The sequence below is a fragment of the Papio anubis genome, chromosome 3 (assembly GCF_008728515.1).
Source record: "Papio anubis isolate 15944 chromosome 3, Panubis1.0, whole genome shotgun sequence".
In the NCBI taxonomy this organism is placed as follows: domain Eukaryota; kingdom Metazoa; phylum Chordata; class Mammalia; order Primates; family Cercopithecidae; genus Papio; species Papio anubis.
In genome coordinates, this window is record NC_044978.1 from 94,821,819 (window position 1) to 94,954,410 (window position 132,592).

At 37.8% G+C, this 132,592-nt stretch overlaps 1 protein-coding gene and 2 pseudogenes across 6 annotated transcripts; 2 read left to right on the top strand and 1 right to left on the bottom strand.

The window, feature by feature from the left end:
• The first annotated feature begins 33,304 nt into the window (after positions 1 to 33,304).
• On the top strand, positions 33,305 to 112,186 carry SLAIN2 (SLAIN motif family member 2). Of its 4 annotated transcripts, XR_002522118.2 has the most exons (10): positions 33,311 to 34,102; positions 62,494 to 62,642; positions 70,033 to 70,197; positions 71,905 to 72,063; positions 74,842 to 75,201; positions 75,905 to 76,042; positions 87,090 to 87,167; positions 93,870 to 94,047; positions 107,895 to 108,213; positions 109,180 to 112,186. XR_002522118.2 is itself a non-coding variant. In XM_009206800.4 (9 exons), the coding sequence occupies exons 1-9, from the start codon at positions 33,714 to 33,716 to the stop codon at positions 109,244 to 109,246; spliced, it is 1,824 nt and encodes a 607-aa protein (XP_009205064.1). In that variant the 5' UTR covers positions 33,311 to 33,713; the 3' UTR covers positions 109,247 to 112,186. The 4 variants fall into 4 exon arrangements, 2 of the variants coding, with proteins under 2 accessions (XP_003898707.1, XP_009205064.1); XR_002522119.2 differs by lacking the exon at positions 87,090 to 87,167; XM_009206800.4 differs by lacking the exon at positions 93,870 to 94,047.
• LOC101001285 lies at positions 59,254 to 60,872 on the bottom strand (annotated as a pseudogene). 2 transcript variants are annotated; one of them, XR_002522120.2, is made up of 2 exons: positions 59,952 to 60,872; positions 59,522 to 59,625 (listed from the first exon to the last, which is right to left on the bottom strand). The product of XR_002522120.2 is annotated as a peflin pseudogene, transcript variant X2 (transcript). The 2 variants fall into 2 exon arrangements; XR_004182755.1 differs by having other exon boundaries at positions 59,254 to 60,872.
• LOC108585913 lies at positions 100,789 to 101,941 on the top strand (annotated as a pseudogene).
• Positions 112,187 to 132,592: the final 20,406 nt, after the last annotated feature.

Consider the following 132,592-nt stretch of genomic DNA (forward strand, 5'->3'; position numbering starts at 1 on the left):
ATTACAGGCATGAGCCACCGTGCCCGGCCTTTTATTTCCTTCTTTGGGTTGCTGATTTATTTGTTTGATTTTCTCTGAAATTGTATACATTTGATGAAAATACAAACCAATATAATTTAAGAAATCCCAAACTAAAGAATCACTTTGTACCATGGGTAACCATCACAGTAGCAACTGGTTCAGTCAATAATCATTAATGGGTGCTGAAACTGGTGGGTAAAAGTTCAATGGGAAAGAGGATATAGTCTCGAAGTATCTCGCCACAAATTACTGTTTAACTTTAAAGGGAAAAATAGTAACTTCAGAGTGGAGAAAACAGGCAGACATCACTTTAACCAAAGTAGCATCATGACTACTGAGACAAACCAATATTATGTGAACTGATGTGTGTATGACACAACACATTGAGATTACAGCATCACTTCTGTGCTAACCCTAACCCAAATGCATAACCCGAATCTAAGCATGAGGTGACATCAAACAAACCTAAACTGAGGGATATTCTGCAAAGTAACTGGTCCATATGCTTCAAAAATGTCAAACTCATGAAAGACAAAGAAAGCCAGAGGAATTATCCCAGATGAAAGAAGACAAGAGTGACATGGCAGCTAAATGCAGTAGGTGATGCTGGACTAGATTGGACTCTGTCACAAAATTGTTTTTATTTTCCTAAGAATGACATCATTGGATAATTGGTGATTTTGAGTAATTTGTTTCATGTTGCTTTTGTTGAGAAGCCTCAGAATGCAAATTTAATATAAAATACTTAAAGTATTTACACCATATAACAAGATTAAAACTATGAAAACATTAGTCTCACCTTGCCCCTCTATAAGAATAATCCAGTTCTAAGAGATGGTTCTTCAGACTTTGCTCTCAAAAATTACAAACAATTCTCATAGTAACATTGACAGAGAATTTCTAATATATATAGGTCCTGAATATGTTACAGATTTCATAAAATAAATTTGAGGACTGTTGGTGGAAGCTCAGTAGCTGATCTATTCTACTGAAAAGTTGAAAAAGGAGAAATGATTAATAAGGCTGTCATAACCAAACAATATGAGTTGTATAGCTTATACCAGCTTTCAGAATTGCACTTAGAAACACAGTGGCAATCAGTCTAGTATTTTGACTTTGATGCAATGCATTCTACTTCCTGTATCATTTAAATGTAGTGGAATTGTTATGAAGATGAGTGTTACACATCCCAGTTTTTTGGATAGTGCTCTCCATAAATTTTATATATTGACTGCAATGCCAATTACAGTTAAAGGCAAGCTTGTTTCTCATTAACTATGTAACTTCAAGCTAATTACTTGGCTTCTTTGAGCCCTAGAGCCTGAATTTGTTATATGATAGGATCAAAATCTCTTGTCTTTGAAATTCTTTTCAAGTCTAGTTGTGGATCATTCGAGATTTCAGTCAATAGTTAAGTTATCCATAAAAATGACATATTTCTTCTAAAGCCAAAATAGAAAACCTCTCTTCTTTAAGAGCAATTCCTTATGTTAGCTTATTTTATGAAGTATTTTAGATACATGAAAAATGTATAATTAAGAATAGAACAAACTTCCATGTACCCACCATCCAGCTAAAATACAGAACATTACAGTTTGTTATCTATCATGTTGGCAAAAATCCTTGAGTCTGACAAAATGCCTTATTATCAACTCTGCAGGGAAATAGACACTTTCACATATTGTTGGCAGGAATGCAAAAACGGTATGATGGGAATTTGGCAATATCTAGCAAAATTACATATGCATTTAATCCTGGACACCACAATCACCCTTCTAAATCTATCTCAGAGATATATAGGCAGAAATATGAAATGATGTATATACAAACTTATCCATTGTAGTACTATTTGTAATAGCAAAAGATTGCAAACAATCCAAATGTTCATCAATAAAGGACTAGTTGAAGAAATAATGATGAAATACTCTTCCACTATAAAAAATACTCTATAAGATGCTGCGAATTGCATACAGCATGCTATCTTCTGTTTAAGAAAGAGGGACTATAAGTGTATGTGTATGAGCGTGTGTGGAATAAGCATTTTTTAAAAGTAATAATAGAAGGATAAACCAAAAGCCAATGAAAAATGATTACTTATAGTGGAAGGAAAAAACAGGAATCAGAGGATGACAAATATGCATAAGAAAAGATGTTCAACTTCATACATCATTAGGGAATTGCAAATTAAAATGAGATACCACTACACATATATTAGAATGGCTAAAATTCAAAACACTGACAGCACTAAATGCTTGTGAGGATGTGGACAACAGGAACTCTCATTCATTGCTGGGGGAAATGCAAAATGGTAAAACCACATAGGAAGACAGTTTGACAGTTTCTTACAAAACCAAGCATACTCTTACTATATGATCCAGCAATCATACTCCTTCATATTTGTCCAAATGAGTTGTAAACTTATATCCACACGAAAAGCTATATGTTAATTTTTACAGCAGCTTTATTCATAATTGCCAAACCTTGGAAGCAGACAATGTCCTTCAGTAGGTGAATGGATGAACAACCTGTGGTACATCTTTACAGCAGGGTATTATACAGAACTAAAAAGGAATGAGACATCAAGCCACTTAGAGACATGGAGGAAACTTAAATGCATACTGCTAAGTGGAAAAAAAACAAACAAACAGTCTCAGTAGATAATTATGACGGCAATAATCCACCCTTATCCACAGTTTTGATTTCTGCAGTTAACCAAGGCCTGAAAATATTACATGGAAAGTTTCAGAAATAACTAATTCATAAGCTTTAAATTGCACACTGTTCTGAGTAGCATGATGAAGTCTTGTGCTACCCTGCTCCATCCTGCCCTGGACCCGAAACATTCCTTTGTCCAGCACATCCATGCTCTATATATTACCATAAACTTTCATTACTTAATAGCTGTCTCTGTTATCAAATCAACATATACAAGAAAGGTGAGTACAGTACAATTAGATGTTTTGAGAGAGAAAGCATATTTATATAACTTTTATTACAGTATAGAGTTATAATTGTTCTATTTTATTATTAGTTATTGTTGTTAATTTCTTATTGTGCATAATTTATAAGTAAACCTTATAAGTATGTATTTGTAGGGTTCTATACTATCCATAGTTTCAGGCACCTTCTGTAGGTCTTGTAACATATCCCTTGAGGATAAAGGGGGACTATGATGTATGACATTCAGGAAAAGGCAAAACTATGGATACAGGAAAAGGTCAGTGGTTGCCAGGATTCTGGGGAAAGAAGGGAGGGATGAATATTGGAACATAAGGAATTTTTAGGGCAGTGAAATTACTCTGTATGTTATTGTAATGGTGGATATGTCATTAGACATTTTTCAAAACTCACAGAATGTGCAACACAAAACAACAAACCTTAATATAAACCATGGTCTTCAGTTAATAATAGTGTACCAATGTTGGCTATCAATTGTAATAAATGTACCACAATAATGCAAGACATTAATAACGGGGAAAAAGAGGCAGGTTTTCTGTAAACCTAAGGCTGTTTAAAAAAAAAAAAAATCTATTAACAAAAAAGAAAGGCAGGGGACACGAACTGGAAATAAACCTTCTCAGATGAAATCTGTCATATGGTCTTGACTTTCAAAACATGTAAATGTGGCTATTAAATAACCAATTACCTTAAGAAGAAAATAAAAGAACAAAGCAATCCCTAAAAATCTAAACCAAATTGAGACAAGTGAACTTAGCTCTCCAGCAAGTTGGTGGCACGACCAAATAGAGAAGAGCTCTGTCTAATGACTGCAAAAGGAATATCTTGGCTTTCATTTTTTTGTGAGCTATATCCTAAAGACTAAAACATCACAAAGAACTGTAACCTGTATTTAGTCATTTTATTGTTACTTACAACATTGTGGTTGCTATTTTGAAACTGTTATTTTTAAAATACCTATGATACTGGGTGTGGTAGCATGCACCTGTAGTCCCAGCTACTCAGGAGGTTGAGGCAGATTGCTTGAGGCCATGAGTTTGAGGTTGCAGTGAGCTATGATTGTGCCACTGTACTCTACCCTGGGCAATATAGCAAGCACTCTACCCTGGGCAACATAGCAAGACCCTATCTCTAAAATAAATAAATAAATAGCTACATATACCAAATATATATTATTTATATGGTAGGAAAATACAAATAAATGTTAATATTATTAAAAACCAAGATTTTTAGCTTAAGAGAACAAGGCAAAATATTAAAAAGTAGGTGAAAGTTCTAATCTTTAATTTAAATAGAAAATACCAGTACGAGCTCATTATTTACTTTTCTTCTTCTAGAAAACAGTTATTTCCGAGTTCTGCCCACTGGAAAAGGTCTGGAAGTAATAATAACTTAGTAGCAACGATCATCCCTAGCATTCAGATTATAGTCTTCAAAGACTAATGAAGCAGGGCCTTTGAAGAAATGGCTGATTTCATATAGAATAGGAAATATACATGCTGAGCCTGAGACCACTTGCTATGCCTGAAAGCCAGAAAGCTATCAGAGACTACTGGGGTCATATCAAATTAATTAAAGAGTCAAACTAAAAATGCTCCACTCACCAAAAATGGCAACAATTTGAGCATCAAAAGAGAATAACAATACACTTACTATATGATGCAATTGAGTAAAAGAATGCAGAGACATGATTCTATTTTTAGGAATTCCTAGAAAAAGCTAATATATAGTGACAGGAAGCAGATTAATGGTTGCCTAGGGCTAGGGATGGAGTGGAACTGACTGCAGAGGGACCCAAAGGAATTTTGGGGGGTGATAGAAATATTCTATATTCTAGGCTGGGCACAGTGGCTCACACCTATAATCCCAGCACTTTGGAAGGCCAAGGCAGGTGGATCACTTGAGGTCAGGAGTTCAAGACCAGCCTGACCAGTATGGTGAAACCCCATCTCTACTAAAAATACAAAAATTAGCTGGGCATGGTGGCAGGCACCTGTAATACCAGCTTCTCAGGAGGCTGAGGCAGGAGAATCGCTTGAACCCTGGAGGCAGAGGTTACAGTGAGCCAAGATTACACCACTGCACTCCAGCCTGGCAACAGAGCAAGACTCTGTCTCAAAAAACAAACAAACAAACAAACAAACAAAGAAATATTGTGTATTCTGATTGTGGGAGTAGCTATACAGGCATATGCATTTTTCAAAATTCATTCAACTGCAGTTTCTAAATGAGTGCATTTTATTGCATTTAAATTATACTTCCAATAATATTGATTTAAAAAAAAAAAGAATAAAGACTGCAATGAATAGAAATCATAAGTGTAAAAATCTCAGAGTCCTTAATAAGTCTTTTTAAAAAATCCTCTTTGTTCACCAATTACCAGGATACCAAATGCTACAGTTTGGAATATTGTTCCCTCTAGATCTCATGTTAAAATTGGATACCCTATGTTGGAGGTGGGGCCCAATGAGAAGTGTTTGGATCACGGGGCAGATCCCTCATGAATAGTTTAATGCTCTCTCCCAGGAGTGAGTTCTTACTCAATAAGTTCTCATGAGAGCCTGTTGTTAAAAGGAGCCTGGCATCTCCTCCGTTTCTCTCTTGCTTCCTCCCTCACCATGTGATCTCTGTACACACCAGGTTTCCTTCACCTTCTACTATGGGTGGAAGCAGCCTGAGGCCCTCACCCGATGCAGATGCCTGTACTGTGCTTCTTGTACAGTCTGCAAAACGGTAAGCCAAACAAACCTCTTTTCATTATAAATTTCTCAGCCTCAGATATTCCTTTATAGCAACATACAACAGACGAAGATACCAAATCATTATTCTAAAAATCGATAAATGTAAGTTATCACTTACCCTGCTTTTCTTATGTGGGCCGGACTTCAAGGTACCTAGTGGTAGAGAAGGGAAAGTTCTTTATTGAACAATTACAGTTAATAAATGCAGAAAGGATGATAAAATTAGAAAATTACTATTTTTGAAATATTTTACAAAATGATGGATCTAAGTAATAATCATCAGTGGTTTCTAAAACCATTAGGTGAAAGATAGACAAAGATCCTTAATACTATATCTATTGATGAGTCAGGTCAACCACATTTGAACCACATTTAACTGATGGATAACCAGACATTATGTGCCTCTTGATGTGATACAATAGGAAGTATAGAGCATCATATATAAAGTATCTTACCTAAATAAATAAATCTTAAAAACTGAATCAAAAACAAACCTCTAAATCTTACTGTTAGTTTGTAGTAAATACTATTTTGTACTCACTAAATGAGAAAACTTAGTGAGTCTGAGCTTAGCAAGCTTAGTGAAGATGTAGAACCCTGGAAACTCTCACACCCTGCTGCCAGGAATGCAAATTGGCCCACGCAGTTTGAATTCAACAACACATACAAAATGGGGAAAATCACCTCCTTGCCACTAGGTGGTGCTTATTGGCTTTTGAGTAGTTTATTGTATTGTTTTCTATTACATTGCTACATTCCTCTTTTTACTTCTGGTGGATCACTGGAGGAAGGGACTGGTCACTAGGGACTAGAGCCTCACCAGAATGTTGTCCCTGGGATCCCAAAAGTCATATCTGCTGTGGAACTATGTTGCCCCTGGGGACACATCTCTGAGAGCTACGGTTTCCCCTAACCACTTACATTATTCAGTTCCTTAGCAATATCTATCTCTAATCCTGTGTCAAGGGTATTTTTCTGAAGAATATATTTTTCAATATAGTCTTATTATTTTTAATTATTTCACATAATATCTGTGCTCTCTATTTATCTTTTTTAAGACAACTTTGAAATTATAAAATATGGTACAAGAAAATCCTATACACACTTCACCTAGGCCCCAGGTTCACCAGTTATTATCGATTTACCATTCTCTCTCTCTCTAAATCATATGTACATAATTTATATATGCCATATATATATTACATGTATTATTTTATATAATTTTTATATATTATATATAATTTATATATTATATAATTTATAGATATGTATATAATTTATAGATATATTACATAATTTATATATTAATTTATATATTTTATAATTATATATAGTATATGATACATAGTTTATATATATTATGCATATATATACATTTCTAAACCATTTACTAGTGAGTTGCAGACATAATGCCCCACTGGCCTTATAAACACAGACACTATTCTATAAAACCACAGCATACCCATCAAAATCAGGAAATTAACATGGATATAGTGCTATCTAATGTACAGACCCCTTTCAAATTTTACCAATTATCCCAATAATATCCATTATAGCAAACATACAGCACAACAAAATAAGAAACAAAAAACCCACAATTGTTTAAAACCCTCTTTCCCTTTCACCCCTTCCTTTCTGTTCCAGGACTCAACTCAGGATTATCCACAGTATTTAGCTGTCATGTACATATCTTCTTTAATCTAGACAGCTCCTCGGGCTTTCCTTGTCTTTTATTATCTTGACATTTTTGAAGGCCAGATATTTATATTACCTTCAATTTGGGTTTGTGTGATATTTTTTCATGATCAAAGTTATGATTTTGCAAGGCAGGACTATCACAAGTGACACTGTGTTAGGGCATCATATTAGGAGGTGCACAATGTCAGTTTGTCCTATTACTGGTAAATTAACCTTTATCATTTTGTTTGACCACTGTTAATCTTATAAATAAATATGTTTAGCTATTATTAAATAATTTAAAAAGCATTTTATGGGGAGATACTTTGAGAATATGTTAAGTACCTTTTCTCTCATCAAACTTTAACCACTATTTTGCCTCCTATTTTAGTATGGTTGTTATCAAATGGTGATTCTCTAATTCCATTATATATTTATTTATTTTGAAACGGAGTTTTGCTCTTGTTGCCCAGGCTAGAGTGCAATGGCCTGATCTAGGCTCACTGAAACCACCTTCGGTGTTCAAGCAATTCTCCTGTCTGAGCCTCCTGAGTAGCTGGGATTACAGGCACCCACCACCACACCTAGCTAATGTTTGATATTTTTAGTAGAGACGGGGTTTCACCATGTTGACTAGACTGGTCTCGAACTCCTGACCTCAGGTGATCTGCCCGCCTCGGTTTCCCAAAGTGCTGGGATTATAGGTGTGAGCCACCATACCGGACCTATTATTTCTTTTACGTTAACTATTTGGCTTAAATTGTAAATAAGAGCTTTCCATTTATTTATTTATTCATCTCTTTGTATCAGTATAGGTTCATGGATTCTATTTTATTCAATGACTTATAATCTGTTACTAATGTTACTTATTTTGATGCTCAAATTGTTTTATATTTGGCAAGTGGGATTCCCTTCAGTTTGAATCCTTTGTCGTTTAATGTGGTTCAAATCTACTTTGAGAGCTTTCTTATTTTCTGGTGGAAGAAGATGTTTCACACTCAGCTTATACTTTCATTGGCACAGCCCTGAAACTGGTGACTTCTCCATGAGCCTTGGTTCCTTTTAGTAAGGTATTTAAAAACCAAGATGTGGGTACGAAGTGTGCTTATCGCTACAAAGATGCCACTGTTCACAGACCCTCTTACCAAACACAGCCAGAGAATACAGATTCCTATATCTATTTCAAAATCTATATCTGCATATTAATACCACTATGAGATCACAGAAGTATCTATAATTCTAATCATTTACCACAGAGTTTTGTTTTGTTTTTGAGATGGAGTCTCACTCTGTCCCCAGGCTGGAGTACAGTGGTGTGATCTCGGCTCACTGCAACCTCTGCCTCCTAGGTTCAAGCAATTCTCCCGTCTCAGCCTCCCAAGTAGCTGGGACTACAGGCACTTGTCACCATGCCCAGCTAATTTTTATATTTTTAGTAGAGACAGGGTTTTACCATGTTGGCCAGGATGGTCTCAATCACAGAGTTTATTCTAGCCTTTCCTCTTTCTGTATTTGTTCTCCTTACTCTGTAAGAAAGTTGTCTTTCATTGCCCTTAATCTATTAATTTTCCCTGTAGGTAATCAATATCCAGATGAAGTGAATTATCTCCTTGACAGAAACCACCACACCATATCCACAGTTTACTTCCTCAGCCCCAGCCCCAGCCCCTCTAAAATTTTCAGGCACATGACATCAGTCTCCCTACCCCAAATGATCTCCAGTCACTCATGATTTCTCCCTTCCCTGCACTGCGCAAGTAGGATCAAGCACCAAGGCCTGACTATCCTACCTCCTAAATTTTTCCTGAATCTGCATTTTCCTCTATATTCTATGTGATTGTATGACTAGGAAAACCTTGCCAACTGCCTAGCTAATCATTGATGTCTTTGAGAGAGCTAATATAGTCTTTCTCCCTCTAATTTTTTTGACTTATTAAAAATTATTAAGGGTTGGCCAGGCACAGTGGCTCACGTCTGTAATCCCAGCACTTGGAAGGCCGAGGCAGGCGGATCACGAGGTCATAAAATAGAGACCATCTTGGCTAACACAGTGAAACCTCGTCTCTACTCAAAACACAAAAAAATTAGCCAGGCGTGGTGGCGGGCGCCTGTAGTCCCAGCTACTTGGGAGGCTGAGGCAGGAGAACGGCGTGAACCCGGGAGGCGGAGCTTGCAGTGAGCCGAGATTGCTCCACCGCACTCCAGCCTGGGCGACTGAACAAGACTCCTTCTCAAAAAAAAAAAAAAAAAGTATTAAGGGCCTGATTAGTCATAGGTAGAGATCAGCATATTTCCCCGGCCATGCTTGTTATCGTCCTAGTAATTATTCAAAGCGTTCAAAAATTGAACGTGAGAAGTTAAGCCTTGGTCCTGGCCCACAAAGTGGGGAGAATGATACCCAGGTGACAGAGCTATTTTAATTAAAGGATGGAGGGAGTGGAAGAAGGTGGGAGGCCATTTCTGTCAGTTCAGCCTCACTGGTGGGCTCCTTGTCCTCTAGCTTCCAATCCTAATCTCTAATGGGTAGGATCCAAAGCTCAGCTCTTCTATTCTGGCAGGGATTAAATTCAGTATTAATCAGCTACTAACTAATTGCTGAGCTTCTATGGGTAACTCAGGTTGATGCTGCACTCTTTCTAGTAATTTACCCAGGAGTCTAGGTGACCTGTACATGTCTTTTAACAATTTTGCTTTGTCAACCATCTTGCTTTATCACTTCAGAGCTGATATAACAGGTGAGTGTGGGGTAGGGTTGGAAAAAAAGCAAACTTTATTCTGATTATAAAAGAAATCATTACATTATAGAAATTGGAGAAAAATAAAATGAAGAGAAGAAAAATCACCTATAATATCACAACCCCTGATACAATGTTTTCAAGTTTTTGCTATGTTTTTATAAAATAAACTTGACATTATAGTAAGTATTAACCTTTATACTGTTTTTCTTTTCCTTTCTTTCCTTTTTTTTTTTAGAGACAAAGTCTTGCTCTTCCACCAAGGCTGGAGTGCAGTGACACGGTCACAGCTGATTTTTGGCCTCTTTGAACTCCTGGGCTCAAGCAATCCTCCTGCCTCAGCCTCCTGAGTAGCTGGGACTGTAGGTACAAGCCACTATGCCTAGCTAATTTTTAAAATATTTTTTGTAGAGACAGAGTCTCAAACTCTGTCTGCTGGTCTCAAACTCCTGGCCCCAAGTGATCCTCCACTTCAGCCTTGTTTTTCTCTTAACATTATAATATAAGCATTCTTCTATTTAAAAATTATTTTAAAACATTAATAAACATATAGATGTGTCTGATTTCACAAGGCACTAATTTTTTACATGGAGCTTGTTTTCAGTTTTTTACTATTATAAATATTTCCAAAATAAACATTTATGTACATAAATCATTTTTCCACATTGATAATTACTTTCTTAGGTTAAATTGCCAGATCTAGAATTATCTGGCCTAAATCTGTGAATACAGTTAAGCTCTTGGAGAATATTGCCTTATTGTTTTTCAAAAAGCTTGCTGTAATTTGCACTTTCATGCGCTGTGTATGAGAGTGAGTGCTTTTTTCACACCCTAAACATTGCACCTTAAAAAACAGAGTAAGAAGTAATATGATGAAAAGGGGAGAAATGAAAAAGGGAGATCAAGCCATCACTTGAGAGAGAACGTTCGCTTCTGAGTTCTCCCCTTTGACGTGAGTATGTGATGGGGCTGTTTAGCCATTCTGATCTTCTTGGGGGCCTTTAACCTTGTCTTATGTACATGTCTAGGGAAACAAAAGGTCTGAAATAGTAAGATGCCTTGGTGCTGCTGGAATTTAAACTTACCATTTGACAGGAAAGAGAAGGAAATTAGATTGCAGAGGATGGATACTTTGGAACATCCTTCCTCCCTCCTTTTTTCTCACCCTTCACATCTGATCAGTTAACAAATCCTGCTACTCTGCTTCCTCTCTGTCACCACCTCTCCACACCTATTAGATGCTTTAGTTCAGGCTGTCATCATCCTTCAACCTGAATAAACACAATAGCCTCCTAACAGATCTCCCTCAAGTCCATCCTTCTCCTAGAGTAGTCTGTCTAAAGCACAAATTTAGCTATCACCAGCCCCACAAACTCCTTTGAAATACCTTCAAGGATGCTTCTGCTTACAGAATAGAGGTGAAACTTTTTATCCTGAGAGCAAGGGTGTCCTGACTTATTCCCAACCTGTTATTACTGCTTCATCTTTTCCTTTCTCCTTCCTTGTACATTATGCTTAATTAATAGCAACTACTGTTAGTTAGTGCCCAAACACCATTCTATTTCTTGCCTCTAAATCATTTGTTCCCACTACCTAGCATAACTTTCCTCACTCTAATAATGACTAGGGCAGTATTCTACTCAAAATATTCTTTTTCAAAAATATTAATTGCCCATCCCTGGGGTAGTATCATACTTCCCTGCGCCACAGAAATCAGGTTTGGACACATAATTCGTTTAGACCAATAGTATGTGGGCAGAAGTTATGTTTGTCACTTCCAAGCAGAAGCTTCACAAACCAGAATGTGACTTGCTATGGATTTTTGTTTTTCTTTTTCCCTGCTATGAGATCAATAATGTTCTAGAGGCTGCTTCATCAGCTTGGGTCCTAACATGAAAATATTGGCAATCTGGAATATATATGAATGACACGTAAACCTTGATTACTGACAGCCCCTGAGATGTTGGAGTCATTTGTTACTGCAGCATAATGTATCCTATCCTGACTGATATACTGGCCATCTCCTAATCATTCTTTCAGACTAGTCATTACTTCTATGAGGTTCTGTACATGTATAGCTGCCTAATAATTAATGATACAAATAAATGTTTTGTTTGGATGATATGGTTTGGACCTGTGTCTCCACCCAAGTCTCATGTTCAATTGTAATCCCCAGTGTTGGAGGTGGGGCCCGGTGGGAGGTGACTGGCTCATGGGGCAGAGTTCTTATGAATGGTTTTGTAACATCCTTCTTGGTACTGCATAGTGAGTGCATTCTCACGAGATCTGTTTGTTTAGAAGTGTGTAACACCTCCTATCTCTCTCTCTCTCTTTCTGTCTCTCGGTCCTGCTCCTGCCATGTAAGACTCATGCTCCCACTTTGCCTTCTGCCATGCTTCTAAGCTCCTTGAGGCCTCCCCAGAAGCAGAAGCCACTATGTTTCCATATAGCCTGTGGAACCATGGCCAATTAAAGCTCTTTTCTTTATAAATTACCCAGTGTCAGGTATTTCTTTATAACAGTTTCAGAATTGACTCATACATTGGGGAAGGCTCTATTGCATGACATTTGGCAAAAAACAGATTCTGCCTCCCACTAAGGAAGCCAGAAAGAGCAGATACTTGCTCTCCTAGACTCCTCACAGCTAGGGAAGTACCATGTGACCTAAGGTCAGCCATTTGGAAGTTCCCTGCTCAGGACTTAAGAGTTTTGAATCAAAGAAGCAAGAACAGGACAGTAGAGCATTAATTCTGTTGCTGGAGGCAATATCCAGCATCCAGTGGAGTGACAGTAGTGAGAACAGAGTCAATGGGTGAGAACAAGTGTCCAAGATAAGCAGACTGTTCCAGTGGTATCTCTGACTGAGTCCCAGACTGCCTAGTCCCCTCAGTTCCTGTTCATTTTCTGACTCTGCTCCTCCAGTTTTCCCAATGATTCTTTTCTTTTTCTTTCTTTCTTTTTTTTTTTTCTTTTTTTTTTTGAGATGGAGTCTCACTCTGTCACCTAGGCTGGAGTGCAGCAGTGTGATCTTGGCTCACTGCAACCTCCATCTCCCAGGTTCAAGCAATTCTTCCACCTCAGCCTCCCATGTAGCTGGGATTACAGGCATGAGCCATCACGCCTGGCTAATTTTTTGTACTTTTAGTAGAGATGGGGTTTCACCATGTTGGCCAGGCTGGTCTCGAACTCCTGACCTCAAGTGATCTGCCTGCCTCAGCCTCCCAAAGTTCTGGGATTACAGGCATGAGCCCCTACACCTGGCCTATCATGGATCTTTGCTGACAAAACTTACTTGAGGTCTGTAGCTTTATCTGTATATTGTATTTACATCTCTATATGAAACAGAGCATTTCAGCTCATTAATACTCCATAATTGTGAACAAAAATTAAATAGCAGGTTTCAGGCTGGTAGGGAACCTATGGCAATGCTTGAAGAGGAGGGGATCAAATAAGACATGGAATTGTGAGGGAAATCCCCCTTAACATAATTCAGGTTAAATTTGGATATTTTAATATTTGTAGTAATCTATCACATCCACACTCTTCAGGGAAGGTCTGAGAGTTGAGTATTGCTTAGAAGGAAGGGAAAGTTGAGAGTAGAGAAATGCTGTGTCTCACCTCTGTTGCATGCACTTAAAAGAGATAATTTATAAATGTCAGATTTGGATTACTTTGCTATTCTATTTTAGCTTCTATTTTTGTTACTTTTATTAAATTTTCTTCTCTTTTATTGTAATATCTGATTATTTTATCCACGATAACTATGGACAGCAGAATTTTTACAAACTTATTTCCTGAAACTAAAATGATAACCATTTTGGAAAGTGCTTGTGGATGTCTAGTTAATTTGAAGATGCACATGTAACCCAGAAATAGTACCTGTAGGTATATATCCTAGAGAAACTCTTACATATATGCACAAGGAGATATATACAAGACATATACAAGTATGCACTTGCAACATTGTTGGTTATGTCTTCTATTAATAGAAGAATAAACAAATTAATTGTGGTCTATTTATTGAACAGTATACCATACAGTAGTGAAAAAGAATGAGCTAGGGCTACATGTATTAACATGGGGGAATCTTGAAACCATAATGCTGAGGGTAAAAGAAGATTGCATAAGAATACCAATAATAGTAAAACAGCATTTGAAACAGTGTGGCATAGTCATGCAGATGTGCTGGTGTCAGACTCCCTTGGTTCAAACGTGCTTCCACTGTTTACTAACAGTAAGACCTGGGCAAGTCTCTAACCTTGGTTGGCCTCCATTTTCTTATCTGTGAAATGGGAATAATATTTTCCACATCTTACGGTTATTGTGAAAATTACAATAAGTTAGTACTAAAGTACGAAGAGGAGTACATAGCACCATTATTTTTATGCATATTGTATAAGAATGTGTACATGTTGGTAAACGTATATACAAATAAATGAGTGAAAATGACAAACACAAATTCATGATAGTGGTTATCTCCTGGAAAAGGAATATTTCTTGATCTGTGGTGGGTACATGATGGTTTGTTGTTATTATTCTTATGCCTTTGTGTATGACTGAACAATTTTATAATAAAATTTATGGGCCGGGCACGGTGGCTCATGCCTGTGATCCCAGCACTTTGGGAGGCCAAGGCAGGTAGATTACAAGGTCAGGAGTTCAAGACCAGCCTGGCCAACATAGTGAAACCCCTGTCTCTACTAAAAATACAAAAATTAGCTGGGCATGGTGACATGCACCTGTAATTCCAGGGATGCTGAGGCAGACTTGAACCTGGGAGGCAGAGGTTTCAGTGAGCTGAGATCGTGCCACTGCAGTCTAGCCTGGGTGACAAGAGCAAAAGATTGCAAAAAAAAAAAGTGTATATATATATAAACTATACATATATTTTATATATGTTATATATATTATATATATTTTATATATATATATATACTTTTTTTTTTTGAAACAGAGCCTCACTCTGTCATTCAGGCTGGAGAGCAGTGGTGCTATCTCCACTCACAGCAACCTCTGCCTCCTGGGTTCCTGGATTCAAGTGATTCTCCTGCCTCAACCTCCCAAGTAACTGAAATTACAGGCATGCACCACTATACCTGTTGCGGGAAGTCAGGGACCCCAAATCGGGGGACCAGCAGAAGCCACAGCAGAAGAACATAAATTGTGAAGATTTCATGGACATTTATCACTTCCCTAATCAATACTCATAATTTCCTTTGCCTGTCTTTAATCTCTTAATCCCATCATCTTCGTAAGCTGAGGATGTATGTTGCCTCAGGATCCTATGATGATTGCATAACCTGCACAAATTGTTCGTAGAGCATGTGTGTTTGAACAATATGATATCTGCGCACCTAGAAAAGGAACAGGATAACAGTGATTTTCAGGGAACAAGGGAAATAATCATAAAGTCTGACTGCCTGTGGGGCCAGGCGGAATAGAGTCATATTTCTCTTCTTGCAAAAGTGAGTAAGAGAAATATCACTGAATTCTTTCTCATCAAGGAACAGCCCTGGGAAAAGAATGAACTCCCAGGGGGAGGCCTCCAGAATGGCCGCTCTGGGAGTGTCTGTCTTATGCAGTTGTAGATAAGGGATGAAATATGCCCTGGTCTCCTGCAGCACCCCCAGGCTTATTAGGATTGGGAAATTCCAGTCTGGCGAAATTCTAGTCAGACCGGTTCTCTGCTCTTGAACCCTGTTTCCTGTTAAGATGTTTATCAATGACAGTGTATGCACAGTGGGACAGGGAACCTCATCAGTAGTTCTAATTTCACGTTGGCCTTGTGACCTTGCCCTGCTCATTTGCCTTGTGATATTGTATTGCCCTTGAAGCATGTGATCTCTGTAACCCACATCCTCTTAGTACACCCCTCCCCTTGTGAAATCCATAATAAAAACTTGCTGGTTTTGCAGCTCAGGGGGCATCACGGAACCTGCTGACAAGTGATGTCTCCCCTGGACACCCAGCTTTAAAATTTCTCTCTTTTGTACTCTTTCCCTTTATTTCTCAGATCGGCCGACACTTAGGGATAATAGAAAAGAACCTCTCTTATGCCTTTGTGTACGACTGAACTATTTTATGATAAAATGTATGGGTCAGGCACAGTGGCTCACGCCTGTGATCCCAGCACTTTGGGAGGCCAAGGCGGGCAGATCACAAGGTTAGGAGTTCAAGACCAGCCTGGCCAACATAGTGAAACCCCTGTCTCTACTAAAAATACAAAAACTAGCTGGGAATGGTGCCACATGCCTGTAATTCTAGAGAGGCTGAGGCAGGCTTGAACCTGGGAGGCAGAGGTTTCAGTGAGCTGAGATCCTGCCACTGCACTCTAGCCTGGGTGACAAGAGCAAAACATCACATTAAAAAGGTGTGTGTGTATATATATATATTAAAAATATACATATATTTAATATATACATACTTTTAAATATATATATTTTATATATATACATACATATATATACACACACACACGCAAATACTTCCTTCTTTTTTTGAGACAGAGTCTCACTCTGTTGCCCAGGCTGGAGTACAGTGGCACTATCTCCACTCACTGCAACCTCTGCCTCCTGGATTCCTAGGTTCAAGTGATTCTCCTGCCTCAGCCTCCTGAGTAGCTGAGATTACAGGCATGCACCACTACACCTGGCTAATTTTTTGTATTTTTAGTAGAGACAGGGTTTCACCATTTTGGCCAGGCTGGTAACTCCTGACCTCAAAGTCATCTACCCGCCTGGGCCTTCCACAGTGCTGGGATTACAGGCATGACCCACTGCACACCTGGTCTATTTTATGATAAAATTTAAATCAAATGAATGAAATTTATTCTTAAAACTACAGTGTAATCAAATTTCTGAGAAATTGGAAACTAGAAGAAAAACTCCAAATTATACCATCTTATCCCACAATTTTAAAAATTAAGTAATTTGGCTGGGCACAGTGGCTCACGCTTATAATCCCAGCACTTTGGGAGGCCAAGGCAGGAGGATCACGAGGTCAAGAGATCAAGACCGCACTGGCTAACATGGTGAAACTCCATCTCTACTAAAAATACAAAAAAAATTAGCTGGGTGTGGTGGTGGGCACCTGTAGTCCCAGCTACTCAGGAGGCTGAGGCAGAAGACTGGTGTGAACCTGGGAAGCGGAGGTTGCAGTGAGCCGAGATTGCGCCACTGCACTCCAGCTTGGGCAACACAGCAAGACTCCATCTCAATAAAATAAACAACAACAACAAAAAAAACTAAAATAAAATAAAATGAAAATGAAAATTAAGTAATTCTTCCAACAACTGAGTGAGATTGGTGAATGAGAATGTTATTTTTGCAGCATTCTTCATAATAGCCAAAACATGGAATCAACCCAAATGGCCACCAACAGGAGAAGGGATAAACACAATGTGGTATATCCACACAATGGAATACAATTCAGCAATAAAAGAGGAACGAGATGGTGATATATGCTACAACTTCAACGAAATTCAAAATCATGCTCAGTAAAAGGAGCCAGTCACAAAAGACCACATATTGTATGATTCTATTTCTATGAAATGTCTAGAGAAGGCAAATCTGTAGAAGGAAAGAATAGATTAGTGGCTGCCTAGGGCTTCAGAAGGAACAAGGAGTAACTGCAAATGAGCATGAAGAATTTGGTGGGATGACGGAAATATTCTACAACTTAGTGATTGTGTTGATTACAAAACTTTGTATAATTACTCAAACTAATTATACACTTAAAAGGGTGAATATTATAGTATATAATATATGTCAATAAAGCTATTTTAAAAAGCAGTCTTGGCCAGGCACGGTGGCTCACGCCTATAGTCCCAGCATTTTGGGAGGCCAAGGTGGGTGGACTGCTTGAGGCTAGGAGTTTGAGTCTAGCCTGAGCAGCATGGTGAAACCACATCTCTACAAAAAAATTCAAAAATTAGCTAGGTGTGGTGGCAGGCACCACCTACTTGGGAGGCTGAGGTGGGAGATGGCCTGACCCCAGGAGGTTAAGGTCACAGTAAGCCAAGTTCACACCACTAAACTCCAGCCAGGGCAACAGTGCAAGACTCTGTCTCAAAAAAAAAAAAAAAAAGAAAGAAAAGAAAAACGGTCTTAAAAATAGAATAAACATTTATGCTTGGGTGGGAAGGGAATGTTATTTCCATTTATAGGCATGAACATGGAAGTCTATGATCCTGAGAGAACCCAGAATCCTACTCCCTATGTCAGCAGAAACTCCTTTCTGTCAGCGTATCTGTGAGAAGGCCACCTTGGAGTAAGACACTTACCAACGTGGAATTGCCACAGTTAAAAATTAAAAAATAGTAGTGGTGGTACTGTTGACTGAGAGAAAGCCTGAGATGGTGCTCCTAGTTCTTCGTGACCTGTGCGTGGTTTACAGGAGATTTAGAAGTTCCTGTATGCCCTGATTTGCAGAGGGTGAGCACCACACCTGATAGAGTGAACTGAAAGAAACCTGGAGATTGAGATTCTGGAACCATGTATCATATATATGTTGATAACCCCCAAATTTATATCTCCAACTTAAATCTTGTACCTAACTGTAGGCTCCCATCTCCAATGACCAACTGGGTGTCTACTCTTGCACAGAAAGATCAAACTAAACAAAGCACCAAATGGCACTCTTCATTTCTTCAGCCCTAAATCTCCTCCATCCCACTACTCTCCCTGATGGTCACCCTCTCTCCTTTCTACCCCTCACCCATATCCACTGTCCCAGTCTCTTCAGCATGGAATCTACTTTCTCTATCACCACTGATATGGACAGGAGACATGGAAATACTGGGCAGAGGAGAGCAATTCCCCAGCAAAGGCCCCACCCTCAAATCTGGAGACCCACAGCCCTAAGAGGGAACAGGCATTTTTGCTTTCACACCTAGAAAGTTGCCTTTTGGCCTGCCACACCCCCCTATCCTGTACCCATGGAAACCCCAAACCCCAGACTCCAGAAGCAGACGAGGAGATGAGGAGATGGGGAGATGAGGAGACAACCAGACGAATGCCATGGCAGAGAAAGAGAGAAGAGAAGGAACCTCTGAATGCCAAGAGGAGCTCGGCTGGGGGCGGTCAGAGAGGAGTTTGGCTGCTGGATGGCCAAAACTCTAAGGCAAGATCATCTTCCCACTCCATTCCCCTTTCAGCTCACCATCCATGCCACTGAGAGCCACCTCCACCACTCACTAAAACTCTGCATTCATCCTTCAAGCCCATACGTGATCCAATTCTTCTGGGACATTGGTCAAGAGCTTGGGATACAGAAAGCTGTCACACTGGTCCCCTCCTTGCAAAAAGGCAGAGGGTCCATTGAGCTGGTTAACACTTAAGCTGTCTGCAGATGGCAAGGCTAAAAAAGCATTGTAACACTGAGGCTGCAGGCACTCACCCCTAGACACTACCATGGGGCTGGAGCCCAAAGCACTTGCCCCCACTCCTGCACCTGCCCAATTGTGCTCCCCCTCTTGTCAGGGGTTTGAGCAGTAGTGGAGATCGAATGGGCTAGCCACACCCCTGTCGCACATTCTGCAGGGGGAATCAGGGAACTCTCCCTTTGCCACCTTTGCCACCTTTGCCACCACCTGTTCTTGGCCACCATCATTTGTCTCCTGGACGAAGCAACAACTTTTTAACGGGCCTCTCTGCTTCCACTTTTGTTTTCCTCCGATCTATCCTCCACACAAAAGCAAAGCTCATTGCAAATTGGGTCGTCACTCAAGTGCTTAAAACTCTTCAACAGCTTCTCATTGTACACACAATAAATCCAAACTCTTCACCTTGGTCTGTAAGGCCCTGAATAATCCGGTCCCCACCTAATTCCCTACAGCACCAAATGGCATTCTTCCCCTTACTTACTACATTTGCTTATGCTTGTTCTTCTCTCAATCTTCACAATTCCCTAAACTTTTTCCATCTCAAGAGTTTGGCATCCACTGTTTCTTCAATTTGTACCAATCCTTCACCTTCTCATCCTTCAAACTTCAGTTTAAATGCCACTCCCTCAAAGTCACCTTCCCCACTCATTCTATCTAAGGAAGCTTTCCTCTTTACTCTCTGCCTTCATTCTTCATTTGTTTTCTTCATAGCACTTCTCATAATTTGCAGCTATTATGTATTGGTTTATATATTGTTTATGCAACTTCCCTTACAAAAATTGAAATTCTATGAACCATATGCTGTTCACTATTGTAGCTCCAGCATCTAACATACCTGGAATGCTGTAGCTGCTCAACAAATGTTTGTTAAATGAAAGCACTTAGAAAATCACACAGATATTTCCCCCTATTGTCCAATTTTCAGAAAGAAACAAATTTTGTTGGCCATATCAGGGCAGTTTTGATTATAAGTAATAGAACACCACCTAAGCCTAAATAAAAGAGAGACTTTTTTTTTTTTTTTGAGAGGGAGTCTTGCTCTGTCGCCCAGGCTGGAGTGCAGTGGCGCCATCTGGGCTCACTGCAGCCTCTGCCTCCCGGATTCAAGTAATTCTTCTGCCTCAGTCTCCTGAGTAGCTGAGACTACAGGCACGTGCCACCATGCCCAGCTAATTTTTGTATTTTTAGTAGAGACGGGATTTCACCATGTTGGCCAGGCTCGTCTTGGACTCCTGACCTCAAGTGATCTGCCCACCTTGGCCTCCCAAAGTGCTGGGGTTACAGATGTGAGTGCCTGGCCAAGAGAAATTTTAATATGCAGACACACTGTTCTCCCAGGAAGCTGAAGGGCAAAAGCATAGGTATGTCTTAGGAAATAACTCAAAGCAGGAATTAGTGCAAGGTAGAGAACTCAAGGATTTTGCCCTACTTGCCAGCTATCAAATTAGCCTGCCTCAGTGTCATGGCAGAAGACACAAGATTCCTTCATTAGAGACAAAGGACAATGTATCACTCATAGCAATAGTAGCCAGAGTATCAGTGTTTGCTCTGGTTCGCACAAGGAGACATGAAGAAAGCCAGGTGGGGCTTATACACCCAATGGGCTGTGTTACCAGTGAGAAACTCTGAGTTTAGGGAACCCAAATCTTTATAATGGTCAGTAAGTACCTGACCTTTGCTCAGAAGGGACACATTACCTTTATCTTTATATTGGATAGTAAACAAATTTGCTCTTTGCTCCACAGGGATAAATTATCTCTGTTCCAAGACTGTTTGCTATGTAAACATCCCTGAAATGATATTGCAGAACAAGAGTAGCCAGTCCCACGTCACAAGATGTGCAGAAATGCAAGCGATCCATGGAGAAATGTCTCCCTGTTAACAAGCAGGTGTGGAGGAAGAGCTAAGCAGAAAAAACTATAGATATCCACCATAGATACATCTCTGGAGCTGTGGTACCTTCTACAGTGGCTAAGGCAATGAGTCTAGCACTTGTTACAAATGAATTCAGGGAATATTTATTAATTTGTATTTTAGAAAATGTTTACCATTAGATTGTTTTTCTTAAGAAAAATGTTGATATCTCTGAAATTTTGAAAACAATATTAATGTGTCACAACAATATATATGAAGGAAAACAATTTAAATTGCTGTCAATGATGAATTTGAAATAATTTTTTCATGGACTCTTATTTTTTATTTTCTGTTTCTGTTTCTTAAAGAAATATTGTAGCAAAGGGGAAAGTAGGGTATTGTTTGACGTTTTTCCTGTTTGAGGGAATCTGAAGTATTCTGATTCTGTATGAATAAAAAAACTGGAACACTTACGGATACTTTTTTAAAATTCTAAGGCAGAACTAAGGGGATTGAATACCCTGGGAACTCTCAGTAACCATTTCAGATATTTTTATTATATTTATACATGCTTTTGAAATTCTGGTTAGCCACAATTCTGTGAATGATGAAGTCATAGTCTTAGGAGATGAATCACTAGCCAAGGCTTACTGCTACCGGTATAAACTTACTCTATAATTTCTCTCTGACTGATCGTTGTAGAATGGTGGCTTGTAAGTAAACCAGTGATTTATTTGTTTATTGTATTCAAATGATGAATTTGAAATAATTTCATTGATGGCCTCTCATTTTTAATTTTCTGTTTCTGTTCATTACAGAGATACTGTAGAAAATGGACAAGTAGGCTATTGTTTGATGTTTTTCCTGCTTAAGGGCAAGCAACTTGTCTTAAGTTGTTGAAGCCATAAAATACTGGGCTTGAATTAGTTTAACTCACTTTATAGAAAATTTAGCATAGCAATTAAGCACTTAAATATTTAGTAAATTAAGAAAATGGTCCTCAAATCAATTACAATACCAGGATTTTAGATCTCAGTGAAGGATGAATATTTAGAAGCTTCCTTCCCTCTAAATCAGTGTTAATGCTTTTTTTGTCTGTCTCTGAAATTTAAGAAAGATAATCCCTGTTTTTTCCTTGTTTCTCCCATTTCTAACCCAAGAGAAAATGAAACTATTTCAGTCATATTTAGCAGTAGAGTTAATTTACTAGCAAATCTAAGTGGAACAAATTACACACTGTTTTTCATGTGAGAAAATATGTTCTTAAGTTAGAGGAATATTTCAATAACAAATATCCCTTAGAATCTACATGCAAGACACTAGCTTATCTAATGAGAAAAGTCAGAGAAGTAAAACAACAAAACAACTTCACATTCTTTAATATGCTCATTCAGAATATTAAATGCCATTAATCGACCATCATTATTATAAAATTTACTATTTAGATAAGTGAGTTTTAGTACAGTGCTATTTAAAGTATGGAACTGTTACTGGTGTGTGATAAGTACAGAAATCGAGACTAAGCATTTAGAAACCTAGAACAATTTGACATAGCAATCTTCTGTTGAATCTAATAATAATTTTTTTTTTTCAATTTTTCAATTCTCCTATGGAGAATGATATTTAGAAATACAAATAAGAAAACTAGTTCTTACCACAGATAGTTTTAGAAACCTGTTTTAGTATAAAGCCATCATTTAGTATAAAGTCATCTATTATTACTATTACTCTGAAGTGGTTACCGAGCATTACAGCAGTAGGTAGGATTATAAGTTGTTTACTAAATATGCTAGATTTATTGACTCATGTATTTATTTATTGAGAATCCAAAATATTTAAAGTACTTGATGAAGTTGATGTCCTAACCATTGCCTCTCTGCCCATATTCTCTCTTGGAAATATTACAGGATTCTGCTCACTTCTGACTCCAGCCTCAGCATGCTGTACCATGGTGGGCTAATATTAGTTAGTCTAATAATACATGAGTCTAATATCATGTCATCCAAGAATCTGGAATTGAGAAACTGAGAGACTGAGTGATTAGGTCATAGGAGGCACATGAACTGAAATGTCACCAGTTGTTACAACACCAAACCCAACACCACATGTAGGCTGATGTTAGAGAACATAGAACATGAGTAAGCAGAGGTTCTGAGATAGAATAAGGGGGAATGGGGCAAATGACAAACATGCCAGAAACAGAGAGAGCGATCCCGTCAAAATGTAAGTCAGGTCCTGTCACTCCTCGGCTCAAATCCTGCCTTGTCTTCTCATGTCACACAGAGTAAAAGTCAGTCTTCACAACTGACTACAAGCTGTAAGGAATCTTTCCTCCTCTCTCTGACTTCATCTTCTACCACGCTCTTTGACATTCATTGCAGTTTAGTCATCCAACCTTGTTCTTCCTTGATGCCAGGCACATTATTGCCTCAGGGCCCTTGTACTTGCTCTTCTGCTTGGTATGCTCATATGCAGTTTCCTGCCTGGTTGGCTCCCTCACCCTTCTTCAGAGTTTTGTTCAAACATGATCTTCCAGGTGAGGCCTGCCCTGAGCACCCTACTTAAAATTGCAATCCCGGCCGGGCACAGTGGCTCGCACCTGTAATTCCAGCACTTTGGGAGGCCAAGGAGGGTGGATCACTTGAGGTCAGGAGTTGAAGACCAGCCTGGCCAAAATGGTGAAACTCCGTCTCGACGAAAATAACAAAAATTACCCGAGCGTGGTGGTGAGCACCTGTAATCTCAGCTGCTTGGGAGGCTGAGGCAGGAGAATCACTTGAATCAGGAAGGCAGAGGTTGCAGTGAGCCGAGATTGCACCACAGCACTCCAGCCTGGGTGACACAGAGAGACTCTCTCTCAAAAAAATAAAATAAAATTGTAATCTCGGTCAGGAGCAATGGCCCACACCTGTAATCCCAGCACTGTGGGAGGCCAAGGCGGGTGGATCATCTGAGTCCAGGAGTTGAGACCAGACTGTGCAATACAGCAAGACTCCATCTCTACAAAAAATAGAAAAATTAGCTGGGCGCGGTAGTGTGTGCCTGTGGTTCAGCTACTCTGGAAGCTGAGGTGGGAGGACTGCTTGAGCCCAGGAGGCAGAGACTGCAGTGGGCTGAGATTGCACCACTGCACTCCAGCCTGGGTGACAGAGCAAGACCTTGTTTCAAAATAAATAAATAATAAAATTGAAATTCTGCCCGCACCACACTCCCTATCCTCCTTTCCCAATGTATTTGTTTCTCCATAGCACTATTTCTACACCCTTCACTCTATTCCCTCCTTCTCCATTTGTTTAACATTTTTATTGATTTTGGGCTTATTTTTCCATTGTATCTTTTTACAAACATAAGCATTTATGTATACATTTTCATATCCTTTCCTGCTTCTTGTGCTAAAGGTGTATACCATAAGCACCATTTTGAACCAGTTTTCCTGGAGCTACATGGAGATCGTCATTCCTTTTCTTTTTATTGATGCACAGTCCTCCATCATGTGGATGTATCATAGTTTTTAAACTAGTCCCATATTGATAATATTTGGGTTGTTCTCAGTCTTTTGCTATTGGAAGTAATACTATAATAAATAGCTATGTGTATAGGTCATTATATACTTTAGCCAGTTTGCTTTTTGAATAGATTCTTAGAAGCAAGATAAGTGGATAGCTCCCTTTTTAAATTGAGATGATACAAGAGGATTTCTGTTCATTATATCCAACAAGTCATGATTAAGATTGCTACCTACCCCTGTAGGTCCACCTCAAGTGACCCTTCTTCTGGGAAAACTCTTATTCCAGGCAGAAGGAATCTACTGCTAGTTCCCTAATATGCCCTCAGGTAAAAATAAAAAACAATCCTTATATTTTATATTCTTTCTTGTTCACATCACTCACATGGTACTTTTTACATGCTGCTTTGTATATACAGTAATTTATGTACCTCTGATCTCCTTAAATGGACAATAAGCTGCTACCGATTAAGGAGCACATTCTTTTTGATGTTTATCATCTCTGGTCCCTAACAATGTGCCTTGCACTGGTAATGGATGACTGAATGAATAAGTACAACAGGTATTTGTAATCCTGCACATGACAGTGCCCCATATAAAAGTGTCCATGTGATTTATGTTTCATATAACATACCAGAAAAAAAATCTCAAGTGGACTAAAGAGTTGAATGTAAAAAAAGGAAAAAAAAAAAAAAAAAAAAAAAAAAAAGAAACTATAAGAAAAAAAAAGAAGTGATATTTATTACCTGCTTAGAGGTCAGTTAAAGGATTGTTTGAACCTTATGCCTTTACTTTTTTTCTTTTTTCCTGAACTAGTCACTGCTTGAGAAACTTACACCTTTAAATAAGACTGACACAATAAAATGAGCCTGGAGCCTTCCAGCACATCATTTTGGATCCTCTTAAATAGCTCCTGCCCATATTCTCTCATGGTAACAATCCTAGCCGGTGGCACTTCAAGGGATGATTAAATATTCTTGCCCAAATCTAAGGCTCCAGAGTCAAGCCCATTGTTACAGCCATGTGGAAGATCTGGCAACTGCATTATTGTGCTAAGGAAGAACATCAGCTTCTGTGTGGAGGTTGTGGCCTTTCGACTGTGTAGGAGGAGTTATTTGTTCTATGTTCATATGCCCTGCCTGGACTCTAACAGGCTACACCTACTCTTAAAGGGGACCTTGTGCAACATTATGATGTAGCTCTGAATGCATCAGAGGTGAAGAGATAGACAGGCATGTCTTTTATCTTTGCTTTTGGAGAGGTTGGAGAAATTCATTGCCTCCCACGTAGACTGCAATCCCACTCTGAAAGCAGTACACACTCTCTGTCTGCCCTATAGTATATAAATACCCTCTCCCTATCAGGATGATTACAGTTAACACCATGATCTGCCCTGCTGTCACTGCACAGCAGAATTTTGGTGATTTGCTCATGAGCTGTCTACAAATGATTCCATATCATGATTTGAGTCCAATATTCAAATAGTAAGCAGAGCTGCTAACTGATAGCTGCATCTGACTCAAGGTGAACTAAAATACAAGGCCACACCTCCTGATCAACTGACGTGGGCTGCAAAAATAGGCAGTAGAAAAAGCTCAAAGAACTTGGGAGGATTCTCCTGGTAGGGAAGAGGAAACCAGTCCTCCAATAATGCAGTCCTACAGTAAGACAGCCATGCCAACAGACAAAGCAGTTCTGTTGGCCATTGCTTCACATGTAGGTGCCCTATGTGAGGTAAACCATACCCACTGATAACAGGGAGCCACCTGTGCCATACCCAACTATTCATCTCTACTCTGCCCTGCCCAACACCTTACCCTCATTTTTCTAGAATAGAGTGAAGATGTGAGATGAAGGCTATCTGGTGTCCAGGAGCTCTGGGAAGATAGAATCTGTTTACACAACGATGGACTCTTCTGCATTAGGGAGCTTTGCAGTTTGGGCTCTAGTCCAGCAGATCTGGTTACCAATTTGTCTCAATGCTGGAAACTCACAACCCTGCCAAGTCACAGAATCTCTAACCCTTAAATGCAACTGTTTCTTCCACATGCCCTTTGCAAAGGGCATGGAAACAAAGGTTGCAGCTGCCTGCAACTACTCTGTTTTGGCATTCACAAGGAATCACCCTGTTATCTAGCGTTGAACCCAGTACACCTGGCTCTCATCTGTTTCCCAGGCTCTATACTTTGGCTTTTCATGTCTGCTTCTAGTCTTCCCTATATCAGGACCCGTTCGAATTTTTCTTCTCTGTTGTATAGGCCCAGGACTCTTGCCGCTAAATTCTGACTCTCAGATCTTCTTGCTTTGTTTATTTTGGTGTTATTACTGCCCTGGGTAAAAGACTACTTCTGCCCCCATAAAACTCCTACAGGCTAGGCTGGTTCACTAACTTTTGCAATAAGAAGCTCAGATGCTGAAGCTTTATTTCAGCAAACTGCTGACTGATGGGTCTTCAGCCATTCCTACCTATCTCTCCAGTACCTGGACTACTGCCCAAGTATACAGGCAAATTTTGAGCAAGAGATCCAGGAACTACCTCCTTCTCTCTTCCTTTTTTTTTTTTTTTTTTTTCTTTCCCTAGATGGAGTTTTGCTCTTATGCCCAGGCTGGAGTGAAGTGACACAATCTTGGCTCACTGCAACCTCCACCCCCCCAGGTTCAAGCGATTCTCCTGCCTCAGCCTCCCAAGTTCCTGGGATTACAGGTGCCCGCCACCACGCCCAGCTATTGTATTTTTAGTAGAGACAGGGTTTTGCCATGTTGGCCAGGCTGGTCTTGAACTCCTGACCTCAGATGATCCACCCGCCTTGGCCTTCCAAACTGCTAGAATTACAGGTGTGAGCCACAGTGCCCAGCCGAACTACCTCCCTCTCTAAAGAACTGATTGCTTCAATGCTGGGTTCCAGAGTTGCTGAGACATCAAATCTGGCAAACCTGCTGTTAGAGGAAGATTGTGTTGTTGGTATCGCAAAGGCAATGACCCTTAAGTTCTCAACATTATCCCTCAATCCCCACCCCAGATGGTAGTTGACTAGGTATCAATACCCTTTTAAGTAAAAGAGTGGAGAACTCATCATGCTCATGGGCCAAAGTGCAATTCTGAAGTCAGAACAGCTGGGTCTAATTCAGCTCCACTACTTCCTGGCTATGGTACTGGAAATTATTTAACCTCTCTATATCTCAGTTTCTTCATTTGTAAAATGCAGATGATGATGAGAATAGCAGCTACCTCCAAAGATTAATGTGAGTTTTAAATGAATTATCACTTGTCATAAAAGTGGTTAATAACTATCAGCTGCTATTATTATTGGGCCAATTTGGAGACCTGGATATTTATAGAATTAAATTTCCAGGGCACATATAACTGTCTACATAAGAAGGATGATGAATAGAAAGTAACTTTGTAGACATACTTGGGCAAACTGAACAGTTGATGATGTCAGTCGGGGTAATACTCCAGGAGTTTCCCAAAGACTCAGAAACGGAATTCTCTACAACTTCCTAGAAGGCTAATTATGTAAGTATCTCAGTGGCAGCTTAATTTCCTTTTGCTTGATACAAGTCTCTATAATCTACTCTCTCCACCACATCTCTAGGTCAATACTCAGAATAATGTATTTTAAATCCTAGGGCAGATTATTGAGACTTATCTAATTGACTTGGATATTTGGATTATTCCAAATTTTCTTCCATCTTTGAATAGTAGTTTCTCTAGAACATCAAACACATTCAGAAGTGGTTCATATTCCACTCTTCCAACTTCACTGTCCTACTGATATACTACTTAAAGAAAAAAAAGAAATAATACATGTTATTTAAGAGTTTATCTTCCCATCCGCTGCCACTGAAAAAGGGTGGAAGACAAGGTATTGTTTCATTTTGGATAAGACAGCAGCTTCTTGACAGTTCAAGAACCTGTTCACCGTCTGCTCTGATCACAGACTTACCCACCTCTACATCTATATAATATACGCCCCCAACAGTGTGATAGGGGACCACCCTCTAGACAGAGAATCTCCCTAAAAAAGCCCCCCTTCATTTTGCCACCAAGCGTTCAATTCAAAATTTCTTATATACCCAACCTTTAAGGTTTCTAGAACTCCTTTGTAAAATTGCATTGTACCAAGACAGTGAAGAAGAGGCCTCTTGATTGACCAAAGGGAGGCACATCTGGAGGAGGGATGCTGGTGAGGAACAGATTAAAGAGGGCAAGTAGAAAATAACTGACCATGTGTACCTATGAAGATTAAATGGATGGACTGTTTAGTGAAATGATCTGTTATGTTAAAAAATGGATGGATTGGATAGCAAAGGTTTTGTCAAAGAATCTGAGCATTTTCTAAGGAAATGCAAATATTTCTGTGTCTAGCAATTTCTACTACTTTTTAGCATGTGCTTATATAGACACACACACACACCTCTTGATTTAGGATTTTAGGATGGCTAAATATCTTTAAGCTATTGAGTAATAGTTTTTCATTCTAAATACTTTTAGTGGTTTGTAATATTTTCCACTTTGTCAGGAGTTTCACTAAGAGCTAACCTGCATGTAGGAGCAAGTTATGAAAACAGGTCACACCTGCTCAGAAAAGAAACAACTCCTTCTTCCAGCAACAATCCAAGCTTACAAAACACAACACCTAAAAAGCTAGTTGGGTTAACTGGGATGCATACTTCAGACACCTACTAACTCTGCTCCTTGTAGCTATATAAAAGTCACTTTTAGAGTGACTTTAAAAAAACATGCTTAGCCAGGCATGGTGGCTCACGCCTGTAATCGCAGCACTTTGGGAGGCCAAGGCGGGTGGATCACGAGGTCAGGAGATCGGGACCATCCTGGCTAACACAGGTGAAACCCCGTCTCTACTAAAAATATAAAAAATTAGCCGGGCATAGTGGCTGGCGCCTACTACTCAGCTACTCGGGAGGCTGAGGCAAAAGAATGGCGTGAGCCCGGGAGGTGGAGCTTGCAGTGAGCCGAGAGGGCGCCACTGCACTCCAGCCTGGGTGACAGAGCAAGACTCCGTCTCAAAAAAAAAAATTAAAAATTAAAAATAAAAAACATTCTCTAACACTTCTGAGTCACCAGAGAAGACAGGGTATCATAGCTAACCTGAAAGAGGAAGATCCTGGCAAGGTTAAGGATAGAAAGGAAATATTCTTGTCCTTATGCTTCTCAGTGAGAACTTAAAACTCTCTTCTCAGCAATTCTTAAAGGCTGTTGGCTCTCAGGAGGTGGAGAGTGACCTAGTTTTAAGGATGACATATATAGTATGACATGTTGCTCTTTTGGAAGGAGAAAATGTAATTTTAAAAGTCAACCATTCAAAACAATTACAAATTTCCACTTCAATGATTTGAGATATAACCATATTTATCTAAAATTCTCTTTTAGGAGGCTTCACTTAGCCTAAATCCATTCTCTCTCTCATTTAAAAAACATGTATTGAGCACTTACCATGTACTAGGCATTGTTGTAGGCAGTGTTTTAGGCACTGGAGATATAACAGTGAACTCTGTTCTCATGAAGTTCACATTCTACTGGGGAGAGACAGGCAGTGAAGAAAAAAAGAAAGAAAGAAAAGAAAGGAAGGAAGGAAGGAAAAGAACAAGAGAGAAAGAAAGGGAAAGAAAGATGTGTCTGAGAAAAAATGAAACAGGATTAAGAGGATGGGGAATGATACGGACGCTATTTTATGGAGAATCATCATAATGAGGATAGTGATTTTAGGTGCTATTTGGGCAGAGACCTGAATGAAGTGAGGGAGTCAGTCACGTGACAACGTGAAGGAAGACTAGATCCTAGACAGATAGAAAAGTAAGTGCAAAGTTCCTAAAGTAGAAATATGCTTGGCTTGTTTGAAGAAAATCAGGAAGGCCAGTGTGGCAGAGTGATGGGGGAAGGGTGTTAATGAGATACTTGCAGAAGTTGCCGAGTATCCAGAGCCTTATAGGCCAAGGAAAAGACTTTGAAGTACATTGGGAAGCCAGTTGCTTCCGAGCATTCTGAGCAGGAGAGTAACCTGATGAGACTTAACACAAAGGATCATCTGGTTGCCATGTACACAAGAGACTGTAAAGAAGCAAAGTGGAATGGCTTATTAAAAGAGTACCACTGTAATCTAGACAAGAGAAGATGGCAACTTGAATTAGAGTCATAGCAGTGGAGGTGCTGGGAGGTAATTAGACATATTTTGAATGTAGAGCCAGCATGACCTGCTTAAAGATTGGATTTGGTGGGTGAAAGAAAGTGAGGAGTAGGGATTATCCTAAGGTTTTTGGTCTGAGCATTTAGAAGAAACGAGCTGTCATTTATTGGAATGATGATAACTACAGGACAAGCAGATTTAAGGGTGTATGTTGTGCAGTGTGTATGTGTGTGTATGAACTGAACGTTGTCTTATACTTAAGAGGCCTATTAAACATCCAAATACCTAGATTGGTGCCTGCCACATAGTGGATACTCAATATTTATTGAATGAAAAAGGTAAGATATTGAGTAAGGCAATAGAATTTAAAAATCCAAGTATATCTATCCACTATGAACTTCTCTATATATCTAAGTACATTTACTCTTATGTTTTGCAACCATGAGAACTCATCAGAATCCTTTACTTTTTGATCGTGGAAGAGATACTGGAGATACTGGAGATTCTCCAACTCACGCATTCTAAAGTAAATTAAGGACCAGAGATTAGAGAGCAGCGATCAAGGTCAAGCGCATTTATGCTACCGCTAGAACCCGACATCAGGCTTTCTGATTCTTAATTCATTGTTCCACACTACAACAAGCTTTTCCTGCCCCACAAACATTAGTGCTAACTTCATAATGTCCGGTGAACTATTCAAGGAGTATATTTGAACGGTTCTCCTTACAGAAACTGACTAGTTGGAATCTATTTTACAAAGCACTGAATGCAAGTGAAAACTGCTATACGTGAAGTAAGTCATGATTTTTAACCCTCTGGCAATAAGTTCAGACTGGTCAGAAAGAGCAATGATATTTAAATGAGCATTACATAGATAATATATATTACTTGACAATTATGTTAGCAAACAATCACATCCTTTGACTAGGTCTGTATAGCTAGAAAAATACTCGACTTATAGTTAGCCAGCAAACTTTTAACATGATTTTTGCTACGAATAAATAGCTACCTGGTTTTAACTAGAACTTACAGTCTACTTAACTTACAACACACCAAGTATTGAGTGTCCACTGTGTCAGTGTACTAGACATGGTAAGCAAACATGAACGTCTCCTTAAAGCAAGTAAACAGACAAAAACAAACGAAAAATAATTCTTAGAAAAAAAATCAGTTTTTTAAAAAGTGCAAACACCTATTGAGAACTATTGATCAGGCAGTGCTAGAATACGCAGAATAATTAGATCTTTGTGGAATTGTCAGGAAGAGGTTTCCTGAATGAGTGAGTATGGGATTTAAGAAAGGGAATCAGATATGGCAGGCGGAGAATATGGTACTAGAAAAGCTAAAGGATAGAAGCAAGCCAGTCACGGCAATGAGTCCACACTCAGGTGTAACAGGACTGGATCATTGTTATTAAAGTAAGGGTGGAGGCGGCAACTGAAGAAAAGCTGCAAACACAAGCCAAAGCAGTTCACAATTGACATCTGAAGACCAATGAATGTGATCAAAACAAAGCATTTAAGTTTTGTTTGGGTTTGCTGCCACATTCTAAAGGCGGACTTCACATTCATACAATTTTCTGCATTCTTCACTATCTGTCAGCGTGTTTAAGTACTTTTAACACACAACTTTTAAAAAAATCAAGACACACTATGAGGAACTTTTTCCGAAGAAAATGATCCAAAGAGCAGAATGTGAGTCAATAAACGGAGAAAGGGGGTAGAGAAGCGGTTTACTATCCCTCGCTTCCGCCCGTGTGTGCTGCAAACTTTAAGCCGGGAAAACTATGTTTTAACGGATGAGATAATGCCTTTAAAACTGCTTAGCACAGTGTCTGGCCAGTCGGAAGCACTCAAGCAATTATGATTATTATTTTGACCTTAGACCTCTCTTAACTGTCTGAAACTGGGGTTTATTTTCAGGGGAAGAAACAGGACACAGGCAGTCTCAGACGATCCCGCCAGCCGAGACAATCTCCAATTAAAAGTCGGCATCGATTAAATATTTGCCGAACAAAGTAAACTGTCTCTCCACCGCCGGGCTGAGCGCCCACTCGAGGTCTGGCCCAGAACAAGCGCGAGACTGGCCCGCGGGTCCCACACTCCGTGTAAGGGGTGGAGAACACCCCACACGCCCAGGCCAACAGGCGGGGCTGATCGAGGTCCGTGTTAGCCACCTCAGTCCCGCCAGCGGCGAGCCTTCTTCTCGCCTCCCGGCCTGCAGGAACCCTCCCTAACCAGCCCGGCCTCGTCCCACATCCGCCGACACGCCCCTTCCGGCCTAATCCCCGCCCCTCGAACACCGGCCCCGCCCCATAGGCCCCGTCAGTGGCCCCGCCCCGCCGCGAACCGGCGCCCGGTCCTCTCAGCGCCCGCCGGCGGCCGCGTCCACCCGCGACGCTCTGAGGTCACCGACGGGGCCGGCCCGCGGGGGGCGGAGGGACGGAGGGAAGATGGCGGCAGAGGCCGGATATTGGCGCCGCCTCCCCCAATCCCGGAGCCGGCGCAGATGAGGCAGCTCGGCTGGGGCCAGCGGCGCTTTGGAACCCGAGGTGGGGGGACCCTGGCGGTGGGGCCTGGTCCTGCTATATGCCGGCGCCTCGGCTAGAGTGAGTGGCGGCGACGCCTCTTTCCTCCGGCTCTTTCCCTGTCGCTGCGAGAGCGAGCGGGCGGCGGAGGCGGCGGGGCCGGGATGGAGGACGTTAACTCCAACGTGAACGCGGACCAGGAGGTGCGAAAGCTGCAGGAGCTGGTGAAGAAGCTGGAGAAACAGAACGAACAGCTGAGGAGTCGCTCGGGGGCCGTGCAGGGCGCCGGCTCCCTCGGGCCCGGCAGCCCGATTCGGGCCGGCGCGTCCATTCCCTCCTCCGGCGCGGCGTCTCCTCGGGGCTTCCCCTTGGGCCTCAGCGCCAAGTCGGGCGGCGGGGCCGGGTCGGTCCCGAGGCGGACGAGTAGCGAAGAGCTGCGGGACGCCACCTCCTTGCTGGCGGCGGGCGAGGGCGGCTTGTTGGACGAGGTGGAGCCGCTGCGGCCCGACGAGCTGGAGCGCCTGTCAGGCTGGGAGGAGGAAGAGGAGAGCTGGTGAGCTTGGGGCGCCGGGTCGGAGCTGGGCGGGGACGGACCCGGGGGCGGAGAGCGTCCTCTGAGGGTCCCTCTGGTCTGGCGCCTCGCTTTGTGTAGTCGAGAAAACTCCCGTGGGGACTCGTGGTTTTCTTGCTTTGGCAGAGGGAACCTCAGCTGGAGTTGGGGGTTCGAGGCGTGCGCAAGTAACAGGGTTGTAGCTCGTTCTCCTTTGGATTGCGGACCTTCTGGGTGCTGGACCCTATTGGGGTCTGTGGATTGGGGCAGCTTGAGAAGGGCTGTTCGCCTGGGGAGGAGTCGGAGGTGGGAAACTGCTTTGTAGGCCGGGGTCCTGCTTTGTGTAAGATACTGGCTTTCGGATGGTGGCCCTGGGCATTTTGGATGTAGGAGAGGGGTCTGCTTGATGAGGTATCACCAGGTGTGGGGGTCGGGGGCAGACCAAAGTCGTCTACGTCTATGCAACGGTTGGTGTTTGGGACCCATGTCTGGCAGGGATGGGGAGACCGTGTGAATCAGCACTCCCCTTTGGGTAGTGGGGTAAAGCTTGCTTTGTGTGAAGAGGGCAGAGGATGGTGCTGCTTGTTTTCTTTTCTTTTTTTGTTTTTGTTACTCTTTGTGTGAAGAGTCAAGGGTGGAACTAGAGCCCCGGCTCTTATTTTCTAAAACGAGAATTGAGTCTGGCGTTTTGCAGAGCTCTGAATTGACAGTTATCACATCCATCTTTCATTTCCACGTTCCTCCTAGGGGCAGAGAATAAGAGTCCTATTTAAAAATTTAAACCAAAGCTGTATTGTCATAAGCCACTTCTTGATGAAATTGTGATCCCCCCCACCTTTATATTACTTTCATAAATAGGACATGGGAGGTTTTCCCCTCGTTTTATTATAAAGATGTGTGTGGGAAATTATTTGTCTTAATTAATTTTTCTTAAAGTTAAGTTTTAACTTTTAGCTAAAATATCTCTGCTCTATTGAAATTAAAACTTCTAACTTAGTGAAATCGAAATCATGCATAGACTCTGTTATTGTAGGGTTGGAACTTTTCAGTGTTCTGAGGTAGTTAAGAGCTTTCCTGGATTCAGGCCCTGGTTTTGCCACTTACTAGCAGTATGACCTTGAGCAAGTTACTCTGAGGCTCACTTTCTTCTTCTATTTGATGGAGAAAATAATAGCACTTACCTCTATAGAGTTATGAAAATTTAGTAAGATAATTATGTATGCATTTAGCGCTGGATCTGGCACGTAGTAAACTGTCTTAAAACAAGCTGCTATTTGTTACTCTTAAGCCTAGTTACTTAAATCAAGGAACATGATGTTCTTGTAAATCAAGAATCTTACATGATGTTGTAGGAGATTCTGGAGATTCTTAAGTGTTGATCCCTGTTCATAAGGCAGTTATAGTCTTGTTGAGAACTAAGTTTTGTGCAGTTAAATAAACTAGAAAGTGTACAGTGAATTACCCAAAGAGTGATAGAACAAAAAGTGCTGACAGTACTCAGTAACTGGGAGAAAAATAGTGGTCCACAGTAGTTGGGCCAGACTTTGAGGAGGAGGTGGCTTTGGAGTCTGGAAGTGAGTAAAGAGCGGGAAGGGCATTTTATGCTCTTGACAGCTAAAAGAGCAGAGTCAGAGGTATTCGTAACTCCCAGTTAGGAAGATTTGAGTAACAGGATTACTCTTGAGTATATGATGACAAACCTTTATTACCAAGTAATATCAAATATTAGAGCTGACTATGGTAGTGACAGTTTTTGATATAAATGTGAAATTACTTTCTCCCAAAGGAATCTTGGGTATGCATGCACTTTAAAAGAATCCAGAATCTTGTAAATATTGTCACATGGCTCTTGCAAGTGATGATAATAATGATGCTCATAATAATGAGGATTAGCTGCACCCATCAGCCCATTTTAGATTATGTATTATTAGAACACATTGAGTCCACTTGGAGGAGCCGATTAAGTCTTTGGCTGCTTTGGTTCCTGAGCATGAGTTTTGTTAAGGTAAAGTAAGTCTTCCTTAAATACTGTGCCAGGAGTTTCTTTTGACCAGATGATTCCTGCTTAATGCTTTGATCCTGGCATCATATCTTGATCTTACAGGTGTCCTGTACTTTTTCTGAGATTTGTGTGAACTGTAAGTTGGATATAAATAATATTTAAAATGCGTTGGGGTATGTGATTAGGGTAAAAGTTGTAGGGGGTGGATGTCAGTGGCAGGAAGGTTCAAAGGCAGTATTTTTTCCTTTTTTAGCAAGCTAAAAATCTACCTTCTGTAACTTCTAGCTATTCACCTTCCTTTTCATCTAGAGGAATGTTTCCTCCCGAGTGTATGTGCCACAAAGTGCTAGTTCTGAAGATGTCAGTAAGTGCTATGTAGAATAAAAGTGGGTGGGTTCCGGGATGGAATAAGTGTGGGAAAAACTGATTCTACAAAAATAAGCAGTTTTCTTTAATGCTGGGCTCTTGGAAATGCTAATGTGTTTTGAACATAGTAAATCTCTAGGGAGTATGGTTTGGTCCTAAACTTAATTGAGCTCCCAAGGAACTAGTATCTTATAGAACACACATAGAAAATAGTGCTCTACAGCAGTCACTTTCACACTTTTTTTTTTTTTTCGACCCAGCTTCATGATAAATACATTTTAACTCATAATCAGGAATTCACATATATATGAATAATGTATATGAATAATTGAAGCAAAAGTTTAACAAAATGTTGATTACTTTTACTACAAGTGATATGCTCAGATATTTTCCTTTCTATTCTGTTTCATTAGAATAAGAATGCTGGTAACTACCCAGCTAAGCTGATTTTGTGACCCATTAATGAGTTGCAATTCTCACTTTGAAAAACACTGTTCTAGAATAACTCAGAAAAGCTTAGGGATGAGAACTAACATCATTGTGCATCACAGTGTGTCATTCTGTGCCAGGCAGCTTATAAATATTTTTTACCTCTAATTTTGTACATTTATGAGATAGGTAGCATTTTCTAGGTAAGAAAACTAATCTCTCTCCAAGCATGAAATAACACACTAAATAATGGCACCAGGGTCTGAATCCAGGTCTTTATACATCATAGCCTATGCTGTTCCCACAGTATTTTGCTTTTTCCAAGTATAATCTCCTTTTCACATGAATGACCTCTTCACATATTTGAAGACTACTGTGGTGTCACTGCTGACTCTTTCTCCCACACACTGTGAGCATTCCCTTGTCTTCTTCAGAGTATATAATCCCAGTTTGTTTTATCATTCCTTAGATAATGTAATTTTCTGATCCTTCAATCATGGTTTTTCTTTTTCTTAATTAACTCTAAATTGCTCATTGTCATTATACATGGTTATCAGAGTTGTACTCAGCATTTTAGATGATATTTGATCAGATGGAGAGTGTGGTGGGTATGAACCAAATGCTGTTTTTTTTTTTTTTAACTAAATACTTCATTGACAGTTTTAACTTCTATTACTTATGCTTAATATGAGCCCGAAATATCAACTTCTCTCCCGTATATTTTATACATAAGATGTTAAACTGAGTCTTCCTAACCCTATTTTTTGTGTAATGGATTTTTTTTTAGCTTAAATATAAGGCTTTTATTTTATATTTTTTTAGTTGTGCTTAGATTAAATATAAGGCTTTTAAATTTCCTTTTGTTAGTTTTTAGACATTTAATATTATCCTTTCTGATTTATTTGGTCATCTTTATATTTGGTAGGCATATCTACCGTGTCTTCATTCAAATTATTGATAAGAATAAATTACTATGGGCTGGGTGTGTGGTGGCTCACACCTGTAATCCCAGCACTTTGGGAGGCCAAGATGGGCGGATCACGAGGTCGGGAGATCGAGACCATCCTGGCTAACACGGTGAAACCCCGTCTCTACTAAAAATACCAAAAAAAAATTAGCCAGGTGTGGTGGCACATGCCCGTAGTCCCAGCTACTTGGGAGGCTGAGGCAGGAGAATGGTGTGAACCCGGGAGGCGGAGCTTGCAGTGAGCCAAAATCTCGCCACTGCATTCCAGCCTGGGCGACAAAGCGAGACTCCGTCTTAAAAAAAAAAAAAAAAAAAAAAAAGGATAAATTACTCTGAAATGTGCACGTCAGACTCACTCTAGATTAACACCAGTCTATTAATTAACACACATGGTTGTTCAGTAATTACTAGTTCTATCTTTTATTGTCAGGCTCATATGACATTTTATGTGGACATTATGAAAGATTTTTGTCAAATGCCTTGCTATAATTAAGCTATTCTCTGCCTATAAGATTCTCAACTACAGTGAAGAATACTACATTACTATTACCAACCTATTAAAATAGCCATTGCAGTTGATTTGTTTGGACTTGTTTATGATGAATGTTCTAGCTAGCATTTCATGTATTCACTTTTCTTCACAAACTTTTTAAAATCCAGTTTTGAATTTTGCAAGGAATCAGTTTGGTCTGGACTTTCTAGACACTGCTTATTTTTTTCTTTAGAAGTTGCCATATTTCCTTTCATCCAGACTTTTGATCCTGCCCATGTTCACCATTATATTAGTGATAAAATTTCTGTTCCTTTCCATCATTTGGAGTGGTAGGCCTAAGCCCATTTTAAGCTACATTCTGGCTCACTAGATCAATTTATCTTAGGTTTATGAAGACACTTCAAATTCATACTGACTTCTCATCAATAACTTTTGTTGATAAATGTCCCATTTCAGAGCTAGGTAGGTATGTGGTTTTTATACCTTTTTGTCACTCGTGGCTTTTCACTGCTGAGAGTTAATTTATTGTATGACCTCTTTGTTTATGTATGCTTTTTGTAGAGGGCCATTGGTAAAATTTGCCTGTAATTTAATTTGGTAAGCCTAAATTAATAAAGCAATTTGTGTAATTATCACCACTTATCTGAATAGTTTGGCAGTCATTCACTGATTAACATACTAACATCTTGGGAAGTTTTATGTTTTCTAGACTCTTCTGTACCAAGGAGATGTTATTTTAAAGTAATGTGGTTTGCGTATGTGTGTGGGTTAGATGAATCAGAAGTTAAACCTCTAATAAGCTTTCTATTTCCCTTTTTTTTTTCTTTTTTTTTTTTTTTAAGAGACAGGGTCTTCCCATGTTGCCCAGGCTGGTCTCAAACTCCAGGCTGGTCTCAAACCTCAGCCTCCCAAAGTGCTAGGATTACAGGCATGAGCCACTGTGCCTTGCCCTCTATTCCATTGTTAGCAGTGGTTTTCCAGTCATTCTAAAATGGCTTTAAATTTTTTTCTTTAATGGAACAAATACTTAGAGTACCTGTGTGCAGCACAGTGTTGGGAACACTGAGAGACATGATTATGCAAGTTCTTAAAAAATAGAACTTGGCCAAGCAGGGCCCCATGGTTGATAAAAGTATATTACAGTCACTGTGATGTGCCCATGTTGTATATGCCAAGCGTTTTGCAAGACAGCAGTCTACAACCTTTTTGGCACCAGGCACTGGTTTCGTAGAAGACAATTTTTCTGTGGACCAGGGGTGGGGGTATAATCTACAGCTCACTGCAGCTTCAATCCCTGCCCCCCCCCCCCCCCCCCCCCCCCCACCCCCCCCAACCCTGCCCCGGCTCAAGTGATTGTCTTACCTCAGCCTCTTGAGTAGCTAGGACCACAGGCGCGTGACACCATGCCTGGCTAATTTATTTTTTATGTTTTGTAGAGACAGGGTCTCACTATGTTGCCCAGGCTGCTCTCGAACTCCTGGGCTCAAGTGATCCACCTGCTTCATCCTCCCAAAGTGTTGGGATTACAGGCGTGAGCCATAGTGTCCAGCTCCTTTACACATTTTAAATCATTTAATGTGTACAATTTGGAGTTGTAATTATTATTATTGTTTTTATTGTAAAATATACATAACAAAATTTACCATGTTAATAATTTTTAAGTTTACAGTTCAGTGGCATTAAGTACATTTACAATGTTGTGCAGTCATCACCACCATCCATCTCTAGACCTTTCGTCTTCCTCAGTTGAAACTGTGTACCCATTAAACAGTAATTCCCTGTTCCCATGGACTCCAGCCCCTGGCAACTACCATTCTACTTTCTGTGTCTATGAATTTGACCACTCTAGGTACCTTGTATAAGTAGAATCATTCAATATTTGTCTTTTTGTGTCTGGCTTATTTCATTTAGCATTGTCTTCACAGTACATCCATGTGGTAGAATGTGTCATGTTATCCCTATTTTACAGTAAAAGAAGCTAAACCCACAGTCACATAGCTAATAAAGTGAAATTGAGATTGACACCAAACCTAAAAGTCAAGTCTGATGAAGAACTATTGATTTTGATTTATTTAGCCTATAGATATTTAGCTTGGGTAAGAGAACTTTTCGAGTATTTGAAGGACTCTTATAAGGATTATTATATAACTCTTCATCACTAGACTGATAGGTGTAAATTAGAGGCAGGCAATTTTTGATTTTGTAGAATGAAGAATTTTTTAATAGAGCTGTTTTTGGATGATAAGGACTACCCTAAACAAATTTTTGGAAATAACCTTCAAAAGACTGCTGAATGCTCCTGTTGTGGGCGATGTTACAAAGAAGTAAAAAAGTTGAATTGGGTGAATTCTAAGTGTTCTTTTAATTCTGTTGCACTCTATGTGGGAGCATAAGATAACTTCAAGACAGGCTGGGCATGGTGGCTCACGCTTGTGATCCTAACACTTTGAGAGGCTAAGGCAGGAGGATCACTTGAGGTCAGGAGTTTGAAACTAACCTGGTCAACATGGTGAAACCCCGTCTCTACGAAAAATACAAAAATATTAGCTGGGCTTGGTGGTGGGCACCTGTAATCCCAGCTACTTGGGAGGCTGAAGCAGGAGAATTGCTTGAACCTGGGAGGCGGAGGTTGCAGTGAGCTGAGATCGTGCCATTGCACTCCAGCCTGGGCGACAGAACAAGACTGTGTCTCAAAAAAAAAAAAAAAAAAAAAAGATACCTTCAAGACAGAGTGCTAAGCTTAAGTGTGAGGAGATATTTAGCAAAGGAAGCATCATGGATGTTTTCCCTTTAAGTCTGTGGCACATTTCTCTGAATATCTTCAGTAATGGCCAGTTGTTTTCCTCTTGAGGGTAGGTTTGAATTTAGAAAACCATTAGAGTCATTATCTTGCCTGGTGAAAAAAATGAGTTAGCAGGATATTTAAAAGTCCTCAGCAGTCCAGCACTAATTTACCCTTTTCCTAGATTTACTTGCTTTTGCCAGAACCTTCAAGAACTTTTATGCCCTTTGGCTTTAGATGTTCATCCGTTTTTTCCTCCTCCTCCCCTTACCAAATTTTACTTATTATTCAGGTACGATACAGATTTTCTTTCCTTTGTGAAATTCTCTTAAATTTTTAACTGGGTTTACTTCCTCTTCATTGTTAACCTATCACTGTTTACATATCCTTTTTTAGAGTATATTTAATACAACCACCTTGTACTTTGGTCTGTGTAGTCTAGATTGTGAGCAGTTTAAGCAGGAGGACAGTATCACATTCGTCTTTGTTTTTCTAAACAGGACCACAGTATAGTAAGAGTTCAGTGATACTAATTTAAATGGTATCAATCTATCAGTGATGTTAGGTTAAAATGAGGCAAAGCTATAAAACAATGAGACCAAATTTCTTACATGACCCTTATGCCAGTTACAGATGAGATATTTCTCACAGATTCTGAATAATGGTAGTATCGAATCTGTACTTTCCCATGATGAATTAAAGAAGAAAATACTCTCTAGATGTAGTGTCTGATTTTTAAAATAAGTTTAAAAATTAGCCGAAGTACTGGCATGGCTCTGTTTAGTAGGATTACAGAAGCACTTTGTTTTAAACTTCTTCTTTGTACCTTTTGTGATTTCCAAGTTTTCTGGTAAGACGTGAATTGCTTTTATAATTTTTTTTTTTTTTTTTTGAGATAGAGTCTTGCTCTGTCGCCCAGGCTGGAGTGCAGGGGCACAGTCTCGGCTCACTGCAACCTCCGCCTCCTGGGTTCATGCCATTCTCCTGTCTCAGCCTCCCGAGTAGCTGGAACTACAGGCACCTGCTACCACACCCGGCTAATTTTTTGTATTTTTAGTAGAGACGGGATTTCACCGTGTTAGCCAGGATGATCTCGATCTCCTGACCTCGTGAACCGTCCGCCTAGGCCTCCCAAAGTGCTGGGATTACAGGTGTGAGCCACCACACCTGGCCCTGCTTTTGTAATTTAAAAAATCCTGTTGATAAAATTTAAGTTGGTTTTATTACTCTGTGATCATGTGGGGATCATAATATAACATGATACATTAAAAGCCTTTTTACTGGTAGTTTTCCTTGTTAATTAGTGGTAGTAAGATTATATATCACAGATGGATAAATTTTGGCTTCAATAAATATGGTTTCATTTATTGAGTAACTGCCATAGGTGGAGCACTATGCTATAATGATAGCATATTTTTGATAGAATTGGAACCCAAGACATATATATGATCTTATGATCCATTATTCTTGTTTGTTTTAAATTTAACAGTTTAATTGGGCAAAAAAACATTTATTGAACTGGATAGCACCCAGGACCGAAAGTGGTTTAGAATGCTTCTTATAATGTTCTTAACTTTACATTGAAAAAGTTAAATTCCACAAGTGTAACTATTAAAACATTTATCAGATCTACCTAAATAAATCATGTAGTCTGTTTTCATGAAAAACATAACTTTGGTTTTTAGGAATATCAGATAAGGAACACTAAAGTTGTATAGCTCACATCCTATGAGCCTTCTGGATCACTGATGCTGCTACTACTCCTCAGTCACATCTTTGGGGCCACCCTGTATTCAAATTCCTATGCCAAATGGCCCAGGGAACCTGGTGCTGATACCCTGGTAGCCCAAAAAGGCTACTTGCCTTCTACTTCCACTTATGCAGCCCCCTGCCTCCTTACTCTTCTGCTAGGAACATATCTATAACTATAAAAATTCATGTAATTTTGACATGATTTTTAAAAAAGGCAATTTGGGCAGTAAATAACAGAGTTAAGTAGTGTCTTAATATAAATAGTTTGCATTACCTGAATACACTATTCCTTATAGTAATTATCTGTACTTGCCAGAGCACATTGCATGTGACTCCTGTTGGGCTGATTTTCAGTAGCAAAAATGAATTTGTAAAAGAATGTAGGTTTTAAGGCTTTGGTAATAGTAAGTTCTTATTTCACCTCTTTCATTTACTCGAAATTACATCTTCTGAGATCTTTCATTTTGGGATCGAAGTTACGGAGGAAATGAACAACTTTAAGACAAACTAGCTTATTTAAGAGGAAGACTTTAGGTCTTTAGGAGTGGCTTAAAGATTGCAAAACACAGTTCACTTGGATCTGGGAAAGGTCTCACATTCTGGAATAAAATAGAAATTAGAGACTTTAGAGAAAAAAATATTGATTATATCTCCTTGAAATGTGAAGAATAATAGATGCAAGATAATGTAGTACCATAGTATCACATACGAAATTTTTAAAAATATTTGGAAAGATAAGACAAAGTTGTATTTAGTTAAAAATCAGGTTTATAATTCACGAGGATGAATCAAATCATCTCCCACTTCTGCAGTGTACTAGACTGAAACTCCTCCGCCACACATCCCTCCACTACTCCATTCAGGAGCTTCTGCTTCTCTGTGAGACAGTAAGAAAGTACCCAATTATGTGTGGCTCTTGAGGCTTATTTTGTTTGGAAAATGTAAATGAGAAGCAAGAGTGGGCCAAGCTAAGTCTGTAAGTGACCCTTGACTCCAGTAAGCCTGAGGAGTGGGATTTAATAGGTGCTCTCAAGTTAGGTTTTTAGTATGCGTTTAATACCTAATTGGTACTATATTTTATAGTGATAATCAGACTAAATTGTGTGTTTTTGCTAATACCTATTTAGTAGATACAGAAAGAATAGTAATTTTAGGCTGTGAATGCTTGTATCTTTTGAGTGGGCCTGCTCATTTCTCCTCTGAGTGGGGGAGATAGTGAATCCTGTGTTGACCTGTCACAGTGAAATTCTTATTTGCCATTGGTTATACTTAGGACTGATCTGGAGTGGATTAAAAAGCAAAACCCAAAAAACTGATAAATCCTAGAAACCTGAATCTAGAGGTTTGGAACTTGATGAGCAGGTACCATAAGTCTTGATGGTAGTGCACCCTGTGAGTGAAAGAGGCTAACAACCTTTATGTGAGGTATAATAATCTAGTTTTATCTTAATTCATCTTCAAGTTTTTGTCTAATACCATGTCTGGCCAGTGGTAACTGCTGTATGAATATTTGTTTAAATTACTGAGTGGAGCATAAGCTTTCAGGGTGTTTAGAGTTTGGCTAGGAGACAGAATGAACATAGAATTCTGTTCTCTCTGAAACCAATAATATTTTCTAGAAGAAATATTTATATGGGCTTAAAAGTGAGAGCTGGGACTTTGGATTTGGGCACAGATGGAAAGGTATTTTTTGCTGTCTGTGAGAATCAAGATGTTTAGGGAAAAGAGCGAGTGATACATTTGAGTAGGGTAGAGAAAAGGCCTGTGAAGATACTTAACTAAAGGGACGTTTGTTAGGGAACAAGTGAGAAAGTTGAATCATTGGGTTAGAGATCATACTGTGAATGGCCTGTGAAAGCTAGGAGGAGAGTTTTTGAATATTGAATGCTCTTAACGAAATGGCATTTTGGAGAGGTTAGTGTGTAGTATGTAGGCGAGGACACAAGTCATAGCTACCTTTATTGGCTAGAAAACAGCCTCTGAGGTTTGCGTCCACCTCTTGTGCCCTGAAGTATTCAAACCAAAGTATTGAATTCAAACCAAAGTATTGAGTCCACAGCGATACTCTTTCCATTTCATACCAACTACTTATATGTTGCATGAAAACCATCACATCACATCAAGCTAAATGATTAAAGATTAGGCCATTTACCTAAGAAGGAAATAATAGATATCATTTTGGTTTCAAGATCGTTTAGGTCCAGTTAAAAAAACATTCACATTGTTTAAAAATGTTATTTTGATCTTATTAACATTATTATAAGAATAATCCCAAAGCAGAATTTGCGACCTTGACATTTGGGTCAGATAACTCTTTGTTGTGGATGCTATCCTGTGTGTTGTAGGATGTCCAACAGCATCCCTGGCCAACCAAAAGTGTCTCCAGACATTGCCAGGTGTCCCTTTGGGGCAGAATTACCACAGATTAAGAACCATTGCCTTAAAGAATACTTCTGGTATGGTGTCAGAGTGACCAGAAATAACTAGTACTGTATTGTAGTAATAAGTTTCGTATTCTAGTTACTTTGCCCTATTTACATTTTCTAAGTCAGAAATAGTGCTTGATATGGTTTGGCTCTGTGTCTCCACCCAAATCTCATCCTGAATTGTACTCCCATAATCCCCATGTGTTGTGGGAGGGACCTGGTGGGAGGTAATTGACTCATGGGGCAGTTTCCCCTATACTGTTGTCATGGTAGTGAGTAACTCTCACAAGGTCTGATAGTTTTATCCGAGGTTTCCACTTTTGTGTTTTCCTCATTCTCCCTTTGCCTACTGCAATCCATGTAAGGCGTGACTTGCTCCTGCTTGCCTTCCACTGTGATTGTGAGGCTTCCCCACCCATGTGGAACTGTAAGTCCAATTAAACCTCTTTTGTAAATTGCCCAGTCTCAGGCATGTCTTATCAGCAGCGTGAAAACTGACTAATACAGTGCGGTTCTGAAAATTAAGAATAAGTCAAATGATTGGGCACTACTTGAGAGTCAACGGAGCACTAACCAGATGAGATGTCAGAACAGTATATTTAAATTAGAACTGCCTTGGGGAAACTGGAATGAATGGTCTCCCAAGAAGTAATCATCAGACATTTATTGAATGCCTGCCATAGGTGGAGCATTATCTATAATGGTAAGAAATAGTCATAAGAACTTTGATGGTTGGAAAGCCTCATGAAAGCTTCAAAAAAGACTTCATGGTCAGTCTTGAAAGGCAGAGTAAGGCTAGGTTAGATAAAGAAAACTTTTTTTTCACCCTTATAGTGAAAATAACTATGAGCAAAGAATCCATAGGTTAAACTCTCCACAGTGCATGAAACAAACATTTATTTGGTCAGTTTGGCTGCACGCAGAAGGTTTTTTTTACTGGAGTAAAGATCAAAGGACATAGTTTTGAATCTGATAACACAGAATTTTGAAAAATAAGCTGTGGAGTATATCTGATGGGAAAGTTTTTAGGCTGTGAAACAGTGGTATGTAGATCTGTGTTTTAGAGCGTGGAGTGTAGATAGATTGGAAATACGAAAGTCTGCTAGGTATGGGAAAAACAGTTAAGATTATTGTAACAGTCTGTACTTGATGAGATGGGGCCTAGACTAGATCAAGGTCAGTGGAAATGAAAAGAAAGGGATAGATTTAACAAGGATTTGTTAATTAACATAATAGGATATGTTAATTGAATATGTAGAGAGAAAACAGTCGATATTGGCTCAAAAAATTTCATTTATTGACTGGAAAAGATGATACCATTTTGAGGGTTTTTGGGGGGGATGTCCATAAGAAGCAGTTTAGAGCTCTGTGACTGACACCAAGGAGAAAGACTAGACGTATTAGAAAATTATGTATGTCCAAAAACCAATAGTTGGTTATGGCAAAACAGCAACAAAAACTTTCAAATTAAAAAAATGTTATCTGATAAACATAGAATAAAATAGTAGGAACAAGTATTTAGTTGTATCTTAAGAGTTGATAGAATAACAAAAAGATCCTGGGCTATATAAAGTGAAGGAATAGAAGAGCTCATTTTTACACTGTATGTGCATTTTCAGACCCTCAAATCATCACTTCTAGCTTTGGTAATTAAACAGTTGTAAGTGATATAGAAAAAACTGATGGGAAAGGGAAAAAGTTAAGGGATTAGAGCAGTTAAATTTAGCCTCTTACAGAAATTGGGATAATTTGATTACTGTCACTTGGGAGAGAGATCCTTGTTAATTGTTATGGGTATTTTTTTTTTCCCCCTCAGGCTGAGTCTCGCTGTGTTGCCCAGGCTGGAGTACAGTAGAGCAATCTCGGCTCACTGCAACCTTTGCAGTCTGGGTTCAAGCGATTCTCCTGCCTCAGCCTCCCGAGTAGCTGGGATTACAGACACCCACCACCATGCCCAGCTAATTTTTGTATTTTTAGTAGAGACGGGGTTTCACCATGTTGTCCACGCTGGTCTCATCCTGACCTCAGATGATCCGCCTACCTTGGCCTCCCAAAGTGCTGGGATTACAGGCATGAACCACTGCGCCCGGCCTGTTACGGGTATTTTGAAAGGAACAAATAATGAAATGATTTATGATTTAATTATGAATTAAAATAGGAAAAATTTGATTCAGCCGATCTACAACTGGTAACCAAATGGTTAGGACCAAGAAAAAATGTAAAATTTTCTTTTTTTTTTTTTTTTTTTGAGAAACAGTCTTGCTCTTGTCACCCAGGCTGGAGTGCAGTAGCGCCATCTCAGCTCACTGCAGCCTCCACCTCCCGAGTTCAAGCGATTCTCCTGCAGGGATTACAGGCGACCCGCTACCACACCCAGCTGATTTTTGTGTTTTTAGTAGAGATGGGGTTTCACCATGTTGGCCAGTCTGGTCTCGAATTCCTGATCTTGTGATCCACCTGCCTCAGCCTCCCAAAGTGCTGCGATTACAGGCATGAGCCACTGCACCTGGCCAAAAATTTTCATTGTTAATAGTATTTCAGGAAAAAATACCATGCTCTTTTATGAATTCTTCATACTTATTTCCTTGTGTTCCTTTTTTACTGTGTGTCAGGAAGTTTTCTTTGCGGGTGAGGAGACATAAGGGATGATGTGAAATATTCTTATTCTTGTTCTTGGGAAGCTTAGAATCCCATGTGAAGACAGTTATATAATTATATAAAAATTGGGTATATACACAGAATCACAAACTCTAACAATGGAGGATTAGGTTAGGTTTTCTTTTAGGACAATGTCAATGCTAATAATACGATTCCTTCTTCCCCCCAAGTGTATTTTGTGCTTTCTGACCATCTCAGAATACAGTATACCTCAGGAATCCTCACATACCCATTCTTATCTTTATATATAATTCAAAAGAAAAAAGGAAGAGAATGTCTAGCTTGGTATTCTTAAATATTAACTTTAGTTCTATGAGCAGAATACAATATACCCATCTCTCTTACCTCCTACTCTGGCATGTGACATAAAAATATTGTTAACTTTCTTTAGCATTTGAATGTTGAGGTTAAACATGTATTTAATATGCATATATTTTATATATTTATAAATATATAAATGTAGATTATATCTAATTGCATGTTTATCTGTTTTCTCATTCTTATCTGGTTTATATTTTCACAAAGTTGGTAAAATATTTTAATTTTATTATAACTCAAAATAATTTTAGAACCTGTAGGAATACTGCAGGTAGAAAATTCTCTGAGATGACAACTTTTTAATCTTTACTGTGTTAATAAGCCTTTGTTATCAGTGTCTTGTGGATTCAAACTTTATGTTCCTGTATCTTTTCCAAGGTAATTTATTTGTAGATACTTTATTAACAGTATGAAAAAGTGTTAATTTTTTAAACCTAAATTATTAAGTTGACAAACTATTAAAAGTCGTAGCAGTATGCATTATTATTATCTTGGATTTGAAGAATATATCATTTGCTGAAAGTATGACGTTTTAGCCAGGAACTAACATAGTTTCTATGGGTAAGATCCTGTTTTAGTCACTAAAAAGCAAAGTACTCTAAAAGAAACTGCATGGATTACGTATGTGTGTAATGTTTATATGTATATATTATATATGCACATATCCATACATATACCCATGTATGTTTTTTGTGGACGAAAAACTTCCTGTGTTAGTAATTGCTATCTATATATGCAGTTGTACCTGAAAAGATCTGTGCTAGTGTACACAAGGACTGTATTGCAGCTGTTGCCACAGTTTGTGAGTCTGGAATAGTTTGAGACTCCTTGTCTTCCTGTCTTCTTCTCTTAAAAGGAAGCAACTCAGTTTCTGATTGATGCAATCTAGGTTGGTCTCACTGTAACTAGTGTTCCCAGCATTCCCAGGTGCATAGTTATGGCTCAGCACTACGAGTTTTTTCTTTAAAGACTTAATTCTCAACCTCAAGTTTAGTGACACTCCAAGAAATATCAAAATTGTTTTATTCTCTTAAAATTAAAAAAAAAAAAAAAAAACATGCCATACTGGAATGGGAATAAAGTGAGTCATTAAATGAAAATGGAATCGTAATAGCTATTTCTGAAAGTTTGAAATTCGCTTCTTTACAAGGTTTTCTTCAGTTTACTCTGCTTGCTTTGCACTGTTTTCTGGGTTCATCATGTTGTTTTGTGTTCTGTCATACATACTCATATATTCTACCCTGCAACTAATGTCACTTCAGTGCTTGAAAATAGCTCTGTTCTAAAACTTTATTAATGAAGTTTGCTTTGCTAATAATTATTAGTATTATTGGTAATATTTTTAATATTCCTCTAAAAACCAGAAGAACATATTATATATATTTATATAAATATAGTATTATATGTCTTTTAGTTAGCTGATGGGCCAAATATAATAATAAAATAGCACTATGAACAATCTAGAAGTTCAAAAAGATACTATATATTTGAACTGAATGTGTTTTTCTTCAATTTAATTGTGATTTTTGGTTGTAGTAGTAGGTGGGATTGATTGAAACCTTATATATTTTATTGTTGGTAAGGCTTAGGAGAAAGCAGGGAACGTTGTGGCTGTTAGAATGATTATATTGAAGTCTTTTTTTTTTTTTTTCTTTTTTTTCCCTGTTTCAAGGGGTAGGGTTTCTTTCTGCTGCCCAGGTTGGAGTGCAGTGGCACAGTCATAGCTCACTGCAGCCTTGAACTGGGCTCAAGCAGTCCTCCCACCTCAGCCTCCCAAGTAGCTGGGACTACAGGCACCTGCCACCATGTGCGGCTGAGTTTTTTTTTTTTTTTTTTTCCAAGCGATTCTCCTGCGTCAGCCTCCTGAGTAGCTGGGACTACAGGCATGCACCACCATGCCCGGCTAATTTTGCATTTTTAGTAGAGATGGGGTTTCTAAACTAAACCATGTTGGTCAGGCTGGTCTCGTACTCCCGACCTCAGGTGTTCCGCCTGACTTGGCCTCCCTTAGTGCTGGGTTTACAGGTGTGAGCCACCGCACCCGGCCCCACTGATGTTTTAAAAAAACTTTTGTAGAGACAGTGTCTCACTGTGTTGCCCAAGTTGGTCTTGAACTCCTGGCCTCAAGTGATCCTACCACCTCAGCCTTCCACGGTTTTGGGATTACCGGTGTGAGCTACCATGCCTGGCCCTATTAAAGTCTTTAACTTAGGAATCTTTTATATTCTTTTTTAGCAATGCTATTAGGCAGTAAAGTATAATATTTAAGAGTACTGCTTCTGGAGCAATTTTGGTTTTGCCATTTAGTAGCTGTGCCACCTTGGACAACTTACTTACCTCACTTGTCTCAGTGACCTCATCTGTAGAATGGAGATTGTAATAACACCTATCTTACAATTTTGTAATGAAGATTGAAAGAGTTACTATATTTAAAATACTGAAGCAATGCCTGACATGTAATGAGCATTTAATACAATATAAATTCTTATAATTACTGTTACATTGACTAAGAAGGCTTATTAAAGCATTATAAGCAATGTATCCTAATGGTTTAGAATTATTAAATTATATTTGCTTGTGAGTAAAACCAAAGATATTTGTATTTTTTTTTTTTTGAGATGGAGTTTCGCTCTTGTCATCCAGGCTGGAGTGCAGTGGTGTGATCTCAGCTCACTGCAACCTCCTCCTCCTCGGTTCAAGTGATTCTCCTGCCTCAGCCTTCCAAGTAGCTGGAATTACAGGCTCCCACAGCCACGCCTGGCTAATTTTTGTATTTTTAGCAGAGATGGGTTTTCGCCATGTTGGCCAGGCTGATCTTGAACTCCTGACCTCGGGTGATCCGCCTGCCCAAGCCTCCCAAAGTGCTGGGATTACAGGTGTGAGCTACCACACCCAGCCCAAAGATAATAAGATAAGCTTTTATTAATTAAAGATTAATTATAGAATTATTAAAATGGAAATAAAGTTACAAAAGTGGCCACTTTAATTTACTTTGGTATCCTCCCTTTATCTCTTTTCATATTGCTTTTTTATTTAGTGTTAATTCAGATCCAAATATTTGAGCATGTATAAGTGCCTGTGTTGGGGATTGTGCATTGAATGTTGTGAAGACAGTGTCCTGTGCATTGAATGTACCTTACTCAGTGAATAGGTAGAGAGGGATGATTTAGAGGTAGTAAAAGTCTGTTATTTTCCTCAGCCTGTAAAAAATTTGCATCTAAAGAAATTTATTTCAATAATGCTTTTAATATAACTTTTATTTTTATCTTAAATTTAAGTCATTTTTGTCCTTGGCTTCAGTAGCCTACTTTCAGCTGGCTACAATATGAAAAGTGATTACTATGGTTACCACAGATTCAGCAAAGTAACTCCTGTCTTCTTTCCTCTTACCATTATTTACTTAATATCCGTCTACTATGTGAAGAAGTATATTAACAATGTGAAGAAAAGTCTGGAGAGACATACTTCAAATTGTAAATAATTTTGGGGTGTAATTTTGGTAGAGAAAGGGAGGTTATTATTTCTTATATTTGTACATTTCCATGTTACTGAAAGTTATTACACTTAAAAAATAGTTATATTCTTAGTTGTCTTTAATCACTATATTATACAGGTATGTGTGACATATGGGCCAAAATGTGACTTCTTATTGTAAGCTTTGTATTATCGTATTCTTAATTACATTTCTAATAACTCAGTATTTAATGGTATATGTAAATTGTATTTAATAGTAGTTAGGCCGGGTGCGGTGGTTCATGCCTGCAATCCCAGCACTTTGAGAGGCCGAGGCAGGTGGATCACGAGGTCAGGAGTTCGAGACCAGCCTGACCAACATGGTGAAACCCCATCTCTACTAAAAATACAAAAATTAGCTGGGCGTGGTAGTGCGCGACTATAATCCCAGCTACTCAGGAGGCTGAGGCAGGAGAATCGCTTGAACCTGGGAAGCGGAGGTTGCAGTGAGCAGACGTCGCGCCATTGCACTCCAGCCTGGGTGACAGAGCGAGACTGTCTCAAAAAAAAAAAAAAATAGTGGTTAGTTCCCTTGTAATGATTGTTCTAAGGGAAAAAGTGGCATCTTGAAAGGACAATTTATTCCTATCACATTTTAACAGCTTTATCAAGATATAATTTATGTACCATAAAATGCACCTGTTTAAAGCGTACTGTGGGCTGGGCATGGTGGCTCGTGCTTGTAATCCCAGCACTGTGGGGCTGAAGCGGGTGGATCACTTGAGGTCAGGAGTTCAAGATCAGCCTGCCAACTTGGGAAAACCTGGTCTCTACCAAAAACACAAACATTAGCCAGCATGGTGTCGGGCACGCCTGTAATTCCAGCTACTCGGGAGCCTGAGGCATGAGAATCACTTGAACCTGGGAGACAGAGGTTGCTGTGAGCTGAGATTGTACCACTGCACTCTAGCTTGGGTGACAAAGTGAGACTCTGTCTCCAAAAACTATATATATATATATATAAAATAAAGTGTACTGTGGTTTTCAGTGTTCAATAGTTTGTACAATCACAGAATTGTACAACCATCACCGTAATTTAGTTTTAGAGTATTTTCAGCATACCCAAAAGAAACCCCGTGCTCATTAGTAATCATTTCCCATTCCTTCTCTCCACCCCGTCATCCATCCCCAGGCAACCACTGATCAACTTATCTCAAATTTGCCTATTCTAGACATTTCATATAAATGGTATCATACAATCTGTGATGTTTTGTGACTGGCTTCTTTTACTTAGCATAATGTTTGCAGTTCCTGTGTAGCATTTTTATTGCCTGCAATACATGTTTAAATGTCTCTTTTCAAATTAGAAATACCAACTCAAAAAATTCAAACGGGACAAAAATAAATAAAATATAGTCTCTTATTATAATGAGTGTAAGGGATAGAATTTCCTTTTTGACGGGGGAATCTAAATGTCTACAAAGATACTTTCTTAAAACATTTTGCATCTGTGTTGTACATAGTGGAGACACTTAATACAATCTTATTAGAGATGTTCCAGGAAGGTTTTCCTAAAGAATTGACATTTAAGCTGATAACCAGTAGAAAATAGAGAAGAGCTAGGTGAAGTTAAGCAGGGGAGGGTGAGGAAGCAAAAAATGGAATGAAACTTGTTACAAGGGGAACAACATGCACAAATGACCTAGAAGCAAAAGTGTTGAACTTTCCAGGAATAGAAATTAATTCCATATGGCTGCTATTTAAATTTGTGTGGTGGAGGAAGGTGAGAAATGAAGCTAAAGAACTACGACAGTTAAATCATTGGTTAGGTCTCAAGAGCTGTGGGGATCATTTTTAGAAAAAAGCTCCATCTTAAGGGCAGAGGGAAACTGGCACAGAATTTTTAGCAAAAGAATACTAATAAAGTCAGATTTGTATTTTAGAAAACACTGACTGCAGTGTACAAGATGAATTTGAAAAGCAGGCAAGTCCAGAGATTTGCAAAATTTAAAAAAAAATTTTCCCAAAATTGTTTTATCCATTCTTTGGCCTTTGCATTTTTATATAAATTTTATGATCAGCTTGTCAGTTTCTGTTAAAAATGCCTGCTGAGGTTTTCTAGGGATATGTTGATTCTACAGGTCAGTTTGGTGGAGTTAACATCTTGTCAGTCTTGTGTTCAGATCTGTAAACATTGTATATCTCTTCATATGTCTTCTTTTAATTTCTCTCAGCAGTGTTTTGTAGTTTGCAGTGTACATCTTGCATTTCATTTGTTAAATTTATTCCTGAGTATTTTATTCCTTTTGATGCTGTTGTGAATGAAATTGCTATATCTATTTCATATTCAAGTTGTTTATTGATAAGTGTTTAGAAATACAATTTTTTGCTTATTGATCTTGTGTCTTGTGACCTTGCAGAACACATTTGTTACATAATTTCTTTCAATTTAAGAGTTTTAGAAAGGATTTTCTATGTGCAGGATCATGTTGTCTGCGATTAAACATGTTTTACTTCTTTCTTTTCAATCAGAATACCTTTAGTTTTTTTTTTCTTGCCTTATTGTACTGTATATCATTTAATAAAAGTATGAGAGTGTACATCCTTGCCTTGTTCCCAGTCTTAGGAGAAACTATGTGGTCTTTTACCATTAAGTCTGTTTTTCTTAAAGAGTTTGTGTAGGATTGATATTGGCATTATTTCCTTAATATTTGATAGAATTAATAAACGAAAAAATGTGGACTTGAACTTTTCTTTCTGGGAAGGTTTTTAAATTTCTTTCTTTCTTTTTTTTTTTTTGAGACAGTCTTGTTCTGTCACCGAGGCTGGAGTGCAGTGACTGGATCTCGGCTCACTGCAACCTCTGCCTCCTAGGTTCAAGCGATTCTCCTGCCTCAGCCTCCTGAGTAATTGGGGCTACAGGCCCGTGCCACCATGCCTGGCTACGTTTTTTTTGTATTTTTAGTAGTGACGGGATTTCACTGTGTTAGCCAGGATGGTCTCGATCTACTGACCTTGTGATCCACCCGACTCAGCCTATCAAAGTGCTAAGATTACAGGTGTGAGCCACTGCGCCAGGCCGGTTTTTAAATTTCTAATTCAGTCTCTTTTATAAAAGTCTATTCAGGTTCTCTTTCTTGAGTTTTTAGAGTTTTTTTTTGATAATTTATGTTTCCTAGGAATTAATCTGTTTTATCTATTTTATTAGCATTAGGTTGTTCATAATATTCGCTTATATTCCTTTTAATTTAAGTCTGTAGTGTTTGTGGCGATGTCCTCTCTTTTGTTTTTGGTAAGTTATGTTTTCTTTTTTCCTAGATCAGTCTCACTTAAAAATTTATCCTTTTTTTGTCTTTAAAAAAAGAATAGGCCGGGTGCAGTGGCTCATGCCTGTAATCCCAGTACTTTGGGAGGTTGAGACAGATGAATCACTTGACGTCAGAAGTTTGAGATCAGCCTGGCCAACATGGTGAAACTCCATCTCTACTAAAAATACAAAAAACTAACTAGGCGTGGTGGCGGGTGCCTCTAATCCCAGCTACTCGGGAGGCTGAGACAGGAGAATAGCTTGAACCTGGGAGGCGGAGGTTGCTGTGAGCTGAGATCGCAACAGAGCAAGACTCCATCTCAAACAAACAAAAACAGAAAAGCAGTTTTCCCCCTATAATTTTCTGTTTTCTATTTCACTGATTTCTACTTTAATCTTTATAATTTCCTTCCTTCTGGCTACTTTGGGTTTATTTATTTATTTATTTTTATTTTCTGAGATGGAACCTCGCTCTGTTACCCAGCCTGGAGGGCAGTGGCAGGATCTTGGTTCACTGCAGCCTCCACCTCCCGGGTTCAAACAGTTCTCCCTGCCTCAGTCTCCCGAGTAGCTGGGATTACAGATGCCCCGCCCCCACCGCTAATTTTTGTATTTTTTAGTAGAGATGGGGTTTTGCCACGTTGGCCAGGCTGATCTTGAACTCCTCACCTCAGGTGATCCACCAGCCTCGGGCTCCCAAAGTACCAGGATTACAGGTGTGAGCCACTGTGTCCAGCCTACTTTGGGTTTAATTTGCTCTTGTTCTAATTTTTCAAGCTTAGATTATTGATTTTAGACCTCTTTTCTTTCCTAAGTGTTTGAAATTACAGATTTTTCTCTAAGCACTTTTTGAGCGTCATCACATAAATATTGGTATGTTGTGTTTTTGTTTTTATTCAGTTCACAGTACTTTCTGATTTCCCCTGTGGGATACATTATTTGACTTTATTTATAAGTATGTTTTTAATTTCCAAATATTTGGAATTTGCTAAATTACTTTCTGTTGCTGATTTCTAATTTAATTCCATTGTGGTCAGAAACCATACTTTAAATAATTTCAGTTTTTAAAAATTCAGTAAGACTTGCTTTATGTCCTAGCCCATGATCTATCCCAGAGAATGTTCCATGTGCAATTAAAAAGAATGTGTTTTCTGTTGTTGGATGGAGCATCCCATAATCCATAAATGGTTAAGTAAAGTTGGTTGATAATGTTGCTGAAGTCTTCTGTATTTTTTCTGATTCTCCATGTAGTTCTTTTTTCAGTTATTAAGAGTCAGCTATTGAAACCACAAAACAAAATTTCTGAATTGTTTATTTTTCTTTTCAGTTCTATTACTGTCGTTAGGTATGTTTAAATTTATAATGTTATATCTTTCTGATGTATTGAAACGTCCCTTTTTGTTTCTAGTAATTTTTTGTATCTTAAAGTCTATTGTCTAATAATAGCCACTCTAGTTCTTATAGTTACTTTTTCATGGTCTTATTTTTTCCCATTCTTTTGCTTTCAACCTATTTATGAATTTGAATCTAAGATGTTTCTTTTGTAGACAACGTATCATTGTGTCTTATTTTTTAATCCAGTCTGACTATCTGCATGTGAATAGGATGTCCCAGTGCCTTGTTTGCCAGGTTGGAGGCTCAGCTCCCCATTGAGCCTCCATGATTTAATTTTAGTAGTAATAGGATAATGAAGTAATGTTTGTTTTTTTAAGCAAGTAAAAACTTGTTGAATCTCAACCTGTTTTAGGTTGCATTAACTGTAAATAAACTTGCTGTGTTCATCAGAATTATGTCCCTCTTGATTAAATCATATTCTATGATTTAAGAACATAGGCATGGGCAAAGACTTCATGTCTAAAACACCAAAAGCAACGGCAGCAAAAGCTAAAATTGACAAATGGGATCTAATTAAACTAAAGAGCTTCTGCACAGCAAAAGAAACTACCATCAGAGTGAACAGGCAACCTACAGAATGGGAGAAAATTTTTGCAATCTACTCATCTGACAAAGGGCTAATATCCAGAACCTACAAAGAACTCCAACAAATTTACAAGAAAAAAAACAAACAACCCCATCAAAAAGTGGGCAAAGGATATGAACAGACATTTCTCAAAAGAAGACATTCATACAGCCAACAGACATATGAAAAAATGCTCATCATCACTGGCCATCAGAGAAATGCAAATCAAAACCACAATGAGATACCATCTCACACCAGTTAGAATGGCGATCATTAAAAAGTCAGGAAACAACAGGTGCTGGAGAGGATGTGGAGAAATAGGAACACTTTTACACTGTTGGTGGGATTGTAAACTAGTTCAACCATTATGGAAAACAGTATGGCGATTCCTCAAGGATCTAGAACTAGATGTACCATATGACCCAGCCATCCCATTACTGGGGATATACCCAAAGGATTATAAATTATGCTGCTATAAAGACACATGCACACGTATGTTTATTGCAGCACTATTCACAATAGCAAAGACTTGGAATCAACCCAAATGTCCATCAGTGACAGATTGGATTAAGAAAATGTGGCACATATACACCATGGAATACTATGCAGCCATAAAAAAGGATGAGTTTGCGTCCTTTGTAGGGACATGGATGCAGCTGGAAACCATCATTCTTAGCAAACTATCACAAGAAGAGAAAACCAAACACCGCATGTTCTCACTCATAGGTGGGAACTGAACAACGAGATCACTTGGACTCAGGAAGGGGAACATCACACACCGGGGCCTATCATGGGGAGGGGGGAGGGGGGAGGGATTGCATTGGGAGTTATACCTGATGTAAATGACGAGTTGATGGGTGCAGCAGACTAACATGGCACAAGTATACATATGTAACAAACCTGCATGTTATGCACATGTACCCTACAACTTAAAGTATAATAATAATAAATAAATTAAAAAAAAAAAAAAAAGAAATTCTTAAGTGTCAAAATGAAAAAAAATGTTTTTAGTGGGCAAAATAGTTATTTCGAACAAGTCCATGTGTTTGTAAGAAATGAACAAAGAATATGATATATATTGTTATAACCAATAGATTTATTTGTAATGAGAGTTTACTTAGGATTTCCTTTTAAATTGAGAGACTTAAACAACTCGGTCCTGCTAAAGGTGAATTCAGTTATGTGATACAGCTCATCTCATGTGTCCTCTGGCAAGTTTAGAAGTATGTACTTTGAAACCTCAACCAAAGGTTACCTGACCAAGGAATTTTGTGCCAATATCATATGGGCCAACGCCCTTTTTTTTTAGACTTCAGATAAGAGGATAGAGTGATATAGAAAGTTAGTGTACTCAGGGCTTACTGTATCATTTTCTCCCTTTTCATCACTATGAGTAAGTATGGACAAGTTGCTTTAATCTGCTAATGGAAGGAAGGAGCATTCTGTATTCCCAATTAAGGGAGCAAGTACAGGAATGGGAGAAAAAATAGTTTATTTTGATAAGGGTAGAAAATAAAAAAGATGGAGCAATCCTAAATTACTCACAAGGTTTTAGTCTTTATAACTGAAAGAATTATAATGCTATTAACAACAGGAAAGAAATGAGGGATTTGCGGGGTGGGGGGGGGCAGTTGTGATGTTTTAGTTGATTTTGAATTATTGTTGTATTAATTTAGTTTGTAGTAGTTTCTGTATTTTTAAAGATGCCAAAGCACGTTGCAACTTTTTAAAAACAGCTTTATCAAGATATAATTTATATACCATAACATTTATTAATAGCTTATAATCAGCATATCATAAAAAGTCATTATATGTTAGTGAATTTAGTATATTTACAATGACAAACCATTACCATAATTATCACTACCGTATAATTTTAGAACATCTATATCACCCTAAAAAGAAACCTCATTCCCATTCCTACCTCCAGCCCTAGGCAACCACAAATCTCTTTTTCTGCTCCATATGCTTTTCTAGACATTTCATGTAAATGGATTCTTAAGTATCAGTATGCATTCACTGAACATAATGTTTTTGAGGCTTTTTTTTTTTTTTTGGACAGTGTTGCTCTGTTGCCCAGGCCGGACTGCAGTGGTGTGATTGTGACCTCGGCTCACTGCAACCTCCACCTCCTGGGTTCAAGCGATTCTTGTGCCTCAGTCTCCTGAGTATCTGGGATTATGGGCGCCCACCACCACACCCGGCTAATTTTTTGTATTCTTAGTAGCGATGGGGTTTGTATTTTTTTTTTTTTCCCCAGAGTTTCATCCTTTTATTGAAGCTTACAATTTCACTGGACTTTTGGCCCCAAATGAAAAAAAAAATGCAAATTAAAAAAAGTATTGGCAGGGAGAGGTGCCCACTGTCCCCTGGAGACTGAAGCCGAGCAGAGCATGGCAGGCAAGTGAGGGCTCCCAGCCGCGGAGGCAGAGCCTGGCCAGAGAGGCCCAGGGAGCAGATTTGTCTGAGCAGGGCCAGCCCCAGGCAGTTAGAAGTTAACATACAAGGATTTATGGGTGTAGCGGAATCCAAGCCACTGGTCCCATGGGCAGATCTCTCTCATGCTTGGTCAGATTCCACTTTGGAGAAAATGGGCTCGTGTGACAGGATGGCCTGGTGAGGGAACACAGGTAGTAACGGTAATGGGCCAATGAACACTCACCACTGGCATCAGGGTGGAGCTCAGCTGACTGGACACTAACTCCATTACAAGAACCTGCTCCTGGTGCCAGGCTGTGCCACTCAACTGCTCATGGCCATCAGGACATTCAACTTCCATCCTCTCCTCCATCAGGCCCCTACCTGTGTGGCCTCAGCCCCGGTCCTCAGTATTTGGTGGCTATGATGCAGGACTCTCAACCCTCTTTTGGAACAGTGTTGCATCAAGCAAGGGAGAATGTTCTTCTAAAGGGACAGGAAAAGAAGAGATGTCCACGTACTTCTCTCACTCTAAGAAGCCAGGAAAGGTCCCTGGTGCACTCCACTCTCCACAGATGGGTTGGGTCATAGCATCCGAGAAGCTGTCATGGTGATGAAGTCCTCAAAGCCGAGCCGAATGTTGCCTTGTACAGCTGTGTCCTTCTCCCAGAAGGCCTCTGTCAGCACCTGCAGCTGGGTGCATACCTGGATGAAGCGGTCCAGCTGCATGGCAGGACTGGCAGAGCGTGGGCAGTAGCGGGAGACCAGAAGCTGGGTGAACTGGGGGCTCAGGTTGTAGCCCATTTGGGACAGAGCTTGCTGCAGCTCCGTGTAGCTAACGGAGCCCGAGTGGTCCCGGTCATACTGCTGGAAGAGGTTCTTCCACTGCTGGATGAATTTCCACAGGGCTGAGAAGCTGTAGACATCGATATGGCCTGACTTGGTCTTGTCAAACATGTTTATCATCATGAGGCAGGTCTCATCATTGAATGAGGACCAATTGCAGTTGACCAGGGCCTGCTTTAGCTCCTTCATGGAGATATAGCCACTGTGATCTGAGTCCACCGACTGGAACCAGGAGTAGGCCTCAGGATCCACATTGGGAGGGGCGCCACCCTGTCCATAAGGCCCAGGCTGCTGGGCACCATAGGAACTTGGAGGTGGCTGACCATAGGGGCCCCCTGGAGCTGCACCGCCATATGGTCCTCCTGGAGTTCCAGAGGGGAACATCCCAGGATTGGGGTATCCATAAGGACCTCCACCAGCTGGTGGTCCATAAGGCCCTCTAGGGGCAGGACCCTCATAACCACCAGGGGGTAGCCCACTGCCATACTGCCCTCCACTATTGGGGGGTCCAGGGTAGTAGCTACCCGGAGGGACTCCTGGTACTTGTCCTGCAGCTCCTGGGCAGCCCTGCCAGTTCGGATGGCTGGCCATGGCGATTCTGATGTCACACGCAGGCAAGGGGTCGGGGTTTGTATTTTTAGTAGAGATGTTGGCCAGGCTGGTCTTGAACTCCTGACCTCAGGTGATCCACCCGCCTTGACCTCCAAAGTGCTGAGATTACAGGCATGAGCCACTGCACCCAGCCCTGCTTTGCACTTTTTAAAAAGGAATTTTATAGCCAGCAGTAGGGGGACTATGTACTTAGTACATGTGAGCCATGTGGGTAAATTATGTAAAACCAGTCAGTGTAGGAAAAATATATATATTGAAAGAGTAGTGATAATGTCATAAAATTGTTTTATTATTATTATTCATCTATAGAGGTTTACCTTGCTAAACATTCGCTGACATAGGATATCAGTATGTAAAATTTACGACAATTTTTAAAGTGGAGTTGCTGAGGTAGAGATTTTTGTTAAGGAATCTTTGCAGTATTTAAATTGGAAATAGAATGAACCCCATTGATTTCATTTTGAATTGACAGTTATTCCATAAATTGAGATTTTATTTCACTATTTTTGTCAAATGAATTTGGATTGTAGACTAAAGAAATGGTCATCTACCCCCATTAGTTAGCCTTGATGATCTTGATCAAAACTAAATAATGCATGTGAGTGACAGACCTAAGTTATAGATGGGGAAAAGAGACAAGTGATGGAAAAGGTACTGTTGCCACTAAAAGTAGTTTGTCTATTGTAGTTCTGTAGATATGCATTTATTTAAATATTTACAGTGAAACAACACTTCATATTATTACACTAACTTGATTAATGTAAATGTGAAATTATCCTTATTGAAATCTTTCACTAGATATACAATATCAAAGCCTAATTTTGCTTCATAAATTCCACTTAACGTGTCTTAACTTGAAAATCACCCTGGTTAGAAATCAATAACTATTTGCATTTTTCATAAGGGGTCACACTTGAAATAAATTAATAATAACTGACATAATCTGGATTAATCTGAGAAACATGTAGAAAATTTATGTACATGCCTCCGTATTTTCTGCTCAACTTTTCCCTTCTGTATACCTTCGCCATTAGCTTATAAAATACTGTCTCTTGGTTCTTTTCTGAAACTGAAGCAATTTAGTAATTGATTCACATTTAGTTATTTAGGGTTTAAAGTATTGCTTTTGTCCAACACATTGTCATTTGAAAAGAGGACTACACATTGGATACTGCTTAACTAAAAGGAATGAATCACTAATGGTAGATGTTTGTGTATGTGGTGGGAAGGGAAATAGGTGCAGAGCAAGGAATTTAGCTCCTCCTCCTGCTTCCTAGCTAGATTTAATAATATGGATATATTAAGGAGTTAGTCAAGTACTGTTGAAAATAGAATAAACTGCTGGAAAGACAGGTGTTTTCTCATAGTCTTATAAAGCACCTACTTTAGGAATACCTCATTTGGGTTCACTTAGTATTTGAAATTTGGATTTATATTGATTGTTTTACTATAATTTCCTGTGCAGTAAGTAAATGTGGGTGATTTAAAATATACTCCATGATTTTTACTCCGTTCTCCCCTATTTAAATTGATCCAAAAGGATCCCTGTTTTATATAACCTTGTGCTTAATAAGGAATTTTCTGTTTTTTGTTGTCTTCTTCTAGGCTGTATTCATCACCAAAGAAAAAACTTACACCAATGCAGAAATCGGTTAGTCCATTAGTTTGGTGCAGGCAAGTTTTGGATTACCCAAGTCCTGATGTTGAGTGTGCTAAAAAATCTCTTATCCACAAACTTGATCAAACTATGTCAGGTATGTCTATAATTTTATTTGTAAATTCATCTCTTTGCTTTCTTTAGTCAAAAACCATACATGTTGAGCAGTGTGTTTTTAGGAAGCAATGCTTTGTTTGGAGCATTTTTCAAATTTCATTGTTCATACGGTCATGAGAGTTTTTCCCATGTTCATATAACCCTGGCCTATCATTTACTTAATAGCTTTTCAAAAAATCTTGTTTTTATTTAGCCTCATCCTAAAGAATAATATCCATGAAATAATGAATTTCGTATGATAAGCTTCTTTTTAAAATACAAGTTACGTAACTATTAAAATATAAAATGTCTGGTGTTATAAAATCATCTCACATTCCACTCCTTGGGGAAACTGATGTGGTAGAAAGATACAAGCGGAGAACTACAGAGACCTTGTTCTCACTCTAGCCCTTAATTGCTCTGTCACTGCATTATTTGATTCTGTGAGCTCGGTTGTCTCATAAGAATGATGAGCCTTGAAAGGTAATTTTAAGGGTTAAGTGTTATGTGAAAGAGCCTAGCGTGTTTTCTGGCTAACAGTAAGTGCTAAGTAAATGTATTCATTTCCCTTGTTATGTAAAACTAGTTGGCATTTTAGGTTTAAACTGCTTTTATGCTCTTTTGTTTAATAGCATTCACAAAGCTGACAAAATGTGTCTGTGGCTATTTATGACATTTAATGTAGCATGCCAGTGTGGGCAGAAATGTAGGAAAAATATTGTTTATTTCTTCTTGTATTTCTCTGAGTCTGTTTTATGACTCTTACTGTTTTATGAAATACTCAGATAGTAAAAGATGGATGCATGATTAGTTTTGTTTTTGTTTTTCTGCTTTATATTTACTTGGCAGCCATGTACTTAAAATTACTTATTTTGGCTTTATTATAGAAAACAATATGTGCCTTGTGGTTAGACTTTAAGCTGAAAATGGTCACAAGAAGCAGAGGGGACAGTTAAAGTGGCATACATAAAATGAAGTTTATTTGGCTATAAGGGGTAGTGGTTATTACATGCAAATAACTTATGGGATGTTATTACAGAGGTTCTGAATCTGGGTCAGTTTTGACACTAAAGTATTACTTTTCCTCTATGAAAATAAGCCGTTTTGTTTTTGTTTCTTTTTGTTTTTGTTTTTTTTTGATATGGAGTTTCGCTCTGTTGCCCAGGCTGGAGTGCAGTAGTGCGATCTTGGTTCATCACAGCCTCAGCCTCCTGAGTAGCTGGGACTAAGGTGCCCACCACCACTCCTGGCTAATTTTTGTATTTTTTGTAGAGACGAGATTTTGCCGTGTTAGCCAGGCTGGTCTCCAACTCCCGACCTCAGGTGATCTACCCGCCTCGGCCTCCCAGTCTGCTGGGATTACAGGTGTGAGCCACCGTGCCTGGCCAAAGAAGCACTTTTGAAAAAAAAATAGCCTTTATGTGATTTTTAAAAAATGTTTAGTATGACTGTCAGCTTGTTTGTTTGAATTGTACCCTGGAGCTTGATTTAAGTTATATTCATAAGAGATTATTTGAAATAATGTAGACAAGCTAGTAGACCATTTTAAATAACTTAACATTTTCTGACCAAATTCTGGCATTAATGTACTACTTAATGCCACAGAACATTAAGTATGGAAATTTTCTGACTATGTATTGAGAATATTCCTACAGAAGGAGCATGACTGAAAGAAGAAAGAGTATTTCTAGAGGGCTAGGTGTGGTGGCTCACACCCGTAATGCCAGCACTTTGGGAGGATCACTTGAGCCCAGGAGTTCAGAACCAGCCTAGGCAACATAGTGAGACCCCACCTCTACAAAAAATAAAGAAAAAAAAATAGCCAGGCGTGGTGTGCGCCTGTGGTCCCAGCTACTTGGGAGACTGGGGCAGGAGGATCCCTTGAGTCCAGGAAGTTCTTGCAGTGAGCCGTGTTTGCACCACTGCACTACGGCTTGGGTGACAGAGCAAGACCCTGTTGCCCAAAAAAAAAAAAAAAATTTTTTTATATATCCTAGAAACTGTTTTCAATACCCCAACTTAGAAATAATATAATTTACAATTTAATTAGGAATTTTCATCATTCAACAGTATGTATTGAGAATCTGCTATAATAGGCATTGTTCTCAACACTGAAATTATGGCAGTGAATATAATAGACCAAAAATGACTTACTTCTTGGAGCTTATATTATTATAAGACGAGTCAGACAGTAAACAAATAAATAAAGCTCTGGCAAACTTTTTCTGCAAAAAGCCGGATAATAAACAATTTTAGTCTTTGTTGCCTGTAAGATCTCTGTTGCAGTTACTCAGCTTTGCTCTTGTAGCATGCAAGCAGCCATAGACTATACATAAATGAGTGAGCATGGCTGTGTTCCAGTAAAACTACTTACAGAAACAGGTGGTGGACTAGATTTGGCCTGAAAGCTATTTTACCAACCCCTGGTTTAAAACGTCCTAAGGAGTACGAATTATTAGCAATTGGTGACTAGCAATTTGGACTTGAGGGATAAAAGCAAAGCTGTTGCACCTCAGAAATAGCAATTTTGAGTGAGTGGCTTTTTGCTTTATCGTAAGGAGGATATTAGGAGTGTGTAAGAGAGGCAGTTACTCTTGAACCATAACTAGATGTAATTAAGTACTGCATCTGTTTAACATGGTTTAAATTTTATAGCTGTATTCATAGAACAATAGCTATAGCTATAAATACAATGTCTATTTGAAATATATATGTTTAAAATTTTTTAAGGAAAAAAATTTGGCTTTTACAAGTTTGAACTTTGTAGTTGTAAGTCCCCCATTTCCCAAGGAGATTTTTTTTTTTTTTTTTTAAATGCACTGTTTTGGTAAGGCAGAACTTCCTAGGAACTTAAGTACTATATTGCAGCAGAACAGTTTCTACTCCTTCACACTCAGGTTCTCTGCAGTGCACTATCACTCGTTCCTAAAATTTTCTTCACTTGTTTCTTTTGATAGTGTATTGTCTTTTTAACCCTCATTTACCCTCCCTGCTCTTTTCTTTTCAGTCTTCATTGAAGGTTCTTCCTTTTCCGCCCATCTTTTAAAAATTGTCATAAAATTATATAATACAAAATTATCCATTTTTACCCTTTAAAATGTACAGTTCTGTGGCATTAAGTACATTCACGTTACTGTGCAACTGTCACTATCATATCCAGATGAACAGAACTTTTAATCATCCTATACTAAACTTTTTCATCATCCCATACTGAAATTCTTTACCCAGGTTAACCAATAACTTCCCATTCCCTTTGCTTCCTCTCTGCCTGTCTTTTAAGTTTAGGTTGCCCCAGGTCTCTCTTTTGCCTCATGTATATCCCTGTTTTGGTGTTTGCATCTGTTTATATCGTGTCTAGTATCACCTCTATTGAATCACATTCATTCGTCATATATTCAAATAATTTTTAATGCAAACCTGTTAAGTATCAGGCTTTGGGGAAAGGGTGGAGGTGGGGTGCTTTATAAAGAAAAATTAACATTGTACTGGCACTTACTGGAGTTTTATCATCTAGTAGGGGAAACATACTACAAATAATCTTTTTAGTGATATATGTATAAAATAAAGGAATAAAGGTATAGTGCTTTGAGAAATAGGAATTTTCCCTTAGGAAATGATGTTTGACCTGAAACCTTAAGATTCAGAACAATTTAAGTGTGCTAAGAAAGAGATGGGGCCGGGCGCGGTGGCTTACACATGTAATCCCAGCACTTTGGGAAGCCAGGGTGAGCGGATCACCTGAGGTTGGGAGTTCGAGACCAGCCTGACCAACATGGAGAAACCCTGTCTCTACTAAAAATACAAAATTAACCAGGTGTGGTGGTGCATGCCTGTAATTCCAGCTACTCAGGAGGCTGAGGCAGGAGAATTGCTTGAACCCAGGAGGTGGAGGTTGTGGTGAGCCAAGATTGCGCCATTGCACTCCAGCCTGGGCAACAAGAGTAAAACTCCGTCTCAAAAAAAAGAGATGGAGTAGAGCATTCCAGATAAAAAGAAAGGCACGTGCAAAGGTTCCATATGGGATGAAGCATGACATATATGAGGAAGTCGCTGGAGAAGAGTAAGGAAGGGAGAGATGTGAGATAAGGCCAGAAAGATACATAGGAGCCAGACTCTGTAAAGCCTTATAAGCCATGTTAAAGATTGTGGACATTATTCTTTTTCTTTTTTTGGAGACAGAGTCTTGTTCTGTTGCCCAGGCTGGAGTGCAGTGGTGTAATCTTGGCTCACCGCAACCTCCGCCTCCTGGGTTCAAGCAATTCTCCTGCCTCAGCCTCCTGAGTAGCTGGGATTACAGGTGCCTACCACCACACCCAGCTAATTTTTTTTTTTTTGTATTTTTAGTAGTGACGAGGTTTCGTGATGTTGGCCAGGCTGGTTGCGAACTCCTGAGCTCAAGTGATCCACCTGCCTTGGCCTCCCAAAGTGCTAGGATTACAGGTATGAGCCACTGCACTGGGCACCCAGCCAATTGTGGACTTTAAGAGCACGAAAAATATTGAAGGGTTTTCTACAAGGGTGTAGTGTATGTGGACAGGAAGGATGTCATCAATTTTATTTTGGAAAGGTTATTCTAGTATGGAAAGTAGGTTGGAGAGGGGCAAGAGTGAATGTAGGGTACTTTTGAGGAGGGTTGATAATGATAGACCGTGTGTGCTGAATAGAAAGCGTAGTAGTAAAGGTGAAAGGATATAGTAATAAAAAGAGAATGAGCCAAATATGAGGAAATGGTGGACAAGAATATCAGTAGTGATTTCTAAGTTGCCAGCTTCTGCGACAAGGTGAATATTGGGATCATTCTGGAAGAGAGACCTTTGGAAGAGAATTAGATGTTAATGCAAAGACCATGAATTGATCTGATATGTTGACTTAGATACATTTGCCATACCCAAGGGGAGAGACATTAAATGGGTGATGTGTATAGGTCTCAAACTCAGAGGAAAACTTAAGATTAGAAATATAAATAATGAGGACTGTTTAGTATATAGATAATAATTGATGTTGTATGATTGAGATTCCTTAGGAGAAAGAATATGGCATAGAATGAGAAGATAAAAGGCTCAGAACTTTGAATGCTAGTGATTAATAACTAAGTAAAAGAGAATAAACTCCAGAGGAGATGGAGGAGGAGGAAAAAGATAGAATTTAGCAACTGTATTTCTGTACAGGTTGATAGTTCCAAGATCATGCCACATACTTCATACTAAATATATATAAAATATTGTTTTGTCTTGCATCTTGTCTCATGGTGAATATGTACAAAACTACATGGTCCAAATTACTGTACTGTCTTAACAGAAAACATATGTTCCTCCTCCCCAAAACCACTATTCTACCAGTAGGCAAACCAGACATTTCATTTCGCTGATTTCTTTTCTTTAGCAATCCTTTCCAGTTTTTAGTATCTATCCTTTTGTTCTTTTTTTTCCTTTTTTCTAGTCACCGTGTACCACCTAGTTCAGTCTAACTTATTTAACATCAAGATTTCCGTCATTTTTTCTCCTTACACTGATCGGATCATATCACGCTTGATAAAATCACTGCTACTAAATAGGTTTAGTAGCCTACTAAATAGGTTTAGAAACCTACTACGTAGGTTTCAGACTTCTGAGGGTCTGGGTAAAACACATACTTTCCATACTTTCAGCATCAAATCAAGTTACTGCTCATCGTCTCAAGACTGCTTCAGTGCATCTCCTTCCAAAAAGCCTTACCCAGTTTGTCTCAGTTGTAATGAATTATCCTAACTCTTCCTTTCCATTGCCCTTTGGACCTTTATGATAGTACTCATTTCATTTTGCCTTGCAATTTTTGTTGTCTCTGCCTATGCTACTTGGCTGCAAGCCTCTTAAGAGAGAGCACCATATCATATTTCTTGTATATATTCTACAAAGTGCTCTTGCCAGTACTCATAAATATTGAATAAGCTGTGGATATTAAAATATGAAGGAAGGGGCTGGGCACGGTGACTCACGCCTGTAATCCTAGCACTTTGGGATGCCAAGGCAGGCGGATCACCTGAGCTCAGAATTTCGAGACCAGCCTGGATGGCAAAACCTTGTCTCTACTAAAAATACAAAAAATTATCCAGGCGTGGTGGCACATGCCTGTAATCCCAGCTCTTTGGGAGGCTGAGGCACAAGAATCGCTTAAGCCTAAGAGGCAGAAGTTATAGTGAGCTGAAATCACGCCACTGCGCTCCAGCCTGGGTGACAGCAAAACTTTGTCTCAAAAAAAAAAAAAAAAAAAAAGATTGAAGGAAGAAATAGTATTTTAAGTGTTAATTTTTTAAGTATGTGCATTTGATATCTTAGTCCTACTGTTCTATTTATTTAATTGTATATGCATAGCACAGTTTTTTTTTTCTTTTTTTGACAGAAGTAGTCAGGTTGGCTTTTTTTTTTTTAAAGGATTTCCCATGTCTTGACCTTAAACTGGCTTCATAATAGTCGGCATTGCTTTAAAAAAAAAAATCCAAACTTTGCAAAGGCTATTTAAACAACTTATTTCTTAGCTTTTTAAAAAAGTCATAGGTTGAGTGCAGTGTCTCACCCCTGTAATCCCAGCACTTCGGGAGGCCAAGATGGGAGGATCACTTGAGGCCAGGAGTTTGAGACCAGTCTGGGCAACATGGTTAAGATCACATCTCTCCAAAAAATATATATATATTTTTTCAAGACGAGTCTCACTCTGTAGCCCAGGCTGTAGTGCCGTGGCACGATCTCTGCTCACTGCAACCTCTGCCTGCTCACTGCAACCTCTGCCTCCCGAGTTCACGTGATTTTCCTGCCTCAGCCTCCCAAGTAGCACGCAACACCATGCCTGGCTAATTTTTGTATTTACTTTTTTTTTAGTAGAGACAGGGTTTCACCATTTTGGCCAGGCTGGTCTCAAACTCCTGACCTCGAGTAATCCACCCACCTCAGCCTCCCAAAGTGCTGGGATTACAGGCGTGAGCCACCATGCCTGGCCCAAAGAATATTTTTTAAAATGAAAAGTAATACGTTTGTTACAGAAAAATGAGAAAACATAAGTATGCTTTTATATTCCATTTATTTTTAAAGGTCACTCAGGATTGATACAGCAAGTATCAAAGAACAAACTTTCCAACATGGTAGAAGTGAATTAAGCGGCCAATAATCTGTTCAGGAGTTACTTTTCCTGCATTATTTTTGTTGTTTGGTGTGGCTACGGTTTTATTTGCATACACAGTTTAAGATAATAGAAACAATTTGTTGGGATTATTATATTTTTCTCCCACTACCATAAGAATATTTTTCATTTAAATTGAGATAGATAATGGTTTAATTTTCTAATAGGAAACCTTTAGAAATGAAATGTTAACTTTTTCTCAGTTATTAAATTTGATTTTCCCCTTCTCATTAATGCAGCTCTCAAGAGGCAGAATTTATATAATAATCCTTTCAACTCTATGAGTTATACAAGTCCTTACAGTCCAAATGCCAGTAGCCCATACAGCAGTGGCTTCAATTCTCCATCCTCAACACCCATGCGACCTCCTATAGTCAAACAGCTTATACTTCCTGGAAATTCAGGTAAGGAGAAAATGATATGGAGCTATTAAGGACTGTTTTTTAGCTTACTGCACTGTATCAGAAAATAACATTCATCTGTAGTTCGAGTTCATTTTACTTATGAAACTTTTAACTGGCTAAAGAAAATATCATTGAGGAGCAACTTAGCACCAGGTACTATATCAGGCACACATAAGCCAGTGTGTAAAATACATAAAATTTTTTTTGGCATGTACCTAAAAGTTTTTAAGTCTGGCTTAATTAAATGGGTTACAAACATGATTCTTTTAATCAATAGAGCCTTATTGAACAGCCTACCTGGGTTGTAAAAACGCCAGAGTTAAAACCTCTTTATAGGAATTTTAATAAATTTTGATACTGCAGCTAAATAATAGTATGAGGTTAGGGGTGAATGTACCAAAAGAGTGAGAGGGGCAGTAAATGATGTGGGAAGGCCAGATTTCTATAAACCAGGGAAAGAATGTTCTGCGCTGGTTCTTTGTGTGAGACTGTTACTGTGTAGCCTACTCTTCACGAATTCACCCATTCATTTACTCTTATTGTCGCTGAAGCTGTTGTTATGGCTGATTATTATAACTTCCTTAAAAATTAAGGTTAACCACCTCAAATTTTGACCTCTGCACTCCCTAGTCTAATGATCCTGCTCTTTGCTTAGTATATAGGTTGTTACTTGCTACTTACTTCACCTACGATGATACCATGTTAAAAAATTTAAGCTGCAATATTTGTTTAAAATAGGTAATTTCGTTCAGGCATTATTTGAGCCTGACCTTGTAGTACTTTTAATATCATGTGCACTCTGCTCTTCTTTCATTGATAGTATAAAGATTAATTATTTTGTACTCTTCTTGCTCTCCTTACATGCTTTTCATGTTGGAGCTGACTGTTATGGTGAAGAATAATGGAAAACAAGTGTTTCAGATAAATCTGTAATAGAAATATTAGTGGCAATGTTGGGATTTTATTATTTAGTAAAAGTTGGTGATCTGATGAAAATATTTCATTAGAAACAAGTTAGACTTTTTTTAGATGTGTGTATTCTTTATCTCTCTGGTCTGTTTTCTGTCTTGGTTTAGAATGATAAGTACTTTTTAAAAATCTAGTCTTTTTTTTTTTTCATCACATCTTTCGTGCTTCACTACTAAACTTCAGAGAAATCCTTAGATCCCCATTACTAATTTGGTAAAGAAGTTTTGTAAAACATGGCATAATGTAGGAGAAACAAGCCTCATGGTCTTTGTTCCTAAAATCTCTAAGGAATCTAATTTTATTCAAATTATAGTTTTCTCATTTAGAAAAATGAGGGAAAAGATGATGGTGTTTGTTAATGACTGTGAATTCAAGTGAAGAAAACACTACATCATAAACTCATCTATTTATAGAGCAGTTTCATTGGCTATCTTGTGCAAGTTGAAATCCTTAACATATAGTTATTGAACACCAATTACTTTGTGTTGAAAGCTGAATTGTTACATAAGAGAATAGATAAGTTATACTTAGATGAAAATATGTTTATGCCATAGCATATAAAGGAGTCTCAGTAGCCCTCATTTTTCTTAATGAAGTCAATTTCTAATTTCAGGGAATTTTTTAAGCAGAAAAGGCAGAACAAGAATGAATTAAAAGATACAATATCAAGTTAGTTACAGTAGGCATTTATTCAATAGTTGCTTTACCAAAGTTTGAATTTTTTTTCTTTTTTTTAAGGTAACTTGAAAAGCTCAGACAGAAATCCTCCACTCAGTCCTCAGTCCTCTATAGATAGTGAGTTAAGTGCTTCAGAATTAGATGAAGATTCAATTGGATCCAATTATAAGCTAAATGATGTAACCGATGTACAGATTCTAGCCCGGATGCAGGAAGAAAGTAAGTATTCTAATTTTTAAGAGTTGAGGTTTTTTACTATTGCATAATTTTGTTGTATATTGAATATGTCTTAAAGTGTTGTGAGGATACTAATGTAGTGAAAGTAGAAATGTTGCAGTAGACATTTCAGAGGCTTAGTCGACATATGTACATGTTTATTCATCAACTTGTTTTCAGAGTCCATTTTTTCATAGAGCAGTTACGCTGTGTGAGGGACAAAGAATAGTATTTATGCTGCTCTGCTTCTATGACTGGTTTTCATACCCTGCATGTTACTCTGCACTGGCACTTACTCTTGTAATTGTTATCTGTTACCCTTTGTGTTTTTAGTGTAAACCAGCGTTTCTCAATTTTTTTCTTTTTAGTTGCTCCCCTAAGGAGCCTTGTTAAAAACTGTTTTTCCTTTTCACCCACAGTCCCCATGAAATCTTAATACCACAAGATATACTAAGTACTATGAGGGCAATATACGATTATGACATCTAGGAATTTTTTCACACCCTAAGAACCAATTTTTGCCTTCTTGGGAGTAAATATCTCCTCACTTGAGAATACATGGTGTAAACTATAAAAAAGACCGTTAGGAGAACATTGGAATTGTGACATTAAATTAAATGAAGCATGCGATGGTGCTTTGCAGAGTGAACCATGAAAACTTTTTAGGCCACAGATACCTTTGAGAATCCTATAAAAATTATAACTCCTTTTATCACCAAAATGTACATATGCACAAAATTTTTAATACTTTTTAAAGGGTTCATGGCTGCTTGCCCTGGTACTCATCTGAAGGTAGTTATTCTTGCCAATGTATTTCATTAGAAGATGCCATCTGCATAACTATGAAGTAAGAAATCTTTCTGAAGTAATTTCTTTAACCTTTACGGTGAAAAGAATCCTTGAAATACATATTTTGACAAGTCTTGACAGTTGACTGAGGGTAATGGAGCATTGCTACGGTTTAGTTCAAAAACGTTCTGTTGTCTGTATATATAATAGGTTCTCTTTAAATATGTGGTAAGCTTTATCAAGCTGTAGCATTTATTAAGAAACTAAAGTGTTTCTTATTCTGCTGATTCACTTCCCATTTCCATACAGCTACCCCTAGGAAGATAGAAGGACTTAGTGCTTGCTTTATTTAGCCCTACAACCTAATAGCAGAGTACTCTTTTCTTCTGTAATTTTAATTAACTCCTCACTGAGACTGTGGTATTGTCAGCTGTTTAGGGGCTAGTTATTGTTGTGAATGTGAAAAAATAAAGAATGCTGCCTAATAGAGTAAATTCTCTCATTTATTTGAACCCTGGCTTTTTAGATCCTAGTATTTTGTTAGAAGCTCAACCAGCTCTTTGCTTTGGTTTTGTATTGTGTTTTGGTAACCATAGAAGTTTTAGTCTCTAATAATTTTTTCTAAACCATCCACATGCATGAATATTTATTTTCCTGGTGAATACAAATAGTAATAAAAATATATGTGATAGTTCTTGAAAACTACAGCTTTTTTTTTATTATTATTATTTTTTTCTTAGAGATGATTTTCCTTTTTACAGCACTGTCTTTTGTAATGATTAGAAATGTAGAACTACAGATTTGGGCAGTTGCCTGGTCAAGGTCCTTCAATTTTAGATGACAAATGCAAGATCCTATAGTGATTGTGATTTCCTTAGGATCCCCTTGTTAGGAGAGCCTACATCGGGAAGTGGGTTTTTCTTTGCTAACAGTACTGTTTTCATTGGTCTGTTGTCTTTTGTTAGGTGACTTTAGTGCCATGTTGTCTATAACTAGACACTAAGTAACTTGTTGGTTACTATTTTGGTTCCCAAACTGACTGAAGGGCTGAGTGGACTCTAGGAATTTGTAGTTTTGAAGATACTTTAGGGTAATTCTCATCCACTAGTTTGATGAACCATGTTGATAGCACTTTCTGTGTGTGAATACATGACTTAAGGATTTGAATACCACTTTATAACAGATCTTTTTGACTGGAGTGCTAATAGTTAGCAGGATGTGCTCAGAATATTACCTAAATTCTATACGTTTGCATTGGAGTTTGTTTCTTCATTGACTATGTTACGTATCAACTTTTTTTCTGTTGTTCTAGAAGCATCTGTACTATTTGAAGGGCTCCCAAGGTTGCTTGGGTGTTTTCGAAGGTATCAAGCTATATAGGAGAATTCTTTGAAAATTCTTACTTGAAGACTTAGAATTTAAGCTTGAAAACAAGCTTAAAACAATAAAAATGGAAGTCTCTTGGGTAGTGAAGCAATCAAGATTTCGTTTGTGCCCAAGTACTGAATTCCTATAAGTGGGCTAGAAGTTTCTTTGGTACTTTATCATCTTCATGAGTAAGATTATTTCAGTAATTAAGTATCCAAGTAGTTTTATTTACTCACATACATATTCTTTTTCCACTGGTTGGATGGTAATTGTTTCCCCTTGATATTCCTTTAATATTAGTCTCAAATTTGGATTACTATCTTTAGGGGTAGAAATATTTTTAAATTTATGATTCTACCATGTGAGACAGATTTTAGCTTTAAGAAGAAATCTGGAAATTGGGCAGTGGTTTAGGGGATTTCATTCAATTTAAAAATAACCTTCAGATGTGATTTATTTCTCCTTATATGGGCATATAAGCCTATATAAGTCTAAAAGCAGAAAGGAAATTTTCTTGTACACTTTACACCCTCTTTGAATTTCTTAGTGATAACCTTTTACTTTAAATTTTAAAAATATTTAAATGTTTAAAAATATAATTTAAATAACATTCATTGTTGCCAGGTCTCCGGCAAGAATATGCAGCCACCACGTCTCGGCGCAGTTCTGGTTCATCTTGCAATTCTACAAGACGGGGTACTTTTAGTGATCAGGAACTTGATGCACAAAGTTTAGATGATGAAGATGACAATATGCATCATGCAGTATACCCTGCTGTTAACAGGTTTTCACCATCACCACGCAATTCACCTCGACCGTCACCCAAGCAGTCACCCAGAAATTCACCCCGTTCACGATCTCCTGCTCGGGGAATAGAATATAGTAGAGTGTCCCCACAGCCTATGATTAGCCGCTTACAGCAACCTCGCCTTTCACTTCAAGGCCATCCCACAGATTTACAGACAAGCAATGTTAAAAATGAAGGTAAAACAGCATATTTTACTGATAATTAGACAGTTTCTGCTAGCCTGTGCAACATAGCAAGACCCCATCTCTAGGAAAAACTTTTCAAAAGTAGCTGGGCATGGTGGTGCACATCTGTAGTCCTAGTGACTTGGAGGCTGAGGCTGGAGGATTGGTTGAGCCCAGGAGTTCAAAGCTACAGTGAACGATGATCACACCATTACACTCCAGTCTGGGCAGCAGAGTGAGACCCTGTTTTCAAAAAAAAAAAAAAAGTTTCTAGATTAAAAAAAAAAAAGTCTCCTTTATATTACACTATGAAAGTAATACAATTTTTGCCAAGTTTTTGTATTCCAGATAAGTAAATCAAGAGTTTAGTCAGGTTTACTATTTTATTAATAGTGAATCATTACAAAAATAAAAGAGAAAATGAATATCATTCTACTTGGTTGTTTTTGCTTCATTGTTTTATGAAGTTTACCTGTATTTAGATTTTGATTTAAATATATAATTTGTGGTTATCTTTAAGGGTTCTCATATTCTACCCACTTACGGATCCTAGATTGAGTTGTTTGTTTTTTTAATAAGACAAGTCCTTCCTGTTTTCTCATATAAAATAAACAGAATGTTTGATAAACAATTTGATTTTTGAATGCTAGTTAATATTTTAATTTTCTCCATCTGAAAGAATATGATTTTTTTTAAAATTAAAATTCTTTTGCAGAAAAACTAAGACGCAGTCTTCCAAACCTGTCTCGAACATCTAATACACAAGTTGACTCAGTGAAAAGCAGCAGAAGTGACTCAAATTTTCAAGTGCCAAATGGAGGAATACCTCGCATGCAACCTCAGGCTTCAGCCAGTAAGTATCCTTCTTATGCTTTCGTGTATCAATTAAAGAGAAATGAAAATTTTAGATACTTGTTTTGTGCTGAAAAACTGTTTTAAGCCATAGCTGTAGTAAAATTTAGTGTTTATTAATTGCTGGATGATAATCAAAGTTATATTAGTTTTAAATTTTCTGTGTAGGATACTGGATTCTCCCAGTACATCTGTCTATACAAAACTCTGGTCTCTCCAGAATTTTTAAAATAAGCAAAGTGTAACTATTAAAGTAGGTGTAGCTTTTGCTTATAGATATTAGAATTAGAAATAATAACCAGTATAGCGTCCAAAAATGTATGTCCCTTAGTATGTAAATTTTCTTTAATAACCTCCACTTTAAAAATGTCTAGAAGTTTATTTGGGTATTACATAATTTTAGAGTCATACTCAAAATATTATCAATTCATTGTTCAAACCTGCAGTATATTAAATCTATTATCAAAGTTGGATTGTTGAAGTTCTTTTCTTACCAAAACAAAAGTATACCAGGAGAACTCTTGGATGATCTCATTTTATTTCTGCATCTGTTGAGGTAAAATTTCTGGTTTTGATTTAATTTTCTGTGTCTGTTAAGGCTATTTTAATGAAGAAATACAATATTGAATCAATATGTATGCCAAATTAATTCATAATCCTAATCCTACTTATAACATAAATTAAAATTTGAGATAAATTGCCAGAAACCATCACTTTTTAAGAATTGATCGGGACTTATCTATTTAAATTATCTTTCAGAAAACAAATTCTTAGAACTAAAACTAAACTCTTACAGTAGGTGAATTTTTGAACTATAGTAGAAACAACACATGTAGATTATAATCTTTAATAAGTTTTGGTCATTGGATGGATACTAACCCATGAATGTGACGGTATTTTTATTCAGCTATTATTTGTAATAAATACTTGAGTTTTTGTTTTGTGGCAAGTAGTACGTTAAATGAATACAGGCATTTCTACTATAGCACAAAATATACATTCCTTGAAAACCTCACATTCTGCAGTATTACACAATACAAATGATGGGATGATGAGGAGTGGAGGGAATAGTCCTGGAATAGACCACTGAAAACCCAAGCAACTTTCTTAGAAAACATTAATAAAAACAGTAACTATACTAGCACAGTTAAATTCATGTTAAATCTTTATTAAATACTCCAGGAGATACAGAACTTCATTTTTAAAGAAAGATTTGAAGGTAATGTGCTGGAAAGGAAAGGTTGAGACTGTTGAATTAAGGAAACATGTGCAACATAGACAAAGATCAGAGAGAATCATACAGTAAGAACATATAGGACAAAATAGCCAAACTGAGCCAAGAAGTAGTGATGTGGGAGTAAATGGGCATTGTGTACATTAATATACAAGTTGATTTTAAAGGAATGGAACACTTCCAATAAATTACTTTTTAACTAGGATAGATTTGAGCATGTAGTCAAAACAGTTTTAAATAAATGATTACAGTTATTTTTATGATTTTATAAATGCTCAGTATTCATCCCATGTGTTTCACAGCTCACATCAGTCCCGTATATGAGCTGTGAGACACAAAGGATGCATATTCACTTGGGTCCTTGTAGGGACACAAGGGATGCTTATTCACTCAGGTCCTTATAGGTACACAATAGACGCATATTCTCCTAGATCCTTGTGGCATATTACTATCAGTGGTTGAAGTGAAAGCTGTGTTATGTTCTTTCATTTTCTCAAGGCTATGAAGAAGTGATACAAACAAGAGTTGACTGTTCGCTTATAACTTGTTAATTAAACAATTAAAAATGTGAAGGTATTTAACCCTTTTTTCATTTTCATCTTTTTTTTTCCTTTTTTCTTTTTTTTTTATTGAGACAGAGTCTCACTCTGTCACCAGGCTGGAGTGCAGTGGCACCGTCATGGCCCACTGCGGCCTCACCTTCCTGGGCTTAAGTGATCCTACCTCAGCCTCCTGAGTAGCTGGGACCACAGGCGTGCGCCACCATGCCCAGCTAATTTAATTTCTTTGCACTTTTCCTTCGCCCTGTTGTGTTTAGCTGACTTCATATACTTCATGTTAAGCTGTTGTTACTTGGTGGCTGAAAAATCAACAGTCTAGCAGGAGTTTGAGACCAGCCTGAGCTGGAGGCTGGTCTCTAAAAAATCGTTTTTTTAAATTAGCTAGGCATGGTGGTCACATGCCTATAGTCCCAGCTACTTAAGAGGCCGAGGTGGTAGGATTGCGTGAGCCCGGGAGTTTGAAGCTGTTGTGAGCCATGATCATGCTCCTGCACTCTAGTCTATTGAAAAAATAAACAACAAAACAAGCTAGGAAAAAAACTATATTTGAATCAAAATGACTTCTGTGATATATTGACAAATTTTCCTTGTTTACCAGGTGCATATGATATTACTTATATAACAGAAATTTTTATTATACTGTATTTAGATGCATAATCTTATTTAATCATTAGAACAATTCTGTGAAGGAGGTATGATTATTACCATGTTTTACTGATTAGAAATTGAAGTTTTGAATGGCCAAATAAACTGTCTCTGATTATACAGCTTATAAGTGGCAAGTTAGAATTTAAACCCATGTTGATTCAGCTTGAGCATTGGATCTCACTAGGTGAGAGTCTAGATTCACCTAGTGAGATTTGTCACATCTGTAGTTTAGACCATGATATAAAAATTATCCAGAAATATAATTTCCATTTTTCCTGAGATTTAAAATTCTAACATTTAAAGCACTGTAGAAAATTGTTACCCAGAGATTTGTAAACCACATGTATTCAGCTAGATATATGCTAAAACCTGTTTTTGTAGCAAATTACATTTTAAGCTTAGTACTCCAAGTCTTATATGATATTGTGAACTCTGTAATTGAGAGTGCGATTATAATACTCACTGTGGTACTAATAAATAGCATAGAAAACAGGAATTCACAAAACACTTGAAATGAAAGGAAGGATAGAATTTGAGCTTTATCTTCGAAATGGTGAGTGATACAGATTAACTTAATTTGACACTTGAGAATATCCTGTTTCTGGCTTATTTTTTCCCCTGACACATTTGGCTGATGCAAAAAAACACCCACAATGTTAATGTAACAGGAAAGAAAAATAGTAAATCATTAAGAAGGTTAAATAATAAAACTTATGTACATTATAAGCCATGCTTTTACAGCATATGAACAGATGATCCAAAACAATGTTTGTACTTGGCTTTCAAAGATGCTTTCATGTTTAGTTTGAATTGTTACATTGTGAATTTCTCAAAACTTTACATGATACATGTCCAAACAGCAACCGGATACTTTCTTTCTTTTTTTTGAGACGGAGTCACTCAGTCGCCCAGGCTGGAGTGCAATGGCGCGATCTCGGCTCACTACAAGCTCCGCCTCCCAGGTTCACGCCATTCTCCTGCCTCAGCCTCCCAAGTAGCTGGGACTACAGGCGCCCGCCGCCACGCCCGGCTAATTTTTTGCGTTTTTAGTAGAGACGGGGTTTCACCGTGTTAGCCAGGATGATCTCGATCTCCTGACCTCGTGATCCGTCCGCCTAGGCCTCCCAAAGTGCTGGGATTACAGTCGTGAGCCACCGCACCCGGGCCCGGATACTTTCTAAAACTAGCTATATTTATATCCTCTTTACCTCATCCCCTCATACGTGCTCTGTATTTGAACTATTCTAGCATGTCAAAGCTTTATGGAAATGAAAAATAACTTTTTACAAAAACAGAAGGAAAAAGAAAAGGTTGGGAAGCTAAGATAAAAATGTGTTTAGAAGTAATGCATTGTCTGTGTCTTAAACTTCACAGTGATTGCTTGCCTTCTCTAATGGTGGAATTACCATTGTGTAATTATAACCGCCTGCTGATAACCTATCGTTTTTTTCTGTAGGTGAATTACTTTTCCTTTTTTCCTCAGAAGTTGATAACTAAGAAATATATATAGGGAAAACACAATGGGATTCCAATCATTGATTTACTTTTAAGTGGAAAATATGTATGCAGTTTTGTAATGGTGTATTTCAATACTTGAATATATAGGCAGAAGAGAAAGTAAGGTACCATGTTTTTTTTTTTTTTTTCAATTGTATGTAGTTGTTTATTTCTATATTTTTGGCTGTAGTAAAGCTTATAATTAAAATATCACATATTTATTTTGATATAGAATTATACTGTTCTCAAAAATGTATTTTGAAAGTTGTAAATTCAAAATATTAGCAAGTTTAAAACTTAGTATAGTTTACTTTAAAATATTTAAGACTTTGTTGTAGTGTAACATGAACCAAAAAAAGTGTTATCGATTTATCTTGAAATTTCCTATATATATGATACATGAAATATATATGTAAGCATTCTTTTAATTAGTATATATAGTTTTCATAATAGTCTTTATTTTGATATATAATTTGTATAATTATAATAAGCTTTATATACTTTGTACATGAATTGGTATTTTGTATTTTTTGTGTAAACTTCAGTTGTTAGTGTAACAGATGTTGCATTTTGTTTTAAGTATTTATTTTTTCAGCTCTTAAGTGGTAAAGCTTTGGTTCTTACTTGCTGGTCTGCATGAACCTAACTTTGCAAGGTTGCTGTTACTTCCACCTAAGGGATCACTTCTTTTGCCTTGTTACTATGCCAATCACTACTTTTATATGCTTATTTGCTGTGGCTGCATTATTGTGGATGCTGGCATTCAAATATGAGATTTATGAGAGTTCTAATGTATTTTCATTTTTATAACTATTACCAATTTTTCACTTTTATATCTGGAAAATACAACTTAAAAAGTTTAAGAAAACCAGAGCATTGCAGAGTTCATGGATACATGTCAGTTTCTTAGTTTTGTCAATTAAAGGAAGGAATGTTTGTGAGAGTCAGTTTTTCAAAAGGCTAATGCCTTGCTTTCTAAGATTGTTAGAGCACAGGTTTAGCAGAAAGTTTAGTTTCCAGAAAATCATAGGAATAATTGGTTGAGAAATAAGGGAAGGGAGAAAAACCCAACACAATCTACTGATTTGAAAAATAATAACCAAATTTTATTTTTTTGTATATGTTTAAGTGTATTATTTCATTTAAACCTCACAAATCATTTATTTTTATAGAAAGGGAGCAGAGATCCATTAAAATTATATGAATTGTACAAGGCCATATAAGTAGGGAAGTGGTAAAAGCAAGGCCAGATTTCTCCCTTTTCCCAGGGCCTTCCTGAGTCTCCTATTTTCCTCTTCCTCATTGTTTGGATGAGATCATGCTTACCTAATTACAAATGAGTACATCTTGGAAAACATTCTTGAATGACTATCAGACCATGATTTGAGATTAACTAAGTATTTTGTGAATTATCGTAGAAGAGTAAAATAATTCAATGTAATATTATCCATTTGCTTACATTTAACCAAACAGAAGAATATTTTTGCATGGAATACAGAGTTATACCCCAGAGAAAATACATATAGGATCAACATTCTACTTTGGACCTCTTACTGAAGAAAGACAGACGAGTGTCCAGAGCAGTTGTCAGCTTATGCATAGCCATCCTGTTATGAGACCCATGAGGAAGTAATTCCCATCCAGATTTCACTTACTACCAAAACACTAGTAGATTACACTTGAATTATACATAATTTTGAAACACAAATTGAAACAAATAAGTCATGATTAATATGTGTAATGTGCTAATCTAAGAATGAATGAAACATTTATAAAACATCTATTTAAGTAGTGCAATGATGTTGGCTCAGTTATCTAATCACAAGGACACTTTATAAAAGTAGTTTTTCAGGCCTTTCTCCCTGGAAATTTTGATTGAATGCACTTGGGATAGGGACCCAGATTCTATATTTTAGAAACATCTCAGCTGATTCTGGGGGCATGTTCAAGTTTGAGAACCAGTGGGTTAGACCCTGACCATGGTGGACCTTGAATGCTTAGTATAGAGTTCTGGATTTTATCCAGTGGTCAGTCACTTATGTGTTCCTTAATTATTCAGTCGATATTATTGGGTATACGTTATATTTCCAGCGCTGGGAATATAAATGTTAATAAAACAGCCCATGCCTTCCAATAGCAGGGAGTGTTACGCAGGAACCTCTATGGGAACAGAGGAGAGGCATTAAATTCAGCAGTATGATGGGATTTTCAGGAAAGATATTAAAAGATATTTCAGCCAGCCCAGGAGGAGCTTATATGAGTTGCCCAACAAAGAAAGCAGGTATAGGTTTTCCCAACGTTGGAATCAGTAATGAAAAGTCTTGAGAATGGCAGCCTGAACATAGTGATTTTGTATAACTAAAGTGTAGGGTGTATAATGGGTAAGGGAGTGGGTACAGCATCCCATGAGGGATGATAGCTGTAGAGAGAAGACAGGCTGTAGCAGTATTAAAATATCATAGGATTTGAATTTCATCCTCTAAGTGGGAGGAGCTATAGTAGGTTTTTAATCAAGGTGGTTTCTTAGAAAGTTCACTCTGATATCAATGTGGAGAATAGATTCAGTGAGGTGAGACTAGAAACCACTTAGGCTATTATTGCATAATCTAGGCAAGAAATTAAGATCTGAAGACACAGCAGTAAGGGAGTGAGGGTGATGAGATCTGGATGAGTTTTGTTTTTTTTTTTTTTTGGAGACTCTGTCTCTCAGTCTGGAACGCAGCGGTATGATCTCAGCTCACTGCAACCTCCGCCTCCTGGGTTCCAGCAATTCCCCTGCCTCAGCCTCCCTCTCAGTAGGTGGGATTACAGGTGCACACCACCACGCCCGGCTAATTTTTTGTATTTTTAGTAGAGACGGTGTTTCACCATGTTGGCTAGGCTGGTCTGGAACTCCTCATCTTAAGTGGTCCTCCCACCTCAGCCTCCCAAATGACTCTAAATCAAAACTTGTAAGCAATAAAAGATTTAAACAAAAATGAGGATATGGGACAATGGGATATTTTACCTAGTAATAATTAATCTTCACTCACAGAGGCTATGCTTGCTTAGTATTTGGCACCTAGAGAAGCTAATTTTTAACATCCTCCTGTATATGAAAAATCATTTTCAGTTACCATGAAATGAAATGAATTATAGTACTAATGGCCAGGAAAAAATGCAGACAGTGAAAATATTCTTCTATTGAAATTGTATTTTATAACTGTCAGTAAAAAATAAATAATAAAATCACCAGTATAATACCAAAAAGACAGTTGGTTAATAATTTGAAGTTACGTTGATCTTTTTTTAAGAAGGAAAAATATTTTTATATATTGATCTGTCATAGTGGTGAATAGTATAGCTTTTGTTTTTGAAAACTTAATAACTTCTTCAGAATTGATCTTTCAATATTGAATCTGTCTCTACTCTTGATGGAAGAACACTATCTTTAAATTTTAATTTTGAAAGTTTTTTTCATGAAGCAACTGCTACACAGAGAAAATCTTCAACATAAGGATAAGTTCAGCAGAGAATCTTAAAATTCCATTCTCCAGTAAATTCCAGAAATTGCCATACTTTCCATGCCTTTGGTTTTGAGAGATCAGGTCTAATGATTTTTCAATGTCTTGGCAGTTAAAATATTTTAAACACAAGCTCAAAATCCCATATAATGACAGAATTGAGGCAACCCCAAATCCTTTCATTTTCTTTAAAAATCACTGTACCATTGTTTATTTCTAATGTGCTTAAATATAATAATATATTGTACCACAGGGTTGGAGGCACACACTTCGCTGAAGTGAGCTTGAATAATTTCAGATTGCTACCAACTTTCTCTTGAAAGGAACATGTATAGCCAAATCCACCTGTATCAGGGGAGACTATAAGTAGAAGACTGTAATTGGGAGCTTTCCTAATTAACTCTTACATGAAGTATGGTATTTATTAAAGTATAAGTCATAAAATGTGCTTATTTAAAGCTTACATATATGTTATTAAAACTCAACAGTTGTTTATAGCTTAGACCAACTTTTTTTTTCAGGGAGGAGTGCTTTTATAACTGATGTTTGTTATTCCTGGGACATGATGATAATAGAAAGCAGACCAACTTGGTTTTATTTTTGTTTCTAAATTGCCTACAGGCAATACAGCCACTTATTGCCTGCTCTTGGGGAGGTGAGCAGCACTTTCACCACCCTTCCCTTGATGTACATGAATAGAGTGAAAATGATTAAATATAGGGAGACCACAAAAACACCGATTGGAATCAAGAAATAGGGTGTGATGAAGGCCTGAATTTGCTTATTTAGGAGACAACAGGAATATAAAGGAAGCGATAGATTTAAGAAATGACCAGAGATTAATAAATGGAATTTAAAATAAGAAAAATTTGAGCTAGAATGACTTGGACAATGGTGTTTTAACAGAAAAGAGATTTTTTTAAGGAGCTGGTTTGTGGAGGAAGACATTATAATGGTGGCATGAAACAGTAATTGTTTTGCACTAGCATCTTTGCTTCTCACAGTAGGGTATTGCTGAAGTGGAATTATGTAAATATTAAAATAACCAAGGAAAGTTTTAAACCATAAATATTTTCAAACAGCTAACACACTGAACTCTATTATTAGAAAGATTCGAAGTTTCACTTAAACTACTACACTTTGTCATTTAAAAATGATTTTGTCTTAGAAAACTGATCAAATTAAGATAATTTAGAATAACATTGGATTTTTGTTGTTTGAGTAATGTTATATGACTGTGGTATTTTAGGAAAATGATTCATTTCATTCTTTCTGTATCAAGTGAATTTAGAGTTTACTGCCTGGTTCTGTGTGTAATCAGATTCTTCACATTCCCAGTTCAGTTTTTGCTTGTCTGTAGATAACCATTGTTAATTACAATCATACATGAAACTTGAGGGATAAATAGGGGTAGGGTCCATTGGAGTCACCGTAGTTATTAATTCAAATAGGATCTTTCCAGACAAGTTCATTATAGACATTATTTAATATTGAATCCTTAATAAACTTTTTTAATGGTTAATAGTGTGGACTGTGGTGTGAACTGTAGTGTATGTTCAATTGGTTACATTTTGCCCTCATTTATTCCACCCAACAACTGGCCTACGTTCTGTTCTTCAAACATACAAGGCATGGTCCTATCTCAGTATCTTTTTCCCTCTATCTGGAATGCTTTCCCCCACATATCTATGTAGCTTACTTCCTATCTTTTTTCAGATTGCTATGCAAATGTCATCTTAGGGAAATCTTTCCTGATCACTCTATTTGTAATTGCAACTTAAATCACCTACTTCCTGTCCCTCTTTTCTACTTAATTTTCTCCTTAGCAGCTATCACTATCTGGCAGGCCATATATTTTACTGCCTCATTGTCTATCTCCCTTTTCCTAGAATATTAGTTTCATGAGAGTAGGAACTGTATCCATCTAGTTGCCTACTGAATACATTATACCTAAAACAGTACCTGGAATAAAGCAGATACTAAACTATTTGAATGAATGAAAAACAGGAACAAGTGAGTGGATGAATAAAAATATAAATGGTTGAAAACATGTATGAATATATATGTAGATGAAAAATACTCTGATAGTAACCTGTATTTTTGTGCAATAGAAGTAAGATAACTCATTGGCTGCGCGCAGTGGCTCATGTAATTCTAGCACTTCGGGATGCCAAGGCGGGCGGATCACTTGAGGTCAAGAGTTCTAGACCAGCCTGGCCAATATGGTGAAACCCTGTCTCTACTAAAAATACAAACATTAATACAAAAATTATGGCAGAACCTTCATCGACCATGCTGAATGGAGTGCAGTGGTGCAATCACAGCTCACTGCAGCCTCAACCTCCTGGGCTCAAGCACTCCTCCCACCTCAGCCTCCCGAATAGCTGGGACCACAGGCACAACACCATGCCTGGCTTATTTATGTGTGTGTGTGTCTGTGGGTGTGTGTGTGTAGACAGAGTCTCCCTATGCTGCCCAGGCTGGGCTCAAGCGAATCTTCCTGCCTTGGCCTCCCGAAGGCCTCTAAGTGCTGGGATTATAGGCATGAGTCACCTCACCTGGCCAAGAAATCTTACTTCTTTCTGATAATGTATCAAGTATCCCTTTATCAGCCCAATAACGTTTATGCAATCTGCCTAGATTTAGAGTGACGAGAGCTCTCTTTTTTTGCACATAAACACTAAAGGTATATGAAATCTGACTTTCAGTAGAGTAACTAAAATATTTTAGAACCACTTAAATACACTGGTAGGTGTGAGACTCATCAGTCTGTTAGAACCATAGTAACTGTATATTGGGGAAATTGGAACCACTTTATCTTGGATGCCCCTGAGCTGCTGCTTACCTGCTAATTTTGAGTTTCAGTGCAGTTAATAGATTAGGAGTTTGGAAGAAAGCTTAGCTTTCCTCATGGAAAACTTTAAAAGGTAGATGGTCTGACTCCTCCAAACCCCTCAACCCACACCAACATTACATACAGTGCTCCCCACCTGCATACATATGTGCACAGCTTAGATATGGTGCTTAGATATCCAAAGTCTGAGGTAAAAAATTAGTTGTATTAGTTGTACTCTGTAAGATGATATTGAACATATTAATGCTACTAGATTGTGACTCCCCAAGGACCTGCTGGGTTCTGAGTTTTCTTCTCCTTTTTGAGTATGCAGATTATGGTTTCACATTAGGGTAATTCATCTAACAATAACTGCTTTGCCAAAATCTGCTTTTTTTGCGTTAAACAAGTGCTGCACTTTATACTTGTGTGCTTGTGTTCATCACTTTTATCTTTGTATTCTTTGTATCCCTAGCATGTTTGTGGTGGTTTGTTTTCTCTTTGATATTTTGACCAATTGACATATTGGAGATTTTCTCATCTATAAGAAACTCTTTTAAAAAGTTTATGTTCTTTCCCCTTTTCTTTCCAACTTAATGCACTAAGCATCACTTTAAAATTCTTTTGCTTCTAGGATTCTAACATATTTGCACCTTATGGCTTCTGTTCTTTGATAAATTTTTAAGTTTGTATTAAAACATTCAAGTTTATAGACGCTATAGCCTTTATCTTGTACTTCCAGGCAAATATTACAGTTCCTTATTTTTCAACAGCTTCGCAAAGGCTGAAAAATTTGCCTCGCACTTCCCTCAAAGCCAAACAGTTGCTTCAAACTTCATCTACAAAAAGAGGTAACTACAGCCTCTTACTCAGTTTAAAATTTCAGCAAATGACCTAGTTAAATCTTAAGCCATTTGGCATACTGAGTCAGTGGTGTCTGTAAGGCACATTTTAGTCTTATTTTTAAAAATAATAAAATAATGAGGATTTATTCTGTTATTTGGATAAATCCAGAAGAAACATTTTCTACAGAGGTATGTATCGGGTTGCTTCTCTCAAAGGAGTAAATGATATATAGAGAATATATTTTTCTTACCAACTTAAAACGAAAGGGCATCGTTTCAATTTTATGCCAACTGAACTTCATAAGTGCTTTAAAATGAACCAAATGTCAGACATTCTGTATGTTGATGTTTTTTCCTTGGACTTCGATTTTTAGTTTTACTTATCTGTATAAAATGGGAACACTTCCACATTAGAAGGTAGTTGAAGTTAAATCAGAAGTTGTGGTTAACTGATAGGTCTGGAATGTTTATGGAGTTGTAGCTTTCATAAAAATAGTTGAAGAAATATATGAAGGTTGTACATCAAAGCTGTCCGGTATTGGTTCCAAGACACTGAATGGGCAGCTAGACAGAAGTAGAGTTAAGAGAAAATGGTGGGATTGGATAGACCTACAGTAATAAAAACAAACAGGCCTCAGAGGAAATGGTATGAAACAAGGAGGAAAAATGTTTTCCGTATCCAGAACATGTAGGTTTCCTGATAGCTTTAGACCTCAGTAAATAACCAAAATATGTAACAGAGGTAAAGCGCTAAAGAAAATTACGCAGGAAGAAGAAATTAGATTTTTTTGGGAAAAAAAAAAGATTTGATTATGTTTACAAAAGTGCTATAAGTTTTGGCAAATTTACTGCAAATGGTTTTGCAGTGATTCCTTGGATTGAGTATGATTTAAGGAAATTGTTTTAGATAATAGAATTTGAAGGAAAGTCAAATAGGCAAATAAAAAAGCAGAATGTATGAATGTTTGTGTTTTGATTATCGGAAGTTGACCATGGGCCTCCAATATGAATGTTTGATGGGAAAGGAAGTGACAAATAGGGGTCATTATAGAAAGGGATTTTTATGTACTTATTTGGGAACCATAGGCTTCTTTTTTTGGAGACTTCTCAATATTTTTTAGTACTTCCATGGCAAGGTGTGGGAGGCATATAAAAACATGAACCTGAAAACACTGTGGTATCTAAACTAGGGCAGGAGATCACTATACCGTAATAAAAGAGTAGAAGATTTTAAGTTGATACAAATTTTGTTGTTTGCCTCTGTAAGCTGTTTCATAATGTTTTTTAGAATTAAGTAGGTTTACATAACTTAAAATTTTTACCTAAAGATTTCATGTTGCTCCATTGATCAGGTTAAGAAAACCATAACTTCTAGCTGAAATTTTAAAATTTGCCTATAGGGGTTACATTATTTTTATCACTCCAAGCCACCAAACTACCTACCCTCTGTGATAAGATGACAGGAAAGCCCAAACTTAGAACTGTTATGAACTGGAATTCTTGGCATCTCTAGCTGTCTTATTGACTTAGTAAAGGGAAAGAAGGGGGAGGGGGGCAGGGGGTATGCTATTCTGTTTTGTTTAATCTCTTAGTTATTTAACTTGATCCAGACTTTTATATTTTCTGATTGGTATTTTGACGTGGGCATTACCATTACCTACCTCTTCTCTATAAATTTTTAACCAGTTGAGAAATGGACACAGGTATAAGGTAAGATTTAAAATATTAGCTTAATTATTGATGAAGCTGAAGTGGAGGATATCTTTTGGATCCAAGGTCAAAATGGATTTTCTGATTTCCCCTCATACCAAGACATTAAAGGGAGGGGTCTACATTGACCGGCAGGAGTCTCTTCTCTTGTAGGGATGTGAGGCACCCAGGAGACAGAGGCCACCTGTTCACAGGTATATTTGGCATATTAAACGTGTCCAATAAAGAAACATGGACCAACAGATGATAAATTGGCACATAAATCAATTCATCCATCCTGGGGATGAACCTGTACAATTTTCTAGAAAGCTAGTATGTCGTAGGTCTGACAGGATCATGGGAGGAGGAAAAAGATTACTTAACAATTGGAAATATAGCCACTTTGATTTTAATTGCATTTAGTAGTAGCAGGTATTTGAAAATGGAAAGTAAGAACTGTGTTGCTTGACAGAGTCACTCCATAAGTATTTGTTGAATGAATATAGTCATGCTGCTAAAGTCAAAAAAGGATGGACACGTTCTTTGCATTTTCTTTTTGCAAGTTTTTTGTGTTTCTTCAGCCTATCCCACCCTGAAGAAAACAGTCCAGTCTATGTTTTTAAGACTTCATGGAGGTGACTATTTAAACTGCTTTAAGAAATATTTTATTCATTCCCTGTTGTTGGGCACTTAGTAAAGTGGAGGTAAATAGGGCAGAGACCTCACCAAGTCGGGGAAAAAATGAAGACTAATTAGACAAAGTGAATGCAGAGATAACAGGATATTAATTCCTTCTTAGTTGCCTCTTTCCTTCTAAACACCCCATTAAAAAGTGGGCAAAGGAGATAAACAGACACTCTCAAAAGAAGACATTCATGCGGCCAACAAACATGAAAGAAGGAAATACAGAAGGAAAGAGGCAACAACATTTATGTTTTGCCTGTTTCATAGTTATTTAGAAAGAAAGAGGCAACTAAGAAGGAATTGATGGTAATTGTTTAATACTCTTCACTATATTTTGAGATACGTAATTCTGTAAAGAATGTCAGTGGTAGTTTAATGGGAATAGCATTGAATCCATAAATTACTTTAGGCAGTATGACCATTTTCATGATATTACGATACTGATTCTTCCTATCCATGAGCATGGAGTGTTCTTCCATTTGTGTCCTCCCCGATTGCCTTAAGCAGTGGTTTGTGGTTTTCCTTGAAGAGGTCCTTCATTTCCCTTGTTAGCTGTATTCCTAGGTATTTAATTCTTTTTGTAGCATTGTGAATGGGAAACCATTCATGATTTGGCTCTCTGCTTGCCTATTGTTGGTGTATAGGAATGCTAGCGATTTTTGCACATTGATTTTGTATCTTGGGACTTGGCCGAAGTTGCTTATCAGCTTAAGAAGCTTTTGAGCTGAAATGATGGAGTTTTCTGGATATAGAATAATGTCATCTGCAAACAGAGACACTTTGACTTCCTCTCTTCCTATTTGAATACCCTTTATATCTTTCTCTTCCCTGATTGCCCTGACCAGACCTTCCAATACTGTGTTGAATAGGAGTGGTGGGAGAGAGCATCATGGTCTTGTGCCGCTTTTCAAAGGGAACGCTTCAGACTTTTGCCCATTGAGTATGATATTGGCTGTGGGTTTGTCACATGTGTCCCTTTTTATTTTAAGGTATGTTCCTTCAATACATAGTGTATTGAGAGTTTTTAACATGAGGGGATGTTGAATTGAAGACCTTTTCTGCATCTATTGAGATAATCATGTGGTTTTTGTCTTTAGTTCTGTTTATGTGATGAATTACATTTATTGATTTGCATATGTTGAACCAACCTTGCTTCCTGAGGATAAAGCCAACTTGATCTTAGTGGATAAGCTTTTTGATGTGCTGCTGGGTTCAGTTTGCCACTATTTATATTGAGGATTTTTGCATCAGCATTCATCAGGGATATTGGCCTGATGTTTTCTCTTTTTTTGTTGTGTCTCTGCTAGGTTTCGGTATCAGGTTGTCGCTGGCCTCATAAAATGAGTTAGAGAGGAGTCTCTCCTTTTCAATTGTTTGGAATAGTTTCAGTAGAAATTGTACCAGCCGTTCTTTGTACCTCTGGTAGAATTCAGCTGTGAATCTGTCTGGTATTGGGCTTTCATTGATTGACAGGCTATTTATTACCTCCCCAATTTCAGAACTAATTATTGGTTTATTCAGGGATTCATTTTCTTCCTGGTTCAGTCTTGGGAGGGTGTAGGTGTCCAGAATTTTATCTGTTTCTTCTAGATTTTCTAGTTTATGTACATAGAGGTGTTTATAGTATTATCTGATGGTTGTTTGTATTTCTCTGGTCACTGGTGGTATTCTCCTGATAATTTCTGATTGTGTCTATTTGATTCTTTTTTTTTTTTTTTTTTTTTTTTTTTGCGACAGAGTCTTGCTCTGTCGCCCAGGCTGTAGTGCAGTGGCACAATCTTGGCTCACTGCAAGCTCCGCTGCTTCCAGGGTTCAAACAGTTCTCATGCTTCAGGCACCCAAATAGCTGGGATTACAGGTATATGCCATCACGCCTAGCTAATTTGTTTGTATTTTTAGTAGAGACGAGGTTTCACTATGTTGGCCACACTTGTCTTGAACTCCTGTCTTCAAGTGATCACCCACCTTGGCCTCACAAAATGTTGGGATTACAGGCGTGAGCCACTGTGCCTGGTCCCTTTTCTTCTTTATTATTCTAGGTAGCAGTCTATTTTATTAACTTAAAAAAAAGCTTCTGAATTCTTTTTTGTTACTGTTTGTGTTGTTTTGTTTTAAGGGTTTTTCTTGTCTCTGTCTCCTTCAGTTCTTCTGCTAGCTTTGGAGTTTGTTTCCTCTTGGTTCTCTAGTTGTTTTCGTTGTCATGTTAGGTTGTTAATACGAGATCTTTCTAGCTTTGTGATGTCAGCATTTAGTGATGTAAATTTCCCTCTTAACATTGCGTTAGCTGCATCCTAGAGATTCTGATATGTTGTCTCTTTGTTCTCATTAGTTTCAAAGAAAGTCTTGATTTTTGCCTTAATTTCGTTGTTTACCCAAGAGTCATTCAGGAACAGGTTGTTCACTTTCCATGTAGTTGTGTGGTTTTGAGTGGATTTCTTAATCTTGAGTTCTAATTTGATTGTGCTGTGGTCTGAGAGACTGTTATGATTTCAGTTCTTTTGCATGTGCTGAGGACTATTACGTGATCACTTTTAGAGTAAGTGTTGTGTGGTGATCAGAAGAATGTATATTCTGTTGTTTTTTGTGTGGAGAGTTTTGTAGACCTCTATCAGGTCCACTTAATCCAGAGCTGAGTTCAGGTCCTGAATATCTTTGTTAATTTTCTATCTCGATCTTCTGTCTGATATTATCAGAAGGGTGTTAAAATCTCTCACTGTTACTGTGTGGGAGTCTAAGTCTCTTTGTCGGTCTCTTAAGAACTTGCTTTATGAATCTAGGTGCTCCTGTATTGGGTTATATATATTTTTAGGATAGTTAGCTCTTCTTGTTGAATTAAAAACCCTTTACCATATGTAATGCCTTTCTTTATCTTTTTCAATCTTTGTTGCTTTAAAGTCTGTTTTGTCAGAAAGTAGGATTGCGACCTCTGCTTTTTTCTGTTTTCCATTTGCATGGCAAATTTTCCTTCATCCCTTTATTTTCAGCCTATATGTGTCTTTGCATGTGGGGTGGGTCTCTTGAAGACAGCATGGGTCTTGACTCTTTATCCAGCTTGCCAGTCTGTGTCTTTTAATTGAGGCATTTAGCCCATTTACATTTAAAGTTAATATTGTTATGTGTGAATTTGATCCTGTCATCATGATGTTAGCTGGTTATTTTGCAGACTTGTTTATGTGGTTGCTTCACAGGGTCACTGGTCTGTGTACTTCACTGTGTTTTTGTAGTGGCTGGTAATGGTTTTTCCTTTCCATATGTAGTGCTTCCTTGAAGAGCTCTTGCAAGGCAGAACTGGGGGTGATGAATTCCCTCAGCATTTGCTTGTCTGAAAAGGATCTTATTTCTCCTTCCCTTATGCAGCTTGGTTTGGCCAGATACGAAATTCTGGGTTAGAAATTATTTTCTTTAAGAATGTTTTCTGTTGCCTCCCAATCTCTTCTGGCTTGTAGGGTTTCTGCTGAGAGGTCCTCTGGTAGTCTGATGGGCTTCCCTTTGTAGGTGACCTGGCCTTTCTCTCTGGCTGCCCTTAATTTTTTTTTTTTCCCCCATTTTGACCTTGGAGAATTTGATGATTAGGTGTCTTGGGGTTGATCTTCTCGTGGAGTATCTTACTAGGGTTCTCTGGATTTCCTGAATTTGAATATTGGCCTTGTCTTGCTAGGTTGGGAAGTTTTCCTGGATGATATCCTGAAGTATGTATTCCAACTTGGTTCTGTTTTCCCCATCTCTTTCAGGTACCCCAATCATTCATCGGTTTGGTCTTTTTACATAATCCCACATTTCTCTGACTTTTTGTTCATTCCTTTTTATTCTTTTTTCTCTATTCTTTTCTGCCCATCTTATTTCGGAAAATAGTCTTCAAACTCTGAGATTCTTTCCTCCTTTTGGTCTGTTCTGCTGTTGATACTTGTTATTGCATTGTGAAGTTCTCATGTTTTTGTTTTTCAGCTCCATCAGGTCAGTTATGTTCCTCTCTAAACTAGCTATTCTGGTTGTCAGCTCCAGTATTGTTTTATCATGATTCTTAGCTTCTTTGCATTGGGTTAGAACAGGTTCCTTTAGCTCAGCAAAGATCAGAACCCTACTTCTGTCAATTCAGCTGTCTCAGTCTCAGCCCAGTTCTGTGCCCTTGCCGGAGAGATGTTGTGGTCATTTAGAAGAGAAGACACATTCTGGCTTTTTGAGTTTTCAGTGTTTTTGCGTTGATTCTTTCTCATCTTTGTGGACTTATCTACCTTTGACCTTTGAGGTTGCTGACCTTTGAATGGGGTTTTTGTGGGGTCCTTTTTGTTGATGTTGTTGCTTTCTGTTTTTAATAGTCAGGCCCTTCTTCCGTAGGGCTGCTGTGGTTTTCTGGGCGTCCATTCCAGACCCTAGTCACCTCAGTCCCTCCTGCATCTGGAGGTATCACCAGTGAAGGCTGCAGAACAGCAAAGATGGCAGCCTGCCGCTTCATCTGGGAGCTCTGTCCCAGGGGGACACTGACTTGCTACTGGCCTGACCGCTCCTTTATGAGGTATCTGGAGACCCTTGTTGGGAGGTCTCACCTAGTTGGGAGGAATGGGATCAGGGTCCCACTTACAGAAGATGTCTGACTGCCCTTTGGCGGAGCAGGTGTGGTGCTCTTGGGGGAGCCCCCTTTGTCCAGACTGTCCGGACTCTCCAGAGCCAGCAGGCTGGAAAAGCTGTTGGCTGAACCACAGAGACTGCGGTTGTCCATCCTCCACAGGCTCCGTCATCAGAGTTTCGTTCATATAACCGTGGCTGGAGTTGCTGAAATTCTCACAGGGAGGCCTTGCCCAGTGAAGAGGGATGGATCAGGGTCCCACTTAAAGAAGCAGTCTGGCCACGATCTGGCACAGCAGCTGTGCTGCATTGTGGGAAACTCCTGGTCTGGACCACCTGGACTTTCCAGAGCCACCAGGCTAGCACAGCTGACTCCAACCACAGCGATGGTGGCCACCCTTCCTCCCAGAAATTCGGTCTGTGTCAGGCAGTCTCCAGCCTGCTACCGCTGGCTAGCTGGAATTCCAAGCCAGTGGGTCTTGTGAGGTGCTGTGGGAATGGAGCCCACAGAACACTGCTGCCTGGTTCCTTGGATTCAGCCCTTGGATTCATACCCCTTCCTAGGGTAATGCATGGAGGGATCTCCTACCTTGCATGAATTCCTGAAACTGGAGTATGCAAAACTACTGGGTCTCCGTGAGTGCCTGAGTGACCATACTGCGGAGACCACACAGCTTTGTGCTTTGGATCCTAGGCCATGGTGGCGTGGGCTTGTGAGGGAATCTCTTGATCTGTGGGTTGCAAGGATCCGTGGGAGAAGCGTGGTTTCCCAAGTCAGGGCACGGTTGCACAATCACTCACCACCTTTCTTGGCTGGTGGTGGGGGCTCTCCTGGCTCCATGCTACATCCAAGTGGGCCATTGCCTCACCCCGCTGCTTTTCCTCGCTCTCCATTGGTCAAGCTGTTCGCCTAGTCAGTCCCAGTGCAAGAACCTGGATACCTCAGTTGAAGGTGCAGAATACACTCACTTTTTTCTTTCCTCTTTTCATTCCTCTCTGTGAGAGCTGCAGACCACTGCTACTTCCAATTGACCTTGGCCCACCCTCTGACTTTTGCATTTCTAATTATTAGATTTTAAAATGCCTTTTGATATTAGACTACCTGAAGATGGAGAATGAAAGAATTTTGTGATTACCTAGAAATCAAAATTAAATTTGTCTTTTCTATCAGCTGACAAGTATTTATTGAATCTGTATCATAAACAAGATACACTAATTGTATCTTTTCCTCTTTTCTTCTCTGTTCTAGCCCCTTTGCTTTCTCCTCTTACAGTTGTGTTCAAAACTAGCTTCTGACATACACAGACTTCTTAGAAACAATTAAAATGATAGGAGTTGTTTCCCCTCCTATGATTTTGATATGTAAAATTTGAAGAATGAGAGAAGAAAGAGTGTGGAGGCTATTGTTGAGGTTCCCTTCAAACACACATTTTTGTTAGACCATTTCATGCTATTTTTGGAATGATAACTGAACATTATAGGTTTTATTTTACATTTAGACTTAATAATGTTTTTATGGTTTTCTAAGGCCTTTGTCTTTCTCTGTAGTTAAATCTTGATTACAGCTGTCAATTTCCTTTGCTGAGAAAGTCCTAGGTCAAAATTTTCTCCTCTCTGAAATTTGTACCTTAATTTTTCCAGTTAAATGCTGACTGCCTTTTAGAATATGAAAGTTACAGCTCTTTAAAGTTCACCTGTATCCAATCAACCTCATTATATTTTTATTGTTCCCTGACCCACTTGTTTATAGATAAGTCAAAATGCTGCTACCATGAAACATTTTTTCCAATAGTATCACTACAGCTTAGTATACCTCTTCAGATCCTTTCTAGTTTCCCCTCCACTTATACATTAACTTTGTTAACATATTTCTCTCCATACCTTGATGTTCTAGGACTTGACTTATTCTTTCATAGACTGTATTGCATTTATCTAATAATTTAGGGATTAATAAATTTACAATGATTGCTGATTTATAAATCTGTTTTTAAACTTTATTATTTTTAAATAAAACATGGAATCAGAAAACCAATACACAGTTTAATTAATTATTATAAGGCAAACACCCTTGTAACTACCATCCATATCAGGAGACTAGAACTTGGCACCTCAGACATCCTCCACCTGTCTGCTTCCAAACACAACCCTTTCTTGACCCCTCCCCAGAAAGTATCTACTCTTCTGAACTTTTATAGCAGTCACTTCCTTTTTTGTATAGTTTTATCACCCAAGTTTTGAAACTAGTTTTGCCTTTTTGATACATCTTTTTAAGTTTCTCTTACTTTATAGTTTTCTTCCATTTCTTTTCTTTGTCTCATTGTTTCTTTGAAGAAACCACCAGATCATTTGTTCTGCAGAGGTTCTTACAGGCTGGATTTTGCTGATTACTTTTTCATGGCTTTGTTTAGCAAGTTCCCTTGTATTTTCTATAAAGTGATAGTTGGATCTAGGCAGTTCATTAAATTATTTTGCTATTTTTGCAAAACTTTTTTTTTGTTTTGTTTTTGTTTTTGCATAGGTAGTGGTGCTTCTTTATCCAAAGGTGCATAAAGTGGGGTTTCCTCTTTTCATGATGTTAGCAGTCATTGATGTGTAATGCCTAGATTCATAATTCATTAGGTATTACAGAATTGGGAATTGGGAATTTTAATTCCAGTGTGCCTTTTTTTATTTGTCACAGTACTGTATACAGAGAATTTTTTCCTTATTTGGTCACCCAGTGGTAGTTTCTTTAGGAAATTCAGACCAAATATTTGTTTTTTCCCTTTATTTACTAGTTTACAAAATTTAAAAATGGCAACGTGGCACCTTCCAAAGGTGACCAGTTTTTTAAAATGGTTTTCATTATGAAATTACAGATTTAAACATATTTTTAAATATGTTTCAGTTCATTCTAGATGTTTTTCCAGTTTTACTGGAAGCCTTTACAAGTTGGCTTCCAAGTCTTTTTGACACAACTCTAGTAGTCTTTGATACCATCTTGCTAGCTGGTATGGCAAGATTGGCTGGTCTTGTACATTTCTTGCCAGAGACCTGGAGTCAGGCATTTCTCCAAAAAGTCCTGCTTCTTTTGGTATTTCAAGACCAAACTCTGTGTGTTTAGCTATACTTACTGCTACTGGGTTGATCATTGTTTCCCGGTCTTTTTAGTTACTAGAGCTAGGAAACATATGTGTAAGTTTGTGTTTGTATATTTTTTTAAGATTAAATGCAGAGCTTCTGGGCAATTATTTAACCTCCTCTGGCATTCTCCCATCCTGAGAATCTTATTTCTCAGCAACACATAAAAGTAGAATATCATAATAATTTGTTTTGTCCCATATTTCACATAAAGTGTTCTTAGGATAACATTAGCATGACATACAATATGATTACTGAAAACAATTTTTACAACTTTTGGTTATGCTTTTTTTTTTTGTTTTTTTTGTTTTGTTTTGTTTTAAGTTAAGCTGTATCCACATTGTCAGATACCTGTTACATACTGTTTTCTCCTTCACATACCTCACTTAGTTTAGGCTCTCCATTTAAATGCATATTTGATGCTTAACGCTAGTTTATATGTCATTGTCTCATCAGTCATTTTTCTTGTCTGAAACATATTCTTTGATTCCTTAAGGAGTTATGAGAACAGTATTCATTTTTTCAGTTTTTACATGTTGATGATAGCTTATCTCTTGTTTTCATACTTGAAAGTCATTGTCTAGATATGAAATCTTTGGCTCACATTTTCTTTAACTTAAATGTATTTACTCCACTTTCTGCAGGAATAAAGAATTGTTTCTGTTATAATCATTTGGTCTTTTTATCTGGATGTACAATGGCTATTTTCTTTTTCTTTACAATAATTTACTAGAATATGTCTTAGTATTGATCATTCTGAGCTGCTTTTCCCAGATTCAGGGTGTGTTCTTTCATTATAGAGTAGCAAACTTTTTTTGTTTTTCAGAAAAGTTTCATTGAATTGTAGTTTTTTATATTCTGTTCTCTTGGTTTGGTTTTCTTTTTTGTGGGGACCCCTGTTGTACACATGTTTGAGGTTCGTTTCTTGTTTCTATATTTGTTGCCTTCTCTTGAATTATTTTTTTCTTTCTTCACTTCTATAAAAGTTTGTTTTCATTGTCTGTTTCTCTTACAACATTATCTATTGTGTATATTGACTCTCATATTTCTCCTTAGACTTCATCTTAAAATGATTCATTTTATAGCTGATTCCTTCCTGAGTTCCATCAGCTCATTTCTGAGTGTTTCTCTCTCTGATTTATGCTATTCTTTCGTATCTTGTAGCAATATTAAAATGTTTTTAAAATTTGAAATATTAGATAATTTCATCTTTGTGTGTGTGATTTCTTACCATGATTTCTGGTAAGGTTTCACTTCTTGTAGAAGTGTTACTTTACTCCTTATTTATTCTTTTTTTCTTGTAATAACTTTATGTGTGATTTGACTTCAGTCCTTTTCTATTGCTCATTTTTCCATGAAATTGATTTTTCTAAACACTTAGCTTGATTTAAGACTTACTAATTTTATGGTTCTATAGCTCTTTCTTGTATTTGGAAGTGTTCAAAAACATGGCTGCTTCTTTTCTGAGATTTCTTTCCTTTATTCCCTCCCTCCACTTTCAAAATTTATCCTTTCTTAAAGTGTACTATTTGGTATTTTTTAGTATATTCACAGAGAGAGAAACCATTACCACTATCTTATTTTAGAAAATATTTATCACCCCCATAAGAAACACCATACTTATTAATAGAACTCCTCATTCCTCACTTCTTCTAGCCCCTGGCACCCGCTCATCTACCTTCTCTGTCTCTAGATTTGCCTGTGTTGGACATTTAATATAAATGGAATTAAACCATATATGATCTTTTGTGACTGGCTTCTTTTACTTAGCATAATGTTTTCTAAGTGCATCATTTTGTAGCATGTATCAGTATAGTCATTTGCTGCATAACAGCGTTTCAGGGCCAGGCACAATATCTCATGCCTGTAGTGCCAGCACTTTGGGAGGCTGACGTGGGAGGATCATTTGAGCCCAGGAGTTTGAGACCAGCCTGGGCAACATAGTGAGACTGCATCAGAAAAAATAAAATAGCCAGGTATGGTGGCACGCACCTGTGGTCCCAGCCACTTAGGAGGCTGAGGGTTGGAGGATTGCTTGAGCTTGAGAGGTTGAGGCTGCAGTGAGGTGTGATTGCACCACTTCCAGCCTGGGCAACAGAGCAAGACCCTATCTCAAAAAATCTAAAACCAAAAAACCGACATTTCAGTCAACAATGGATCGCATGTACGATGGTGGCAATTTCTGTCACCTAGTAACATCATAGACCTTCCAGTGGGACAAGATGTGGAGGTGGAAGATAGTGATATTGATGATCCTAACCCTGTATAGGCTTAGGCTCATGTGTGTGTTTCTGTCAGTTTTTAGCCCCCCCAAAAAAATTGAAGTAAACTAAATAAAGATTTAAAATTAAAAAACACTTGTAGAATAAGGATATAAAGAAAGAAAATATGTTTGGACAGCTGTACAACATGTTTGTGTTACAAGCTATGTGTTATTACAAAAGAGCCAAGAAGTTTTTAAGTTAAAGTTTATAAAGTAAAGTAGTTACAGTAAGCTAAGATTAATTTATTATTGAAGAAAAATAATTTAGTGTAGCCTAAGTGTGCAGTGTTTATAAAGTTTGCAGTAGGGTACACTCTACTCACCACGCACTCAACTTCAGTTCTATAATCTCCATTCATGGCAAGTGCCCTATACAGATCTACTGTATTTTGTCTTTTATAACATTTTTACCGTACTTTTTCTGTGTTTAGATATTTTTGGATATGCAAATGCCCTTCTGTTACAGTTGCCTACAGTGTTCAGTACAGTAACATGCTGTATTGGTTTGTAGCCTAGGAGCCATATACTATTTTTAAAAATTTTTTGTGGGTACATAGTAGGTGTGTATATTTATGGAGCACATGAGATATTTTGATACAGGCAAGCAATGTGAAGTAATAACATCACAGAGAATCAGGTCCCCATCCCCTCAAGCATTCATCCTTTGTGTTACAGACAATCCAATTACACTCTAAGGTATTTTAGAATATATAATTAAGTTATTGTTGACAATAGTTACCTGGTTGTACTATCAAATAGTAGGTCTTTCTGTATTTTTTTTTGTACCCATTAACCATCTCCACCTCCCCCGGCCCTGCCATCGGCTGTTCCTTATAGCCTAGGTGTATAGTAGCGTAAATAATTTAGGTTTGCGAAAGTACACTCTGATGTTCCTACAAAGACAAACTTGCCTAACGAGTCATTTCTCAGAACATATCCCCATCGTTAAGTGACACATAACTGTACTTTGTTCCTTTTTATTGCCAAATATTCCGTTGTGTGGATGCACCACATTTCGTTTATCCATTCATCACTTGGTGGATACTTGAGTTGTTTCCACTCTTTGTGGAAACAAATTCCTATTGTGAATAATCCTGTGGTCAGGCCCGGTGGCTCACGCCTGTAATCCCAGCACTTTGGGAGGCCGAGGTGGGCAGATCACCTGAGGTCAGGAGTTTGAGACTAGCCTGGCCAACATGGTAAATTGAAACTTCGTCTCTACTAAAAGTACAAAAATTAGCTGGGTGTGGTGGTGGGTGCCTGTGATCTCAGCTACCTGGAAAGCTGAGGTAGGAGAATTGCTTGAACCCAGGAGGTAGAGGTTGCAGTGAGCTGAGATCATGCCATTGCACTCCAACCTAGACGACAGAGCAAGACTCCATCTCAAAATAATAATAATGCTCTGAACATTCATGCACAGTTGTTTACATGGACAGACATGTTTTCAGTTCTCTTGATTATATACTTAGTGGAATTACTGGATCATATGGTAGCTTTATGTTTAACATATTAAGGATCTGCTAAACTGTTTTCCAGAATGGCTACAACATTTTAGAATGTCACCAGCACTATATGAGGGTTCCAGTTTCTCCATCTCCTCAGTAACACTTATTGTCTTTTATTTTAGCTATCCTGGTGAAGTGTTATAAAAGTGGAATCTCATTGTAGTTTTTATTTTGCATGACTAACGTTGAGCATCTTTTCATGTGCTTATTGGCCATTTGTATATCTTCTTTGGAGAAATGTCTATTCAAATTCTTTGTCTCTGGTTGTTTTTTTTTTTTTTTTTAATTGAGTAGTAGCATTCCTTTATATATTCTGGATTCAAGTCCCATATCAGATCCATGATTTGTAAATATTTTCTCCTACTCAGTGGACTTATTCTTCACTTCCTTTATGGTATCCTTTGAAGCACAGAAATTTTTAATTTTGATGAAGTATCATTTATCAATTTTTGATCTTATGGATCACACTTGTGGTGTCATAAGAAATCAGTGCCTAACCCTAGTCATTACTCCTGTCCCTTCTGCTCTACCCTGCCTGCTCTTCCCAGACATGAATCTGCTACATGAATCCGCTGCATTTTCCCCTTCGGTACTTGGAGCTTTCTGCGGCCCTTCCCTTCCCCAAGTCTGGCTCTGTTTGTGGTATCCTGCCCTCCTCCCCGTCTGGCCTGCAGCACCAGCACCAAGACTATGCTCTTCTATTCCTTTTTCAGTCCCTGTGGGCAAGGATGTGGATCTGGAACTCAAGAATGACCTGCATATCTGTGGATCCTTCCATTCTGCGGATCAGTGTCTCAACATCAAATTAACTAACATCAGTGTTACAGACCCTGAGAAATATCCTCACATCTTCATTAGGGGCTTAGTGGTCCAATATGTGCAGTTGCCAGCAGACAAGGTAGACAAAGTTGCTGCAGAATGCAGCAAGGAAGGAAGCCCTATAGCAGAAACAGTGATGGCTCCTCCTTTTCCTCTTCCCTCTTCCATTGCTGACCCATAACCCCAGGTCCCAGCCTAGGACCCCTGACCGTGAATACTTGAAGCAATTTTGTTTCGTTGGTGTTTTTTTTGTCGTTGTTGTTTTAACTAGTGAGTGAGTGTGTGTATGTGTGTGTTTAAGGGATGACTGGATGAGAGGGATAATAGGGAACAGCTCTCCTTGTTGAGAAGGGGAGGATAAGTAGGCTGGGAAACTTCAAAGCCTTCCTAGTCCTCAGCATCTGCCTTTCTCACTACTTCCCTAGAGATGGTGCGAGAGTTTCCTAAGAACTTTATAGGGTTAGCTCTTACATTTAGGTCTGTGATCCATTTTGAGTTAATTTTTTAATAGTGTGAAGTGTAGGGGTCCAACTTCATTCTTTTGTACATGGATATCCAGTTGTCCTCACGGGATTTTGAACTCTTTCCTGCTTTTATCTGGACTTCATTTTCCTTTATCTGGAATGTCCCTGTTCTGCTCTATTTGGATTATTTTCTGAGGTTTTTTCCCCTTAGCTTGAAGTTTTACCTGGAAGAGGGATTTGACTGGTTAATTTTAAGAATTCATAGCCACTCATGTTCCTCCTAGACCTTACAGTAGACCTCTTGTACTCACTCACTATTGGAGTGTGCAAATTCCTCCCAGTTCAGCTTCTGTTCAGCATTTTTTTTATATGAGTACTTGTTGGTTATTTTGGAATTTTCAGGACATTGAGATATTCCTCTACTTCCTTCTGCACAGATGCTGATAATTCATGTGGTCTTGTAGTTGTCAGTGGCTTCTTCCTACCCACTTGTATTTTGGGGCTCATGGAGATATTCCATCACCTGGTTTTACTGTAGCTGTTGTAAATGGGTTTTGGTTTGACCTTCCTAGTTAGTTGCTCTGTATGTTTTTATGGAGAGAGTTGAGAAAATTCGTAAATTACACCAATGCCGGTACCATCTTTCAAGAATCCTCATAATTATGTTTCTTAATCTTGACATTGACATTTTCCCCTTTCCTCACTAGATACTCTAAGGTTAGTTATATGTTAGATAATTTATTAAACTAAAATACAATAAGTTAGATAGGTATAGATGTACAGCTGTTTATATATACTGTGTACTAAAACTAACGTGTCTCTCAATAAATCTTGATATCATATATTTTGATACATAATCAATTCCCTAATTTTGGAAATGTGGCTATTTTGTTAAAAACTTCCCCTGTCAGGGTGAAGATATCTAATGAATGTTAATAGTTCCTGTATTGTGTGTTTGTATATACACACACACATTTTCTCTCTCTCTCTCAGCTTTTGTACCCAAAGGGTGGTTACAGTTTTCAGTTGAATAAAAATATTTCTTTTTAAAAAGTTTATTTCTAAAAGTCATTATTGAGGTTGAGGCAGTTATCTTGAAGAGGATCAGTTCCAAAGTTATTTTCTATTTAATAGAGTAAATTCGAAGATTAAGCTGTAAATGTTTGCTGGTAGCTTATGCATTCATATATATCTTTTTGTATTTATGGAAGAAAAGGTATTGAAGCCCTGTTCTTGGGGCATTTTCTGCCTCTTATGTTTAATACATTTTTCTAATAACTAACAAAATTTTTGTATGCTTACAAAAATACTAGTCATGTACATTAATGGAAGAAGAAATCAAAGGCTTCTATGTCTTTTTTATGGTTACTTGTCAGCAATTGCCATTTTAATATGCTTTGGAGTCATACCTTATAAAACCTGCCTAGGATAGTAACCCCACAAATAAACTTTCTGAGTCTAGTTGAAAATTAAAGTGTTGATAATGACACTTTGGCCAGGTACGATGGCTCACTTATAATCGCAGCACTTTGGAAAACTGAGATGGGCAGATCACGTTAGAGGCCAGGAGGTTGAGAACAGCCTGACCATCATGGCAAAACCCCGTCTCTACCAAAAAATACAAAAATTATCCAGACCCGGTGACGTGCACCTGTAGTCCCAGCTACTTGGGAGGCTGAGGCATGAGAGTCGTTTGAACCTGTGAGGCAGAGGTTGCAGTGAACCAAGATTGTGCCACTGCACTCCATCTTGGGCAGTAGAGCGAGACTCTGTCTCAAAAAATAAATTTAAAAAATGTTGATAATGACACTTTGGTTTCTACCCCCAGAGATGTTTCTCTTTTGGTTCCTGGTAAAGAATGCTGATCTGGGAATCGGCAGACCTGGGTTCAGTTCATTTATAACACGACATCCTGACTTTCCTATTTATTTGCTCAGTTGGCTTCTGTGGTTGTGGTAATTTCCCTTGTCCATGAAGTGAGAGGGTTAGAGTACATGGTCAGTAATAATTTTTTTTTTTACAAGGATTCTTTAATTCTGTAGTGAGATAATCATATTTAATTCATCTTTTTCTTTAGCAGCCAGAACTTATTTTTAAATACTTATTGTTTCAGTAAATTGTGATTATTATTGATAGTGTAGAGACCATTGAATAATTGAAATGATATAACAATATAGTAAGGCATAGGTAACAAGGAGATATTTTTGTCCTTCATTTGTTAATAACGGAATTCATATGTGTTTTAATAAATGATGTTTCCCATTGGTCATGATGACCAGTGTTTATTTTTATTACTATATACTTACTGGGCATTTATAGGTTTTATAAATTATGCAGCTAATGGAAGTTGTAGTTTGAAGGAAGACTGCTCTGTGAAGACAACTTGGAATATCTAACTTTTGTATTGCTAGGTACATGTTGGATATATTTTTATAAAGCATTTTGTATTCAGTGAATATCAAGCTAAAAAGATATGTATAATTTATTCAGTTTTTTCATTTTAGGGTTAAGTGCATGCCTGAATTATAGAAACCTTAATTAGAAAGCAAACTTAGCACAATTATTAAATACTTATTGAAAGAAAAAAATATTTTAAGATATGAATTCTCTATTACACTTCATCCTAATTTGGAGATAACTTAGACATCAAGGTTAGGATTCTTAGTCATGTCATTTTTATAAATAGAGTTCTAATTTTTGCTCAGAGCAGATAGCTCTCCTTCACATTATGCCTGACTCGAGTGTAATTCTTGGTATTCAAAAAGAGTAAAGAGAAATTATAACTTGTCAATATCAATTTGGGTAATACATTTTGGGTAATAACACGTTTGAGTTAATTTATAAGGAAAGCCTAGGAGACTGTTCTTTGTGGCATTGTTGAATATCTTTCTAGGAAACTCATCTGTAGCATGCTAAAGGAGCCCTATTCTTTAGATAAGAAAGCCACAGATAAGAATGCCTTACAATTTGTTTAATATTTTACATTTTACTAACAGTTTACACATTTATTACTCGTTTGCTCTTCACAGCAAACTTACATTGGCTGAGATTTATTAGATTCATACGTAAGTGGTTTTCTTTTCGAGCAATGCAATTGGTATGGTATTTTTAATCTTGATTTCTAATGTTTGTTGCTGGTGTATAGAAACATAATCAGAGTTTGTATTTTTATCCAGTCCCGTGACCTTACTGAATTCACTTATTATTTCTAGAAGTGTGTGTGTGTGTATAGATTCATTGGGATTTTCTGTGTAGACATCATGGGGACAGTTTCTAACCTGTGTGCCTTTTATTTTTCTTTTTTTCTTTTCTCTTTTCTTTCTTTCTTTCTTTCCTTCTTTCCTTCTTTCCTTCTTTCCTTCTTTCCTTCTTTCCTTCTTTCCTTCTTTCCTTCTTTCCTTTCTTTCTTTCTTTCTTTCCTTTCTTTCTTTCTTTCTTTCTTTCTTTCTTTTTCTTTCTTTCTTTCTTTCTTTCTTTCTTTCTCACACACTCTCTCTCTCTCTCTTTCTTTTCTTCTCCTCCTCCTCTTCCTGCTCCTCTTCTCTTCCTCCTCCTTCCTCCTCCTTTCTCCTTCCTCCTCCTTTCTCCTTCCTCCTTCCTTCTCCTTCCTTCTCCCTCCATCCTTCTTCTTTTTTTTTTTCTTGCTTATTGCACTGGCTAGAATTTCTACTGGTGAGAGCATATGTTCTTGTCTTGTTCCTGGTCTTAGGGAAGGCACATTCAATCTTTCTTCATTAAGTATAATGTTAACTGTAGGGTTTTTGTAGACGTTCTTTATGAGGTTGAGGAAATTTTCCCTATTTCCATTTTTCGGAGAATTTTTTTGATTACTGTTGAATTTTGTCAGATGCTTTTTTTGAGTCCACTGTTACGATTCTGTGATTTTTCTTCTTTATCCTGTTACTGTGGATTACACTGATTGTTTTTCAAATATTGAACCAAACTTTGCATCTTGGAATAAATCCTACTTAGTCATGGCATATAAATCTATTTATATATTGCTGGATTCTATTTTCTAATATTTTCTTAAGGATTTTTACATCTGTATTTGTAAGCAATATTGATCTGAAGTTTTCTTTTTTGGTACTGTCCTTTTCTAGTTTTGGTATCTCGGTAATACTGGCTTCGTAAAAATCAATTGGGACATGTTCTCTCCTATTTTGTGATGGAGATTATGTTGAATTTGTGTTCATTCTTAAACATTTGGTAGAATTTCCCAAGGTTGCTTCCAACCTCCAACAAACATTTGATCTGCTTCTTGTTACCATAAATTAGATTTGACTTTCCTCAAATTTCTTTATAACACAACATTTTACAGTGTGTGTGTGTGTATACACATGGACTGTTTTGTGTCTGGCACTCATTTCATTCAACAAAATTTTTGAGATTCATCTTTGTTGTATACATCAGTAGTTTACTCCTTTTTATTGCTGAGTGGTATTCTGTTGTGTGGTTATGCTACAAATTGTTTATCCATTCACCTGTTGATGGACATTTGAGCTTTGTTCAGTCTTTGGCTGTTACAAAGTTGTAGTCAAGTCTTTGTGTGGACATAAGCTTTTTTTCTGTTTTCCTTTTTTTTTTTTTTTTCCTTTGAGACAGAGTCTCGCTCTGTCACCCAGGCTGGAATGCAATAGCGTAGTCCCCGCTCACTGCAACCTCCTCCTCCTGGGTTCAAGCAGTTCTCCTGCCTCAGCCTCCTGAGTAGCTGAGACTACAAGCATGCACCACAACACCCGACTAATTTTTGTGTTTATAGTGGAGACGGGTTTTCATCATGTTGGCCAGGCAGGTCTCGAACTCCTGACCTCGGGTGATCCGCCCACCTCACCTCAGGTGATCCGCCCACCTCGGGCTCCCAGAGTGCTGGCATTACAGGTGTGAGCCACTGCACCTGATCTTCTTTTTTGTTTTTGAAACAGTCTTGCTCTGTCACCCAGGCCGGAGTGCAGTGGCTTCATCTTGGCTAACTGCAGCCTCTGCCCCTCAGGTCCAGGCAGTTCTCCTGCCTCAGCTTTGAGTAGCTGGGATTATGGGTGCATGTCACCGGCTGCCTTTTTGTTTGTTTTTTCATCACGTTGTGCTTTGTGAAGCACAGCAATGGTAGCACTTTTTAAAAATGATTTTTAGTTTCTAAATTTTTAATTACAGTGTCAATAATGTGGGATTTGGACATAGAGCCTCCAGATACTTGATACATGTTTACATGAATGTTTCTTTTCGGGGGAAATATGTTTCAAATTCTAGACAACAATTGGATAGTCAGTCTGTTTTTCACCTCTAGAATGGTCATTCACATGTGGCCCAGATTAGTTGCTACAGTGAGACAGAATCCTGCAGTGCCTTTTCTCTTCTGGTGTTATGCGTTCCAAGCTGACCTATTTAAAATACTGTTGTCAAAGACAGTTGTAATCCTCTTTAAGTACTTGGTTATTTAGAATTCACAGTTACATTTTTTTCTTTTAGTAGCCCAGGAATAGCTTTTATTTTTTGCATTGCTATGAAGTTTCCTGACTACTAGTGACTAATCATCAGTTGTAAGTTAAAGCAATGGTTTCATATATATATATATATATATATATATATATTTCCACTCAAAAATTGACTTTTCTTTGCTATTCCACAGTACCTTCTCCAGGCAAATTCCGTTCCCCTGCAGCACCATCTCCTTTGGCTCTTCGGCAACCAGTGAAAGCATTTAGTAACCATGGCTCTGGTTCTCCTGGTAGCCAAGAAATAACACAGCTCACACAAACCACCTCCTCACCTGGGCCTCCTGTGGTTCAGAACACAGTCTCAGCAAATCCTCCCAGCAATATCAACAGCGCTACTCTAACCAGACCCGCAGGGACAACTGCAATGAGAAGTGGCTTGCCCAGACCCAGTGCCCCTTCTGCTGGGGGCATACCAGTGCCTCGCAGCAAACTTGCACAGCCTGTTCGCAGGTAAGTGGCAAATGTTCTGTTTCAGCATTCTTGAGTACCTGAAAGTGGATAGACTGGAATTAATTAGCTTCATCTCTATGTTTGATAGTAAACAGAAAGTCATGGTGGATTCCCACCAGAGTTTTAATACAATTTGAATAAAACATTACTACATTGTTTTAAAGAAATCCTCATTTGGGACTTCTACCATTTTGGTTCAGATTAAATGTGTCCAGTTGCCTAACATGATTAAGCATCTCAGAGGACCCCTAGAAAAAATTTGTTAGAACCACTCAATTTGATTGTGATATTCATTCATTTTGAATAGAATTATATTCAATGAAGATGATAAAGGTATATTAGAATATAGAGTGATATTTAAGATAAAACTTATAGCTACTAAGTCTGAGTATAATCTATAAGCATGGTTTTCAAACCCTTATTCTACAATTCAGAATTATCTATGAGATTTATATAAATGTAGAGTCTAAGTTTTACCCTCAGAGAGTCTAACCTATTTAATGAAATTAAGTAATTTGCCTAAGGCCACATAGCTAATAAAACTATGAGTTCCAAGTATGTCTGACTTCGGAGCTCTTTTAATCACTATTCCATGCTGCCTTTCTAGTGATGCTGACTCTGAGCTTCTAATATCACATTCATCATTCTGCCTCTCAAAATAATAAGTAAATGATAAGGTTGGTTGTCTATGTGCTTGAGAAAAGGTGAGACCATCTTTTCCTTTCTTTGATATAGTAGCTATGTTAACAAAATGGGAAGTCATCTGTTGTCCACTAAAACTTGGAAGTTGTGAAAATGCAGAGTGTTGGGAGGTTGTACTAGTACCTGTTTAGAGCTTTTGCCTTGGTACAGCCTTCATGGGATCATGATGCCACCTGAAGAGTAATTAATATATGTGTGAGATAGTATGGTAATATTTCATAAAGACATTTATCAAATTTTAATTACAAAATTGCTTTATTTCAGATCCTTGCCAGCTCCTAAAACCTATGGTAGCATGAAAGATGACAGTTGGAAAGATGGCTGTTATTGACCAGCAAAGACAAGAATGCAGAAGTCCACGGCTTCATGGATACCCTTCACCAGGCTAAAAAACAACTTTTATATGCAGACTGTTCAGATAAGACTCTTGGGATTTATAAAATCCCAGCCCTCTCTGTCTTAATTAGCACAAACTGACAGAGATCATCAAACAGCACTTTAATGACATTTAACATCAGATGTGTTTGGTAATCATACAATCACTCTCCATAGAATCACTTTTAGTTTTGTTTAATAGAAACTAGGTTGATTTTTTTAACATATTTGACAGAGGCCAATATCTGGGCAAATACTTAATGGATGCCAAAGAGAAATGCCCATTTGTAAATGAGAAAAATGCCCATTTGTGCACAAGAAAATGGTGAATTCAAGCTATCCAAAACTTCACATTCAACCTAATTTACTGTATAAATAGTATCAATAAATATTTGTGTTAATGAGAACTAATATTCTGACTAATTATCTAAAATGTTTCACTAGTACACCAGGAAACTACAGATTGAGATTAGGGGGTGGGAGGAAAGAAACCTGGGCTAGAGATTTAAAACATTCCTAAATTTGGGAGAATTTCAGAAATTATTTTTGCAGATTCATTAGAAAAATTGTCATTTAATCTTAAGTTTTGGATGTAGCTCACGTATCACCACCACCAGATAGTGTTACAGCACGCATCCATCATGTTGCATTGACACATCGAACTTCTGTGTGTTTGTTTTGATTGCCAAAAGGGCTTAATATCAGTTGTACAATCTTTCTGAACTTTATAGTTCCTGGCTCAGGAAAGATGGCCTTTGCTGTTGAAGCCAACTTCTTCGCATGCTGTTATCTTTACAGAACTAAGAGATCTTATTTCTGTTAGCAGGTTTTCATGATAGGAAAGAACAAGTAGTGTGTGTCTTTATTCTTGATACAACACCACCTCAGTGCTTACAACCTGGAACAAAACCATACAATGAGAGAGAGGGGGAAAAAAATCTATGCACTTAACCTACAAAATCTCTGGTGATGACAGTTGTATTGTTGCTATTACATGGCATAATGATCTATTATGTGGTAGGAAAATATAGCCTGCTAAATCCTACTTAAGTTGATCCACTTTAAACTGAGTAACCGTATAAAACATCTATTGAAAATTCTTTCCCTTTTGACTTAGATTCTGCCTTATATTAATTTTTGCATTTTTGGTAACAAACCTACTACATATGACTCTAACCTGATAAATACTTGGTCTCTAATGGCTCTTAATAAATCCTTGAAATCACCTATTTCAATTTTATCAGACTATTACCAGAGTAAAACTTCCTTCTGTAGCAGGCCTCTCATTTTTTATTATGAGGTCTGTTTTTAAATCCTTAATTTGAACAGCTCTAAGATATTGTCACTTAGGTCATCTAAAAACTTTTAGAGATTTGAATGTAAGTTCATTTCCTGTTCATCAAAGACATTCCGTAAGTTGGCAAAAGAAATTGGAAGAGAGAAAATGGAAGGCTTGATATTCATGATGGCATTAAGGTTGGTAGGTTGAAAGAATGATAAAAACTTAAAATCAGGACCTCCATTCTGTCATGACTGACACCATGGTAGTCTGTCAACTTGACCAGTGGAAAGTCATTCATTTAGCACAAGCAGCTGGAGATTGAAACTGCCAGTAATATGTATTTGGTGTCTAACGCAAAGAAGAAACTTTATCCTTGAATTTGAGGGTGATGGGGTGGGTCAGGAAAGGATGGCGCAGAATTCTACATGATAATGAACTGAAAAATGTTGCTTTTCAAAGGAAGCTAAAGCATCTTCTTTTGGGAGGGGGGTATCTCATGTCTAAGTAAGTAAAAAAAAAAAAAAAGAACTAGCTACTGTCTCTTTTAAAAACCACGTACAAAAGCAAAACAAGTCTCAGTTTTCAGTACAACATTTCAAAAAATATATATGCTGCAATCTAATAATTGAAAGGAATTTTACCTATTATGAAACACATTACGTTTTTTAAGTTAGATAATCAGTTTCAAAAGAGTATTCAGGTTATTTAACTTTGTTTTGAAATGGCTGCAACAGAAAAAAATGTCTATTTTTTTTTATTAAAATATTTCATCACTTGTTAAAACGTATTTTGGATCTGAGTTTGGTAAAGTATTATTTTACGTGCTTTTGTACTACCACAGACTGTTGACTTTTAGTTTCCTAAAGAGAAAAATTGCCTTTTAACTAGAAAGCCTTTGTATATCGCAATTTTTCTGTTTGGGAAAATCTAAGGATTTACTGTGGTTAGTCTTACAGAAGAAATGTGGATTTGATAAACTAGTGCCTATGATTTTAACTTATGTTTGATATATAGTAGTAAGGGTTTTATGAATGTTGATTATTTTGTGCCAACAGCCCAGAATTGTCACTTACGTGTAAGCAGAAAACAATGAGCTCTGCTTCCAAAGTTATTTAATTTTCTCAGTGTTTGAATGTTATTTTTTGTAAGTGTGTTAATAAAAGTGTAAAGAATTGGAAAAAAATATAAATATTCTTAAGCATTTGCTGGATCATTTTTCTACAAAACTTGTTTGTATAATATAAAACACTCTCTGAAGAGTTGACTTTTTTTCAGTTTCGTATCCTGGAAATCACATTTTGTAAAACTGGGGACCATTCATAATTGTCAGATACTTTTTAAAATTATCTCAATACATCACTTTTATAAGAAAAAAAGTTTTTTTGAAAGAAAATTAGATACATACGTGGCCCCAGATGTTTGTATAACTCTAGAATGATCTAGACTATGTATGTTTAAATTAACTTTTTATTGAATGTACAGGTGTCCATTTTTGACGTTACGCATGGTCCTTTTAGATCACATGACGTTTGATTTGCAAACATTTCTATAGCCGAACTTGTATATGTGGTTGCCTCCTTAATAAACAGCCTGACCATAATGTTTATTATTAAATTTATATATTTTTTAATTGTTTAATTAATCTCTGGATATGGTAAGATTCCTTTTTTTCTCTCATTTGCCTACACTTGGTTTTAATAAATTGTTCAGTTGAGTTTTTCTTTAAACACAGAAACCCAAATCATATTGCCCTTTCAGGCTTAGTCTTCATGGGGTTGGATTTATGTCTTACATTTTCTCTGTCAGAGTTACTTCATTTATGGATTTTACTTGGAGGAAATTTATAGTTTACTCTAAATTGATTTGTTCTTGGAACTTTTTCACCTGCTGTGAATTGATATCTAGTTAGAAAAAGCTAGCATTTGCCTACATCATAACTATATATGATATCTAGTTAGAAAAAACAAGCAAAAAGCTATTGCGAGTTTCCAAGAGGGATGATTAATGTATTTTCATGCCAAATGCAAATATTTAGGTGATCACGTATATTTTTTCTTGTATGAATGGAAAAATCAAGAACTGTACACTGTTTAATGAATTCTCCATATTCCTTTAGGAGATACTTGCTTTGCAATTACATGTTACAATTAGAATAATTACCATTAAAATAATATTACATGTTACAATTAGATTAATACTGATGAGAGGGGGAAAAAAGACACCCTTCTGTTTTTTTCTCTCAAGTCAGTCTAAAGACTTGAAGAGCCATTTAAAATTAAATGTCACTATACTTGTATTATAAATCAATATATGAGAAATTTAAATCTGTTACATACTCAGTGCAACAGAAGAACCCATATGGAGGTTCAACCACTAATGTATTTTGAATGATCCTAAATATAAGTCTTGGGTGGCTAAATTGGCCCTCTGCTTACCAGTCTGAAAATGAAACCGATTATACTCATCGGCCTTATTTGCTGTAATACAAATTGGTTAAAAACTGTGTTAACTGAATGCCAGTTTCAAACAAATTATCTACATTAAGTCATCTTAATGTTTTCTCTTTAAAAGTAAGAAAAAAATCTTTTTCTTCGGATTTCAAAAGTAATAGAAACTCATTGCTGTAGAACATAAACTAAAAATATTAAAAAGTATAAAGGTGAAAAATGATAGTTGCCTGCAATCCCATCATCCGGAAATATTGAAGCACTGTCCTTCACATGGTTATAACATGTTAAATGGAAGGGTAGGTCTTTTTTTTTTTTTTTTAAATGAGAAAATGTTTCTTTTAAATAAATGTTTCTTATGTAAAAATGTTGACATGTGTTTGCTTTTGCACAGAAGTATACATTAACTGCTGTTGAAAGCTTGGCATATATCTTAATTCCTGATTTTAGATATTTCTTAATAATAGTATCATATGTATTGTTTGTGTTGTTTATAACATTAATTGGTTTTTTACAATTTATACTTTTTTTTTTTTTTTTAAAAAAGAGTCTTGCTCTGTTGCTCAGGCTGGTGGAGTGCAGTGACATGATCTCGGCTCACTGCAACCTCTGCCTCCCGGGTTCAAGCAATTCACCTGTCTTAGCCTCCCAGGTTGCTGGGACTACAGGTGCATACCACCATGCCCAGCTAATTTTTGTATTTTTAGTAGAAACCAAGTTTCACCATGTTTGTCAGGCTGGTCTCAAACTCCTGACTTCAATTGATCCACCCACTGTTGTAGCTGCTGTTGTATTTTTACCTGCTGTGGTACTATCACAGACTATTGACTTTTAGTTTCCTAAAGAGAAAAACTTTTTTTTTTCTTTTTTTAAGAGATCAGGTCTTACTATTTTGCCCAGGATGGTCTCGAACTGCTGGGCTCACGCGATTCTCCCACCTCAGCCTCCCAAAGTGCTGGGATTATAGACATGAGCCACCATGCCCAGCCTCTACATACTGAAATTTGAGAAATATATAGTAAATTATAAAGAAGAAAAAGTACTTAATAGGTAGTCAGTCACTTAAATTTGAAGATAATGTATTTGTTTCTTTTTCCTTCTAAAATTGTAATCATTTATGCTTGACAGTTAACTTTTTCTTAAGTCTGAATTCATAACTACCATGATTTAGATGGATTCTGCTGCTACAAAAAGCCATTTAGTTCTGGAAAGAGTATGTAAATATTCTAAACCTTTTCCAAACTGTATTATTTTAATCCTTCATATCATATCCTTTATTGATACTTGAATGCTCCCCACCACCGCCCCTGCCTCCCATCTACCACGAATTGACAGTATTGATTGAGTACAATGCCAGTTTTAAAATACCTTTAAAGAAATAACAGGCGCAACCAAATGAAGAGTTAAACTAGTCTCTAGTAGAGTTCTTAAACTTGGTCACCTGAAGGGCTATTAAAACAGATTTCTGCACTGTACTCCCGAGAGTTTCCAAGTCCCAAAATTCTAGGGATAGGGTTCCCAGGGCAGGTCAGGTGCACATTACTGGACTAATTGACTGTGGCTAGAGGATTGGGGTTAAGGTAGAACACTAGCTATGGTTTCCTACTGTGAAAATCATATGGATGGAATGGGGAAAGACCATTATCCCTGAGGGTGGTACTGTCCCCAGAAAGTAGGCAAGGTCTTAAGCAAGCAATACAGTAGGTGCACATCACAAATGTCTCAGTGCATATTACATAAAATGATTATACCATGTCAGTGGTCACTGACCTGGAGGAAACATTTGTAGTAAGAAGAGAAGTTTCTGGTAGTATTTGAGCTTCTGGCTCAATTGTTCATGAGGTTCTGTATTATTCCTGTCCGTGGATTCCACTAGGCATCTTGGTATGCTCTTTAAAGATGCCCCTTAGTACACTGACCAGTTTAAGTAGGGTTCTGTCATTTGCAAACAGAAGGAAGAGGTAATTTTTCAAACGTTTTTAAAATTGATACATAAAGTATGTACAGAAGAGTTCATGCAACTCAAATGGTCAGCTCAAGGAATTAAATTACTACATGTGTGATCACCATGTAGACAAAAAATAGAATGTTCACAGCACCCCAAAAACTCTCCTAGTGTCATTTGACAATCACTACTTCCTTCCTCCTCTACAAAGATAACAGTTACTGACTGGGTGGGGTCACTCATACCTGTAATTCCAGCACTTTGGGAAGCTGAGGTAGGAGGATCACATGAGCCCAGGAGTTCAAGACCATCCTGGGCAACATAGTGAGACCCCCATCTCTCAGAAAAAAGTTAACAGCTATTCTGACTTCTAACGTTGTAAAGCATCAATGCATTATACAACATCTCAAGTCAACATGGTCTGCCTATAGGTCAATACTCCAGCAAAATTATAATGGAACTGAAATATTTCTATCACCTAGTGGCATAGCCCAATGCATTCATTACTCACATGTTTGTGCTGATGCTGGTATAAACAAGCCTGCTGCGCTGCTAGTCATAGAAGTATAGCGCATAATACTTGATAATAAAGAACTTTGATACTGGTTTACATATTTACCATACTTTATTGTTATTTTAGAATGTACTCATTTTTAAGTGAACAGCCTCAGGCAGATCTTTCATGAGATATTCTAGAAAACATTGTTATGATAGGAGATGACTGCTCCATGCATTTTGTTACCCCTGAAGACCTTCCAGTGGGACAAATGTGGAGGTGGAAGACAGTAATATTGATGATTTTGACCCTGTGCAGGCCTAAGCTAATGTGTGTTCATGTCTTAGTTTTCAACAAAAAAATTTTTTAAGGAAAAATGTTTATAGAATGAGATATAAAGAGAATAATTTTGAACAACCATACAATGTATTTTAAGCTAAGTGTTATGAAAGAGTCAAAAAGTGAAAACTATAAGTGATAAGATAAAAACCTTGCAGTAACCTAAGGTTAATTATTAAAGAAAAAAATTTATAAATTGAGTGTAGCCTAAGTACAGTGTTTTATAAGTATAGTAATGTTCTAGGCCTTCACATTCACTCACCGACCCACCTCAAGCAACTTGCAGTTCTGCAAGCTCTGTCATGTTAAGTGCCCTTTACAGGTATCTCATCTTTTATCTTTTATACGGTATTTTCACTGTACTTTTTTTATGTTTAGATATGCAAATACTTACCACTGTGCTACTGTCGCCTACAATATTTAGTGCAGTTAAATGTTGTACAGGTTTGTAGCCTAGGGCTATATCATATTGCCTGGGTGTGTAATGGGCAGTCATCTAGGTTTGTGTAAGTACACTCTGATGTTCCCACAAGGGTGAACTCAGACCTACCAATGCATTTCTCAGAATGTATCTGTGTCAAGCGACACATGACTGTAATTTAGTTTTGCCTACTTTTGAACTTTATGTAAGTAAAACCATACAATTTGTATTTTTTCTTCTTTGAAGGCTAATTTTTTCTTTGAAAGCTAAAAATGATTTTCTCTTAGCCACTAAACAAAAATAATGTGAGATTCACCCATGTCGCTGATGTCATTGTAATTTGTTCATTTTCATTGCTGCTGTTATATGCCATTGTATAAATATATCACAGTTGGTCCATTCTCATGTCAAGGACAGTTGTGGTGTTTCCAGTTTGGAGCTCTTAAAGTAATGCAGTTTTGGATTTCAGTATAGTCAAAATGACATAAGTCCACTGAAGCCTCTCCCACTGACTAAAAATTCTGTACAAAATGTAGAAGACAACTGAGAACACTGGGGGTAGGGGTGGGGGGTAGCAGTAGGATAGAAGACAGAGTCAAACCTGCAGAAAAGACCCATACAGGGGTGAACTTCTCATTTCTCCCCTCTTCTTTCTTGACCCTGAGCCAAGGGAGGGCACCCAGAAGAGCTGTCACAGAGGCACCTCTGGCAGATTAAACTTTGAGGAAAAACCCAAAAGATCAGCAAAAGGAGTTCCTGGAAGCTAGAGAACGTCAGGGGAAATCCCCAGGTTTTTATGTTTTCTCTCATGGCTTGCCGTGGGTAAGCCCTCAGGTAAGCTGTGCTAGCAAGTGGTGCCAACAGTTAAAATGGATGGAAGCACTCTCTCTGGGCAAAGGAAATGGGAAAAGAGCCTTTGCAGTCTTGAAGACTGTGGAGGTCATCTGGATTTTTCTCTATTTACTCTCTGTTCTGAGGGTGGCCTGAGGAGTGGGAACTGCATAGTAATAGTGATGGAACTAAAATTCCAAGCAAAACCCTTGTTTCTGGTCAGAGGACAGAGGAATGGGCTATCTTAGGGCATGATGGGGAAAACCAGAGAGAACAAAGCAGAAGGAATCCCTTTTTTGTATGTGTTAATTAGTACAAGCTCTAAGCTTACATACTTAGGACAGACCCAAAGCAGCACAGCAGAGGCTTTAGGAACTAACGTACAATTTAAACCACTGGCCAAGACACAGATTACTGAGCAGTACATGTTAAGATTGATCCAATATAATATCACCCTTTGAAAACAACTGGGAACCACAGCCACAGAAGATGGCAGAAAACTTTCAGTATGAACCTATATGGGTTTATTGTTAAACAAAAATCAACATTCTCCAGAATATTTTGACAAGACCTAGAGTCTAAATTATAATATTCAGAATGTGCAGCATTTAATCTAAAATTACCTGGCGTACAAAGAACCAGGAAAATGTGATACATTCTCAAGAAAAAAGACATGTCAACACCAATATGATCCAGATGTTGGACTTACCAGTTTTAAGGCAGCTATTATAGCGTGGAATAGCACTCTTATGAAAGGAAAGAAGTCCTCAGGAGAGTAGAAAAAATAAGAACCAAATAGGAATTTTAGAACTGAAAAGATATGTAAAGGTATTTAAATTTGATGGATTCAACAGCTGACTGAAGATGGCAGAAGAGTCAAGAAGTGGAAGACAGCAATACCATTTATTCAATCTGGAGAACAGAGACAAAAAATTCAAAAAATGAGCAGAGCCTCAGAAACCTGAGGGCAATATTGAAGGTCTAACAGTTGCGTTATTGGAATCCAATGGTAAATTGGCTCTCAAAAGGTTCTTACTTGTATTGTTTTCCAGTGTCCAAGTGCATCCATTTGGGTATTCTCTGTTGTGAAGTCTCTTTCAAATCATTTGTCTGATTTTACATTGAGGTGTCTCTCGGATAGATAGATAGTAGATAGATAGATAGATAGATAGATAGATAGATAGATAGATAGATAGATAGATAGATAGATTTTAGTAAAGTTGTTTGTAACCCTTTTTAATGAATGCAGGATCTGAAGTGATGACCCCTTCATTCCATGTGTTAGTATTTGGATCTCTCTCTGTCACCTTCCCTCCCTCACTCTTTCCCCTCCATACCTCTTATCAGTTCCACCAGGGGTTTCTTAAGTTTAGTCTTGTAGTTATTAATTTGTTGTGTCCCAGTACCCAGTCCTTGGTCCACCTCTCTGTCTACTCTGTCTACACTCTTGCAGTGTTTCATGGCTTAGAAACCATTTGTTGTATGTCTGGAGACCCCAGACTCACATACCAAACTGCCTTCTCAGTGTCTTCATTTGGATATTAGACAGCTCAGAGTGTACCTGTGCAAAGCTGCAATTCTGATCTTGCAAACCTACTTCATTCATCTCAGCTAATAGCAATTTTGGAGTCATTCTTTGTATCTCTTATCCCTCACTCACTCTCTTGCTCTGTCTCCATACACACCTAACCAATCTGTAAATAAATCTCATTGATTCTACCTTCAAAATATATACAGACTCTAACCACTTCCTTGCCTCAACCCTCACTCCCACACAGCCACAAGTGATCCTTTTAAAATGTAATTCAGTCATGTCAAACCTCATCTCAAATCCTCCAGGGGCTCACCAAGTATTTATTGTAAAAGCCAAAATGTCTATTGCTCCCCCCACTTATTTCTCTGGCATTATCTCCCTCACTCCACTCCATTTCAGCTTCCCTGGCTCCTGGTTCCTGGCCTCAAGCACATTCCCACCAGAGACCCAAGAAAACACTGCCTGTTTCCTCTGCTGAGACACTCTTTGCCCCAGATGCCATTATGTCGAGTCCCTTACCTGCTTCAAGTCTGCTCATGTGTCACCACCTCAGTGAAAATTGTGACTCAGCCCCTCCCCCAGCTTATCTTTTTTTTTTAAACCAAACTCTCTTTTCCATAGCACTTATCACCTAGCATCCCATATAATTAACTCATTATTATGCCAACTTTCTCTTCTCCCTCCACGCGGCACACACACCCACACACACCCGCATGTGTGTATACCATATATGGTTCTTGGAGGCAGAGATCATTTTTGTTTATCAATTCTTGGCAAATACTTAGACCAGTGCCTGGCACATGGTAGGCACACAAATATTTATTGAATGAAAGCATTGCTGTTGGGAGTCTCTAGAGAGCAACTTGAAACACTTAACAAAATTTAAAACATACCTTTGGCCTGGCTACAGTGGCTGGAGGATTGCTTGAGGCCAGAAGTTTGAGACCAACTTAGGCAACATAGTAGACCCCATCTCTACAAAAAATAATAATAATAATAAAGAATGTACTTTGGATCCAGTGATTCTACTTCTAATAATCTATCTTATGAATATACCTGCATATGTGCTTGTATAGATAAGAATACAAGAATATGTATTATAGTATTATTTGTGGACAAACAAGGCTGGACTTAAATGTCCCTCAATAGGAAACTGGTTAAATTATGAAACATTCACTGAAATATTAGGCACCCATTACCAAGATCAAGATATAACTCTATGTAATGATGTGGAAAGACACCCATGATACATCACGAAAAGTAAAAACAAGGTGCCAAAGATGCCATTTGGAATAAAAAGTGTGTCATGTTTGCTCTGTTAGCAATGACTGCCTCTGAAGGGATACAAAAGAAACAGGTAACTGGTTACCTGTGAAGAGGGGAGTGGGAGACACAGCTAACAGTGGTAAGAAGATAAGGAACCAGCATTTTACCTGAGTATTTTAATTCTTTTTTTTCTTTTCTTTTTTTAGAGGCAGGGTCTGTTGCCCAGGCTGGAGTGTAGCGTGATCTTAGCTCACTACAGCCTTGAACTCCTGGGCTCAAGCGATCCTCCCACATCAGCCTCCTGAGTAGCTGGGACTTAGGGGTGCACACCACCCCACCTAGCCCCATTTGAATTCTTTATCGTATCCATATGTATACGCACTGCTTTTTCAAACAGTAAAAGAGAAATAGAACCACTGTCTTCCTTGCTCCCCTCAAAAAACCTGTTTTACTTAATGAAATGAGTTCAATGTGGTCTGTGCATGCACTCTTCCTTGTTTCAGCCTTCTCCATTATGGCATCATAAGTTTTATATTTGCACCACAAGAAACATTTTCATGAATTTTACTCTAATATTATGCATTTGGCTTTATCGAGGGTTTGTGAAGAACAAAAGCTGCTTCTGCCTCTGGTGTAAAATTATCAAGAGCATTGTTCATTATGTGACTCAATATCCCCTATATAAAGGCCCATGTGAGAATTTTTTTCTAGAATGCAGTATCTGGAAAAATCATTGTCTCTTTTGAGGAACTGGGGCTCTCCTTCAATACAAGACCTATGTGATTTGTTATGTTTGCATTTTTGTCCCTGTTGCCAGAAAGTTTAGATCCATATATGACGCTCAATTGCAGCAACTGAATTTTTTTTTAAGCCAGTTTTGTCCCCAGAAGGATTTAAGGTGGTTTATAGAAATATGAGATGAAGATGTGGTTTTTTGAGTCTCATTCTGTCACCCAGGCTGGTGTGCAGTGGCACGATCACAACTCCCTGTAACCTTGGACTTCTGGACTCAAACAGTTCTCCCACTTCAATCTCCCCAGTTGCAGGATTACAGGCATGAGCCACTGCACCTGGCAAAGGTGTCTTGTTTGTTTATATATTTATTTATATAATTTCAACTTTTATTTTAGATTCAGGGGGTACATGTGTAGATTTGTTATGTGAGTGTCTTGCATAATGCTGGAATTTGGGGTTCTATTTAACCCATCACCCAAATAGCGAACATAGTATCCAGTAGGTGGTTTTTCCACCTCTCCCCTTTTGGAATCCCCAGTGTCTACTTTTCCCATCTTTTTATCCATATGTACCCATTGTTTAGCTCCCACTTATATATGAGAACATGCAGTATTTTCTGTTTCTGTGTTTAAGATGATGGCCTCCAGCTGCGTCCATGTGACTGCAAAAGACATGATTTTTTCTTTTTTATGACTGTGTAGTATTCTGTGGTGTATGTATATCACATTTTCTTTATCCAGTCATTTGTTGATGGACACTTAAGTTGATTTCGTTTATATATATAATTTTTATATATTAATAATATAAATAATATAAATGTATTAATATATAAATGCTATTGTGAATAGTGCTGTGATGAACATACAAGTGCATGTATCTTTTTGATAGAACGATTTCTTTTGAGTAGACACCCAGTAGTGGGATTGCCAGATTGAATGGTAGTTCTATTTTTAATTCTTTGACAAATCTCCATACTGTTTTCCAAAGAAGTTGAACTAACTTGTATTCCCACCAATAGTGTATAAGCATTCTCTTTTTTGGCAACTTCGCCAGCATCTGTTATTTTTTGACTTTTTAATAATAGCTGTTCTGACTGGTGTAAGATGGTATCTCATTGTGGTTTTGATTTGCATTTCCCTAATGATTAGTAATGTTGAGTATTTTTTCATGCTCATTGGCCACTTGTATGTATTCTTTTGAGAAGTGTCTGTTCATGTCTTTTGCCCACTTTTTAATGGGGTTGGTTTTTTTTTTTTGATTTGTTTAAGTTCCTTATAGAGTCTGGATACTTGTCCTTTGCCAGATGCATAGTTTGCAAATATTTTCTCCCATTCTGTAGATTATCTGCTTACTCTTTTGATAGTTTTTGTTGCTGTGCAGAAGCTCTTTAAGTCACATTTGTCAATTTTTGTTTTTGTTGCATTTGCTTTTGAGGTCTCAGTCATAAGTTCTTTGCCTAAGCCAATGTCCAGAATAATTTTTCCTAGGTTTTCTAGGATTTTTATAGTTTGAGGTCTTACACATAAGTCTTTAATCCATCTTGAGTTAATTTTTGTATATGGTTAGAAGTAGGGGTACAGTTTCATTCTTCTGCATATGGGTAGCCAAGTTTCCCTTTCCCCACTCCTTATTTTTGTCAGTTTTGTCAAATATCAATTGGTTGTATGCGTGCAACTTTATGTCTGGGTTCTCTGTTCTGTTACATTGATCTGTGTGTCTATTTTTGTATCAGTACCATACTGTTGTAGTTACTATAGCCTTGTAATATAGGCGAGCTCTTGTGTGGCATCATTGCTCTTACTCTTTGTTTTTAGAGACCTGATTGTGTTTTTATTTTATTATATAAATATTCTCTTAGAATTAAAGTGAACAGAAGTGAAAAATTTATATTTACATTTTTAATATATATAATCAGATTTTTCCACCTATTTTCATTCTCAGCAAGCTAGCAAGGCTTCTGTAGGTTTATTTTGCACAGCCCTATGCTATGGACTGAGAACAAAACCACTCCTAATAATGTAATTTTGTAATCAGGTTAAAATATTAGCTTCATAGGAAATAAAGGAGATTATGACTACTAAGTAAATGTAAGCAAAACCTGTTAGTCTCTTACAGAAAGTGTTTCTATAAGAGTTTATCTATCTTCATTACTTGTAAATAACATGAAAAACAGTTTTAATTACAAAACTCAAGTTTCTGTGGTAGACACTCTTTTTTTCCCCCACACTTTTAGAAAGTTGAAGGGGAAAAAAGCTATATTTGAGAACTGGAAATTTGGCCAACAGCTGCTTAAGATATGTACATTTCAAACATCTTTTAGACAAACGGTAGTATCTACTTTTTTTTTTTTTTTGTAAGATGCCACCAAACCAGACATAAATATCTAGAGTTATTTTAATGCTAACTTTTTCTTTTAAATCCAACATGTTTCCACCATAATCTGAAGCACAACAACCAATTGTCATTGAGGCTTAGGTTTTCTTCTCACAAAACTTCAAAAGGAGATCTGTGAATCTCCAGAAGATGGATGTTACTAACATTTGAGAAAAAGAAGAACATGATTTTGAAATGTCTAAATCTCAGAATCAGGAAAGAATGATAAAAGAAATATGTATTCATCTGACAATTATCATTTAGCATCTTCTATGTGTCAGTACTTGTGTTATGTGCAGTTTTCATAAAATAAGGAACACTTACATTATTAAATTCACATCCTAATTTATCTTCCCCAAACATTCTCACATGTTTCACTAAGAAATTGATAGTGATTAAGCCTACCACGTTATCAAGAAGCAACACTAGATACACTCTCCTTGACCTGGAAGAAATAAACCAGTCTTCAGACATGTTTTATACAAAGGGATCACTTCTTAGGGTAACAGCACCAAAACCGAAATTGGCATTCATATCCATGAGCCTTTACAATAGAGCTTCTCTGGAAATTGACTGAGATGTCATCCTTGTTCATAGACATGTGATGTAATAATTTTTGACTATCCTATTGTCAATTTCATAGACTTCCTAATTAACAGGGTAAATAATCAAAAATCAATAGTATGAGTGGAAAAGCTTGATGAATTTAATAATATAGTATTTTTAAAAAATTATTTTAAATGTTTAGAACATTCCAAGTGGACTCAGTATTAAGTCATACAAACAGATTTTTGAATTCCTTATAAAGGAGCAATGATTATATTGCAGGGCTGATGAACCCACCTGATAACAGAGTAAACAAGAATAAGTCACCAGGATTGGTAGGGAAAGAAATAATGCCTGTTTTTTAATAGCTATTTTTACTTGTTGAAGCATTTTGCTCTTGTAGACTTCAATTATTTTGGTTTCATTGTCCAAAAGAGAGCAGAACAAAAGTCTTCAAAGGATGTGGTCAGCTGAGATGATAATGCTAACAATAGCAACAATTTGTGAAGTGCTTACCATGTGTTTGCTGGGCATGTACGTGCATCATTTCAAAACTATGAGGTAGATACTAATATTTTTCCCGATTTTAATACAGGGAAATTTTGGCTTCTGTAGGGCAAACAACTTGCCCTAGCAACACATAGCTAGCAAGTAGCAAACTCAGGATCTGACCCACAGCCAAGTTACAAAGCCTTCATTCACCCTTTCCACTACACCCACCTGCACAGTTGAAAGTTCCAAGCAGAGAACTGGTAAAATATGATAATGGTAGTTTTATTTTATTGTGGTCAGAGAGGATTCTTGATATAATTTTGATTTTCTTGAAAATTTTAAGATGTGTTTTGTGGTCTAACACGTTTTCTATCCTTGAGATTGACCCATGTGCTGAGAAGAAGAATGTGCATTCTGCCACCACTGGAAGAAATATTCTGTAAATATCTATTAGATACATTTGGTCTATAGTGCAGATTAAATCTGATGTTCCTTTGTCTGGATGATTTTGGTCCAATACCAAAAGTGGAGTGGTGAATTCTCCAGCTATTATTACATCAGAGTTTCTCTCTCTCTCTCTCATTCTCTCTCTCTCTCTCTCTCTCTCCCTCCCTCCCTCCAGCTCTAATAATATTTACTTTCTGTATCTCGGTGCTCTAGTATTGGGTATATATATACACATATATTTACAATTGTTATATCCTCTTGCTGAATCGAGTCCTTTATCATTATATAATGACCTTCTTTGTCTCACTTTATAGTTTTTGTCTTGAAATCTGTTTTGTCTAAGTATAGCTACTCCTGCTCTTTTCTGGGTTCCATTGGCATGGGATATCTTTTCCGATCCCTTTATTTTCTGTGTGTGTGTCTTTATAGGCAAAATGTATCTTGTAGCAACAGATTGTTAGGGTCTTTTTGTTTTGTTTTTTGTTTGTTTGTTTGTTCATTTGTTTTTAAATCCATTCAGCCAGTCTACATCTTTTGGTTGGGGAGTTTAGTTCATTTACATTCAATGTTATTACTGAGAAGTAAGGACTTATCCCTGCCATTTTGTTATTTGTTTTCTGGTCTTCTCTTCCTTCTTTCCTTCCTATTTGTCTTCCTTTTCATGAAGATGATTTTCCTGGTGGTATGTTTTAATTTCTTGCTTTTTATTTTTTGTGTCTTTACACTTTTAAATTTGAGGTTACCATGAGGCTTGCAAATAATATAACCCATTATTTTAACCTGATGGCAACTTAACACTGATTGCAAAAACAAACAAACAAAAAAAAAAAAACAAGCAAAAAGAAAATGAATATAAACTCCACACTTTAATTTTATCCTCCTGCTTTTAACTTTTTGTTTTTTCTATTTGTATGTTTTTTTGTTTTTTTAGACAGAGTCTCGCTCTGTCACCCAGGCTGGAGTGCAGTGGCATGATTTCAGCTCACTGCAACCTCTACCTCCCAGGTTCAAATGATTCTCCTGCCTCAGCCTCCCAAGTAGCTGGGATTACAGGTGCATGCCACCACACTTAGCTAATTTTTGTATTTTTAGTAGAGACAGGGTTTCACAATGTTGCTCAGGCTGGTCTCAGACTCCTGACCTCAAGTGCTTTGCCCACCTCGGCCTCCCAAAATGCTGGGATTATGGGCATGAGCCACAACGCCTGGCCAGCTTTTTTCTATTTATACCATAGTCTTTGTCTTGAAAAGTTATTGTAGTTGTTATTTTTGATAGGTTCATCTTTTAGTCTTTCTACTCAAGATTGGAGTAGTTTACACACCACAATTACAGTGTTATAATATTCTGTATACCTACTATTACCAGTGAGTTTTGTACCTTCAGATGATTTATTATTGTTCACTAGCGTCCTTTTCTTTCTGATTAAAGAACTCCCATTGGCATTTCTTGTAGGATAGGTTTGATTTTGATGAAATCCCTTAGCTTTTGTTTACCTGGGAAAGTCTTTTTTTCTTCCTCATGTTCGAAGGACTGCTGGATATACTATTCTAGAATAAAAGGTTTTTTTCCTTCAGTACTTTAAATATGTCATGCCACTCTCTCCTGCCCTGTAAGGTTTCTGCTGAGAAGACTGACTCCGGACATAATAGAGCTCCTTTGTGTGTTATTTCTTTTATCTTGCTGCTTTTAGAATCTTTTCTTTATCCTTGTGGGAGTTTGGTTATTGAATATCTTGAGATAGTCTTATTTTGGTTAAATCTGGTTGGTGTGATACTGTGATCACTCACCTGATTTTTGGTTCTTATAAAAGTGCTATTTTTTGTGCACCGTTGTTCAATTTGGTGTTCCTTGGGGGAGTGGGTGGGAGATGATCACTGGAGTGTTCTATTTGGCTTTGGCCATCTTTGAAATTCATTAACATTTAATGGTAGTTATTATAAGTTTCTAGAACTTAAAAGTCTATCATCATTGAGATATCAGTTACCAATACAAATTTACTGACTTGAGTATAAAAATGTATGCCAGCAAGATCCATGAAATATAATAAACTGAAACAGAAAAGTGGTAAGTACAGCGATGAAAAAAAATGTTTATAATGCAGAAAATCACGGAAAAACCCAAGAGCTATCAGACCAGCCTGCTCTACAAAAATCTATGGTATGGTTTGGCCATGTTCCACACAAATCTCATTGTAATGAGATCAATCAATTGTAATCCCCATAATCCCCACGCGTCAAGGGAGGGACCTAGTAGGAGGTGATTGGATCATGGGGGCAGTTTCCGCCATGCTGTTCTCATGATAGTGAGTGAGTTCTCACGAGATCTGATGGTTTTATAAGTGGTTGACAGTTCCTCCTTCCCACGCACTTCTCCCTTTCCTGCTGCCTTTTGAAGAAGTTGTCTGCTTCCCCTTTGCCTTTTGCCATGATTGTAAGTTTCCTGAGGCCTCCCCAGCTATCCAGAACTGTGAGTCAATTCAACCTCTGTTTATAAATTACCCAGTCTCAGGTAGTATCTTTATAGCAGTGTGAAAGTGGACTAATACAATCTAATACTGTAATTCTCATTTTTGAGTGAAGGTTTGAGAGAAATATAAGACAAAAGACATAGAAAACGAGATCCTGAAGACATAATGTATGTGCAAAAATTCTAAATGGAAGTCTTTCAGCAATATTGTGGAAATGATACTATAACTGCATGGCAGAGTGAATAAGAAAACATCTGGGGTCAGACCTGAATTGAAAGCTTGTTCCACCACTTACTGGCTGTGTGATCCTTAGCAGCTAACTTCATTAAATTTTAGAATCCCTCCTTCACCCCTGAAAAAAAGAGCTTGATGGTAAAATCTACATAATGAACTTGCTGTGTGGATTAAAAGAGCTTTACATGGTGCCTTCAATAAACATTACTTATTTTTATTAATACTAAAGATAATATTTAGGAATAATTAATTGGTCAGTATATAATATATTGGGTTGAAAGTAACAGAAAACTTGATTTTCAGGGGACATAAACAAGTGTGGCAGAAGTCCATATTAGGTTATTGGTGATGCTGATTTAGTGCTCAACAAGAATTTTGAGGATACAGGCTCTTCCTAACTTTCTGCCCCACCATTCTTAGAGTTTCCTTGTGGTTCATTATTGCTGCTGCAGATCCAGCCAGCACATCTTTACTCAAGGCAGGAATATGGGCAGTGCCAAGGGTATGTGTTCCCTTGTGTCTGGAAAGCAAAAGCTTCCCAAGAGGCCCAGCAGATTTCTGCTTGTATCTTATTGATCAGAACTGTCACAAAGCAACTTCTAGCTTAAAGGAAGCTGGAGAAATATTTATCTGAGTTAATTATCTTCCCAAATAAATGAATTCTGTTAGCGGTAGAAGAGGGGGAATGGATGTTAGATTAACAGTCAACAGGGTCTGCCCAAATAATGAATTTAGTAAATCACAGAAACTTAGCTAACTTTCAAAAACTTCTAAATTTTTGAGTCATTTTTAATAAACATCTTTTTCTGACACTTTCATAAAAAGAAGATGCTGATTATGATGTGAATGTTGTTTAATATAGGCTCATCAATAAAATAAAGGCTATACTCTGCTTTCAGTAGATTTATTTCTTCCCTGGCTACCAGTTGTCAATCATGCTGCCAGAAATCCAGTGTTGAAGCTATCCTTATAAATGTGCTCTTTTCTTTCTGCCAGCGCAAATCAACCCAAATTATTAGAATTTCATATTAAGTAATAATAGCCGGTCAATTCATAACTGTGTTTATTTCTATTATACCTAGTTTCTTTTTGCCTGTCTTTGTGATAGTTATTTCGCAGGGCTATTTTCGCATACTTCCTGATTTTTCACTACATTCATTGGTTTGGGTAGTCAGAAATCTGATGCCCAGTTAACTCAGAAGTGAGAGTGAGAAGTGGGAGGGGGTAAGTGTCACCAACTATACTGCTCATCGAAACTAACAGACAGCCATTTAGAATATTAATATCTACGGAGATTGAATACCTTATCTTTTAGATTCCTTAATCCTGATGAATGCACTCCAGCTCCACAGGTTTTTTACATAAATACCTCCCAGGTTTGAGACTCCATCTCTCTCTTCAAGGGCATTTCGCTATTGATTTATTTGCCATTTTTGTTAGTAATTGACTGTGTCTACCCTTTCTGTTGGTGATATTGAAACCGAGATGTTTATTTCCAAAAAAAAATTTTTTTTAAATCGAAGATTTGTTCTTCTGTGTTAGCACTACGTTGGAAAGTCGAGGTGCTATTATTTATCTAAACACTAGGGGGAGATCTTGATTTCTCTCGGAGTGTTTTATTTATTATTTTATTTTTAGTTTTTTTTAATTTTAATTTTTAATTTTTTAATTTTTGTGGGCATGTAGTAGGTGTATATATTTCTGGGGTATACAGGAATGCAATGTGTAATAATCATAATAAATGGGATATCCCCTCAAGCATTTATCCTTTGTGTTACAATCCAATTATACTCTTTTAGTTATTTTAAAATGTAAAATTAAATTATTATTGATTATAGTCACCCTGTTGTGCTATCAAATTCTAGGTCTTATTCACTTTTTTTTTTTTTTTTAAACTTTTGAGACAGTCTCGCTCTGTTGCCCAGGCCATAGTGCAGCAGAGCAATCTCAGCTCACTGCAACCTCCACCTCCCAGGTTCAAGTGATTCTCCTGCCTCAGCCCCCTGGTAGCTGGGACTACAGGTGCACACCACCACGCCCAGCTAATTTTTGTGGTTTTAGTAAAGACAGGGTTTCACTCTGTTGGCCAGGCTGGTCTCAAACTCCTGACCTCAAGTGATCTGCCCGCTTCAGCCTCCCAAAGTGCTGGGATTATAGGCATGAGCCACTGCAGCTGGCCCTTATTCACTATTTCTAACTACTTTTTGTACCCATTAACCACCCCCACGTCCCCCTCTCCCACCCCCACTACCCTTCCCAGCACCAGCTTTTTCAGCCCTTCCAGGTGAGCTCTTCGAAGTTTGTTTTTTAACTCTAAGGTCTTGAAAAGCTCAACCAGCCAGTATGCTGATTTCATGTCTTCCTAAGGAATCCTTGGGTGCTGCTTCATTTTCTGAGCACAGCATTTTGCTCATGCTTCTCCTTCGGCACTTGTTCTGCACCATAGTTACCTGCTCATCTTTTGCATTAGACTATGAGCACTAAAAGAATTCATGTATTCTCATCTTTTTGTTTCTTATGCCCAGCATAGAGCATGACCTGTAATAGATGATCATAAATGTTGATAGAATGATTCACCATTCCAAGGTCTTCTACAGAAGTCTTTTGCATTAGTCTGTTGCTTAAAGCATATTCACACTAGCATAGTTTAACCAAATATTCTTAAGAGCAATAACAAACAAGTGAAAAACCACGTAAAGGCCTACTCCACCCACACTGAGTTATCAGTTTCTTTTATGAAGTCAGAAATGCCATAATCATGAGCTTAAACTTAAAATTAACTTTAATTGGGATATAATTCATATACCATAAAATTTATCTTTTGAAAGTATCCAACTCAGGTTTGTAGTGTATTCACAAGGTTGTGCAACCATCATGACTATCTGATTCCAGAACATTTTCATCACCCCCAAAAGAAACCCATACTCATTAGTAGTTACTCCCCAGTTTCCCCTCCCCTCATCTCTAGCAATCACTAATCTACTTTCTGTCTCTATGAATTTGCCAATTCTAGACATTTCATACAAGTTGAACCATACAATATGTGACCTTCTGTGTCTGGCTTCTTTCACCTAACATAATCTGTTCCAGGTTCATCCATGTTGTAGCCTTTATCAGTGCTTCATTCATTTTTATGGCTGAATAATATTCCATGGTATGGATATACCACATTTTGTTTATCCATTCATCAAGTGGATTGATTCCATTTGTTTGTTCGTTTGTTTTAAACTTTTGTTTTAAGTTCAGGGGTACATGTGAAGGTTTGTTGTATTTGTAAACTTGTGTCATGGGGGTTTGTTGTACAGATTATTTCATCACTTATGTACTAGGCCTAGTACCCAGTAGATATTTTTACTGATCCGCTTCCTCCTCCCATTCTTCACTCTCAAGTAGGCCCCAGTGTCTGTTGTTCCCCTCTTTGTGTCCATGTGTTCTCATCATTTAGCTCCCACTTATACTGAGAACATGTGGCATTTGGTTTTCTGTTCCTGCATTCTTTTGCAAAGGATAATGGCCTCCAGCTCCATCCATGTTCCCACAAAAGACATGGTTTCATTCATTTTTATGGCTTCACAGTATTCCATGGTATATAGGTACCACATTTTCTTTATCCAGTCTGTCACTGATGGACATTTAGGTTGATTCCATGTCTTTGCTATTGTCAATAGTGCTACAGCAAACATTCATGTGGTTGTGTCTTTATGGTAGAATGATTTCTATTCCTTTGGGTATATACCCAGTAATGGGATTGCTGGGTGGAATGGTGGTTCTGTTTTCAGCTCTTTGAGGAATTGCCAACACTGCTTTCCACAGTGGTTGAACTAATTTACACTTGGAGTATTTTAAATCCTTCCCTCAGCTTGCTCTGTATTAAATTTGTTCTATTTTCAGTATAAGTGACTCAGTGTGAGATTTGCATATTTATCAAAATGAAAGGATATATGACAAGTAAATGTAATGTGGTGTCTTGGGCGAGATCCTGGAACAGAAAAAGAACATTAGGTAAAAATTAAGGAAATCTGAATCAACTGTGAAATTTAGTTGATAAAAGTGTGTCAACATTGGTTCATTAGTTGTGACAAACATAGAATACTAATTCATGTAAGATGTTAACATTAGGGAAAAATGAATATAGGGTATATGGGAACTCACTGAACTATGGGAACTATCTTTGCAATTATTCTGTAAGTCTAAATTATTCCAAAATGAAAAGTTTATTTAAAAATTTTTTTCAAAAAATGAGACCAGAACCTAATTCCCATTTTATTTCTTTTTGAAACCATAAAAATACTTTGAAAAGAATATATCTGAAGAATAAGTTGACTATTAGGAGTTTGCTAAATGAGCTATAAGTATCTGAAGATATAATTAAATAGGATTAGATAAACTAAAAATACTTAAATATAAAAACACGTGTTATTGAACTTCTCCACCTCCTACCAAAGAATCCCTGTCAGCAGAGGAGGTGAAGGGGGAAGAGGCTCTGGGGACTGAGTCCAGGAAGCCTGCTTCAAGTGCCAAGTGTTTGGTAAATTTCTTGGGTCCTCATGGTAACTCACGCGTATAGGCTACCTTGAGGCTTGTCTCAGCCTGGCGTTCCATCTGGAGAAAACATAAAACTGATTCTAAAAAGCACTGAAAAGTGACAAAAGTCTGTTAATGTTTCTTAAGGAGCCATCACAGAGGTTTATTGACCACAATACCTAACAAGAGTTCCCACAAATCCACTCAGACCTCTCTCACACTCTCACGTTCCCACTCCTCACAGGAACTCTCTCATTTCTCTCTTCTCTCTCAAATCCAAAACTCGCTGTCCCCAGACTCATTGCTCTCTTCCCCTCTCCTGTCCTTTTCCTTACTCCCGCCTCTAGAATCCATTTGTTCCTCCCTCCAGGTGGCTCCACTCCACTTCTTTAGAGCCATGGTCCCTTCTTTGTGGTGGGAGGGATTAGGGGTCTGTGGTTAGGGTGTCCATCCACCAAGACTCTGGTTCTCTTCCGCCTGAGCATGAGGTAGGATTTAACATCCCTGGCCATTCTCTTGCCTCAGCCAATGGAACATGAGCAGAAATGACATGTCATTTCTGGGCAGAAGGCTTCAGGGGCTGGCATGTGACTCCTGACCTTCCCTTCCCTCCGCAAACGCTGTTACTCCAGGTGGTGGGGCCTCCCTCAGCGTGCTTTCCCTCAGCGTGCTTGCTTGAGTGAAAAAACGTGAAGCCCTCTATCCAACCACAGGGACATACAGAAGGAGAAAGGAAAATATCTTTGTGGTTTTAAGCCCCTGAGTTTTGGGGGTTGTTACTGCATATAACATAACATAGTTCATCCTATCATGGAGCCACCATACCTCCAAGCAAAACATAGTCTAACTTCCCTCATTCTACACGGGAAGAAACTAAAGCACGGGGAGGTTGAGTCACTTGCCCAGTATCACCTAGCTACAAA

Coding starts and splice junctions, on each gene's coding strand:
- SLAIN2 (XM_009206800.4), top strand. CDS start 33,714: ATGGAGGACGTTAACTCCAACGTGAACGCGGACCAGGAGGTGCGAAAG. Junction 72,064..74,841: donor AGCCCGGATGCAGGAAGAAA/GTAAGTATTCTA, acceptor CATTGTTGCCAG/GTCTCCGGCAAGAATATGCA. Junction 87,168..107,894: donor AACTTCATCTACAAAAAGAG/GTAACTACAGCC, acceptor GCTATTCCACAG/TACCTTCTCCAGGCAAATTC.